We start from the raw sequence: 144,179 nt of genomic DNA, 5'->3' as shown, positions 1-144,179 counted from the left end.
TAAACATCCCCTCAATTATTTCCTTTGCATTGTCCTTACAATAACTACTTGAGTCATGAGTGGCTCGGCAATCAAATGCATTGCATCCTTATTAATTTAATGGTTATCTCTCAATCTATTTTCTACCAAAATGAAAAAAGTCAAGTGATTTGCAAATGCAGTCTGGAACTGTTACCGATGGAGTCAAATTTGCTCTTTGGCTGTGTTTAGTTGCAATGCAAATAAATTTGCACTGCTGCAAAACTATGACAATACAAATAATTTGAGTATAAATTCTGACCTATTTTTATTTTAAATTTTAGTTTATTTTGTTTGATTTCAGTACAAATGAAATAAATTAAGACATGGAACAGAATAAAGTAAAACCCAAAACAAAATTAAATGAGAACTTACATTTTTTTTTATTTGCACTCCTATGCATTTATACTAGTGTAACTAAATTTACACTGCAACAAAATACAGCATTAACAGCACACTTTGCACCAATCTCACAGCAAATCACAGCCGTATATTGAGTTAAGAATATGGATACCAATATCAATTATGAGAGGTGTTCTCGATGAACGGCTAAAAGAAGTAAAGAACTGTGAGATTAGTCCATTCTATGAAGAGTAAATCTGGATTCGTTACCAACATACAAGAATATGCGACCAACATATAGCTTACAAATGACGCATAGACATACATCTCAAACTTGATTGCCGTATACCCCATCAATGTCAATATATAAATATGAAACATGTCAGATGTAAAATTGTATATATAAATAATTATAAAATTATAATAAAAATGTAAGGTCGTATGAACAAAAAGTACATTTTGTGGCATTATATTATTTAGGTGTAACCATGTAAAAGGGAAATTCCGGCCTTTTTGGACCTTTTTGTTGGTTCCACGGGGCTACACTACACACCATGACGATGAGTAGCCCTAGTCCATCCCCATCCCTGTTGAAGGTGGTATTCGATCCCAAGTCTTCGTTGCAACCAGTCAACAACTGAGTTAGTTGGTACTTTTTTTTTTTTTTTGGTAAATTGTTGAAATCTCCCTTCAAGTAACTACATGGATATATATTTTGGACATTTTCATGCCTCTTATTAGAGGATTCTAACAAGGGGATCTACTTGCACCTATATTAAAAAGTCCAGAGGATGTGATTGCAATACAAAACTTCAGGGGAGGTTATAGCAATTTACCCTTATTTTTTGGCCAAATATAAGTCCTTAGATATTTTGTCCCTAAAGGTGGGCGATGTCGTGTTGGCCCGTGGGTTGCCACGGGCCATGCTATCCTCCCCGGTGGAAATTTTGGGGGTCGGCTCGACACGGCCCAGGCCCAAGCGGGCCCGTGTCGTGCCATGCTGGCACACAGACTTGGGCCAGGCCGTGTTGTAAGCCATGCCGTGGGCTTGGACCGTGCCGGGCTGGGCCACAGGGCAGGCCTTAGGCCTAGGCCGAACCGGGCTGCACTATTTTTTTATTTTTATTTTTTTTTGAAAATTTTGATTTCTTTTCTAAATAAAATTGTAAAACTAAAATATTTAACTTTCCTATGAACTTTGGAAATTAGGGACTATTTAAAAAATTAAGAAATGTGGAATCTAAGTTATTTAATACATAAATGAAAAAAAAAATACTTAACCAAATTGAAATAAGAATGACGGAATAACAAATTGGAAGAAAAATATGAATTTTATTTCATTTAAATTTGAATGGTACAATTAGTGAATTACAAATACAATGATTGGATCATTGCATACTTGGATGAATGAAATATAAAAATAGAATAAATTAATAAAATATAAAAAATACAATATGGTTACAAATTAAAAATATAAAATTACATTGTTAAAAAAATTAAAAAAAAAATCAAATAAATTAAATAAAATTTAAAAATTTTATAATAATTTGACAAAATCAAAAATTCTACAAGTAGTCAAATTCATGAATCATCATTTATGACTTTCATCATCTGCTTTGGGTGAAATGTCCGGTGTTGTATCATGCCCTCCCTTGTCTTGTAATCTATCTTCTGCATCTAGCCAATCCTTGAAACAGATGCACATCTCTATGCTCTCATCGTTCGCGCAGTTTCTTTTGTCATCCAACACCTTGGTACTCGCACTAAAACAAGATTCCGATGCAACTGTAGACACCGGAGGGGTTTGTAGATCATGTGCCATGGCGGCAAGAACTGGATACTTTTTCGAGTGTTCACTCTACCAGGCTAAAATATCAAAATTATTTGATACTTCACTTAAATTAGAAAAAAATTGCTTCCAAATAAAATTTAAGTTCAATAAATAAACTTGTTATAGAACTAGTAGATTTCTGCCTTCTACTTATTAAATAAAAAAGCTTTTCTCTTCTACTAATGGGCTCAAAGTCAGAAGGAGAAGAAGAAGAAGATGGATAAGTTGTAGGAATATTTCCAACAACTTCAGATTCATACAAACTGTACATTTCAAATAATAAATTATTAATTTCTTTTTTTATTTCCTATATCAATATTCATATTTTCATAATATGTTTCAAGTAAAATATCTAAACCATCTTTCCTAACCCTAGGGTCTAATATTGTAGCTAAACAATAAAGGGAAGAAATGTTCTCCCAATATTTTTTAAATTTATTTTCCATAATTTCAATAATACATTAAAATTGTGGATTATTTCTATAATTGGAAAAACAATCACTAATTACCATTAATTGATATGGTAAATTACAACTAGTTGGATAATAAATTCCAGATAATTCATTTGTTGTATCATAAAAATGTTTTAAAAAATCTCTTGTATAGACTGGCATTTCCCTGTCTTCCTCAAATATCATATCATTAGGCATTTTTAAATTATAAAAATCAGAAAGATTTTTTTATGAGATATACAAGTTTCTAACATAGCATAGGTAGAATTCCACCTATGCTTTACATTTAATATAAAATGTTTATATTTTAAACCATAATTTTGGCATAAATATTTAAATTCTTGTTTTCTTGCCTTTGAACTTTATATATATATATAAAATACAATTTCTAATTTTTGAAATATGATTTGAAATAATATTCAAGGCATCTTGAATACATAAATTTAAGATGTGACCTGCACATCTAATATGAAATAATTTACCATTTAAGCATGGTTTTAATTGAGATTTTAAAATATTTATTGCAGAATCATTATTGCTAGCATTATCAAAACTAATAGAAACCAATTTGCTTTCTATTCCATAAGCATGCAAAGTATTTAAAATACTTGCAGCAATAGTTGGACCACTATGTGGCCATTCAAGCCTAGTAAAACTTAAAATTCATTTATTCAAAAGCCAATTTTCATCAATGAAATGGCTAGTAAAAAAATATAACTAATATTAAATTTGGATGTCCAAACATCCGAAGTAATTGCAACTTTAGAATTAAGATTGGCTAACAAAGAAATTAAATTTTGTTTATATGAATAAAAATTTTTTAAAGCATCAGTTCTTATAGTATTCCTATAAACTTTTTTATATTGTGGGTTTACAAAACTATGCAACCATTTTTCTAGCTTTGGATCTTCAGCTAACATAAATGGTTATTCTGCATGTAGAATATACATAGCAAGTTCTTGTCTCATTTTTTCTTGTGAGTATCTAAAAGTACCAAAACTAGTCCCCCTCTCAATTTGTGTTTGGGTTGTTTCTCTCTCTTGATCTTCCTTTCGCTCATGTGTGAGAAAATGTCTGCTCAGATAACCCATACCACCTTTGCTACAATAACTAAAATCTTTCCTACATTTTTGGCAAATGGCCCTTTTCCCCTTCCCCCCGATATCCTCTACTTTGAAAACTTTTCAAACCGGGCTATTCAGCTTAGAAGCCCTCATTTTTCCCCTAGTATCACTACTACTGGGGGTGAAAGTTCCACTTCCATCAAACACATCAGTGTTAACACTAATACTATCGTGATGCGATTGAATGTCATCCATGGTGAACATGTTGGGGAATCAGTTTTGAGAAGGGCCGGCCATTTTATTTAATTATAAAAAGATAAAAATTAATATAATTCGACTTGCCCGGATTGCTAGTTCAAAATCCCAACTTGATTTCAACGATTGAAGCCTTTCAACGTCCAAGCCTCCCAAATTGAGATACTTGAGTTGGTTGAGCAAGCCTTGTTCTTGTTGAAAGTCAAATCTTCGATAAAGTTGAGACTTGAGAATTAGAGAATGCAGAATCAGACAATCAGCTAATCAAAATTTCTCAGATTGTAGATAATTGAGAATGTATGAGTATGAGAGAGAGAGAGAGAGAGAGAGAGAGAGAATTAAGAGAAATGTTGAATTGGTGTGATGAGAATGGTGGAGGATAGGGCTATTTTATAGAAATTGAACATAATTCAATTGCGCAAAATACCCAAAAAAACTATCTGTTATTTAGTTGTTGGAATGGGTATTTTGGTCATTATAAAGCTACTTATAACTTTACCCAAATGCCCCCTAAACTAGTTGTTATATAAATGTTGGGTGGCATTTATGTCATTTTTTCAACCTCCCATAAGCAAAAAATAGAAATACCCCCCTAATATGGCTGTTTATAGCTGTTGGGGGGTATTTTTGTAAACCCCCTCCCCCAAAAGCTGAAACTAGCCGTTGAGCTCCTTTGGGAGAGGGGGGCCCAATGGCTATATTCCCGAGTAGGCCAAGCGTGGCCCATTACGGGCCTAGCGGGCCGCGCTGGCTCATGGGCCTCAAACCCCCAACCCAACGAGGCACAGACATCCATGTCGGGCCTGGCACGGCCTGTTAGCCATTGTACCGTGCTAGGCCCAGCCAGTCGAAAATCATGCCGGGCCGTGGGCGGCCCGGCCCAATTTACACCTTTACATTTACATTTAGCCCATGTTTTATTCTTTTATTGTTTTATCTTTCCCTCATCAAGAGCCTTCTACTCGCATCAAATCACTCAATAGTTTTAGTTGTCCGTATTCTATGACCGTCTCAGTCATCTACAATGCAACAAATCATAGAATTTCTTAAAGCCACATAGAAAAAATCATGAAATTTTATGTAATTTTAAAAATTTATACTATTTAATTGTTGTTATTCATTTTAATCTGAAATTTTAAGATTTTGAACAAAATAAGTGTCAAAATCCGAGCATTTAATCACAGAAAATTCAAACCCATGAACTATAGAAGTATCAACTTGACACGCCAAATGGTGCCAAATGCTTCAATAATGGACTATGGTTGCATCATAAACAGTGCCACTAGGGCACTCATTAATCTACATGAGGCAAACCTTAGGCTTGAGAATGGTTTGTATCCCTCAAACAATACATATCTCATCCATTATCCACAAAAACAAAAATCTTATCTTAGCTATCTGTTATTATAATAACATATTCGGTGTAAGGAGTAAATCCATCCGGACTTTTTACAGGTTGAGCTCTCGAGATAACCCCACTTAACCCCACTTGGCCTTTTAGATCATTACCAGTTTTGCATAGTGCAAGCTGCATGCTGCATGCATGCTATTGGCTAAAGAGCCATTGCCCTTTTATGGTCTCAGCTATATCCATGTTCCCGGGAAAGGTAGACTGGATAAGGATTGATGTATATAAATATCTTGCGTTCCAAGTGATTTATCCTAAAATACTCCCAATATGAATTTGTCTTATATGGCTGGTCCCAAAAGGTTGCATTCAAATTGGTAGTCGGTATTAGAACTTTTGTCAAACTCTTATGATTATAATCCCTCTAATTTGTTCTTGAAAAATAGAATGGTGAAAAAGGATTTATACAAGTAGTTTATTCATATAATTGGATTAAGACTTGAATGATGATGATTAGGTATGGCAACGAGGTGGGTTTGGGGAGTGCTTTATAAATTATAAATCTTACCCGTCTTCTTAAACCTTCAAATTTATACCCATCTTAAAACCCATAGCGAGTTAGATTTTGAGGATCCAAACTCTTTTTATACATGAAAAATGCAAAACTCTCCCTGTCTCTGACCCTATTCTTTTCACATTTAGGGATAGGGAAGATTGGGTTCAATTTCTTATTATTTCTTGCTATATATAGACAATAAATAAGTAAAATAATATAGATAAATAGAAAATTTTCCAATTATTTGATTAAAACATGGAAAAAACATATAAACTATCAATTATACTTTATATAAAATTCAAAACATTATTAAATTCAATACCTAATATATAAAGTTCATATGATTTTCAATAATATACAGGTCAGGGAGGGTTGGGTTTAGTCTAATACCATACCTGTACCTGTACCCATATAGGTTATAAAATCTCAAAATCTGTCATATTCCAATATTTATACTTCTGGGTAAAAATTGCCATCCCTAATGGCGATAATTTCAAATATAAATTGAAATAATGCAAATTTTCAAACTACTAAAAATAGCAACTTCCAAGAGCAAACATGGGTTGCATTCATGAGTGGTAGCTCTATACAACCTAACATGGTACTTTCCCTGAATGTACCACCTTTTCTATTGGCCGTATCATGTTTTCCACACTTCAGTGGAATAAAAATAAAAAGAAAAAAAACAGGATAACAACAAAAGATTTGTAGAGGACCAACAAGGCCTATATATTGTAAAGCATAACAAGAATACATTAAGCTAATTGATCTATATAATTCTTTCAGACTTCTTTAATTATACACAAATGCAAGCTTCAAATGGATGTTCAACCTTAGATTATACCTTTTTTCCTTCAATAATTGAGCTCCAGCATCTGGTTTTGGACACCCAGATGGTTATATCCTGTTAATAAAGTAGAGGCTCAGCCTATGCCTAGGCATTTATCTAATAGCAAATAAAGATATATATTAGCTTATAATAGACTAGACTTGGGTTAGGCATGGTTAGCAATAGTCTGGCCGAGGGCCAAAGATGGGACAAGACTGCAAGCACAAGTTCAGCGCAATAATAAGAAATTCAAGAAAGCTTGACTCCATTTTACATTAACAGGGCCAAGTTTGTAACTGGCTTGTGTGGACACCCACCAACCTCATTAGTTCCTTACAGGCAGGCTTGACAAGTGGTGACACCTACCCTCAACAATACAGAACAAGACAATCAATTAGATGACAAGGAATTAATTAACAAGATCAAGAACCAGTTCTAAAAAAAAACTATATCATTCTCTTTCACATTTCCATTTCATGTTTTGCGTATGGTTACTGATTATATAGTGGCCAAAATCGGCCAATCTCTCTCTCTCTCTCTCTCTCTCTCTCTCTCTCATTTGGCTTTGCGTATGGATTCAATGCACATCTCTGGAAAGGTTGGAAGAACTCCTTCTCACTGCACTATTACCACACAACATGACAACACCAGACAAACCCAGGCAGGCTGGTGAACGTATAGTTTTCTTATGAGAGAATGAGATAAGCGCTGCTGAGTTCATCTCATGCATCCCCACCAACTTCTTGAGCCGTCGACGTCGGCGGCTGCTCTGGACGGGCCACCGGTATTTGGGATTCGCAAATGGGTATTGAAAAAATCACCCGTTTTTTCCGGCACTATTTCTTGTAAGATAAACAGAAGGACCCCACTTACCCAAGAAGAAGGCCGAGATCCATGGTGATGAAATTGTAACCTCAGTAATCCCGTCCCGCCATTGCCGGAGTGTCACAACTCACAACCGTTCATAACGGTAAAGGGCCCCAACTACTTCACTTCTAAACGTTGAAAGTGCTCAGATAAGCTTCCAAAGTGCATTCAATTCAGATAATTTGTTATTGAGTTGGTTTGTTCCAAACTGTAGGCAAAGGATCAAACCCGGCCCCTGCCCTTCGGCCATGGTTCATGGTTGCAGAATTAATGCAGAGAACTCTACGCCAACCCAGTAACCCTAAACGCACCCAATCAGCCCCAGCTCTACGAAATTCGAGGACGCACGACGCAGATCATAGAAAGATGTGAAAAAAAATGCTAAATACTCATTAAAATAAGACCAACAAGTTAAAATATATTAAAGCTTTATAATTAATCTGCATGGAGCTTCAATACAGGCAATTTGAGAATTTGTTCTTATTAATTATTATAGGGTTCTAAACCATTATAACTTTATAGCAAGCTCTGATGGTTATTAACCATGATCTCCTCACTGCTTTTTCAAATTAATTCTGATAAAAAATTATATATATACTTTACACATTTCTAAAACATCTGGGCATTGTTGTTGTGTGTCTTTCATTGATTGTAAAAATAAATTGCGTAAATGAAACTCTGATGGGATCCATAGATTTGCAGACTAAACCACCTAGGAAATCTCTTAAATCAATTTAATTAGTGTTAATTTTGACACTTGGAAGATCTCTGTATTACTGATCAAACTGTATATCAGAATGGTCTTCATTGCTGCGATCCAAATGTATTGCGATATCGAATGATTAGCATCCAATATAATAAGCGTGTCAATCAAAGCTTGAAATCTGTTATTTTTAAGCAAAGCATAGTGATCTCGTATACCAAGTCAGCCTACCTTGGTAGTTGGTACACTTAAAAAGGCGATTATTAGTTGAATATATCTGAAGTATCCATCACTCCATTGATTTGTTTTTTACAAAGAGATAATAAGGATTGGAGAGGAAGAAAGAAGAAACATTCAAAGCACAAAAACTCAAGAGAGAGTTGTTCTCAAGACAACGATGTAGACCTTCCAAGAGCTGTTTCATATTATTAGATTTTTTCTGGTATAAAGTATTATTGACTGTGCAGCTGTAATTCCTTCAAATCAGCTACTTGGCCCTCCCCAGTCCCCACACCTCAACATCCTTCCCAAGCACCCGTTGCTTGTGTTTCCTTGTTTCCCACAAATCCCTCTCTCTCTCTCTCTCTCTCTCTCTCTCTCTCTCTCTCTCTCTCTCTCTCTCTCTATATATATATATATATATATATATATATATATATATATATATCAATCTATCTAAGACTACATATTAAAGTTTCAATATCGTATGAACCACACTCTTGACCACTGTAAAGGGAACTTAATTACCTTATATGTATATATTCAAAATTTCAGAGAGGATGACGAAATGGCCTAATAATTATCTAAGAATTTGCCTAATTCCTAGACTAATCAAGGGAATTAGGTATTTATGACCAGGACCCATCATCCAATTAAGTCCATTTAGGGGAACTATAGCATGATAGAACAAATGGGATGAATCATCTCTCCTTAAGGAATCTCACGTGGGGCCTAGTAAATGGTTGGGTTGGATTGCTCCATCCACACCAGAAACCACACAACTTGCTCTTTACGTGGTAGGTTGTATCATTCATGTGTGGGGACCCTAAACCACAACAGTCTGATGAGGAAAAAAACGTGCAAGATTTTTATCTTGATCATCATCTTGTCTTGAGATAAACCAAGCATAATTAATGTATTGTGAAATCCATGCTCTATGAGTTCAGTGGGCTCTCCTTGACTTTGTTTCTTTTCATTTTAAACTATTCCTATGCCCCCAGACTTTGACTGAAGTTGGGCTTCTTTCACGCACAGAGAGACATTCGCCCTTGGCAAGTGAAACATGTATATATGAAGGAATGAAGGGTGCGTGCACATTGATCTCAAAGCAAGGACACCCTAATTATGGTCTATGAATTGCCACCAGTGACGTTGAAGGTGCACCTAAATGATCAGGTGGTTGAGGCCCACCTAGTCACCTCTACCATGTTAAATTCTTTATGGTCCAGAAGACTTTTCTATATGCTTCCATTACTCTTTCAGACCATAACCATAATCACTTATCATATATAGTCCTTGTACGTATGACCCCAAGAGAAATTAGACTGTAATTGGGTTGATTTCATAACTAAACTCCTCTTTATAACCACCCATAATACTATTTCTGAGATCAAATCAACACATCCAAACAAGTTTCATTTTTTGCACCATAACTATTAACAAGAGAAAAGCTTGGATGTTTGGAAAAATACATGGCTGGCTTGCTGTGGTGTGGGGTAAAAGAGTAATTGCAATGTACGTGGGCTAGACTGCCCAGAAATTTCGTAGAAAATTCCCTTGGCAAGTGCTGGATGAACTTAGGCGGCACCCAACCTTTCTCTTTTCCTACCGTTGACATATATATATATATATATAATATTCATATTTCTTATTATCCGTTGGCGTGTGTTTCACTTTTCTAGCTTTCTTCTTTTCCTGACAATCTCTCTCTTTTTTCCTTCCCCATGCACATATAAAGCCTCTCCTCTTCTTAAGATCAAAAAGTTCCAACTCCACCCAAAACAAGCTCTCTATCATATGGCTTCTTCTGTCTCTTCTACTTCTTCTTCTCAACCTGCATATCTGATCTCATGCTGTCTTCTACTTCTTCTGCTCCTTTCTGGGTTCTGCACTGCAAGTCGACTAGGAAGAATGATGAACTTAGATGGGCCGTCGACGAATCCAGAGAATTCAGTTCCTCGCCGTCAGACTTACCAACGAAGCTTTCACTTCCAAGGAGAGTTTTTCAACTTCTTCCCCAAAGGAACCAGGGTTCCTCCTTCTGGTCCATCTAAGAGGCATAATTCAGCGGTTGCTTCTACTCGTAACTGAGTAGTTAACCAATCTGTGCCACAACCTTTTCTTTCTTCTTTCTTCTTTCTTCCTAGTTATTTTATGGGTTTGTCTTGACATATCAATGAGGGATTGTTTGATCCGATGGAAAGCTAACGAATTCGGATCACAAAAGGAGCAGAGTCCTGGGTTTGGTACGTGATTCTTCTTTGTATATATATGTAGAACAGAAATATATTTATTTGTTCAAGCATTACAAGTGTAATCGATCAAACCTGTAATATTAAGATATATCATATAATATACTCATTTAAGCTTTTCGTTTGTGCTGATCAGTTTCTGAACATTATTTGGTTATGGGTCTGCAGTCTGCTATATGATCTTGATTAGTTGACTAACCACCAAGCTAACTCTCTGCTATCTCTATTTTCTTGAGTTTGAATTTAGAAATAGAAATCCTGGTTTTAATCAATATTGAACAGCTAGCTACCTTATTGTCATTGATATCTACTACAAAGACACGTTGTTTCTTCTCTGATGAAATCAAGGACGAACATTTCAACGATATTTCAATGATGTTGATCTCGATCAGTTTTTGGGGCAAAGAGGTGGGGACTGGGGAGGGGGGGGGCGGTCTTTGTCAGTGTCTTGGTTAGAAACTCTGTTGCACCCATCAGCAGCTACTGTGGCACCATGACAAGCTCAAGATCTCGTTCCCATAACTAATAAGTGGGAAACGAAAGATAAAACAAGGCTATCCATCCACCTAATTAATTAGCTTTTCTCCATTAACTATTGCTGAAGTAGGATAGTTGCTGAAAGCATTTTAAACAAGTAACTTACTTTGTTTATTAATATATTCAATAATCAGTCTAATCCTTAATTTGACACTGTTGGCATGTGATTCATATATCTTCTTCTTTACTATAATCTTTGACACGGTTGAGCACTCGAAGAAGAAAATAATCTAAGCTGACAACCGTTGGATCAGAACCCAAGGGGGTTGGTTCATGAAACACATGGTTTGGCTACAACAATCATATAGGTAAATCATGCAGTGTTCATCTGTGATGGTGCGGAGACCGTTTGGTTGATGGGTCCCCGTTCGGTTTTGATGTAACCATAATTATATCATGTGCCGTAGAGTTGATGATGACTTTGGCCAAAATATGTCTACGTACGTGATAGCAGTTGGATCACATGGCTGACCTATGGATGAGATAGGAATGGAATATCCTATGTATGTATCTCATCCTTTTCATATGTGCATCATAATATGATGCTCGCACTCCTCTTTTCTTAAGAAGTGGTGTTTGCTTTTTGCTTCTCCCTCTAGATTTGCAAACGATTTGCACGTGGTAATTTTAATGGTATGGACTGAAAGCGCCCACGTACCCACTTAGGCGCAACAGCCCTTTCACATGGCAAAAGAAGGATCCTTTGTTTTAGGAAGAAAGCTAATGAAATTTCAAAATTGAAAAACTTCAACGTTGTACTAATCAGATTGAAGAAGTCAAACAAAATTATTTCTTCAACTACAGAAGTTCAACCTGCAGATAGATTGAACCAAATTGGATCATCATTTACGATTCCTTCTCGGTTCTGTCCTTGAACCATTGATCTAGACAGAAAACCTCAGTCTTTGTAAGTTGTAAAGAAAACAAGAAGAAACCCACTATTAATTTCAATTCGAAGCTGTTGCTTACTGCAGAGTGAGTGAGTCACAACTCAACCAACAATGACTCGCTAAATTATAGTAACACCCCTATCTTTGTTGGGAAGTCGGTGAGACCAAGTCAGACATAAGAAACCCACTGCCTCCACATCAAATCTCCCCATTTTCTACGCCCCAACAAACCCACTGCCTCCACATCAAATCTCTCAGTAACTAACTCGTAACTGCATGAGAAATCCTTCAACTTTAAATCTCTCAGGTCAGCTCTGATAAGTACTAACATTCCACTATCATACCCATCTCCCACCACAGTTCAGACTTTAGAGCTCACTAAAGACCGATTAAATACGGACTCTCTCTTCATGGGTTCTTACAAAATCTTGCTCTTCCTAGTTCTCTTCCCTTGTTCTGATCTATTCCTCTCTGTGAACTCCATCGAGTTCGAGGTTGGTGATGACAAAGGCTGGGAAGTTCCCCCATCAAAGAACCAGCAAATGTACAACGAATGGGCATCACAAAACAGGTTCCAAGTCGACGACACCGTCCGTAAGTTCCTTCATTCAATTCACTCAATCCTTTATGCTGCCTTTAATTTGTTCTCTGCTCGAGGTATGCATTTGATATGCAAAGTGTGTTGATTTTCAGGTTTCAAGTACAAGAAAGATTCAGTTATGGCGGTGAGTGAATCAGACTACGACAAATGCCACTCCACCCAACCTATGTTCTTCTCCAACAATGGAGACACAACCTTCACATTGAACCGCTCGGGCCTATTTTATTTCATCAGTGGAGTCGTCGGGCATTGTGAGAAGGGACAGAAGATGATCATAAAGGTGCTGCAGGAGACTAAAAATAGCCCTCCACCTAGTGTCCAGAATGGGACGACGAACAGTTCGCCTACGGAGAGTGGTGCAGCAGCAATGAGAACTGGGGTTTCTGCTTCAACTCTTGTGCTGTTTATCATGTCAGTCATTGGGTTCATCTTCGTTTAGCAGTATTTGTAGTAGGAATTAATGAGGTCTTCAAATTTTATTTGTTAAAAATTCAGCTTTTGTTTTCTTTTTCTTTTTTTTAGGATTGATTTAATCAGGTAGCTCGGTGTTCCTTGTGATTAATAGATTGGTTCGTATTAGTTTTTTTGTTGGTTTTGAATTTGGAAGGGGAAATCAGAAATGTTTACTAAGATATATGATTGATTGGGTTCCACCTCTATTTGGATAAACTTTTGGTTGAGTAATAATTTAAAACGAAAACACCTTTAAAACTTAAAACACAAAGCCTAATATATGTGATTGTGAAGGCATTTGAAACTTATCCAAACGCAACTAGCTTATTATTATTATTAGTGGTCTATTCTTTGATCATCCAAGTTGATCACTGATCAGAAGGGCTAAAACACGACTTAGCTACTGTGAAATGTGACAGGGTGGGGTGGGTACAATAAGTTTAATTCTTCCATGTTCACCGCCAGAATAATTAATTTTTAGATCAAACGTCAATGTCCCATCAATGAGGTGGCCAGCCCATCCGGATCATCAACAGATTGATGTGCCAATGTGTTGTTCCTGCAGCCATTATGGATGCTTCATGCTTGAGTTTCACATGTGATTCATTCATATATCTTGCCTAAAAGTTCATAAAGTAATGGGTCATCCTTCTAATAAAACATGCAATGACAAGAAAAGTGGACTCTTATCAGATGCTTTCAACTTCCACGCTTTTGTTACTCTAATTAACCAAAAAGACCTGTTTGGCATCATCTAGTCACCCATTAATAGAGAATGGTACAGCTTTAGATTTAGAGAATGGTACAGCTTTAGATTTAGATTTAGGGATGTGTAGTAAAAAATTTGGATTTATAGCAGAAAATGGCAATAAAAAGTAATATTTTTATAAAATAAATAAAATAAGAGAACTTTTTTAGAAAAAAATATCAAAAAAGGGCAGTAGCACTGTTCATCGTCTTCCTCTGCCTTCCTTTGTATTCATGCCAGCCATTTCAACTGGTCAATGGGTCCTGACAGTCCATCTCGCGTGCCGGAGGTACGATGGGCTCTATGCGAGACTGGTTCTTCCAGCAGAAGAAGTAGAGCAGCTCCTTGGAAGAGTTGGCAAAAGGAACCCCGGTGAAGTCAGGTTCGCCCGTGGAGTTTTGTTGCAGGGAATGAAGCCAATGCAGGCTGGTCAAACACGGGGGGAGAATGCTGCATGTTTGTTCTATTAGGCCTTGTCACTGCAACTTTAAAGCTCAAAAGCTACCGGGAAAAATGCTGCGAATCAAAAGTTTGGAAACTGACCCTGTTCCAGAAGCTCGATTTCAAGGTAGAAGACGAGGTCGAATGCTTGAAGGAAGAGAACATCATTGGAAAATGTGGCACCGGAATCGTCTATCGTGGGTCCACGGACGGTGTGGACGTGGCCAACGTTTCCCAGAAAAACTGAAAATCCCTTTATTGTGTCCGGAGCTGATTACCGGTTGGGAATGAAGCCAACGCGGGAATGACCCCATTCCAGAAGCTCAATTTCAAGGTAAAAGACGTGGTCGAATGCTTGAAGGAAGAGAACATGCAGCATTCCTTTTGCCAGCCCTTCCAAGGAGCTGCTCTACTTCTTCTGCTGGAAGAACCAGTCTCACATAGAGCCCATCGTATTTCGACTTCTGAAACCTCCGGCACGCGGGATGGACTGTCGCAACCCGTTGACCCGTTGAAATGGCTGGCATGAATACAAATGAATAACGCAGAGGAAGACGATGAATATTATTCTAAAAAAGTTTTCTTATTTTAGTTATTTTATAAAAATATTCTTTTTTTATTGATATTCAGGGCAAAAAGTTGCCTTTTATCCGCTAGAAACCCTTTAAATTTTTGAGGTTGTTGATATAAAAATTAGGGTTGAGGTAGATTTTCAAAAGGTTAATATCCTTTCTTAGTGTCTTTTTTTTACTGCTGGGAGTATCCATGCTTTGGCACACTCACTACGTTAAAATCAATGTCAAGCGTGTCAATACTTTGATCATGGCTGGAACTATAGCTTCAACTTGGACCGGATTAGCCTCAATACATCCCAAAACCCAGCCGAAAATAGTTGGGTTAGGTTAAAGTTCATGTCAGGGTTAGGGTTTAAAATTGGATCAACCTGAACCCTTCATACTTTTAAAAGTATTCATTTGACCTAACACTTCATGTTGGATTAGGGTTGGAGCTTCAACAGCTAGAATTGGGTTAGGGTTGACCTAAACCCGACCTACCCTGATCCGACTTGCACCCCTACACCCCTAGCCGGAACTTTTCAGCTTGAATAAGCTGAATAGGAACAAGAAAGACGTTTTAGCAGGAAACAAGTAACACTTAGAAAGGAATATGAAGTGGGAAAACCCTTCCATTATTTTGAAATTAAGGCTGTGTTTGGAAACAATGCAAATAAGTATGAATGTAAATTTGTAGAGTGTAGAAGGGTTCATATAAATTACAAAATTGTGTTATTTTTGCATCGACAAGTTTACCTTCTTATCAAACAAACTTTTAGATGTAATGGATGCAAGCACGAATTCCAATAAAACATATATATTTTTTTATCAAAAACTCACTTGAATAAAAATTTACTTCTTTTTTATTGATATACTTTTACATCTTATAATTAATGTAACTATGCATTGGTCTGTCATTTGTCGATGCATAAATATAATGTTGCCGAACACAACAAAAGTGAACCAAAGTGTAAATTTTCCTTGAACCGGGATATACACTCCATTTGTATCGTTTCCAAACACAACCTAAGATTCAGTTTAGAAAGAATACAAATACAAATTATATACAATACAAATACATACAAAACAATATTTTTTAAAATAATATAAAATAATATATAGAAAATAATATAAAACACAAGGTTTTACACTCTACATATTTGCATCCGTAGTCCTTCCAAACTGAGCCTAATTTCCTCCTAGGTCCCGGCCCCAATGTGCAACACCCAACACAAACTATGGTGTTTCTCGAACCATAAACTTGAATTGTCAATGCGGCATTAAGGTGGCTACTTAGGGACACTACCAAACAATTAACAAACTCTTGGTCAGCACATGTATTGCATAATGGGGTTGTACGTTTTTTCACAAGTGGGCCCAATAAGCAAGCAAGTGAGAAGTGGACGGCTTTGAAAAGAAAATGGTGAAACAGACATGAAGCCCACATTGACAATTCAAAGTTCCAGCCTACTGAAATCTCATCACCAGATATGAGATGTGAGCTTTCACCATCATCTAATAGCCTTAAAGAATTTATGAATGGGCCATTATCTATAGCAGAGGGAGACGCCGAAAATGGTGGCAGAAACTGATAAATTGTATTCATCATAGAGCAAAGATTCAAGAAAGCAGAGAGATGGCTTATATTTTGCAAATTGCAGTCGAGGCTTGAAGAAGGGTTTTTCTCTGCAACATCAACGACTTATATGTCTATGCATTAATTGTTTATCCTTTGCTCAAAATTTAATCATCTTCTTCTTAACTTAGATGTTTAGCTGTGTACGTTCGGATTTTTCTTTGAAGCAACTATCTATCAACCTTAAACTACTCACATTTAATCTAGTTATTAAACAATTAATATTCAACCTCATCATCTATCTAAGCCTTATCCCAACCAAAGTTCGAAGTACTGATGCTCTTGATACGCATATGCAGAGTTTCAATCGTAGATGCAAGAGTTCAATTGAAACTTCATATATTAGCATTTAAAACAAAAGTATCAGTGGGTTGAAAAACTGCAATATTTTGAAATCTATTTACTTTCACTCAAGTCTTAGCCTTTTCACTTACACCTATTCGAGCTACTTCTAAGTTATTTTATTTTTATATGATTTCATTTCTAACCCTATTCTTTTCAGTTTCATGACTCGTTCATTTAAGCATTTGCATTTCTATCACACCCTTTTTCTGGACATGCTATTACTGTCACACGCATTTTTACTACTCTCATTTTTCAACAACATTCAAAATAAAAATAAAAATAAAATGTAAACCTAAATATATATGCTTGAAGAGCAGTGGTATGTTCAATTTACTTGATCTCTTTCCTGGACAGCCAACAATCATAAATTGCACAAGTAACAAGCTTTAGAGGCATAGATTCATGAAGCAGAAAATTTGTAAACATATAAGAGATATTTTTTATATAAAGGGAGAAATTAAACAAGATGCAGCAGGAATGGACCCGTAATTAATGTCGAACAAGGAGATAAAGCTAAGACCCCACGGGACGTCCTAATGATAGACCTACCTTTGTTGGCAAGCCAATCAGATGCCCCCATTACATTGTCTGAAAGTATGAAGAAAAGAGGCTTGAAGCAGCTGCATGAATTGGGTGAACACCTTCTTGAAGAGCCTTGACTTGATGGTAATCAGCAAGCCTCCATATATAAAAAATGACAGGCATGTCCTGAAATTGAAGATCTAATTTATGGGCTTCAAAGCAGCCCATATTTCAGCAACAGTAATGGTCATGTCCCCTATTGGCTAGGAGAATTTGGCCCTTAAAATTTCTTACCATACATCCAAAGGCACAACTTCCATCCTATAGAATTGATGCATCAAAGAGTTTATTCATTAGAGGCGGGGTCCAAGACCTGAGAGTTTTCACCCTTTCAGGAGGATGATTTGAAAGAAATCTATTCAAATCTAAAAATTCATTTAGACTGGCCTAAGCTTTTATAACTCTCTCTTGTGGGGAGTAGGATTTGTTATTAAAGATCGTATTACTTATTTTCTTCCATAAATACGAATGTATCGATGGCTCTCATTCTATTTATTATTTCCATAAGAAGGTTTTCTCTAAGTTTAACAAGATCCCAAGTTTTTCGTTGAAGGACTAGGCAGTCCACTGTTGAATTGAGATCTTCCCCCCCGACCATGAGGCTGATTTTGGGGCTTTGTGCTCAAGAAAATTATTTTGTCTTAAGTATTTCCTCTTCACAACTTGAACCCAAATAATGGATTCCTTCATTAAGCACCTTCTAGCCTAGTTCATCATGTTAGTTTGATCTACCTGGTTCATTTTTCGAAATTCCAAGCCCTCATTCAGATTATCTCATGTTGTGAGCAAAATCCTTATTATTTTGTCCCCCCGCCCCACACACCACCATTTGAGTAAAGATGAAAAGCTCATGCCTCAAGTCACTTTCAATATCTAGCTCAAGGTTCAAAGTATCGGAAAGACAATTTTAAGAAACGTATTAGAATTCATCTTGAATACACATGCGTATTGGAGAAAAACTAAGATACGCTTGGAAACACAATAAATACTTTAATTAATCATAAAAATACATCAATAACACTAAATATAAGACCTCAATGAGGTGTATATACGTTAAATTAATATATTTTAGTTTTATGAAGAAATATATTGTAATTAATTATAATTTCATTAAAAATCTTATGATTAACTATAATTTATAAATTATAATTCTTAAGTTTTAATGTTTTATAGGATGGGAAAAACCCAACTCTCCTATTCAACCATAAAACATGCATTGGCACAACTTCTAAGTGAAAATATAATCAATAATTATTTATTATTTATTTCCAAAAATTATAAAAAATAAATAAACATTATATAATTATTCCAAAAATGGTTATTAAAGAATAAATTTCAATTGCTTTGTGGATACAATAGATCATTCATAGAATTATAATATATTAAATCATTGTGATCAAATGATAAAATATAATTAATTAATTATGTATTTATTTTTTAATTCTAAAAATATAAAAAAAAATTATTAAATAAGATATTTCAATTGATTTGTGGATATGATAGATCATCCATAGAATTATAATATATTCAATTGTTGTGATCAAATGATAAAATATAATTAATTATTATTTATTTTTTAATTCAAAATATATTAAAAATCAAAAAATACTAAAGAATAAATTTCAATTGCTCTATGGATATGATAGATAAATCCATAGATTTAAAAGATATTACATTTTCAAATTTTTTATCAATTTATATTTTTCCCAAATATCTTCTGAAATTTCCATAAATTTATTAATAACACAAAAAAAAATATTTTGAATGTAAGTAATGTAGATCAACATAATTTGAAAAATAGAAATCACAAGATATTATAAAAATTTTGAAAGAACTAACTTACTTTTGCCATACTTTTTCAAATTTTGAAAAAAATTCAAAAACAAAAAAAAAAAAACAATTCACTTGTTTCTTGCAAAATTTTGCAAATATAACACTCTACAAATGAGGTTTGGAATTTTAGACTCATTTGACTCATTTAGAGGTGAAAGAATGCTTATTTCAGGGAAAAAAAACTTGTTTTTCCCTTTTTTTTCAATTTTTTGCCACATCTTTTTCATCGATACACTACCGATACACCCCCCAATACGATCCGATACAGGTCCGATACGCATGAAAAAATTACATACGTACCCCATATCTATTTTTCAAAAATACGATACATCCAACGTATCATATCGAAATTTTAAACCTTGAACTAGCTTGCCCATTCATTATATTTTTTTGTAAAAAAGAGCAGGACAACACAAAACACCATGGAGCTAAGGAACATTCTCGTCCATCCATGACCCTTCAGCTGATTAGGTCTGTCAAGTGGTTGGATTTGGTTCGGGACAGCACTGATTATTATACTCGATTATACTGACAGATACAATTATTTAAATAAATAACAATCTAAAAATTAGCTTTTGATAACATATTTTTAATAAACATGACAGTCAAATAAATAAATTATTTATATATTAATAAATCTAGTGTTTTTACTCAAAATTATCTTATATATTACCTCTCAAATTCATACTATTACACAAAATGCAATAAAAATTACAAAAAAACTAGGAAACCTGTTCAAAACCAACCAACCCAATTATTAATCAAGACAAAATCACAGAATCAGAACTGCTAATAATCTGTTCAGTCAGCCCGGGTCTGTTGGGTAGAACCAACCCATTGACAGCCCTACAGCCGATACCATATTTTGCAAACTAATACGGTTGGAGGCGTGTTGCGCAGAATCTGGGTGGGAGAATTTTCCTTTTCTTTTTTGGACTAGTACATTTTCGCCGAGTCAAGGAACAGATGCCTTTCTCCAGGTGCCTGTTACCACTTACCACTCTTCTTCGGCCAAGTTTATCCAGGGGAAAAAAGGTACATGTCAAGGAAAAGAAGCTTTGGAGAAGGGTGAACAAAAAGAGATAGAGGAGAAGGGGTGCAAGAATAGAAATGGGCTTGGCAGAATGCAATTGTGCTGGTAGAAAATTTTCAAATTGCAGGAAAAGTTAGTTGCAGAATTCAGTTGAGAGTTGAGCATTAAAAGCAAGTCTAAAAGCAAATGTAATTGTAGGATTTACAGGATATAATACATATTATCAAATTGGACAAAATATTGAAATTTTATTAGCTTAGTATTCAGATACTTTGTAGGGTTTACAAGATGACTATTTCAAATCACGCTTATAAGAGGATTTAAAAACAATAGCTTACAAATTTTAGTAATAAATAAAATTGGAAGAGAATTTTTTAGCAACTCATTAGGAACCTTAACCATCATACAAAATTGGAATAGAACAATGCATTGTTTAATAATGCTGACCACTAATACCTTGTGAATTGTCGCTTATCATCTTCATCCTTCTGTCTTCCATAAGGGTTTGTTTTCGCTGAACCCATTTCAGCTTGCTTCAATTTTACGTACATCTTTCTAAACTTGGATGCACTACTGCCTATGTTTAGTTGTAACTTTTGGAGGACAACAAAAGAAAAATGCAGCAGCAACATTGCAACAGCTTGTCAGCCATGATTCTATAGCAGTCAGGATATTTTAGTTTTTTTTTTACTGCTCAAATTCATTAGAAGATATATTGTTAAATAGGCACCTGAAGATCATGTCGGTAAACATTGAAGACGTCCTTCATAGAATGTGAATTGTCTGCTGATATATATGATCTGTATGCGTCCTTAGCAGACTGGTTCAGATAGTAGTTGTCTGCCACCAGATCCTCCTGCATAAATTCCAAGATCAACTTCAGCGTCTTGATTAATTGCTAATGAACAAAATTTATTAAATTGGCAGAACCAAGAAAATACCAGGACTGACTGCACATTCACAACCTTCTTTTTATCACACTCGTATTCTTAAACAGGTACTTTGGCTGCCTCCAAGTAAACCAAAAGAGGGAAAAAAAATCACATTAAGATCATACAAGACATTAAGATCACATTAAGATCAATGAAAATACAAGACCTTAAGACAGCGAAGAAATTGGTGATCTGCTCTGGAAAGAATCAACACTGGTGATCTGCTCCAAAAGAAGAGACCCAAGACATGTTTATCTCCTCACAGGTGTGTTGTTTGTAAAGCTGATGGGGAGACTGGTTTTCACCCATTGGTGTTATGCTAGTTTGCAAAGTCTATTTGAGAATGGGTTTTCTCTCTCTTTGGATGTAGTTGGAACCCTCCGCCAAACTTGCAGTGTCTTTTTTCCCCTTCTTTCTTTAGGTGGCGTATGAAAAGGGGAAGGACCATGTGGAGATGTCTGAGGGCTGCAGTATGCTGGTCTTTATGGGAAGAAAGAAACTCCAAGATCTTCTCTGAAGTAGAGAGAGGTGCAGAAGAACTGAGAGAAATGATCCAATATAAGAGTTGTACAGTGGCTGAAATCCTCAGAGCTGTTCACAGATTACACAGTAGATGACATGTTGAGGAAGTGGGGTGAGATTGCTAATTGCACCTAGACCAAAACAGTAATGAGTGTCTTGGACCCCCCTCCCCCACACACACCTGCTGGTTTCTTAAAACTAAACTTTGATGGGAGTAGTAGAGGGAATCCTGGACACTCGGTGATTTGGGGTGTGTTTAGGGATGAGAATGGGATTGTTTCAGCCCTATTCTCAGGCCTAATTGGAGTGGATGACTCTCTCAGAGCCGAGATCCATGTAAGTATGCAGTTATGGAAGGAGTCCAGAGAGCTAAGGAAATGAATATAAGAAAACTCATAATTGAAGGGGACTCGGAGGTGGTGGTAGGGTAGCTGAATAAAGACAACAGTGGGATATGGAATTACAGCAATGAGAGGAGGAAATTTAGGTGACTGGTTCAAGAGATGGAAGTCAAGATCAGTTGGGTGAAAAGATCAGCCAACTCTTTTACTGATGGATTAGCTAAACAAGGGGTGGAGAGGGAGTCAATGTTTTGGGCCCGGGTGTACCTCTTTTTCTTTTTTTTTTTCTTTTTTTCCTTTCTTGGGGGCTCAAGCTTCAGTTGGAAGATAAGAAAGTTTATCTTCCCTTTGTAATCATTTCTGTGATTAATTAATGAAATGTGTTATTGATCAAAAAAAAGACGGCGAAGAAATTGTAACTCTATAGTATCAGGAATAGCAAGGCATGGCCTTCTGCACCAGAGTGGAGGATCATACTGCACAATCCAGTCCTGGGAACATGTTAACAGAGAATGAATGGTAGGTACCGGAGGATCATACTGCACAATCCAGTCCTAGGAATGGAAAAATGGATAATGAAGATAGGAAAGGGGAAGGAAATCAAAGTGAGCATTCTTAACTCAAACAGAAGAATGGAAATAACAGAACTTCACAAACAAATTGTTCAACTAAGAAATATACCACACCACGAATATCAAGCCCACGGGCGGCAACATTGGTGCACAATAATATCCCATTCTCTACATTGCAGAAATCAAAGAAAGTAGATGTCCATTTTTGTTGGTTTTGTTGTCCATGGATTTGAAAGCAATTCATCTTTAATGTATTTGAAGAGGTCTGCATGAAATTTGACAGAGCTACATGAAGAGAAGAAAACTATCACTTTCTTTGACAGATTCCTCTTCAAGAAAGAATATAGACCAAGAAATCTTTTGGCACTTGGCACAATGCAGTAGCTTTGCTGCAGCCCTTCATTAAATCATTAGTGACCTACAATTCCCAACATCATTAGCTTCTATTTAACATATCAGATCAAGGACCCAACACTGTATTGTCATGAACATGTATTTACCTTTGACCTCCCATCATCCACACCAATGTATACCAGAGTTGTCTGCAATGACAAATGCACGAGATCTTCAACCTGCAGTTTATATTCTTAACTTGTGAGACTACTATGCCAAGCAGAACAAGTGGTATATTTTTCAAATGAGAAATACAAACCATGGTAGTCTGGGTAGCAGAAAACAGAGCTGTTTGCCTCTCAAGAAGGTCAAGATATAAATAAGAATACAATTCTATGTTACTGTACTCAAACGAAACACAATTCACAGAACAATCATAAATATTGCTGGGTAGCATAACATCATTCTTTTACATGAAATTTTTTTTTGGTAGACTGGACATATTGGAAGCTTCTTTTTTGCCATCATCCAAAGGTTAGAGCCACCAAAACCACAGAAACTTGATATGGAAAAGCATAATCTCAAGAACAGAGGAAAAGATCCCCAAGATTGAAAAAGAACAAAGAAAAACTACAATCATGAAAGAAAAGAAAGAAGTAAAATGGACTCCTCCAATGTTTTGCACACCGGACACCTATTAGATTTAAGAAGGGGACCTAATGATTCAGATGATCAACTATAAAACCTTAACCAAGAAATAGGGAAAACAAAAAGTCTCCGGTCTATTAATGACACTTGAAGGGATTCCTCTTTGTCAAATCTGTAATATGTTCGTAAAAAATCTCAAACTTTATCAGAGATTGGCACTTCTATGTAACAAAGTGACCAGTGTCAAATACTACCATCATCTTTTTGATAAAGAAACAAATAGAAGGATCTCCAACAAAAAAAAAAAAATCCTTTTGCATTCACTCTTAAAGCAACAGCAAAATGTAATATTAGTAACCATTTGGCAGAGGGAACCAAGGTTGGAGAATGTAGTAAGTAATCATTAAAATGAAAAGATTATGTTACTTAGCATTGAAAATATTTAGCACAAATTAAAAAGGAAAGAACCCAAATACAAGGCAAACAAATAAGTTGGGAAAGTCAATGACTACTTGAGTTTTTAAGAGATATTAATGCCAGCACAGTTAAGTCCTAAAAGACAGCATACTCTTTATAAGATGTAAATTATTTTTTCAGTCCTAGATTGGTCAAAGTTAACAAGGGAAGGCAACTGGGAAAACCAGTTTCAAGGTTTGTTCCTCAATGGAAGCTGGTTAAGAACTTAAGGTTCCAAAATAAGTGATTAAGCAATTGTTTACCTTTGGTAGAATTTTAATAATTTGCCTTGTGCCATCCTCAAAGTTTGCTTCCAATATTCTGTCAGCTTCATCATCATGAGGCACTGCACATCAAATAGAGTATAAGAAAAATACTAATACTATGGATTAGTATTTCTAGCCTATAACATGTGATGCATGTTATGTAATGCATTATTTTTTTGTATTTTAATATGTAATGCATATTCAAATATTTCTAGCCTTCCAATATTTTTCACTGCATATGTAATGCATTATGTAAGAATGGAGATGGATGGTGTTTTTCTAGCCTATAACATGTGATGTAAAACACTTTATTTGTATTTGATTTTTCTTCTTAATTATTAAAGTTTTCAGTTACCTATAAAAAAAAAATCTAACACTGTGCAATCACACATAGTAAACAATGAACTTCAGAGTCAGCAAGCAAAATGAAAAGCTCGAGTAAATAAGTTCTGTGCACATAATGATAAGAAGTGAAAAATGAAGTTGCAGGTTAAAGCAGCTTATATGCCATGCAGAATCAAATGTCTATATGAGTTTGTTAATTGGGTCATTCAGAAAAAATAACTCTATATGACACAGGAAAATACCAATAAATGGTGGACTATAGGGTTGACATGGACTATAAGAGCAAATACATGGTCAATCCAGGAAGGGGCCGTCTGATGGATGACGTTGATTAGCCACATCATCCTTCCACATGGAGGAATAGGTTGGATTGTCAAGAGAGGATTTAACTTGATCAAAAACAGAAAAAGAGGAAGGTGGAATACAATAAAAGGAGATCCTTGGACCATAGACAGGCCTGGGAGCCCATGAATCGCCACATGTCCCACGTTCATAGGATTAGAAGGCAGCCAAAACGCCCTAAGATATTTTCTATTCAAACTAAGAATGGTTACTTGATTTATAAGTTATAACTATCTTATCTGTATATTAGCATCAGAATTTTGACCTCTGATAGAACAAAAAGCATCCATATAATTCACCAAAAATTCTTAGTTGTGGGCATCTAAACTGCTGACTTTTGGGGAAGATAATCTCTTAGATAATACCCATTCAATAGTGATTTCTGAACCACTGCTAAATATCCAAATATATTACAATAGGGGCTTCTGGGTTGATCATATGGCTATATTTGAAATGATACATTTTGAAATGGATCAATGTGCTGTGCTTAAACTAGGTTTCATAACTTTTTTTTTATGAATTAGGTTTTATAACTCTTTTCAGTAATAAAAGCAAAAATAACAGTAGTAGTAGTGGTTGTGAACTTGTGATATCTTGATGAAAAGAGGTTATCAATTTGCCTAGGCCTTAGCAAGATAATAGCTTGGAGAATCATCCTTTTGGCTTTCACTTTAGTCATTTTGTTTGCAAGGCATTATGAGACTATAAGTAGAAGTGTGTTGACCCATGACTTCAGTTATTAGTCTTAGTCATTGTTTTGATGTTGTTTTGTGTCATTGGCAGATGGTAGTACTTTTGTAGTTTTCTGCTGTTTTTGAAGAGTCATATAAATAGTAATGAAAGAGTCATGCCACTCTATGTTCCCTTCTCCATCCTTTCTCTTTCTGTTCAGAAACTATATTCTGTATTGTTTCACACTTAATTTACTCATTTTTCTGGCATTATATGCAACAAGTTAATACTCATGTCTTTGCTTGCTGCTCTATCTGAGGAAGTGGTTCTTAAGAAGGAAATGGCATTGATGAACTCTCAGTTATCATCAGAAATCAGGTTGGATGGTTTCCTTTGAAAGGAATTTTGACAATCTAATCCCTCCTACAGTGGAATTTTTTGCATGGTTGCTGTCTTTGCACAGTTTTATGGAAGTAAATCATTTAAAATCTAAGAGTTTCCATCTAATAAAACAGTGCTTAATGTGCAAGAGATGTGAAAAAAAGATGTGGTCTGTCTGTTTATTAAATTTAATGATGGGGCTTAGTCGGTTTTGAATAAAATTTCAGTTGTTATTGTGGTTTTATTTTCATTCCATAGGGTGAAACATGTTTGTATTCTTTAAACGTCATAATTTAAGCCATATCCATTAATATTCAATTTTCGTTTTAATAAAACTTAATCTTATTATCAAAAAAAAATGAAAACCAGCCTACAAACATTTCAGGGAAGTAAAGCACCCCTCCTCTTCTTGTCACGTTTCTATTTATGCGAAAAGGAGATCATCTTTATTTTTGTGTTTGGGGATCATATAGATCATATATTTATTTTTGAAGATCCTAATCTAGACTCAATGTATTGCTACTCACTGAAATTATACACATTTCAGAGACTCATATATTATTGCAACAAAATAATTATATTAATAACTTCAATTGGATTACAGAGTTTGCTAAAGAAAATCCATCTATTTTGCAAGCCATTTGACAGTAGGATTGGTTGTAAGGTTGGGTTTGTTTATATTTTGATGATTTCCCTGTTTATGCACTGCCTTTATAAAACGGCTAGGGTTCAGATCAAGTTAATACCAATAATATCACTAAATATGTCATACACTTTTTGATGTAGTTTTTGTGTTTTCTGTAATGGAGAGGCAGCACCTCGCACCTCTCTAAGGGGATTTTCATGTAACCAATCTTTGAATTAATGAAATATGATTCTTTACTTATCAAAAAAATAATATCACTAAATATGCTTAATGTAAATTTTTTATTTGTTTATAATTTTGCTCAAGCATTAAGCTTTTAACCAAAAGGACTGTAAGCTCAAGCATCATAGAAATGACTTTTAGTTGACTGTATTAAGGTCATTATAAAGTTTTTCATTTGAATCCAAATACGAATTACATAAAAGTTAGATACAGGATTATCCAGTCCAAATAGCACCTTACTATAAAGCTTCTGCAGTTTTTTTTTTATGAGTGCTTCTGCAGTTGATATTAACATATCCAGCAATGATACAGCAACTATCTTACAGAGTTATAGTATTTGGGCATAACTCAGTAATGGTAACTACAATTTCCTAGATAATGAGAAGGCTTCCTATGAAACCTGGGAAATATTTTCTGTTATTCATGAAAAGATAATATGTCTCTCTATGAATCCTATTCCATTTTTTTTCTGGACTAGATTGGCATTCATACTCCATAAATTTAATTAAATGGACAAACTGGCCATATAAAAGGAGTTTGAAGTTAATTTAGTGCGTATTTGTGTCTTCATCAACATCCTAATAACCAACTTTGAATATTCTCTCTTGGCAATCCATTCATAACATTGCCAATTTTTATCAACTAATTGGTTGAGTTACCTATGAATATGATGATGATGATGATGATAATAAAAATCACAGAGGCTGAAGCGGCCAGGCTGGTATAGGTGGCAGAATTTTCACGTCTCTAGGCACTCAAGTTTGGGCCTACAATGGTCCCATTGGAGAGGTTGAAGCGGTTGAAGCTGAGGTACAGACATTGCTGACGGGGCTGAGGTGTGTAAAATCCTTGAACATCTCTTCAGCAGGAGGGGCCTTGGAGATTCTCTCATCAGATTAATGAAATCAGGGTTATTCAATCTCAGATCCATTGTGTCTTCAGGTGGATTCCAAGGAATTTGAACTCAGTAGCAGATGCTCTTGTGAAAGCAGGGGTGGGCAGAGACTTCTTGTACAGCAATATAGAGCTTCCTCTTTAATGGGTTGAGAAGGCTTTTTTTTTATTTTTGCCTCTGTTTGATCTTTATCATATTCATCTTGTATATCCTTCCCTTCTCTCAATGAAAGTTTCCTTTTCTCAAATAATAATAATAATAAGTGAAAAGACAATGTGTAGTGTAGAGGCCTTAGGCAAGGTGACCCCCTCTCTCCTTTTCTCTTCACCTTAGTTGCAGATGCTTTTAGTAGATTAATCTCTAAGGCAGACAGGGAAGAAGTGAGAAGCTGAAGGGTAGGAAGGAACAATGTCTGGGTGACCCACCTACAGTTTGCCGATGACATTATAATTTTCTGTGAAGGGGATGACAGGTGAAAAGTGAGGAATCTCATAACTCTGCTAAAGCACTTTGAGAATGTTTCCAATTTAAAGATAAACCTGGACAAGAGTTGTGTGGTGGGTGTTAACATGGATAAGAGGGATATTGAGTATGTGGCAGATGTCTAGGTTGTCCCATTTCTTCTTAGCCCTTGCAGTACCTAGGTCTCCCTCTAGGTGCCGACCCTAACGAGAGTAATTTTGGACCCCAATTTTGGAAAAGTTTGAGAAAATATTAGCTTCTTGAAAAAAGAACTATATCTCATTAGGGGGTAGAGTAACTTTACTAAGAGCCACCTTAGAAAAATTGTCAATTTATTACTTCTCTATTTTTAGGATTCCTGTTAGGGAGGCTAAGAAGTTGGAGAGATTAATGAGAAATTTTCTTTGGGAGCCAGGGGAGGAAAAAAAAGATCATTTAATTAATTAGGAAATAGTTTGTAGGAGTAAAGAGGAGGGCAAACTGGGTTTAGGAAGGCTAGTTCTCAAGAATAAAACTCTCTTAGGAAAATGGTTGTGGAGGTGGCCCATAGAAAGGGAGAGGTTGTGGCATGAAGTGATAGACAGTATACATGGCAGGTTGGAAAATGGATGGGATGCTGGTATATCATGTCAAGCTGCGTTGGCAACTCCTTTGAAAGCAATTCAAAGTGTTCTCCCTCAATTCCTCAGTTTTGTTAGGTATGATGTCTGCTCTGGTAACTCTGTTTTATTTTGTGAAGACATTTGGGTGGGTAGCTCTGCTCTTAGGCTATGTTTGGTTTGAAGGAAAAGGTAGGGAAAGGAAGGGAATGGTAGGGAAACATATACAAAGTTTGTAAAGGTTTCCTTAGTTTTCCTTTCCTTTCCGTACTTTTTCCTTCAAACCAAATGTAGCTTTAAGAATTGGTTTCCATCCCTCTATTCCCTTTCCCTCTACAAGGAAAAAGCTATCTCTCATTTTCTTCCAAATCCTGTCACACCTTCCTCCATGAGCTAGGACTTTGGATATCGTAGGGGCTTGAAGGATAATGAACTTATTTGTGTTTCAAACCTCTTGTCGCTTCTTGGTAGTGTTTTGTTTTTTAGGACCCTCTTAGATCGGATGTGAGATTATGGCCCCCTCATCCAAAAGGTTACTTCACATCTGCCTCCTTTTTTTAAGTTTGCTCTTCCCCGGGACAGTGGGGTTTTCTGACTAAGGAGATATGGTCTAGACCTATTCCACCTAAAATTATTATTTCCTGTTGGGAGGTGTTTTATAGAAAGACCAATACCTTGGACTGCTTTCAGAAGAAAAGGCCTTTCATGTGTTTGTCCCCTAACTGGTGTGTACTTTGCAAGGCTAGTGGCAACTCCCACTTACTTTTATCCTATTCTTTTTCTGTTGCTATTTGGGGTTGGATCTTTGCTTTGTTTGGGTGCAGGTGGAATCTGACCACAGATGTAAGTCAGCTATTTGATCCTTCCTTTTTTGTGTGGCCTACGAAAAAAGGTAGAACTATGTGGAGATGTATTAGAGCAGATGCCTTGTGGACAATTTGGGAAGAAAGAAATGCGAGGTTATACCAAGAGAAGGAAAGAAGCATTCAAGCTATAGAGGAATGCATTTTGACTAGGGCAATCCACTAGCTGAGAACTCTGGACTCCTTTCACACCTTTTCTTTTGATGATATTTGGATAAACTGGATAGTTGTGGCTAACAGTCATACTAGGAAGGACAGGATACCAACAGTGTGGATGCCTCTTTCTGAGGGTTGGGTAAAGCTAAATTTTGATGGTAGTAGCCAAGGAAATCCAGGCTCATCGGGGATAGGAGGGATTCTGAGAGATAAGGACAGCAACATCTTACCCTTGTTTTCAGGCCCTGTGGGAATAGGAGACTCTAACAGAGCTGAGTTATTAGCAGTTGTTCAAGGTATTCAGATTGCAGACCAATTAGGAGTTCAGAATCTGGTAATTGAAGGAGACTCCAAAGTTGTTGTGGGATGGTTGACAAATCCAGGCTCAGTTATATGGCAATACAGGGACCTGTTGAGAAAAGTTAATTAACTCTCAAAGAATATGACTATTACCTCTCTTTGGGTGGGCAGAACAGCAAATACCTTAGTGGATGGGTTGGCTAGGCAAGGGACCTTAAGGGAACAATTATTTTGGGCAGCACTGTAATTTTTTGTTTTAGCTTGATGTAGTACTTTGTTAGGAGAAGTAACAGCTCGTGCCTCTCCATGGCTAGCCTGTAATGATTTAACCTCTTGATCTGTTCATTAATAAAATCATCTTCATTTATCAAAAAAAAAAAAGACAATAGTGTAGCATTAATACAAAACCCACAAGGAGAGACTTGTTTTTCAATCACTTCAAGTAACCAGTGGATCACTTCTATCCTGACTTCTAATTCACAGCAAAAGCCTAATAGAATAAATATATGGGAATTGCAAAACATATTTCAATTCCAATAGCCTAGGCCTAGGTTGCAGGGATAGTCAGACTGCATTGTACAGGCACCAATAAAGATGAGACCCCATATCTCTTACTGAATTGTTCACTCAATGCACCATTTCAGTGTAAAAAGACCATTAATCAGAAGGAAGATGAGCTTCAAGACAATGATTCTATCTAGAGTTGAGAAATTAGAAGATTACCAATACCATCATCATCATCATCTAAGCCTTGTCCTGAATATATGGGGTTGGCTACATCAATCCTACTTTTCCATTCCATTCTGTTCAGTGTCATACCTATTGTTAAATTGTGAGTGTGTAAATCATTTTTTACAAGTTCAACCCATGTCCTTTATGGCCTGCCCCTAGCCCTTCTAGCCCCTTCAATTTGCAATAGACAACTTCTTATGGGTAATGTAGATGGTCTTCTATGCACATGACCGAACCATCGTAGTCTACTTTCTCTCATTTTATCACCTATTGGAGCTATTCCTAGGTCCCCAATGACTTCATTTCTGATCCTATCCTTTCTAGTTTTTCCACTCATCCATCTCAGTATATGCATTTCTACCACAAATATTTTTTGGACATGATGTTTCTCAACTGCCTTACACTTTACTCCATGCAACATTGCTGGCGCTACAACTGTTTTATAGAATTTTCCTTTTAACCAAGGGTGTCGTTAACTGTGCAGAGAACACCACTTATATATGAAAACTTACCTTTTTCAGTAATAGGAGCATTTCATTTCATGAAGCTCCTATTGCTGGTTTCACTTTCACCCTTGAAATTCAGACCCACTTCAATAAGAGCCATTCAATAAAAATAACTAAGAAAATGATTAATAATTTGTTAATAATTAATTATTTAACTATTTAGTATGATAATTCTAATAGTATTATTAAATGAATATCATTTAATATTTCGTAATTATGTCATATAATATTAAATAATTAGTTAATAATAACTAATTATTGATATATAATAAATAATTAACCATTTATTATTAACACCCCATACCATTCTATTATAATTTATAAAAGCCATTCAACAAAAAATACCTAAGAAAATTATTAATAATCAATTATTTAACTATTTAGTATGATAATTGTAAATATAATATTATTAAATAAATAATTAGTTATTAATAACTAATTATTGATATAATAAATAATTAATCATTTATTATTAACACCCCATACCATCCTATTATAAAATCCATTCAACAAAAAAAATATCTAAGAAAGTGATTAATAATTAATTATTTAACTATTTTATATGATAATTCTAAATATAATACTATTAAATAAATATCATTTAATATTTTATAATTATGAATTTATGTCATATAATATTAATTAAATAATTAGTTAATAATAAATCATTATTGATATATAATAAATAATTAATCGTTTATTATTAATTTAAGTAATTAAAAATATCATATAATAAAAAAGTAGTTAACAATATATTATAATATTATTTATGTAAAGAATAATAATTAATTAATTAATTGTAAATAATTAAAGTAAGAACTATTTAATTTTTAGTTATTAAGGGGCCATTACTTAGTGTAATGTTACAATCTTAGGCTGGCAAGCATGAGAATGCAAGTTCAAGTCTAAGATCAGCCACCTTGTGCAAGAAAAATGCCAAAGGGTAGGACCATATGGTCCATATCTAATCTACCTCTTCCAAAACCTCAAATAGGTGGGAGAAACATTAGGTAATGTCCTTTAATTTATTTTAATTTTTAGTTAGTAATTAATAATTATTAATATTATTGATTAATTAATGATAGTAATGACAAATACTATTGAGCTTTTTACCAAAAAAGCCTAGGGGTATCATCGTTGTTAACAAAGGGAAGTCTGAAAACCGTGAGAAGAAAATGTTCTGAGCAACAGTGAGAAGAGTGCTTTGATGAGACAGGGTGAGAGAGAATGGATGTGGCTTTTAATCAGGGGCAATTTGGTCCCAAGATGGACTTTTCCCTCCCGCTCACCATTTTTACAATTTATTTCTAAACATATATGCTTTTGTCAATTCATCAAATTTTATTAATTTTTCTGTAAAAATCCCAATAATATTTATATTATTTTATAGTTATTTAATTAGTAATTACTTAATATTGATTAATCAGTTAATTTCATTAATTGTTTCATAAGAATTATCAATTAAGTAAACTGTTAAAAATTAATTATCTTTATTAATTTAAACAACTAAGAATAATATTATTAAATAGTTATTAATAATTATTAATCTATAATAAATAAAAAATACTAATAAATAATTAATAAATAATAATGATAACTAATTATATTAGTTAATTAATAATAGTTATGAAAATTAGTGTATTAATGTTAATAATTAATAATTATAAATTATTAAATTGCTTTAGTTATTTATTTAATTAATCATTAAATATTACATAATTATTTATTATCTTATTATTAATTTTTAATCATTTCATGACCTTCTAATCAGTTTATTAAATTGTTATGATGGGTAAAATTATAAAATAGCCATTTCTTTCATTGTGCCACTCCATTTTGCCTATCTTAATAGCCATTTCTTACATTGTGCCACTCCATTTTGCCTATGTAATAGCCATTTCTTACATTGTGCCACTCCATTTTGCCTATCTTGCTCTATTTCAATAGGCTACATCCTACAGTACTCAATCTCTTCCTTTTATAAATTATTGAACTTGCACTACTATTATATTATTAAATTTACACAATTGTCTTACAAGATTTCTGTTAAAAACCAGCGAAACGACACAAATGTAGCAAATGAATTTTTTTTAAACTCTACAATACCGTTCAAACATCTTGAAACTTGTAGCCCCTATGGGGGAGACAGAATCTCATTAACTGTAAACAAGAAGAGCTGAATAAGAAGCGTGATAACCTCTCTGTTCACCAAAAGGTTTCAACTACCAAGTCAATTAAATCGCCATAAACTTTATAACAATTAATAGAATTAGTTCTCCAAATAAACTCCCTTCCCTTACTTTTGTCATCTCTACGACTTAATTTTCACAAACAAAGGAAAGAAAGGTGCCGGTTCGATATGAACCTGTGGTGAGATTTCCTAGAGCACCGAACCACAACGAAGTTGGATAAAAAAGAAATAGTTACCTCAGCCATTTTGTCAAAGCCCATGTCTTGAATTGCCTTCATGGTGATGGTGGGTTTAGAGAGGCCCAACCGAGAGAAAGACTCAGTGCTCATGATTCCCGATCCACTCTGCAACTTCTTCTTCTGCTTCTTCTCCGTGGCATCGATGGAGCATCATCCTGGTCATCACCATCCTCATTCAAATCCTGATTACTCTTGTCTGCAAGCTCCACTTCTTCATTTGCTTCTGCTCTTGCCTCTTCTTCGTCTTCGTTTTCGAGTTCTCAATTAATTTCCTCAGCGTCGGAGTCTGCATGTGCACTCTTCTTAGACCTCTTTCTCTTTCTCTTGTTCTTCTCTTCTTCGTGTTTACCGTGAAGTTTTGCTTCTGTTTCAGCCATGTTGTCCTCTGCGTTTGTTCTGTTTCAGCCATGTTGACCAATGGAGAGAGGACGAGCGGCTCGTTTGGTTTTTCTAGGGTTTTCGTTTCCTTTCCCGCGTTTTAATTTGCTAGGGTGATGATGGATCGACCAGACCGGGCTTCCTGGCCTAGGATTTTCATTGCAAAATATTAATCATTTATTATTTATTATTTAATTGTTTGTTTTAATTTAATCGTTTTTCATATTTTAACTAATTTTTCCTTTTAATAGTTTAATCACTATTATTTATTAATGATAAATATTTTATGAACTGATTAATAAGTTAATACATGTATTATATTCATTACTTTTTAAGTTTTTTTTCTTTTTCTTTTGTGCTTGTTTTTTTTTTCTTTTTTTCTAATTTATATTCATTACTAGCATATAGAATGACCGAATTCGAATTTGCTCTTGACATAACGCACCTTACACTGACCTCACAATCACATCTCCCCATAAATAATAAATTCAAGACGAGAGATGTTCCGATATACAGCCAAAACATGTTGTAAGATTGGTGTGAGGAGTGCACAATGAGAGCAAATCCTTACTATAATGACCACCCCGTACTTGGTCTTACATTTGTTACTCATATTAGTTAGTTACTTTTTGTTAATTAATTTAATTAATTAATATTGTTGGCTCATAATTAAGGGCTCGTTTGACTTGTCTTTCTGCATGGTCTTTCGGCTGTTTACAAGCCAGAAAGACCAATTTTTGGTCTATTCCTGTTTAGCTCGTGAAAAATCTAGCTGCCAAAAAACAGTGCATCGGAAAAATGCAAAAAGCCTATTTTGAGCTGATTTCAAGAAACTTCAAATGAAGTTTTTAATCTCACCTGTAAAGACACTAGCATGTAGGGGAAGATGCACATTTGTCAAACTGTCTTTGGGCTGCCCAAATCTTATGTCAAAAGTTCAATCTTTTAACTGTTAGATCTATAAGAAGATTTTCTCAAAAAGACATGCCAAATAGACCCTGATTAAGTTGCTACTTAACTTATTACTTTAAGTTAATTTAGTTTTATTAATTAATTAAATTGACATGCGGGCTATAAATTAAAATGCTCTATATTTTATAATACTCATGTATTGATTAGGTGGCAATAATGAATTGGGTCTACCCTCGTTTAATTATTTAACCGGGTCATAAAAACGAGTGGCGTTTTCAAAATTGAATGTCCTTTGCAGATATTCCACGAGTTATTTTCTCCCGGTGTTCAGTATCTCAGCATTGCTTAATAGATTTTGCCTGGTTAGGCTTTTGAAAAAAAAAAAAAAAAAAAGTTAGGTTAAATGGAGATAGCAGCAATCAACTCTTTATACCATGGGGGATTCATAGTGTAAGGCAATATGAATCCCTTAGGCTATGGTTGGTTTGAAGGAAAAAGGTTTGTTAAAAGTTTCTCTGCCTTTCCTTTTCTTTGTCTACTATTTCCTTCAAACTAAATACAGCCTTAAAGTTAGTCAATGTAAAGGAAGGCAGATTCTAATCTAGGATTTGTATTTGCACCTATTATAATTAAAAGGGAAAACTCCTGATTAGTACTATGTACTTTGGTATTCGAACTTTAAAAGCAATAATTGAGCATCCAAACTTTCAAAATGTGTCAATCCAGTACTTACAATTAAGTGGTATTTGAAAAAACACAAATACCAGTGTCATTTAATTTTCTTTATCAATCATCCAAATGTTAACAAAAAATTAACAATCCCAAATCCTTAATTCTTCTATTCAATAAAGTTAGGGGCATGTCTCATTGGGCAATTTGGACCCCATCTTTCTTGAATAAAAGAGGCAAAGATTTAGGACTATTATATTTTTGTAACACTTGAAAGGCATTTGTGTCTTTTTCAAAGGCATTTAATGGCAGGTTAACAATAGGTAATACATTGACACGTTTTGAAAGTTTGGGTATTGAATTGTCGCATTTTAAAGTTTAGGAACCAAAGTGATACCAGGCCCAAAGTATAAGGTACTAATAAGGAATTTTCCCAAACTAAAAGCGTTTCATAAGAAAGTAAACTTATCAATACAAAATTAAACCAACTTTGCATATTCGTGGTTAAATTATTAGCATTTAGATCATTTCTAGATTTGTATAATTCACACTTCCCATATTAGGACTTTCTCTCCAAGATTCATGTATAATATTAAGGGAAATTTCCAAATTAATACCCTGTACTTAGGGTCTAGTGCCACTTTGGTTCTCAAACTTTAAAACGCAACAATTTAGTATCTAAACTTTTAAAACATGCCAATCTAAAATCTACCATTTACTAGCATGTTAATCATCTATTAAGTGTCATTTGAAAAGACACAAAATACCTTTCAAGTGTCATCTAATTCTCTTTATCAAGCACCCAAATGTTGATAAAAAATGATCCCAACTTTCTTGAGCAGAAGAGGCAAGGATTTGGGACTGTTCATTTTTTATCAACATATGAATGGTTGATAAAGAAAATTAGATGACACTCAAAGGGCATTTGTATCTTTTCAAATGTCACCTAACGACTGGTTAACGAATTGGTTAATGACAAGTACCAGATTGATACACTTTGAAAGTTTGGGTATTGGATTATCACGTTTTAAAGTTCGGGGACCAAAGTGGCAAAAGGCCCAAAGTATAGGATACTAATCAGGAATCCTCCATAATATTAAGGCTCAATTTGGAAAAATTACAAATGCAAATATATATGGTACAAATGCATACAAAATATAAGGTTTTATACTCTACATATTTGTATTAGTATTCCTTTCAAACTCAACCCAAAAAAAAATTCTTAATCAGGTAATCCCCAAACTTTAAAATGTCTTTTACAGTACTGAACTTTGTATCTAATAGGTCCTCACTGTTAACGGTCCGTCAGTTATTTGTATCACATGCTGATTGATTACACGCACCACTTTACCTTGAAGACACTGTTCATTCTTCTACGCCATAACTACGACAATGCCGGGAACTGATCAAGTTCCAGCGACAGCTGAAAATAAATAATTGACGTGTATGCTTGTTTACTTAGAAAAAGAAATGGACCACCATCAAAGAAATAATTTTGACATGCTTTATACGCCGCAAGTGACCATAATTTTCTGAATTTTGACATATATTACTAAATATGAAAAAAGAATGTCGGAATGGAGATGTCAAAGCTCTTCCTCTCACTCCCTTTTGACATTTAATTTTCCGCTTCCGGTACTCTCATCTCACTGGAAACCAGCCGTATATGCCTACCTAGACCCCAGAAAATGGTGAATTCATCGAAGCATCATGGATTTTGTTTTGCTTGAGCTTTTGGGTATGTTCCAACTCCTTCTTTTCTTGATTTTTCTTATGTTTTTCTGTATTTTTCTGATATTGGTTTATACTTACCACCATTTGAACTTCTGGGTATGCTGTAAGTTTCTCTTGTTATTGTTATTTAGTTTTTGGGTAATTATTTGATTTAGATGGTGCCAATATCCAATATTATTAATTTATACCTTCTTTCTCTGAAAACTCAATACTGAAGTCTTTTCAAGTTTTGGGCTTTCGGAGTTCTGGGTGTGTTCATTTTTGGTTTGAGATCGTTGATTGTTTTTTCTCATTCTTTTACCTTCATACTAGTAATGTTGCTCTCCCTTGCCATGATTTTTTTCTTCTTGTTTAGTGGTATATGCTAAATCAAACCAGAGATGAATCATAGAATCTGCATTGCTTGGGATCCTCCATTCACTCTCGAACTTAAACTGGAAATCATTCTATCTTGTGATTTCTTGCCTTGATTTTTGATAATGCCTCGAATTCTGAGCGTTTTCCTTTTATTCCTTCTTGGGTTTGCCTTGCTTGGTAGTTCGCATTTCTGAAGGTGTGCTTTCAGAGTTGGTGGTAGATCTGTTCAAATGATCATCCATGACGAAGTGATGTCGCATTATGACCTTATTGTTCAGTTTAATTTGTAAAGTTCTGAGCAATGCCATATCAATCTAATGTGTTTTTCACTTCTGTACAATTAATAGTTCGACTTCGACTGATACTTGAGATTTGAATTATTTCTTTGATGGCGATCCATTTCTTTAGTTCGGTGACGAGTGAAACCGCCATTTCTTTAGTTTATGTATATTTTTTAATAATTGATGAAATTTTTTATATATTTTTAAATCTTAATTTTTTTATAGTTTTTTAACTTATTGTGTATTTTTTTTTAACTTTTCCTGTTAACATGTTTGAGATAAATTAAGTTTCTTGTATTTGAATCACTTAATGTTTCCAATAATGAAGCTGGTTAAATTTGAATATAGAGGAAATTTTAGTCCATTTCAATTCATTCCGCATCTTCTATGAACGCGACGATTCTCTGCCACAGTGGCCGCATCTGAAGCGCTATGATTTATGTAAAAATTATAAATAAAAAAAATTAGATGACACCGCAAAAGACACGATCCCTGAATATTAATTCCATGAGAAAAATGCCTAAAAACAACTAGGAAATTGGTCATCTCACCTCAATATCAATTCCAATAAACTGAAACTCCGTTCAAGACCCAAAACTAAGCTCACGCATTCCTTTTGCAAGCAAACAAAATTTAAAAAACAAAAAATTCCAATCCCTCACCCATTGCACTAAACATATCTGTATTTACAATCTTCCCAAATAAATCCTCACTATCAATTCTAATGATAAAGAATTTCTTGTACAAGGGGATTCAACAATTAATGGAAGAAATGGGAACCGGAAGCAAATGACAAACTGAAATTCCCTTGATGCAAAATGATTAGGTTTTCTGATCCATTTTTATCTAATTAATATGAACATTAAGAAGTATTCTTGACATGGTAAACGCTAATGGCTGACATAGACAAGATAACTTTCCACGTGGCAAGTGCAGATTTTTCCAGTTTCGACTGGATTCTTGTCCACATTCTCCACATGGAAGGATAATGCAGACTCCAGCCCATCTGTCATACAGGGTATCATCTAGATTAGCCATCTGTTCAGCTCCCCAGTCATTGTCAACGTTATTCCTATTATGTGGACCCCTAATCAACTGATTCCTGCAGCTGTAGTCCCAGAAAATGGGCTTTTTTGTTTTGCCCTTCTCTTTTTTTATTGATTTTTTTTTTTTTTCTTCTGTGGGTGCATGTGAGATGTGACTATGACTTGAAGTGAAACTTGACCCAGGAATAGAGGGTGGAGTAGGGAACATGTAGAGCCCTTTGGGCTGCCACCTGAACTGCCACAAGGAAGATTCTGAGGTTGTCAAAATTCCTTTTGCTGGATTGACACTGCCCACTAGCAAAGATGTCGCCTCTGTAGTCTGTGTATAGGGAGACAGGTTTTGGCCGGTTCTGCTCTAACCCAGGTTGATGGAATATGTCACTCAAATTTGGGCCAACAACTGAGCCTGGCCGGCTGACCCGGCTCTCCTCACAGAATCCCTTGGTCAGGTGGTCCTCAGAGATGACGAACTACCGACGTTGACAGTGTTTGGCATAGCTAGGCAATAACCAATAAGCTGAGAGGAATAGTTTATTGAATTGATAATTTCCTTTTAACATTGAGGAAATGCTAGCATGAAGCTGTAAATTAGATGCTAATTCCACCAAATTAAAAGTTTAAAACTAGTCAACAATGGGAGAGAATGGAGAACTCTTTCCGCTATAACCATAAGGTGGCTTAATCTTTATCGTGGTTTGATTAACCCTACTGAGAATTGGAGTACTATTCCCTGAATAGATTCAGTCACAGACATTTCAAATTTTGTTTGGAATAAGTCGGAAAGAAAAACAGCTATAACCAAAACCTGGAGAAATCTCTGCCCTTATATATAATTGCCAGGATTGTCACATCTCACGCCAACTTAGAGTTAGGGCAATACATGATGGAGAGTGGAGAATAATCAAGACAAATTAAACCCTTCTCAAAACTTTAGGGGGGCTTTTTTTCTAGATTTTCAGAGGGAAAAAGTTAGTCAATGGGATTTTGATTCTTATTGACTAAGAAACCTCTGTTTTTTTTTTTCATATTTATATAAGGATCCGGGAAAGTTTGTTTTACTGGGTATCACTTGCCCACTCTTAAGTGGATAAATAATTTTCCCACTTGGGGGGGAAGTTGCCAACAATTGAATGGGAAAAAATGCCCCTTTAATATTGGATTTTAATGGATAAAATGGTCATTGTCTTATTTACATAGGAAACTAAAGAACACAAGTAAATGCACTTACCCAGATAAATAACTTACCAAAAAGCAAACGGAGCCTAGATGGGAATGCTTCAATGGTGGAAACCCATAAGTAGATGTTTGGACCCGCTAGTCCACAAGCCACTAAGCCAGGAATAACACGGTATGACTCAAGGGTTTCAGCATCCACTAGTGTTCTAAAACCTGGCCCAAAGATTGAACCATTTTCCTTGCAGCTTAATGGGTCATTGGTTCAACCATTTGCATCAAGTTAAATGGTAAACTCAGATTAATCCAACCCTGTTAGATCAGGTTTGTTCATGTGTAGGCTTGGGTTAGGGTTTTTTTGATTCTTTAATCCAGTCGGATTTGGGTTGGGTTTGATTCTTGTAATTTGCTAGAACTTCTAACTTCTTAGTCTTAAAGTTTAAACTTTTTTTTTTTTTGGTTTTTCTTCTTTCACTATGAAGGAAGTGACACCTTAGAAATTAAGGTTTTTAGGTTTTCAAAATGTATTAAAAAATGTAATTAAAAGGCTTTAGGTCAATATTGGGTTGAACCCTATTGGATCAGGGTGGGTTCAAAATTTGCATGCTACTAAGGTCGGATCAGGTTCAGGTAGGAACATTGGAGCGTCGGGTTAAGATAGAGGCAAATCCATACCAAACACGACCCATTGACACCCCTATCAGATCAATCGTGACAGTATAGATATAAAAAAATTTAAAAACAAAACCTATTAGCCTGTTGAACGGGCTAAACAGATAAACAGCTAAACAGCCCGACTCAATTGGTTTTTGAAACATAGTGTGGTTTAGAGATTGGCCCAAACCAAGATTGTGAACAAGTTTCAGTCCAACCGGCGGGGTTGAAATGTGACATCAACATTGAAATAGGGACCTAGATGTTATTAGTCACAGTTAAGGATCCTCTTTTCTAATACCCATTTGCTGGGGTCTTCATGTTAAGGAAAATTTAGATGGTAAGTAGCTAAAAACCAAACAGATAACACCAAAGATGTACTTTTCCCGGGATGTATCAATTATCAATCCAAGACGGTTTGGAAGAACAAAAGGAGAAAATAAAATAAAAAATCACGTATACCAACAAAAGCTTACAATCACCACAGGGGTACCAGTACCTCATTAACAAGAATTTACCAACAAGCATTCTTTTGGGTCAGAGAGTAACCATAAACAATGTAACCCTTACAGCCCTCACAAGCTCAGTGGAAACTTTGATTGGTTAACATCTTAGATCAACCATGGCCCACAGCTCACGCCAATCTGACGTCTTACCTTCTAATCCGCTTTATATAGGGTTATGGTCCTGGCCTGTTCAATCTAGCTGGTTTTGGACAAAGACTGAAAGACACATCTCGGAGTTGAGTCCCATACTGCATTCTTAGATGGGCCCATGAAGTTCATGGTGTAGTCTAGAAAATGGAGATGATATAGAACTACTGGTACTGGAGCATTATATGGTGTATGATGTCTGTGGGGTCTTCAGTCTTGCACTTTGAATTGAAAGGGATCCATCCTCATACTCTTGGCACAAATGGATTCTGTGGGCCGATCAAAATCAAAAGAAGGGGTCTCATTTTGGCAACATATGAGCCAAAGTTTTTTAATTTGGTGCCTTCTGATCCATGATCCAATGCAGCATTCGGATCTGCTCAGGCCCGAATCCAAAATTCAATTTAAAAAATGGATCAGATTAAAAAAAAACCCAGTTCATGCAAGACCCATTTCTAATTCCTTTTGTTCAATGATTAGAGGATTATTCTAGCTCAACTAAAAGTATTGGGCTATGAGCTCTATGAGAATGCTATCGAGTATGAAATGGTGATCCCCACTTCATTGCGCAATGATTTGTTAAGTACCTGAAATTTGCTCTTCAGCAAATGGTTATCAGGGTTTCATATTTTCATTGACGTGTGTGTGACTGTGTGAAGTCCTAATAACAATAATAATTATAGAAAGCAGGAGATTAACTTTTTTCTAAATTCTAAAGCAATGCTTTTGAAAATTATGAGTCCTATCACAGCCTTGAACATCGTGTAAGGTAATCCCAATCCGATTTGTTTGTCCTCGCTGTAACCAACAACTTCTGCTGTTCTGCAATACTCTGCCTTCTTTTTTTTTCAATTCTACAGAGCAAAAGGAACAGATGATCAAAGGCGTGATGGGAGGGGTGGAAAAGGAGAGAGAGAGAGATGACATTTGACCGTGATATCCCAGACCTGAGATTTCTTTGGATTTAGTAAAACTCCCCTTCTTATAAAAAAAAAGGAAAAAAATGGTAAAACTCCCCTTAAAAATAAATGGGTAAAGCAGACAAGTCCAGAGTTAGAGTCGAGACAAACTTAAAGGATGCATTAACAGCAGTTTTGGGCTAATGTTGCTTTTTTACATTAAATCCTGACTCTTTCCAGAAGCAGGTTCTGATTGGGGTTTGGGAATTGATTATTGATAGGTCCATCTGGAGCATACATTGGATGATTCTACCATCTCTCATCTTCAGTTTGCTTAGTGAAGAAAAAGAAGGATCATCTTTCAATTAATTGAGGGCAAACAAGCGCGGATATGGATACCATGAACCCAAATGTCATATTTGTAATTTTTGGAGTCTGAAACACATCAGTTACGACCCATTTGAGAGATCTGTAAAAAAGTTAAAAACCCATCAAACATTTGACAAATGCACTCCAAATTTCCAACCAATTCAAAATTTCAAAAGAATGCAAGACATCATGTAGTTGTTTTCATCTATCAATTCCTACCCATTTTTGACCAAGTTAAGAAGAAATTAGATAATATATCCCAAGTGGGACCCACCATCTATCAACAGGTGGGCAACCCTGTTACAAAGAACAAACCTTGCACTCGCAGTCTATTACTTAGACGTTAAAATAAGAGACATGGGTCATATTAGTTCATAAATCCATGGTTTACCAAGCAGAGACCAATTAATCATAAGGGGAGTTTTGGCAAGTAACAAGTGGAAGGGAAATGATGAGTGCATTTGCTTATATGCCACTGATAATCCTTCTTCTTTGAGGAAAATGAAAAGAGAAAACCTATACATAGATATACCCCACACCCCAATCTATCATCAGGATATAATGCCACTACTACAGTACCTAAGAGGCTAAGAATTACAGATGGAAGAACAGATTCCATTTTCCCAAAAATAACGATTGGAGACCATCAAATCTCCACTTTCATGGTTCTGCAACTCAAGAGCTACATGTTTCTTGTTGATGATTAAGCTCAGGAGCCACAGCTAGTACTGTTACACTAAACTCTCGCCAAAGCAAAATTAGTACCAAGTAAGCAAGTAGTTGAATCGAGACTTTCCAATGGCTACCTCAGACTCTAAGCAGATAGATGCTAAGCTCAGGACCTCCGGTACCATCAGGGTTCATCATGTAGAAAGCCTCAGAGTCTCTAGAGCCCACAACCCGCTCAAACTTGGCCCTCATGTACATGAGTTCACCGTCGGACCCGGCTCCATTCCCCGGCAGTACACCAGCTCCCATTGAGATTGGCTCCACCGCTTTCAACACCTTCCACTCCTCGGGTCCGCATTCTCGCTTCGTTGCATACCCACACTTCTTCCCATTACAGTAAGTCCTCCACAGGGGCTCTTGTAGCAATCTCGCGCCCTTCTTGTCCACCACCTTCTCGCACTCTAAAGCTATACGAACCAACCCAGATGCCATCTCTCGAACCAATCCGCTCGTCGGGGTGGCAAGCTCGATCAGAAACGCTGGATATGACTTGGGATCCTCTTGAAATGCAAAATGAACGTGCCCACGCCGATTGCCGAAAAGGGTGCCTACCACTCGGGTGCCAAGGCCTGAAGACAAGTGTGCCCGGTTCCTACCGAAGACTGTAAGAACTGATCGGAGCCTTGCAACGGCCACAATGGGCAGCCTCTTCCTTCGGCCGGCTACCGAGGCCGCGGCTGTAGGGCCTGTACCTGTAGCTGTAGGCACCGAGGTCTTAGCCGCCGTCTCTCCTTCTTTCTCCTCCTCGTAAATATGCGTCGCGTTAAAGGAGGAGTTGAAGGTCATTGTTTCATCTTCATCATCATCACCTTCAGTCTTCCTTCGCCAAGGAAAGTGCCGCTTAGAGAAGGAGAAGGAAGAGTCGTAAGGGGTCTTGGCCATGATTGTCTTCATCTGACGTGAATTAAGAAGAGGCTCAACTCCTTAAAGATGTGTGTGAGAGAGAGAGAGAAATAAAGATGGAGATTGATGAGATTCTGTTTTCTTCTCTTTTGCTTTGTTGATGTGTGGGCTCATTTATTCTTGCTTCTAGTCCTTCTTGTCAGGCTGTGGTACTGGGAGGTGCAAGAGAGAATCCTGAAAAGAAAAAGGGTGAGCAGCCCCACCTACATGAATTTGGAAAACAGAAAAGAAACAAAGAAAAAAAAACAGGGAGAGAGAAAGAGAAAGAAAGAGGGAGATATGGAGGAGGAGCAGGAGGCGCTCTGATTGAAGGAAGAGAGAGAAACCAATGGAATCTAAGGGGACAATATTTTTGTTATTTCCTTTTCTTGTGGGAATGGAGACGAATACGGAAAGAGGTGGGGCAGGGTGAGCAAGGGAGGCTTGACTACTGACTTGCGTTGGAAACAGTTAAGGGCAGACAACGCCACACCAAAATCGTACCCACCAAGAGCCAAGGGGCCAAGGGGCCACCCCCTTCTCCCTGCCCCCACCGCCCCCTCTCTTTTATTTAGACCCTTTACTCTTTTACTATACCTCTACTGCACGTTTAACCCCTTCTTCCCAGCCCCACCCCTTAGCTCCGCTGTTTTGTTTTCTTCTAGGTATCCATGTCTTTCATTTTTCTTTTGTTCGTTTGCTTTTTATTATACAGTTGCATGAAGGAAGATTCAAGATTGATCTCTCATCATTGGAGCTAACGTGCACATTACACAATCCTTGTTTGTTTATTACTGGTGGATTTAAAGTAATGTTGCAGTTGCAGATTCTGGTCCTGCTTCTCCTCTACAATCTAAATACTGTTGCTTGTTACTGCACACTGGTCATTCTTTAGTCTTCACATCCCCAACCAGTCTGTCCATCCACAGGCTCAGAAATTCCTCAATCCTCCTATCGCCCACTCCATTGTAGGGACCATCCAGTGCTCGTTTGTTTAATGGGTCTCATCAGTGTGATCTCTTTCTCAAACAGAATATTTTGCCCTGCTTAGATGATCTTTAGCTTCATTCTGTAGGATTACCACGTCCAAGATCAGAAGAATGTGTGAGATTCCATAGCTATAGCTAGCTATAAATGATCATCAATATTGTCTTGCACCTAGTTCTAGGGGAATCTAATCTGGTGCATGGACCCACTCAACGGTTGGTCTCATTGGCATGCATGTTCATCACATGTGCTGCGGCCTGTAGCCTCACGTCATGGTCAACCTAAATGGATTTTGTGGTTAATGATTTGGCACATGGAGCAAGTTAGGCACACCCACAATATTATAATCCTTTCTTGTCTCACCCACCTTAATTTGCGGATCAACCAACTAAGATTCTGAATTTTGAAGTGCAAATTAACTGAAGCTGAGTTTAGGACACGTCTGGAGAATCCAACATTCTGTTAAATAACCAGTGGGATGGTTGTGGCTGAAGAGACTTAAGTTTTTCCCATTAATTAATAGTATCAATTCTCAAGTTTGGCATCCACCCAATTTTTGAGTTAAATTACCATGTGTGATCATGGGTTTTTAGTCTGTCTTCTGTATACATTTAGAACGTCCATTCAAACAAGCTAAAGTATAAAATAACTACGCTACAATCAATTGAGTCCAGAGCTTCATCAAACTCAAACCCACCCAATTAATTAAAAAAACAAAAAACTAACTCAGATTTCAAGGCTGAGTAAGGGGGTTGAGTTGGGATGAACTTTAGACTAAACTGCACGTCTGCAGTTTGTCCCCCTCCCCCGCCCCACACAAGGAAATAAATAAAAGAGCGAAAATTTATAACTCCTGAGAACAAAGGGACAGACATAGGTATTGGCTACAAGAAATTGATTCTCTTTACTAGCGTAACCCTTTTTCTGTAAAAGTGCAAATCAAAATGCATATTTCCAAAAATAGTTCCTAATAAATGGTTGTTCCCTATATGAACTTATGATGCCCATCCACGTCTGCAGTAGTGGTCATTTCCTATGTACTCTTAACAGATGCCATGATTACAAGCTCGCCTTCCCACATAACTTTTCACAATAATGAGAAGCAAAATGTAAAATAGATTCCTTCTGCGTTGGCAACCTATTCATGACGATGACAACAAGAATGTTAAATGAAACTAAAGCATAAAGATGGAAATCACAAGCAGGGGGCACAACATCTTCAGAAGCTCATTTGCTTTTATCAAGACTTGGAAGAGTGATATAATATGGTTTTTGTTTATTTTGTGACAATCTAGTAATGTTAAGAACAAAGAGATATCATATAAATTGCTAATAAGATCTGCAACTCAACCCATTGCAAGGCGGAAATTACTTGGTGAGGCAATACACCTCCTGTCATGATGATGATGTAATTCCTGCCTGCTCTCTTAAGCTCAGTTCTCGAAGCCAAACAAGCTGAAACTCTGCTGCCACTGGCATGCATTAGTGAAGGGATATGATGTAGGCTATAGAGCATATAACTAGGGGTTTTTTTTCTTGGTACTTGGTGCCAAGCACCACTACTAACCCCCCCCCCCCCTCCACAAATAGATGGTTGCGGGAATCGGTTCCGCTTCAATGGTGGAGCAAACCAGCTAACTTACCAACAAGTCACCCCTCGGTTGGTACTAGGGGGTTGGGTAACTCAGGTCATGACACTTCATATGAAGTTTTTCATGGATCATACCAAAGAAGAAAAAATTGTTGAGCATCACACCTGGCCAACACTAAGTAAGATTTAACTTCGTCCTCAACAATCAACATTGTCAACTACAAAGTATTCTAATATTTATAAATCACAAAGGGGAAACTCTTTTTACCCTCCAAGAAATCAAATTAGAAACTCATTCGCTGCTTTCTAATTCCTAGATGCTAGATAGAAAATTGGAAAAAAAAATAAAAAATAAAAAAGACTAACTATTGAAACCAATACCTACCAAAAAAATACTGAAATTAATGACATTCTAATTAAAAACTTAGATGACCCAAAAATAGAAAATCCCATCACAAACTCGTTTGTTATATGTGAATCAGCAATAAGATTTTTTGGTAATCTAGATCAGCAATAAGTTGCTTAATTTTTTCCAAGACTCTTAAAATCTTGGGTTTGCTGGATTAGCCTATCTAATGACACCCATATCAAGCCAAAGGAGCAAGTTTTAGCCCCTCAACTTTAGTCCAAAAGTTGAGTGCCAGTCTTGAGCCAATTTGGTTGAGGTCCAAAACAATTCACGAACTATAGACATTTACTTCCTGTCATGTCCTGCATCAGGAACCTTTATAGGCAAAAGGGCTCCTATACCAGATAGACTTTCCTAGACTTGGATTATTGGTACCAGAACATTACTTCTTGGACTTTGAAAGTTAAATAATAGACATTATCACCATTATACCTCCATGTATACTACGGGGACCATCATTTCAGTAGTCCTTGGCCCACGTCTGATCATTATATTGCTATTCACCAGTAACTTATTAAAATTTTACCTATGGTATAGCCAGTTCTTGAATGGATCAAAACATAAAGTCTTCCATTAAGCCGTTAATCATCTTTGATCTGCAACTCAAAGGGTTATAGCATTTATTCCTGGAAACTGAACAGTTATCTACTTAGGCTCAGTTTGGAAGGAGTACAAATACAAATATGTACAGTATAAATACATGCAAAATACATAGTTTTGCACTCTACATATATTTGTATTTATACTCCTTCCAAACTGAGCCTCAAGGAGTCGACAGCTTCAAAGTGTCTAAAATCTGCAATAAGGTAAAAGAGAAACCTTTATTTCAAAATCTGTAATTCCTTTAACAGATGCATCATAGACCTCATGCATACTTAAATATGCAGATCCAAAAATGCCTAGATCCCATATATATTTCTTTATCAACAATTAACAAAATCTATGTGGCTTTAAATAGAATGGATTAGCAAAACAGGATTCATGTAGCCCACACCAAATAGTTGGGATAAGGCATAGATTATGATGATGATGAATAAATAACAAAATCTTATGAAAAGGAAACAAAGAAAGTTAAAGTAATACTGACTGAAAAAACGAAACATGGAAAAAACAAAAGCACTTTTCCCTCTAAAGGAGCAAAACAAATAGATTTAACCCTACAACCCCAGAAAGCAGAAACTCAACCCAAACCCAAATAACCCTTTAACTCCAACTGACCCTCAAACCCAAAATAAGAACTCTAACCATCACAACTGCCATTATAGGTGCAAGAAATCCCACCTATAGGGAAACAAAACCCAAACCCAACTATCACCAGCACATAAAAAATGCGACCAGGCTAGAGTCAAACATGATCCACTCACAACTCAAAACAGGACCAACTGCAAGAAAATTTGAACTTCCTAGCAGATTTTCCACACCTTTAATATCACAAGGAGATTTATATATCCATGGAGACCTTAGGAATCTCAGATTCCCTCAATTCACAGTTTTCACCCCCATCCATATTAGCATATATAATCCCAGTATATAAATCTCAACCCCTTGGCATCGAAAATACTCCTTACAAGTGATGCAGCCCTCAAGGGATGGTGGAAATTGTTTTATCTCGTGTGTTTGCTCCATCAAGGTCTTCTCTATTTGCACCAGGATAGATGGAATTATCCTCAGGAACCTCATATATGGTGCCCTCTTGGCAGTTCTCCCACTTTTTCCTATCATTACCTTCTCCTGCACACCTTGTAAACATTCCCTCTATTATCATTTCCCAAGGCCACAGTCAAGTAGGAGTACCAAGCATTAGAGAATTCTTAGAAATCTCTATAACTCATTCCTCCTCCAAACTAAATTATGAAAATCAGACATCAGCATCTCACTGGCACCTTGCTTTCCTGGCATTTAATAACTGGGCTCTGCCCTGCTGTGCAGCTACTTCAGATAAACTGTTATTGGAGTAAAATTGCTCCAAAAGTAGCAGAAACCTTCTCCCTAAACAGTCACACAGGCAGCCAGAGGGGGAAGTATAGCTGCATTAAATGTCAAGATAAATGACCAGCTTTGTTTTTGAGTAATATGAAACAATGAAAGTATGATCGGTTAAAATAGGGGACTGCAAAAAATAGAGGATCCCCAAAAACTATACAGTAAGGATCTATTCACCACTATACAAATGCTATCCTTATACAGTACAAGGACAAAAAGCTCTATCCCTCAACCCAATAACATATCCAGAGAAAACAGATTACAAAAATAAACATTTCTAACCATCTTCCTTATGATTAGCCATGAGTAAACCATTGATGCAACTTTCTAATCATTTTGTCTTCTTGATAAAGGGACAATGAAGAAAGAAATGGTCAGATGTTTCAATGGGATTATCAGAAAACAAACAGTACATAGTAGGTAGATTCATCCTTCTCATACCTAGGTTCTGAATCAAATACTTGTTTAGGACTATTATCATACCAGAAATGCAATCTTGGAAGGCACCCAGTGGTTCCACACTATGGAAGGAAAGTTGCTACTTTCCACACTTGCCAGCCTGTTTGACACAAGATGCCTGACTTCTCCCATTTACATGTCCTACCATCCATCAGATCATAACAAGGATTATGCTGTGGATTTCAATAACAAGGCCACCATTTCTTGAAACTCCTAGCCAAACAAGTTCCTGTAGAATTTGGGCACCCACATCACATTTTTATTGCAGATTTCATAGGAATGTTGCATGATTATCTCTTTATCCTTGGCCACCATTCAGTTTCTCTTTCAGAGGTCTCTTGCCACACCAAATGTCCTGCCAGAATTTGATTTTAGAGCCACCATCAATCTTGTAACTGATTCTAGAACTGAGTTACTGAAATGTCAAATGTTTTTTCAATCTCCTTTACACTGAGCAACTATAAGAAGATTGAGTCATGTTCCTGTGGAATTTGGGCACCCACATCACATTTTTGTTGCAGATTTCATAGGAATGTTGCACGATTATCTCTTTATCCTTGGCCACCATTCAGTTTCTCTTTTGGAGGTCTCTTGTCACACCAATTGTCCTGCCAGAATTTGATTTTAGAGCCATCATCAATCTTGTAACTGATGCCAGAACTGAGTTACTGAAATGTCAAATGTTTTTCAATCTCCTTTACACTGAGCAACTATAAGAGGATTGAGCCATGTTAAGGACTCACCCACTGTTATGGACACATTCCTCGGGAAAAAGTAACATCGCCACCGGCAGCAACAGGAACCTGACCCACCGCCAGCAGCAGCAGTGATTCAATGATCCTCGTCCTACCCAGTTCGGCAATAGCAGATTAGATTAGATCATCTTGCTTGTTCTTATCGTATTGTTCTTATCTTATTCTATTGCTCTTATCTTATCTTATTAGTGGATTATCAGATTAGGATTAATTTATCTTATCCTTAGCAAGATAGAACTGGAAGTCTCCCTATTCAGCAAGGAGACTCCCTAAGATTAGGACTCTTGTAATCTCATTTAAGGAGACACCATTATTGAATGAGATATCGAATATTCAGTTAAAGAAGTGAGTTAGGAGAGTTGGTGATCTCTTGAACAAATCACCAAGGTGCCAAGATAGGTTCATCAAGAGCAGGAAGGAACAAGGGAAAACAGGAGGTTTTCCCCGTGGACCGACCCGTGACGAGACCCTATTCTCGGGCCCTAAACAACTTGGTATTAGAGCAGGGCGTCATGGGAGATCTGGAGCAGCTACCATCCAGGGTCCACAACCTCGAGCACCAACTCGTGGAGACCAGTTCAGAAGTACGTGAGATCAAAGACGAGGTAAGGGAGCTACGATGTCTGATGGAGTTGTTCCTTTCTAACAAGGAAAGGAACACTGAGGAGGGACAGCCACTAGCGGCTGCCGACCAGATCTGCCGGAGTCTTCCGGCGAACAGAAGTCTGTTAGCCAAGGAGCTGCAATCATCCCCAAGTACAGCAGGTTGGAATTTCCGTCGTACAACGGCAACGGAGACCCCTTGGACTGGCTGTATCGGTGCGAGCAGTTCTTTCAGAATCAGCGGACAGATGACCGGGATAAGGTAAGTCTCGCCGCCTTTCATTTAACAGAGGAAGAACAACTTTGGTTCTATCAGTTAGAGCAAGAAGAACCCGGGCTCGGTTGGCCCCAATTTAAGTCCTATTGCCTCCTTCGATTCGGACCCCCCACTAACCAGCAACCCCCTAGGTGAGCTGATTGACCTTAAACAGACCGGAACGGTGGCAGAATACCAATGCTAGTTCCAAACCCTCCTCGCGAGGGCATCCTCCGTGCGACCGGACCAACAGGTGGACACGTTCACAGCAGGGTTAGCATAACCCCTGCGGGTGGATGTCGAAATGCAGAATCCCACAAATTTGGTTACAGCCATGAACTTAGCCCGCGCGTTCGAGCGCAAGCTGCAGCTCAGCCACGGGACCTACAATGTGGGTCGTCCACCAAACTCATGGGCACCTCCCAAATCAACGACAACGACCCCCTCTTCAGCAGCCAGCCAGGAACCGAGATCTCACACAACCGCCACCTCTAGATCGGTGACAAGTGCAGGTAGCAACATGGCCGCTCCACCCATTAAGCGATTGACCAGGGCATAAATGGCAGAACGCCAAGCGAGAGGCCAATGTTTCAACTGCGATGACCTCTACTCAGCAGGACATAGGTGCAAGAGGCTTTTTTGCCTCCTAGTCAATGAAGAAGAGGAGGAGGAAGAAGAACCCGTGCGATCACCAGTATTAAAATCTCTCAGACCATGCAGTTACAGGCACAGATAGCAGGTCAGCTGGTGCGCATTCTTGTCGATTCAGGGAGCACACACAACTTCATAAGTGAACATTCCGCCCTTCAGTTAAAACTACCAATGTAACTCCGGCCACGACTACAGGTAGCCGTCGCGAACGATGAAAGAGTTCACAATCCGGGAATCTATAAGAGCGTCCCGATACAGGTCAATTTTGAACTATTTTTTGCTGATTTATTTGTACTCTCCTTGGATGGGTTCAATGTTGTTCTTGGGGTCAAATGGTTAATTACCCTAGGCCCGATTTTATGGGACTTCAGTGCACTCACAATGACATTCCACCTAAACGGGAAGCAAGTTTCATGGCACGGTTGCAGGGTTAAAGAGAGGACACCACAGGTCCATGCACTTCAGACAGAACCGGCGTCCATGGAAAGACTCCTCGCCGAGTTTTCAGATATATTCCAGGAACCCAAGAGGCTCCCTCCTCCCCGAGCATGTGACCGTCGAATTCCTTTGGTGGCGGGTTCAAAACCAGTCATTGTCCGGCCTTATCGCTACCCTCACCTACAGAAGGACGAGATAGAAAAGCAATGTACAAAGATGCTGAAACAAGGGATCATACGCAAGAGTCACTCTCCTTTCTCTTCGTCGGTTCTGTTGGTGGAGAAGCAGGATGGAACTTGAAGGTTCTGTGTTGACTATAGAGAACTCAATGGCCAGACGATCAAGGATAAGTTCCCCATTCCTGTTGTGGACGAGCTGCTGAACAAGCTGCATGGTGTTCAGTACTTCTCTAAGTTGGACCTCAGGTCCGGATACTTCCAGGTTCGCATGGCTCCGGTGCCGTGAAAAAGACTGCCTTTCGAACCCACCATGGCCACTTCGAATTTTTAGTCATGCCATTCGGTCTCTCCAATGCCCCATCCACATTCCAGTCATTGATGAATGAGGTATTTCAGCCCCATCTGCACAAATTTGTTTTAGTATTCTTTGATGACATCCTCGTTTATAGCAAATCATGGGTAGAGCATGTGCACCATCTGTGGACCGTTTTTGAGCTCCTGCGCCAACACAAACTCTTCCTCAAACGGTCCAAGTGCTCCTTCGGGGAGCAACAGGTTCTTTATCTCGGCCACGTCATCCACGGGCAGGGTGCGACAGTTGATAGTTCCAAAATTCAGGCTATCAGAGAATGGCCCAAGCCTCAATCAGCCAAGGCCATACGCGGGTTCCTTGGATTAATGGGTTACTACCGCAAATTTGTACAGAATTATGGACTGTTGGCAGCCCCGTTAACCAACCCGTTAAAGAAAAATTCCTTCCGGTAGGATGACACAGCCGATGCAGCTTTTCTAACACTGAGAAATGCCCTATCTTCCACCCCAGTCCTGCAATTACCAAATTTCGCTCTCGAATTTACAGTCGAGTGCGATGCCTCTGGAATGGGTATCGGGGCCGTGTTACAGTAGCAAGGGCACCCGATTGCTTTCTTCAGCCGCAGACTGGCCAATCGGCACCTGAAGCTTCCGGCCTATGAGCGCGAACTAATCAGCCTAGCCCGAGCCGTCCAGCACTGGAGGCCGTATTTGTGGAGGCGGTCGTTCGTCGTCAAAACTGATTATTACAGCCTCAAATACCTATTGAAGCAACGTCTCACCACTTCCCCTCAGTAGCATTGGGTTAGCAAACTACTCGGGTTCGATTTCCGAGTGGAATACAAGGCGGGTTCCTCAAATCGCGCAGCTAATGCCTTGTCTAGGCGAGATGAAGACGCGATGGCTCTGTGTGCAATTTCCCAACCCCGGATCTCCTTGTTAGACGACATTAAGAAGGCAACGCCACAGTCTCCGGAATGGTCGCTCCTGGTCCAGAAGATCCAGTCCGGCGCTGCCAACTCCAATTGGTCGCTTCACGACGGGTTGGTACTATATAAAGGTCGGGTACATCTTCTGCCTGACTCCCCGTTGATTTCCACCATCATCACCGGCGTCCAAAACTCCACACATGAAGGCGTTCAGAAGACACTACACCGCGTCGGGGCTGATTTCCATTGGCGGGGTATGAAGACTTCTATTCGGGATTTTGTCCAGAATTGCTCCACGTGTCAACAACATAAATGGGAAAACCTACACCCGGCAGGCCTCCTTTAGCCCCTTTCGATACCGACACAAATCTGGGCCGACATTTCCATGGACTTCATTGAGGGACTACCCAATGTAGGTGGCAAATCGGTCCTCTTCGTGGTAGTAGATCACTTCTCTAAGTATGCCCACTTCATCCATCTATCACATACGTACAGTGCCACTTCAATTGCCCTCGCCTTCTTTACACATGTTTTCTGCTTACATGGGTTACCAGAATCCATCGTCAGCGATAGGGATCCGGTTTTCACTAGTGCCTTCTAGAAGGAGTTATTCAGACTGCACAGCACCACCCTGGCCTTCTCCTCAGCTTATCATCCACAGAACGATGGTCAGACGGAGGTGGTCAACCGCACGATCGAGATGTATCTTCGTTGCTTCGTAGGGGATCAACCGCAACGGTGGGTGGATTGGCTTCCTTGGGCCGAGTATTGTTACAACACGGCCTACCATTCTTCCCTTGGCATGACCCCCTTTCGCGTCGTTTATGGCCGGGACCCTCCTCGCTTGCTGTCCTATGAGCCCGGTTCTACTCGTTTGGAAGAAATTGATCACTCCTTACAAGAACGTGACGCCCTCCTAGCCGACATCCACCTTTGCTTACAACAGGCCCAGCTCCTCGGGATTCTTTGTCCAGGAGGGGAGTAATGCTATGGATGCATTCCTCGGGAGAAAGTATCATCGCCGCCAGTAGCAACAGGAACCTGACCCACCGCCAGCAGCAGCAGTGGTTCAGTGATCCTCGTCCTACCCAGTTCGGCAACAACAGATTAACTTAGATCATCTTGCTTGTTTATCTTATTGTTCTTATCTTATTCTATTGCTCTTATCTTATCTTATTAGTGGATTATCAGATTAGGATTAACTTATCTTATCCTTAGCAAGATAGAACTAGAAGTCTCCCTATTTAGCAAGGAGACTCCCTAAGATTAGGACTCTTGTAATCTCCTATTTAAGGAGACACCATTATTGAATGAGATATCGAATATTCAGTTAAAGAAGTGAGTTAGGAGAGTTGGTGATCTCTTGAACAAATCACCAAGGTGCCAAGATAGGTTCATCAAGAGCAGGAAGGAACAAGGGAAAACAAGAGGTTTTCCCCGTGGACCGACCCGTGACGAGATCCTCTTCTCGGGCCCTCAACACCCACCCTGTCTAAAACCTTTGTAACTTATGAAAAATCCAGCTGGCATTCCATTAATGAACGGAGAATTTTGGAGTGGATAAACAAACTTTCATCCAGCATTACTATTTCCTTCCATCTTGACCTGGGGCCTAGTCCCCATCCATCCTAAAATTGCTTCCCAAATTTCTTCCTCCACAAACAATTTTCCAACTCCTTTTGGACTTCAAATTGTTTAAACTGCGACCCATCAAGGGTTGGTCTTGACCTACATTTGCACCCTATACAATTCTTACAAGAATAAATAATTTCCTTCTTGATCACCCTTGTTTCTTCTACCTCCTTACCATTCACCTTTATTCTTCTGATTGTATTCTCTCTGCATCTCGCATTTGCCATCTTGTGGAAAAAAAGAAGAAGTGCATATTACAATCTCCCTCTAACCAATTCATGTGCGTCCACTTCACCTCCTCTTGGTATGCAATTTTGTCAAACAATTTTTAAGTTTCTGATCTTGTCCTCTTGTTAGGGTGCCCTTTTCTTCCTCACTGTCAATCTCAGCAGTGGCTTTCAGGAATTCCTATTTTTCTACTTCTATAAATTTGAAACAGCTCTAATGTCATTCCTTTATTTTCTTCTTCACATAACAACTTTGCCAGCATGTAGAACCAGATCCCTCCACCTCATAAGACTATCACCAAAGCTAAATCAGATCTAAGAATTTGCCCTCGACAAACCAACAGTTTTTGAAGCGGAAATGCGAATCTGTCCAGTTTTACTAGGATTGTGTTCGCTTGATTATTGGTCCAGGTAAAAGCCACCCTAGTTAGTGGGAAACGATCAACTTAATTCTATTAACCCAATCCACAATTCCCCTTATTCCTGCAGTTATTCTTGTTCCCTCTTTCTTCTTGAATGAAAATTTGATTAAATTGAAGTCTCCACCAATACACCACCGATGGTTCCACCTAAACTTGACTCCTTCCACATATTTACCCCATTTTCGTCCACATTTGGACCATATAATATCGTGAGTTTGTAATAGTGGCATCTCATTCCACCATTAACAGTCACATTAAAGAAATAGAGAACTCCCCAATCCAGCAGTCAAGGGCCAATAGTTTCAAGCTATCACAGATAAGAAGGATTCCCCCCATCTTCCCTACTCCAGTTTATAAGGCCATTTACAGTTTGAATTCCCCCAGAGGCTTCTCACCACACTCCTCCCAACTGTCTAGAGTTTAGTTTCTTGTAGCATAATCACGTTGCACCTTTGCTTCAGATAAAAATCTACCACCATTTTACACTGACAAAGCAAAGTTCCTATACATTTCAAGAGAACATTTTCAATGCCATCTTTAAAACTAAAAGTTTAGTACCCTTCCCTCCATTGTGAGCCACCGCCAAAGCTTACCTCCTTTTTCACCCCACATTATCCTCAATACCTGTTTATTTTGCTTACTTTTGCTTTTAGTTCATCTAGCATTTTCTTTCAATCTAGCTTCCAAAGTCTGGTCCTTCTTGCTTTTGCTTTTAGTTCATTTTACCTTTCAAAAAAATATTGGCTAGAAAATTCTTCATTTCTTCCTCCATCCTAGTAACCAACTGTAGAGAACATTGATGTGGGCCCCACAACGGTGGTCTCACTCTGTCCATAGGGTAGAATGTATCTAGTCACAGCTGTGGTTATTTTTCTATTCTGTTATTTCTAGTTTCAGTTCTATATTGTTTCTTATTTGTTAGCAGTTATGATGTAAACACCAAGGGCAGACATGTCCTTTCATGTAACTAGCATTACCTATATATATTAACTTAAAGTGGCGGCGGCAGAATAATTGACATTCTGTTCTTCTCCTCAAAAACTGTGTTCTATTGCTCTTTCACCACTCTTTCTTCTACTTCTTCACTTTCTCTTCTCATCGAACCTGAAATCTCTTAGTGGTCAAGACTGAATAGCAGTCTTGAAAACCTACATGGTATCAAAGCCAAGTTAGGGTTTTTCATGTGAGTCTGATACCAACCGACCACATGAGAATCTCCTAGGACTGAAAGCTGAAAATGAGGAGTTCGCAAACTGATTCTTGGAGATCGCCAGAGGTGCTAGCAGCTGTTGGAAACTTGCTAGGGTTGCAGAGTGTTGGTGGTCAAGAAGGATCAGAGAAGACTAGGGTTCAGGTAACCCTAGAAGGCAGCGAACTATTTTTCCTTGTAAGTTGTTTACTTTTAAGAGAAGTTCTTTCAGAGAAGATAGGTTGGACCTATCTGGAGGGGAAGGCCGAACCATTCTAGCTCTTTCTCTCTTTGATTCACTAGGGTTTTACAGCAAACCCTGGACCGAACTGTGTTTCTCTCTACTCTAGGGTTTGGAAGTGATCTGCGGCAAGCCCTAGTGTTTGACTGAACCCTATGATCTACCTAGAGATACCCTTAAGTTGATTGGTAGATCCAATCAAATTCTAGGGTTTCTTATTAACCCTACTGCAAGCTCATCTATACAGTTTGGACTATGCGACTGAATTGCTTCTTTTCAGGACTGATTAAAACCCTACTGCAAGCTCATCTATATAGTTTGGACTGTGCGACTGAATTGCTTCCTTTCAGGACTGATTAAAACCCTAGCATATCAGTTTTTTTTAAAGCAGTTCTCAGAGTTCTAAGGGGGTTAGAGATCTATAGACAGCTACTGCTGTGTTGGCTAGTTGGTTTCAAATCAGAATTATTTCGGTTTTGTGCACATACACTGAGAATACAGATCAGGCCTATACTGTTTTTGATTGTGATTGGTGCTTCAAGTGTTGTTTTGAGACTTGACAGAAATGGAGTCTAAAACTCAGGCAGAAGACCGTCTTGGGAACATCAATTATGGTGGTATTTCTGATATGGGTGGTCAGATTACGACCGTAAAGTTTGATGGATCAAACCATTTGGAATGGGACCAATCAGCCAAGATGGCTATTGGTGAAAGAGGTAAATTAGGGTACCTCCTGGGAGATATGAAAGAACCTTCCAAGGGAGACCTGACATATACCAAGTGGATGCAAGAAAACTACTTGGTTATGGCATGGCTATGTAATTCTATGCAGCCTCATATTAGCCGGAATTATTTGTGGGCAAAGACAGCTAAGGAGATATGGGATGTTATGAAAGAAACTTACTCCCAACCCCTTAATGTTGCCGGAGCATATGAATTGAAATGTGAAGTGAACACCCTTAAACAAGGAGAGAAACCGGTGTCGGTCTACTTCTCTACCTTGAAGTCCCTGTGGCATGAGATTGATCACTTAGAGACTCTTGAGTGGGAGAGTCCCAAAGATGCTCAGACCCATAGAAAGCACATCGAGACAAACAGAATGTTTGTGTTCCTGGCTGGAATGAACTCAAAATATGATATTGTGAGGCAACAGATTTTGACTAGAGACAGTGTGACTCTCTCTCAGGCTTACTCATTTGTACACAGTGAAGAAACCAGAAGGAAGATTATGATGCAACCCGCATCTGCCTTTGTAGCGGCTACACCCAAATCAGGGGGTGATTCAGAGAAGGACAGGAGGAAGGAAGACAAGAAGGATGTAGTATGTGAACATTGTAAGAAACCCAAACATACAAAAGAGACATGTTGGAAACTGCATCCCCACTTGGTTCCTGCAAAGTTAAGGAACAAGAAGGGCACTGCTCATGTAGCCTTGAACACTGATTCAGCATCTTCATCTGGCACAAAAGGAACATCTTTGGAGACCTTAGTTGCAGTTCGGGCTGCCCTAATACAGCTAGAGAAATTCAGCTCAGCCACCGCAACCTCCATCAGCTCCTATCACATCTACCTTTGCCCATTCAGGTACTCGAGCTTCAGCCTATCATGCCTCAGCTCCAGGTACTATTGAACCTTGTTGGGTAATAGACTCAGGTGCATCTGATCACATGACTAGCTTGCCTTCATTATTTACTACTTACCATTTGTCTTCTGGTAGGGATAAGGTATCTATGGCTGATGGCTCCCTGGTTCCTATTTTTGGGAAGGGTGACATCAAGCTTTCAGATACTATCTCCCTATCATCTGTTTTGCATGTTCCTAAGCTTGATACTAACCTTCTTTCGGTCAGTAGTATTACCAAGCATATGAACTGCTCAGTAACCTTCTTCCCTGATCGATATGTTTTTCAGGACTTGGAGACGCAGAAGATGATTGGGACTGGTCGTGAGACAATGGGATCTATCTGCTCGATGAGCGGTTCCGTCAGGGAGAGTCAGTAGAGAAGTTGTCTTTTGTTTCTCAGAGTGTGAGTCCAGTTTTGCTTTGGCATAACCGATTAGGTCATTTGTCTTTTCGACCTTTACAGAGACTGTTTCCTACTTTATTTGAGTCTATTAAGTTGTCTCAGCTACAGTGTGAAAATTGTGAGTTTGCTAAGCATTGTAGAAAGCCTTATTTATTGAGTAATAAAAGGAGTGATAATTCTTTTGATATTGTGCATACTAACGTTTGGGGGCCTTATCATATCCCTTCCATGGGTGGGTACAGATACTTTTTGTTATTTGTTGATGACCATACCCGTTTTTCTTGGGTTTATCTCATGCGTTCACGAGATGAGGTACCTTCCCTGACCCAAAATTTTCACCAAATGATCCTAACCCAGTTTGATGCCAAGATCAAAGTTTTCCGATCTGATAACGCCAAGGAATACTTTACTAAATCATTGACATCTTATCTTCTTCATCATGGGGTTATCCACCAGAGCTCTTGCCCTCATACACTTCAGCAGAATAGAGTTGCCGAGAGGAAGAATAGGCACATTTTGGAAGTGGCTAGAAGCCTCATGTTTACTTCCAATGTCCCTATTCGCTTCTGGGGGGATGCTATCCTCACGGTGGTATACCTTATTAATCGGGTCCCTTCCAAGGTCCTTGATATGCGATCTCCTTTTTCGCTTCTACACCCACGTGAGGACTTGTTTTCTATTCCCCTTAAGACATTCGGTTGCACTTGCTTTGTTCAGCTTCTCGGATCCCATCCCTCCAAGTTCGAATCCAAAGCCTCCAAATGCATCTTCCTTGGTTATGCACAAACTCAAAAGGGTTATTGTTGTTATGATCCTGTCTCCGGGAGGAAGTTTGTCTCCATGGATGTCACTTTCTTTGAGGGGACACCCTATTATCCTCGGGTTGCCCCTCAGGGGGAGAGTAGTGAGAGTGGGGGTTTGAGCTCGTCTTCAGGGGGAGAGCAGTGAGAGTGGGGCAGTTCCTTTACCTATTCCATTGGGTGATGAGAGCTGCAATGGTGAGGGTGGCCAGAGGGATCAGGAATTGAGGGAAAGCTGCAATGGTGAGGGGGTCAGAGGGATCAAGAGTTGAGGGTTTATCATAGGTGGTGCAGGCAAGTTGATCCTGATCATCAACAGTCCAGAATAGCTCCAATCTCATCTGCAGCTCCAGGTCCAAATACTTCAGTCCCAGAGCCCACAGCGATTTCCCCTACAGATGAACTTGACCTTCCAATTGCAGTCCGTAAAGGGAAACGACATTGTACCACATCCACAGCCCACTGTATTTCCCATTTTTTATTCTATGATCGCCTATCTCCTACCTACAGGTCCTACCTTAGCTCCATTTCCAATGTCCCTATTCCAAGAACAATGCAAGAAGCCCTATCCGTCCCTGAATGGAAAGATGCAATGCAAATTGAGATGGATGCCCTGTTGAAAAACAACACCTGGGAGGTAAGTTGATTTGCCAAAAGGAAAGAAACCAGTTGGATGCAGATGGGTATTTACGGTGAAGCATAATGCAAATGGATCTATTGAGAGGTATAAAGCTCGGTTAGTTGCAAGAGGGTTTACACAGACTTATGGCATAGATTACTTGGAGACATTTGCACCAGTGGCCAAGATGACTACTATTCAAGTTCTATTGTCCTTGCAGCAAATCACACTTGGCCTTTATACCAAATGGACGTGAAAAATGCCTTTCTGAATGGAGATCTGCAGGAAGAAGTTTACATGCGTTTGCCTCCTGGATTCTATGATGTAGAAATAGGTAAGAAGGTCTGCCGGCTCAACAAGGCTTTGTATGGTTTGAAACAGTCACCTATGGTTTGGTTCGATAGATTTAGACTAGCACTTGTGAAGTTTGGATATGTACAGGCACAGACAGATCATACCCTAATCATCAAGAGGGTGGAGGCCTCTTTGACACTATTGGCAGTATATGTTGATGATATTGTGGTCACAGGGAATGATGGCCATGAGATTGAGTCTCTTAAACAGCTTCTTCACCAAGAATTTGAGGTGAATGACCTTGGTGTACTCCGGTATTTTTTGGGTATTGAGGTTGCTAGATCCAAACAGGGGATCTTTATATCTCAAAGAAAATATGTCCTAGTCCTGTTGGCAGAAACTAGAAAGTTAGGTGTCAAGCCTGCAGATACACCAATTGAACAGAATTATAGGATTAGTGCCGAGAGTGGGGAGCTTCTTGAAGACAAGGTTATGTTCCAGCAACTGGTAGGAAAGCTCCTATATCTCTGCCTCACTTGGCCAGATATTACTTATGTTGTTAGTGTTGTCAGTCAGTACATGCATTCTCCTAGTACCACACATCTTCTTGCGGTAGAAAGAATCTTAGCCTACTTGAAGAGATGCCCAGGTAGGGGTATACTTTTCAAGTACAACAATCACATGAAAGTGGAGGTCTATACTGATGCAGATTGGGTTGGGAGTGTTGATGACAAAAGGTCCACCTCAGGATATTGTGCCCTTGTGGGAGGAAACCTTGTCTCCTGGAGAAGTAAGAAACAAAGTGTTGTCTCCCGGTCAAGTGCTGAAGCAGAATACAAGTCCATGGCCAATGGAGTGGCTGAAATCCTATGGCTAAGATCTCTACTTAAGGAGTTGGGTATTGAGTATGAGAAGCCCCTGACGCTATACTGTGATAATCAAGCCGCCATTGATATAGCACATAATCCAGTACAGCATGACAGAACCAAACACATTGAAGTTGACCGCCATTTTGTGCGAGAGAGGGTCTCATCTCAAGAAGTATGCCTCCCTTACATCACATCCAGTATGCAACTAGCAGACATCCTCACTAAAGCCGTATCAAGAAAGAAGCTAGAGGCGGATCTGTCCAAGTTGGGAATGATGAACATATACTCCCAACTTGAGGGGGAGTGTAGAGAACATTGATGTGGGCCCCATAGTTGTGGTCCCACTCTGTCCGTAGGGTAGAATGTATCTAGTCACAGCTGTGGTTATTTTTCTATTCTGTTATTTCTAGTTTCAGTTCTATATTGTTTCTTATTTGTTAGCAGTTATGATGTAAACACCAAGGGCAAACATGTCCTTTCATGTAACTAGCATAACCTATATATATTAACTTAAAGTGGCGGTGGCAGAATAATTGGCATTCTGTTCTTCTCCTCAAAAACTGTGTTCTATTGCTCTTTCACCACTCTTTCTTCTACTTCCTCTTCACTTTCTCTTCTCATCGAACCTGAAATCTCTTAGTGATCAAGACTGAATAGCAGTCTTGAAAACCTACATGGTATCAAAGCCAAGTTAGGGTTTTTCATGTGAGTCTAATACCAGCCGACCACATGAGAATCTCCTAGGACTGAAAGCTGAAAATGAGGAGTTCGCAGACTGATTCTTGGAGATCGCCATAGGTGCTAGCAGTTGTTGGAAACTTGCTAGGGTTGCAGAGTGTTGGTGGTCAAGAAGGATCAGAGAAGACTAGGGTTCAGGTAACCCTAGAAGACAGGGAACTATTTTTCCTTGTAAGTTGTTTACTTTTAAGAGAAGTTCTTTCAGAGAAGATAGGTTGGACCTATCTGGAGGGGAAGGCTGAACCATTCTAGCTCTTTCTCTCTTCGATTCACTAGGGTTTTACAGCAAACCCTAGACCGAACTGTGTTTCTCTCTACTCTAGGGTTTGGAAGTGATCTGCGGCAAGCCCTAGTGTTTGACTGAACCCTGTGATCTACCTAGAGCAACCCTTAAGTTGATTGGTAGGTCCAATCAGATTCTAGGGTTTCTTATTAACCCTACTGCAAGCTCATCTATACAGTTTGGACTGTGCGACTGAATTGCTTCCTTTCAGGACTGATTAAAACCCTACTGCAAGGCGACTGAATTGCTTCCTTTCAGGACTGATTAAAACCCTAGCATATCAGTTTTTTTTAAAGCTGTTCTCAGAGTACTAAGGGGGTTAGAAATCTACGGACAATGGATGATCTCAATAATGGACGAAGATTGTTTTTCCTTTCCCTTCTACCTCCTCATCCCTAGGTCTCAATCTAGGGGGCATGCTTTTTGTTTCCCACTCCTTGATTTGTACCCTTTTGTATATATTCTGACCTACCGGTTCAACCGTGAGAAATTTGCCTTGGGCTAACCGGGTTTTCAGGTTCTGGCATGCTCAGAGCAATTTGTGTGTTTGGTTAGCCTCTCATTTCTTAAGACTGTATCTCCTCAAGTATATGTCATTCCTTTGAAGGAATCACATTTCTTTCTGTTGGCACCACATCTCTCCTCTATTGGCCTTCATTAGACATCAAATGGTTGGGATCCAATGTTGGTTCCACTTCACCACACATTGCACACAGATACTCGTACATTGAGCTCTTAATCCAATCTCTGGACTAATTTCTTGCACCACCTGAAACGTGTTTTGAAATCTGAATTTGTTATGTTTTGCTATTTCTTGGCATCCTTTACCCTTGTCAGTAGGTTGATGGCTAGCTTCTACTCTTGAAGTGTCCTCACATTTCCACTGTCCCCAAGGTCACTATAAGAGGCCACATTAGCTTCTTGGAATGAAGTGCCCTCTTCTGCCATCACCTAGGCTCTGCCTTTCTCTCCATCATTTATTTGATGACGGTAGGATTGCTTCAGTTAGGAAGCCATCTCCACCCACAAATAACTCGAAAACTCAGTCATGTTGCAAAATGATCCTCACAACCTCAAAGCCCTTAGGTTTAGTCTCCGATATTGATCTTTGACCAGATCGATATTGTGTACAATACTTCCCCAACTACAATGTAGACTTTTTTTTTTTTGAAAAAGAAAAAAAATTATTGCTAAAGATAAAAGCAAATACAACTTAAATAGGTGACAAGAGGTCACTCCCATCAATAAAACTGCAACAATACAAGGGAAAACAAACAACAGACTTCAAAGCATCTGCTAAGACCAAGAGCTGCGGCAACCAAGACCCATGCACGGGATCAGCCAGCCTACATATCAAGTTTATAAGAAAAGGGAGAAGCCACGTCAGCAAGGGGTTAATCCAAGTGGCAGACTGTTAGAACAAAGTAACAGTCCTACAACAAACTGTAAGTCTTGTAACAAACTATAAACTGTAAACAACTTACCTGGGCTATAAAGACCAGAGGAAGAAAAGATGAAGGCAAGAATTTCATTCGAACATCTCTCTTTCTCTGTTCCCCCTTCAGTTTTTCCTCTCTCCTTAGGAGCTCGGTTCACTATACGAACCCAGAGTTAGGCAGCACCTAACAGTTTGGTATCAGAGCATGACCAATACGCGATCTACAGCCAAGGAGGCACGGGTTGATCAGGTGGAAGTCGAGCTCCACCGAATCTCAGGGGAGATGTGAGGTATCAAGGATACACTAACAGAGATCTTGCAAAGACTAGAACGGAGCCCGTCTGTTGAAGATAGAGAAATCTGACCAAGATCGGTTTAGCCAAGGAAGTAACTGAAGAAGCAGCTCCATCTTGGAAAGAAACACCAAACTATGCTTCCCAGTCTTCTCAGGAGGAGACCCCATCCCTTGGATATACAAGGCAGAAAGATTCTTTGAATACAACGAAACGTCTGAACCAGATAGGGTGGCGTTGGCAGCAACGCATCTAGATGGAGATGCAATCCTCTGGTATCAGTGGTATCATTGAGGGAACCCCCGTATTTCATGGCTCGACTTCACGGATGCCCTGTGTGTCTGACTCAAGGCTTCCGCTTATGAAGATTTTGACAAGAGTCTTGCGAAGATAAAGCAAGTATGAAGTGTTTGTGACTACCAGTTGGAGTTTGAATGTCTATCGTTAAGAGTCCAAGGGTGCCGGAGAAAGCTCTGGTCGGAGCTTTTGTGGGAGGACTCAAGGAAGAAATTCGGTTAGAGGTCAAGGCAATGCATCCATCAACTGTGATGGTCGCGGCATCCCTAACCAGCATCCAAGAAGAAAAGATAGCTCGAGCCTGACATCTAAACCGCCCATGGCAGCAGACGAACAAATCATTTACAGCACCCAGATCGGAAAAAACGGGACCCAATAAAGAAGGCAGCATCTTATGCAAACCACCAGGTAACTTAGGCCCGAGCCCCGTTATTCCATTCAAGAAATTAACGCGGGCAGAGATGCAAAATCGCCGAGAGAAAGGTCTCTGCTACAATTGCGAAGAAAAGTTCGGCCCCGGCCATAGATGCAAATCTCAACAAGCCTTCTCATTACAGACTGAGGAGGAAGAAGAGGATCAACAACTGGAAGAAAGATCGTCAACTGACAAACACTGGGCTGAGGCCATACAACCAGAAATCGCATTACAGGTCCTAGCAGGGTTTTCATCACCCCAAACCATGAGGGTGACAGGTCTAGTTCGGGGTCGCCAAGTGTCTATCCTCATTGACAGTGGTAGCACTCTAAACTTTGTAACCACTGTACTAGTCAAACGATTGGGATTACCAGTTCAGCCCACAACCTCATTTAAGGTCCATGTGGCAAATGGGACCTCACTCCAATGCGATGGAATTGGAACAAACATTGGGTTATGCATCCAAGAGCAACAATTTCTAGTTGATCTTTACCCACTGGTAATCAAATAAAAAATCAACTAGTTGTGTAGACATTATCTCCAAAAAACAAAGTAGCTATAGGTCTATATGATGGCTAAAGACTTCAATAGTTGATGCGACAGGAAGATGTTGATAATTGAAAAAGATAGAACCAAGAAAAAAAACTGGGCAATGCTGACATGTTATATTTCTGCAATGCGACTTGAAGAAATGTCCTGTCCAAAAGCACATTAAGACGAGAATTCAAAAACCAATTTTATATACCTTGTAATAGGAGCAAAAAGACCCTACACGCATAGTCATGAGTGCATGAACCTGGCTGTAACTTACTAGACACTAACAGGCAGTAATGTTGGATGTTACAAATATTTCCCATTTTCATATCCTGCCATCAAACTGAAAATTTATATTTATAGAACATGAAAAGTGCATGTTGATCCCTTTTTTGTCATATCATTCATTACATGATAATAGAAATTATCATGCAGTTAGAGACTAAAGGAAAGCAATTACCTTTGCAAATAAGTCTAACCTTCCATGAGTCAAAATCAATTTATATCCAAAATCATAAAAAGGTATGTAATCATTCAATGGGATGAACTCTTCATTTTACATTTTTACTGTTTCTTTTCTTGGCTTTCCATCCAGAAATTTACATGTAAACAGAAATTGAAAGGACAACAGTTGCCAAGTGATACATCATCCAATGAGAAATTTGCCAACCTACTTTTCTGCAGTTCTCATGATTAAACCCATAGTTATAAAGAAACCATAGGTATTCAACAAATTTTATATACTACAAAAGACGATGACATAATCAGAAGAAGCTAATTGATAAGTCATGCTCATAAAACAGAATTCACTATCACAGAAGTAATGAAATAATAGGCAATAACCAGGGATAATGAACAATAACCAGGTTCAGTCATTAAACCATCACATTAGTATTAGGGTCAACCTCCAGAATGGCATTTGCTAGTCTTTTCTAGTTAGTCGAAGAAAGGGTCCTACTCCTCTTGAACAATATACCCTTACTACTTCCTTGATGCATGGGCTCCATCACCTCTTCCTCATGCATATGTGTTTCCTTTAACTCACCTGAAGTGTGCTCAACAAACAATGGGTTGGTGAATCCTTTTGAACTTAATGCTTTCCCTGGAAAACTTTCTTGATACTCTTCCCCACATATACTAATATTCCTAGAAGTCCCAGCTTCCACAGGTGCCTTTGCCTTATATGCAGATTCCTTATCTCCACGATAATACCAGGTCATCTCTCCATCACCGCTGCTACTATTTCCATTACTACCACTACTGCTGCTGCTGCTGGTTTCGTCTGAAGTATCACTTAGCGTGTGAAAAATGGTAAAACTCTCTCTTTTAGTACCTCGAAAAGAGTAGCTCTTTGTGCTCCCATCATACAGGGGAAGGGCATGCTGTGGCTGTAATCCAACTCCATCCCTACCCAAACTATAGGTTGTTGAAAGCTTCCTTTCTATGCCCTTGCGCTCTCTTACCAAACCTCCCAAATTTTCTAGTACTTCATTGGCCACTGCTTCCTCTGCTGCCTTTTGCTCAAGCTCTGTAATTGTCCTATCAAAAGCTTTCTTCCTGACTCGAAGAGAACGCTGAATGCAAACAATGTCAGAAAAGCACTGAGATAGCATTTTCCATGAAATGCCATCATTAAAGGTTTCCAATCTTACTCACCCTCTTCTCTAGGAATTTCCCAAGGTCTCTCCCTTGAAGTTTCTTTTTCCTCCAAAATATACAACAAAAACGGACAAAACAAGCCAGAACTATCAAAATGGAAGACTGGAATAATAGAAATAATAGTATTTCCCCTTCATTTCCTGTAAAAGGGAGCAATAAGAGCAGGTCGTGCTTCTATTTGTTAGTATTTAGACAGAGTTCTGTTTCACCTGTATAGATGCTAAGGTGCTTGGACCTTGCTTGGGCACAACTTGAAGCAAGCTTCTGTCCTGGAAACCAAAAGACAAGTCATAATATTAAATACATATTTCAGTTATAGAAATAGAGAGGTGATTATGCTTCTTTTTTACGTGTGGTACGGCATGGCAGCGGATTTCCGGTCTCTGCATCAAAGAGAACAAATTCAATATTAACCCAGAGATGAAAATCAATTGCAAAAGTAAACAATGCATAGTAGTTCTAGAAGGCACTTTTTTAGAAAGGGCAAATATGAATTTATAACTCAAAGAGGTATGTCATGAGGCTCCTGTACAACCAAAAGCAATGGGGCCAAAGACCAACAGCATGTGAAATTGTATATTATCTATGCTGCATATACAAAGAGTTCGAGCCACAAGACAAACCACTTCATTTGAGAATTTTCCTTTTTTCTGTTGCTTCCCCTGTGGATTGAATCATAAGTACTTGTTAAATCCTGAGTTTTATTGTAAGAGAATTCTAGTAAAATTTCAGCCTCAGTCTGGAGTGAAACAAAATTAACACATATCAAATAGTCAAGTTTAAGACAGCATGTAGACATCATTATCTTCATATGATAATTTGACTATTGAATCATACTTATACATCATTATCTATTAACAGCTTAGGGGTGATTGCTTGGTGGAATGGTAATATCATGAGTGAGAGAACATGAGATCTAGCCCAAGAGTGGTCGCTTCATGCAAAAGATGCTAGAGGCTAGGTCCTTATCCAGCCCACCCCTCCCAAGATCCCAGATAGCTGGGACCAGAATTGGGTAATGGCCTTCCTTTATAAATCTAGCTACATCATTGTTTATTTTAAGCAACTTTACAAAAAATGATTTTATTAGGGATCATCCCCCCAAGCTTAGACCCTAAATTCCTCATTCCAAGAGATTAAAAGTTCCCATTAATTCTGTTAATACATGGATGGCGAAGAATATTTTCAAGAGAAATGCTAGCCTTACTCATGATTGAGAGATCCTTATTCTTAGCTAACTGGCCTTTAGAAAAGGATTAGGGATCCACTCTCACCTTTGGCTTTATACTTGTCCTTGTAAATTGTCATAATTACTTAAATACCTTCTATCAAGCCCATGGAAAAAGGCACTAACACCTCCATTCATACAAATACATGCAAATCCAACAAAGCAAGTAGATCCCAATCACTACCCTTGAGAGCTTAGAGTTCCTTTATTGTCAACACTATCTATAGGATTTCAGGTGCCGAATAATACAAGCTTCATTGGAGGGGATCTAATAATTACAAGAAGTCACATATAAGAAAACTGTAGATCTCACTTGTTGCAGCTACAAAAGCAAGAAGAATCCTCTCATCCAATGCAAAGTGGTGAAGATCACTCCCCAACAACAAAGACGATAATTGACCTAACGGAACACCAAGTAATGCTACAATCAAGAAAGTTTCATGTTTTCAAAGTTAATTCCAAGAAAAAATAGCAAAAGATTGTAAATACCAGGATAATTTCCTTTCCAATAGATGGCCCCAATAGCTGGAACCAGCATGGTAAAAACTGCATTTATTGGTTTCATGGCAGAGACATATGTATATTCACCAATTATTCGACTTATCTTTCCATCCATCTCCACCTGAGAGAAATAGACAGCATATCCAGAACAATCAAGAAGAGGACTAACTTGAATCACTGAATCTAGTGAAGTTTCTTTTGGGAACTTCTTGAGAACCCCAGTTGGTGAATAAGAGTACAGGAATCCATCCAATGAACCAATAGATATCCAACCTGTTACATCAGTAAAAGCATTTAAGCAACAGATATCCAGAGGGCCCAATTCACATATCTATCAACATAAAGCCATATGTAGAATAAACAACTTGATTGGTAAAATAGAAAATATATTTACCATTGGAATCAACAACTGGTGAGCATTCTGCAGTACTTAATGGACCAACACCATTTTGCCACAGGATATTTCCGGTAGAAGCATCTAGTGCAAACACAAGGGCCCTCACTGGGATAGTAACATATACACGGCCATTGTTACCAGGAGTGATTACGAGTTGCTTGTCAAATGCACTAAAATCTTGGATCCACTTGAAATGAGGATTGAAAAGAGATAAGGAATATATCTCTCCTTCAGAGTTTGAGATCTGAAAATGTCAAAAAATACAGTTCAATAAATCCAAAATAAAGAGATACTGGAATATAAAGTAGATGAAGTACCATACATAAAATTCCTTGTAATTAAGAGCACTAACAGCAACAAAATCTGAAGTTCTCAAAAAAGATCAGGGTTTAAGTTTACAACTACAACAGCAATTAAGTAAACTCATATCTCTCATTTGAAGTTTGAATATGAGAAAAGAATATTGCTTAGTTCGGATGTGATCCTCATTGCCTGACAGTTTAAAATAGTTAAGAGTCTAAAGAGGAATTATAGGGGCATAAGGGGACCTTACATAAATACTAGCTTCACACTGATCAATGACAGGGCCTGATGTAAAATAACAATCTGTGACACTTCTCTTACAACCCTGACGGTAACCAAATCGATAGAGCACAGGTCCAGCACTCCAGAGAAGTTGTCCATGCAACAAGTAGGCAAAGAGGCCCCGATTTTTTATGTTGATGAATATAGATGAACTCAACATGCTTATGGAGAGACCAACAATTTCATCTGATCCTCCCATGGTTGATTCTGGACCAAAGAAAACTTCTGCAGCAGATTCAGAATTTCCAATGTTTTGGAGTTTGATTTTCAGTACTCTATTTTCCGCAATTAAATACATCTGGCAGTAGTAGGTATCACATGCATTATTAGCTAAAGAAAGTTCAAGGTAGTAAGAAAAGACTTTTGGAAGGCAATAACCAAGTAAATTTTCCTGGACCTGTAAATTTTATAAGGCAGAATAAACATAAACAATGAACAACCAAGAAACTATTTGAAGAATCACTAGAATGCTGTGCTCAAGGTTGTCAAGGATATGCGAGAAGTACATTTATGAGAGTTCACCAATTCATTCTCCAGCACTGGCAAGCCAAACTTTAACTAGTTATATGGCATGCTTGTTACAGATTAAGCCCATCAAGCATCAAAAATCAAAGATCAAGAAAATGGTGAAACAGGTGTCACATTTCATTTCGAGTGAGAGATTAAATTCATTCTGTTGTATGTCATTTAGTCCTTAAGCAAGTGACTTCTTTTATAACAATAAGTTGGCACTGAAGTCTGAAGTATTTAAATCATGGATAATAGGTCCTCAAAAATTTGAGAATAATAAATAATTGGGATTTTCCTTATACTACAAGGATCATGCCATTTCACAAGCTCATCATTAATTTGGTCTTCATGCATATACCTTCAAAGAAAATATTATCCACCCAACAATCAAAAAGTTTAAGACCACTTGGACAATGCTATATTCTTTTTTTCTTTCTTTTTCCTGGAAATGTGTATTTGCATAGCTTTATCATATCCTATAATACATTTTACATTTTTGTGGACATCAAACTTTACAAAAATCAACAGTGGTTAGTGGCTACAAATGATATGTCTATCAATATATTAACCAGTCAAGCTTCCCAAGGGCTCTGTGTTTTATACCTCATATACAATATACATACTGAAAATGGTTACCTATTTCTTTCAATCTTCAATTATGTAAAACTTCAGGAGTAAAGTGTATAGTTATCTTTGGCTTTTACTCTCTACAGCAGATTAGCCACCTTAAAGAAGTCAGGTTATAGCAATTCAAGCAGGTTCGGAAGAACTCCAATTATCCACCAAGCTACCTAGGCATATTTTATTTAACCAAAACCTTTGTAGCCAATGAACTAAAGGATGTCATTACCTTGCCTTTATCATCACAAACTGGAGCTATCTCCATATTACATGTATAATTCAGAGGTATAACCCATGCAATAGAACCATTGCTTTCAAATGCAAAAAGATTCCTTTCAAAACACGTGTATATCCTCCCATCATCTCCAATAAGAGGTTTAGAAAGCCTGTAAGCAGTCTTTCTGACAAACTCTTGAGCTGAAACAGAAAAAAAGGTTACAATATAAGATATGACAAATTATAGTCAAGTGAATCCAACAAGTGTATAAAGGCACCCATCACAAGAAGAGTAGGAATGAAGTGCACTTTTTTTTATCAGTAGGAATGAAGTGCACTTGCACAGGCAAAGACAAACAAAATCAACAAGAGTATTTCTTAGGGCTCTTGAGCTCAAACAAAATAAGAGTGTGCAGTTGAATGCATAGAACAAAGATGTAAAATAACTCAAATAACTCATGGCAAGAGAAATATTTACAAAACATGCACATGCACACAAATACAAGGGGGGGGGGGGAGAAAGAGTACTCTTAATGGCTTATGGCTAATAGGAAACATATGCGCTAGAAAAGCCATTCAAAACACTCTTTAAATATTTACCTGATCTAAACAGTCCAAAGTTGCAGCTAGATTAGGCGCTGTTTGGTAAGACTTTTTTTAAAGTATTTTTGTACTTTTGAAAGTATGAACATACAAAAAACACGAAAAGCACAAAACCAACTTTTGATAATTCGTGCTTTTTAGCCCTCTAGCATACTTTATACTTTCTTTTTCTTTGTTAAATAAATGGGCATACTTTATACTTTCTAAAACACATGCAACAACACATGTATGGTACTTATACACCCCACAAAATGATAACATATATAAATGCCACATGGCATCATAGGTACATCAATGCATTCAGTGACATGCTTGTGCCACATGGCAGCATATATGTGTGCAACATGGCATTTGAGCATGTGATGGCATTTTGGATGCCATGTGGCATCAATGGCATTTGAAGTAGTCAATGATGTGTATGTCACACAGCAACATATATGGATACCAAGTGTCATTTGAGCATAGTTAATGACAAGTGTATGCCATGTGGAAGTCTACATGGCTGTCATGTGGCATTTGAGCATAGTTAGTAACAAATGTATACCACATGACGGCATATATGGATGCCACATGGCATTGGAACGTAAGTCAATAATAATGTATGCTATGTGGCAATCTACATGGATGCTACATGACATTTGAGCATAGTTAGTGACAAATGTATACCACATGGCGGCATATATGGATGCCACATGGCATTCAATGGCACATAACAGCATATATGGATGTCATGTGGCATTTAAACATATTTGGTCGCACATATAACACATGATGGCATATGTGCATGCCATGTGACACGTGCATGTGTAAAATATCTTGCTGTATCCAAATGCCATTATTTACTTCTACTTTAAAAAGTACGTCCTTCAAAATTTTTCATCCAAACAATTTTCGAAGTAAAAGTATTACACGTGCTCTGTACTTTTGTATTGTCGAGAGTACAAAGCATTAAGTATTACCAAACAAGGCCTTAATTGCTTTTAACTACTTCATATTTGTGGCCACCTTAAATAGGAGTGATCATTTCAGCCCAGCCAGGCCCAGCCTGGAAATTATGGGCTTGAGCCTGGGTTTTGTGTGTAGGGCCGGCTTGGGCCTGGGCCTGATACTTCAAGCCCAGCCCAGCGGGCATATATTTAAATATAAATGTTTTGTACATAATGTATACATGTGTATATATGTTACTTTATCTTATATTATATTATATTTTATATATATACACTACAATATGACAGTTATAATATATATTATATATAGCATTTTATATTGTATAATGTATAAAATAAATTTACGTGCATATTGTATACCAAGCATAGGTGCAAAGCCCGATCCGGCCCATGATCACCCCTACCTTCAATGTAATCGCTGATATCCTTTTTTACTACCTGGACCTTTTTATCATATTTCCCCAGTTTCCATTACTTCTAATCATACCGTGTGTAATGCTAAGTAAATTTCCTCTTAAATGGACGAAGCTAGCCACTTTACCAGTTTAACGTTCGGCTTAATTTTTAAAGCATTCTTCTAGAGAGCACGGGAAAAAACAAATTACCATGTTCAAATGAATGATCTCTTGTCCAACTAAGCTGAACTGGATTTAGTCCCAACTCCCAAACCACGCAAGTATGCCTAGAACTTATTTATAGAAGTTAATACCCCGTTAAATATAACCATAATGCAGGCAGCTTTATTCCTGAATCTGTTCCAACAGCATTTTGTGATTCAAGGTTGATTGGCTGGCACCCATTTTTAAGCATGTATCTGACAAAGAGCCTCCTTTCTTTAAACAAAAATGACTTTGCTTTCATTTTATTTATTAATTCCCCCGCTTCCAATTTTCTTTTGAGGGATCCTAAAAGGTAAAATGAGTCTAAATGCTTTCTTCGCACTTTCGTTCTTTTTTTTTTTTTTTTGTCTTTTCCTTTTCAATGTTATGATCAAGTATATGAACCCAAAAATTGGGTCCAAAATCCATTTCACATTAACGCAATCCTCTTTTGGAAAACAGAGATAAAAGTCTTTTAAGTACATAAAAAACTCCATGAATCTTTAAACAATAAGATTTCATGCATGCGTAAATAAATAAATAAATAAGTAAAAAATGCATTCAAACTAAACAAGAATGCGGTTACAAATTTAAATGATTGAGAAGGTTGGAGAGAAATACCGATGAATGGACGCATGTAGCCAGGAAATTTTTGGAAATCCGGCGACTGGGAGACAGCGGCGGATTCTTGCAGGAGGAGAATAATAATGACGGGAAGGGATTGGATCGACATAGAGAAAAATCGACTGTAGAGTTGTCAAGTTGAAAGCCATTATAAGATTGACAATCCATAAACGGTTATTTAACCGCTCTGTTTCTGGCGGAAGAATTCGAATTCCAACTTATAGCTCAGACGGCTGAGAGCAGTTGGCCAGTAGCTTCGAACCTTCGGGCTGCAGCACTCCGGATAGGCGGACGGCCCTTCAAATGACCGACTAGAGCGCGTTTGGTATGGCTTCAGCAGTAGTCACGTTATAAATCAATTGAGGGCCAATTTGGTTTAGCGGGAACAAGGGTCTGGAATTGGAATCAGAATGTTCCGATCGTTTGATTGGGCCTAATCGGAATCCAATTCCCATTCCAAGTAGAAGGCCATTTTTACGTTTAAAGGAATGGTCATTCCTCCCTCTCCATGGGAATTCATTCAAGCACATTCTGATTCATGTTTGAACCAAATAGACCAAATAAGCAAGAGGAATGGACTATTTCGATTTTATTTCTCAAAGATTTTGATTTCAACTGCAAAGCCAAACAGACCCTAAAATTACCAAAAAAGTTGATTTAATTGCTAAAATTCTTAATCAAAGTGGGTTTTTAAATTTGGGGTTTTTACCATTCAGTACACCTCTAAGTGGAGCTACTAGTAGACTAGGGATGGACTGAATCTGCCTGCGGATTGACGTCAAATTCATGAACAGGATGCGATTTATAGGGGGACTACTAATAGACTAAGAGAGAGCTGCAAATTAGATTTATGATGAGGATTGCAGTCCAAAAATCCATTCAAATTTTAGTTGTTAGCGTGGGACCTACCTCGGAAAGCCATAAGCCACTGCATGGGAGCATTGGTCCATTTGGTTTTGTTTAGAAGGGAAAAACCTGGAACTTATCTTATAAGAGTTCTTTCTAGGTGTTTAGAACCAAAACTTACCCTGTCAATATTGATTTCAATGTCGATTTTGGCCTCGGCAGTTTCTAGGCTCTATCCATGAAACTTATTATTTCCTTCTATTTAAAAACAACAAACGTGTGTGTATCTTTGAGTATGTTATGTTTTTTAACACTAAAAATTATAAATGTGAAATAATTACATAATCGTTGACTGTATATATTGATAATGTTACTATTAATACGCATGATTGATTAAAAAACACAATAAACTTGATTTTAAGCAAATTATCATAATATATTAACTTATAGTTCAAATCATTATAATTTAAATTTTATAAATATTACTTTTTGCATTATTTATTATATCTATATCTATCATATCATACTATTAAAAGTATGAATGGGGGTGATGAACTTTTCTTCCTAACTAAAATACCCCTATTTTTAAATTTATCCCCTCTCTAATTTGAGGGCTGAAGATGTAACTTGAACTATTACTTTCACCTCATTTAATTCATTCTCGTTAAGCAATCTATATTTATGGTATTAACTCTCTTTCTCTCTTTGAGTCATATATTTAAGGTGTTTTCTCATTAATAAATTATACTAATTAGATCTATATAAGACTTAATGAATCTTATATATATTTATAATCCACATTTTTTTAAACCAGACCCCCCAAAAAAAAAATTCTTCAACGTAGGTAGTGGGTGAGAAATCCAACCATCTAATTCAAATGTCATAGTTAAATAATCTTTTTTAAATAAAAATAAATATAAAAAGTTGTAAAGAAATTGAGCATATCATTGACATTTTATGTTAATCATGTCACATGAAAATAACTAGGCTAAACAAAAAGATAAACACACAATAAAAAAAAAAGGAAAGAAAAGAAAGGTTACATGAATTTTGTAGAAAACATTTAGGTACATCTCTAATATTTTATATTCATTCTATTAAACAACTGTGTGATATGTAGGAATTATTTTTATATGTAAAAATATAAAAATAACTATGGAAAAAATGACACACATATATCTATACTATGCTACTATTAGAAGTACAAATTAGCTTATGGAACTTTTTTTTGCTAAAGTACCCTAGTTTTGAATTTAGTCTCTTTCTAATTGTAAAGGTAGAAAATGTAATTTGAAATACTAGTATTTGGTTTATTCAAATCCCTCTCATAAATTGCGTTAAGGTATTGACTTGTATTATCTCTTGTTAAATCATATTTAAGATGCTTTTTCTCACCAATAAACTATAGTAATTAGATCTATATCTAAAACATAACAATAAAACCATATTCTTTTAAAATTGATCCAAAAAAAAACATTCTACTATCTAAGTGGCAAGTAAGCAACTTATCCGTATTAGTCAAATAAGTCAACCCATGATGTCATGATTAAAAGTAAAAAACCTACATAAAGTTTGTAGAAAACTTTTTGGGCACATCTATGATCTTATATAAGTGTGTTAGATAATCATTATTTTTTATCAATGAAATACAAAAAAAAAATGTAGAGAAATTTGCACACGTATTATTTTATCATCATCATTTAAAATTCCCACATGCAAAACACATGCATATTTTCTAGTACATTTAAAAATTAAATTGAAGAAGAAATTTTAGTGAATTGGCTTTGTGGTCAAATGAGACCATGGTCTTTGTAACCATGAGTGATTGGGTTCAAACCTTTACATCTCCAAAGTATTTTGGGATTTATTTTAAAGTAAGGGTGTAAATGGATCGGATTCATGATCCGATATCTGATCTTGTTTAGTCAAATTCAGATCACACATGTTTGGACATTCGGATCGGATAATATGATTCAACCATAAATCATATTCGGATTTGGATCACCCCTATCCGGTACGAGAAGATCCGACCTGATCCGATATATTATATATTTATAAATATAAATATATATGTCATTTATTTATTTATAAATACATTTTTAATATTATATTTTTATAAATTTGTTATATTAATTATTTTTATAAAAACATGTATATATGATGAAAATAATTAAAAAATACTTGTATTTATTGTTTTTACTTTGTTTAAATTAATATATTTTATTTTTATTTCATTAATTTATTAATTTTTAAAGAAAACAAGTTGGACTGGATCATATCTGAAGATTCGACTTACCGATAGGATTAGAATTCAAATAAAGTCGTACCAAATCCGGTTGGGTCTTCGGATCGGATCTGACATGAATAGTGCTAGATCATATTCGAATATACCCTGGTTCGAATTCGATCCGATCTATTTGCATCCCTATTTTAAAGCAAGTCCAGTTCCACGAAAGTCAATTAAGGTTGCTTCTTCAAGTCAATTTAGGTAGGGTAAGCCCTCAAACCCTAATACCTGCCTAGGTATGGTAAATTTAAGGCTATTTCAAGGTTGGTTCCATGTAGAATCTACATATTTGCTCACTCTAGATAATGGATCGTACTTATCCAAAGGACATGTGTCTGATTAGATGCATTTCTCTTAAAATTTAGGGGTTTGGGGTTTTATTAGGCTTTAAGGTTAAAATTTATAGGTTTAGGGTTTAGAGTTTATGAGTTAAGGGTTTAAGTTTAGGAAATGGGAAAAAAGTTTAAGATGGGGCTTTAAGGGTTTAACGGTTTAGAGTTTAAGTTTGTAGGTTTTAGGGTTTGGGCTTATAAGTTTAGGGTTTAGAGTTTATAATTTAAAGGCCTGAAGTTTATCCCACATTTGGGAGCACTTATTTTAAGTGATGGGACAAAAGCCCTGTTTGATGATTAAGTACTTATTTCACAAGTACTTCTTAGAAGTACTCATTTTAACAACCACTTAAGGATGTTTGGTAACCCACTTTTTAAATCACTTATTATGTTTTTAAGCACTTATTCGGGTGAGAATATTTGGTAAGCTACCTTTCCCATAAGTGCTTATATTGACACAAATGATAATTTTAGCCCTCACTTCACTCATTTTCAACATCATTATTTGCATAAAAAACAATTCAAACAATGTCAAAAAAATATACAAGAATGAAGAAAAAATAGGGGAGTTTCAAGTTAAAAAAAAAAAAAAAACCCAAGAAGAATGATGTATTTCTTCATAAGAAACAACTTGTATTTGTCACTAATTTACCCACTTTTTTTGTCGGGGTATCTTCTTTCCCTGTTTCTCGGTTCCAATTAAAGTTTTCCGAGCTTCAATTTCAGCTTCTCTTTTTGGGTACCAGTATTTCATCCCTTTTTCTTTCATTTGTTTTCGACAGTAGAATAGTATTCCAATTGAACAGTTTCTTCAATCACCAAAAAAGAAAAGAAGGGAGTTGTTCTCTTCTTGATGCATAGAGTATAGAGATGGAACCCACCTCATGCTCACCGCATTCTCTTTTACGGAGTGCCACTGCACACATGGAGTACAGAGACGTTCAAAGCTACAGGAAATGCAATACGCAAATTCATAAGTTTTGATGATAGGAACCGCCGCTAGGAGCAGTTATAGTTCACTAGAATCCTAATTGAAACTGACAATGCGATGAAGATTGTGATGCTGCTGGACCTGTTCTACATAAAAGAAAAGTTCCAACTAAGAATTGCTGTAGCAGGGAGAGATCAGGAGAGGAACTTACAAAGAGGGGCCAAGATTTGGCAACTAGAAGAAAAGAAAGACGAAAGGTTTCCAATGGCAGAATTGGTTGACATGGAGGTGAGGTAGATGAAGGGACAGAGCAAGGAAGGGAGGGGTTGAAGGAAGATGACGAAGCTGAAGCCATGAAGCGTCAGATTGGGGAGTGGGGACAAGTCAGGGAAGAAGATGATGAACATTGCTTTTTGGGTGGGGTATTTTAGGTATTATAAAAATTTATTAGGGATTGGGTCATCCTATTTTTTTGGAGAAGTATTTTTTTAAGAAGTACATAAAAAAAATCAACTTGAAGTCACTTTTTTAAAGAAGTACTTCTTCACCACTTTTTTACCAAACACCCATATGTACTTAAAAAACACTTGGTCTCGTGTCTTAAAGGAAGTACTTCTTTTAAGTGGTCTCAAATAGGGCCAAAGTTCTCATTATTGTTTAGCAAGAAAAGCCCAAAATAAGTGCTTATCTTGAAAACAAGCACTTAACAAAAGAAGCAGGGTATGGGTGGCTTTTATTAAGTGCTTATTTAATAAGCATTTACTTATTTTTTTGGACAAAACTATCCCCAAATATTTATATAATTTGCAAGGATTATCCCCCTTTTTAAAGGACTTTGGAACCCTATTATCTTCTCCATTTGGATGTCCAAGAGTAGTGATGGCGACTTTACTAGTACTCTTACATCTTTAGGCGTGCAAAACCCCATCATTTAGCCCTATTTTCTCCATATTATTTGCTTCATTTTTTTCATTTATACACATCATTTTCCTTCTCCCGTGTTATTTTGGATCTTAATGCCCTAAGGCTGCGTTTGCAAATGATACAAATAAGTGTGAATGCAAATATGTAGAGTGTAAAACTTGGTTAGTTTTGCACTGACAAATTTATCTTCTTACCAAACAAACTTTTAGCTGTAATGGATGCAAACATTAATGCCAATAAAGCATATGCTTTTTTTTATCAAAAGCCCAATTGAATGCAAATTTACTTATTTTTTATTGACGTACTTTTACATCTTATTATCAATGTAAATATGCATTATTCTGTCATTTGTCAATGCATAAATGTAATGTTGCCAAACACAGACAAAAATGAACTAGAGTGCAAATTTACCCTGAACTGAGATTTACATTCCATTTGCATTATTTCCAAACGCAGCCTAAGTTGCAATGGACTTTCAAATGCAATACCTAATCTACAGTAGCCAACAAAGTCCTCTTTAACACCTTCATTTTTCTATGTTTTTTCATCAAAATGTGTTGATATAATAATAAAAAATGTTAAGTATATGATTTTATTAAGTTAGGGCTATAATTATAATTACAACAAAAATAAGTATTGTAGAATAAGTGGCTCACCAAAAACTGCAACACAAATAAGTGTTTAAAATGAGTAGAAGTGATTTGGAAAAAAAAAAAACTTCTAAAACACTAATAAATACTTAAACTAAGTAATTATTTTAGATATAAAAATCATGAAATGGTCAAACTCTTTTGCTTTTGTTTAACTATGGCAGGAGTCGATTAAAACCTTATACAAAAGCTATGTAGTTTGGTGAAAATTCGAAGAACCTAAATCAACTATATATCAACTAATCATTTGAAGGGGTGTATGCATGTAGTTTGAATTATGAAATGGTGAAATGAAGTACAAAATAGATTAGGGGTGATCATAGCCCAAGAAGGGTTTGGCCTAAGTCTGAGCCTATAACTTTTATTTATAAATACGTTAAACATATAATATTTCATAATATATGTATACAATTAGACTTGTTCATGCGTTCGGTAGCCCGATGGTTTGGCCCATTATTTTTTGGGCTTGGACAAAACTTAAGGCCCATGGGCTCAGGTTTGGACTTTAAATACCAAGCCCGGTCATTTTTTTGGCTAGGTTCAGACTTTCTCAAATAAACTCGGCCCGATACTATTACATGTAATAAAAAAGCATTTATGTTATATATAATAAATATCTATAATATATATTTGTTTATTAAATTATTAATAAACATTAATTTACTATTAGGAAATAAAAATTAATTTAATAAATTATTACTAAACTAATATAATATTAATTTAAAAAATACACTGAAAATAAGACATTTTGTATAAAGGTTGAGCTTCGGGCTTTATATAAGGACTAGGCTTGGGCTCGGACCTGCACATTTTCTATTGATAAAGAGGTAAAACCCGGCCCAGCCATGAACATATATACATATATATACATATATATATATATATATATATACAAAAATGCATTATACATTTTATAATATTATACAAAAGCTTGCTAGAATTTGTAAGCCTGATGCAATAGCTTGATAGGATGAACATTCAACTCATGAAACAAGAGCTTATTCATGGAATGCCAAATCTTCCATAGAATAATCATCACGTATATGCACTGCACCTACACAATCACGAACCAAGGGCTCGAGGAGTAATACCAAAATAAATTCTCATTAGTCTCAGTCGCATTGCAACCAAACGGACAAATAAGAAGTGACCATGCAATAATTTCCGCATAACTAATTGAATCATCCAGAAAGCAATAGCATTTTTAGAATCATTGACAGGCCTGTAAGTGCCCTAAATTCTGATTTAACTTTAAATACACACAATAGTGGACCAAGTTATGTGGACATTTTTTTTGTTTATGGCAACAAAAACAGTTATATTAAGCCAATTACATTAAATTATAAAGATTTGCAACATAAATACCACAAATATTGTTATAGAAAGTCTAAAATGCATAAGTGATAATAGAAGTGAGAGGCTTTGTGGCAACTCCCAGATCCAGTATGTATTATTTAATTATTCTCAATGTAGTTGACTTACATTTTTGCAAAAACAAGAAAATGAGGGAGTAAAAGATGATGTAAGTTTCAGTGTTCACACGAACGGTCTTCACACCGTTTTCGTAATGTTTTACAGAGAATATTTCCATACTTGTATATTTTTTTTCATAGGTAGATATTCTCAATGCAAGGCTGTTAGGACTGTACGAACTATGTAAACATAGTATTGTGAGGATTAAATCCAATTTCGTAAAAGCCAAAAAGATTGGACTTTGGAGAGAAATAGGGTAGGAGGTTTTGGGTTTATTATAGCTTATTTTGAAAGAAAAACACATTTTCTTTCTTGACACGGAAACTTGTCAAGACAAATAAAACCTATGTTAACGTGGTTTTTTATTTTATATATATATATATATATATATATATATATTCTATTTCAAATTCATATGATTGAAGCATTTTGATTTTCATATAGTTTTATTTTTTTTTTCCGTTTCCATTTCTTCTAGACATTTAAGCTATGTTTGGTTTGAAGGAAAAAAGTAGGGAAACGAAGGAAAATGTAAAGAAACATATAAAATGTCTTTACATTTTTCTTCCTTTCCCTACTTTTTCCTTCAAACCAAATACAACTTTAAGTGCATGGAATTCAGGCTAGGTGTTGAGATGAAAAAAAAAAAAACCTGTTTTTTCTTTTAGTAAAATAGTGTTGAATCTCTTGATTGTAAAGCAACATGCAAGTGTATAGGACCACCAATGCAATCAAATACATCAAATACAGCCCAATAGATAAAATATATTTTTGGTATTAATCACCGCCCAACACCGCATAGGAGTCTTTTAAGTAAACAATACAACCTCACATCAATAACTCTTTTCTTATAAAAATGATAATAACAGAATCATCACTGTGGAGATAATTCATCCTGTGCACCAGCTGAGTTACCCTCGATAAAGGGTAAAATATATGATGCATGAATTTTATCGTAAAACAAAAATCGTAAACTAGTAATAAACTGATGCATAACAATTGGCATCTTTAACATTTGTTGAAGTCTTGAATATCAGGTTACTATCACCTTGTGAGATGTAAACCATCCATTTGCTCTCACTCTTGGTCTAACCATAAGAAAAGCGCTCGCTATTGGCACGCTAAGATAAAACCAAACTAGAAGTTCAATCAATGAAAAGAAATCCGAGTTGTTAAAATTCTAGTGCTTTTGCATTGAATTTCTCAATGAATTCAAGCTGGATATCTCCATTTCTATCCGAGTCTCTACTGTCATGGAAATCCTTTCATTGATACCGCTTTATTGGAAGTTGCAATTTCTATTTATGAGCCAGGTTTTGGCAAAAGTCAAGCGCAAGCTTGCTCTAAGAACAGGTCTAGTTGCAATGATGGGCCCAAACTTTAGGCTTTGAATCTAAATAGATGATATAAATTGGGGGAAGAGAAAGAAAGAGAGAAGGTAAAATTGATACCTAGTACCAAAATCCTATTGTCAAAATCCAAATGAACTCTAATTCATTTATCAAATTATAGGGGTACTTTATTTTTGCTACAAAGCCTATGGTACTAAACCCTTCAATCATGTATGCCCACGAGGAGATCGACTTCTATCAGGGCAAACTTGTGCCCATACCATTCTAACAGCATTTTACAATCTTTTATTGGGAATATCTCTCCACGAAATAAAGCATATAAGCACGAAGATATTCTCAATGCAAGACAGTAAAGGCTGCTTGAACAGGCTTTTCCCTGACGGAAGACAAACTCGCCCATGAGATGAGTGTTTGGTGAGATGGAGCTGATCTAAGCTGACCGAACGCAACCTTGCTCGTCTTTTTGGAGTGTTGAACTCTCAAAGACCAAATCCAATCCAATCGATGTTGTCCGAAAGCTCTTCCAGGTCATAGCAAATTCATTGTCCAACCACCAGGAGCCTTGGAAGAATTCAGATATTCTAACGCCAACAAAACATGTTTCAATCCTCTACCAATTTGATCTAACACCACACATCTTACCATGAGACTGGAACCCACCATAAAAGTAGGACAATCCATCGTATATGAGATGAATTGTGCGGTGTGAGATTATGTTGGTAAAGGGTTGAAAGGTGTTTTGTTGTGTGGCAGGTGATCCAGACTCGCCTTGGAAAGCTTGGATTGCGTGTTTTGAATATGCCAATCTTAAACCAATATGTTGAATACTGAACACTTGTTCAATTCAAAGCAATGTTTGAACTATCAAAATTGTTCAACTTGAATGTCAATGTAGGCGTTCCCACTTCCCACATGTTTGCAATGTATTATATAGAGGTGTAAAGTGGACACCCGGCCTATGGGCGGCCCGAGCAAAGTGCAGGCCGTGCCATGCTGGCCCGTGGTCCGTCATGGGTTGTGCCGCCCTCCCTTGTAAAAATTCTAGGGTCGGCCCGGCATGACCCACGGCCCAAGCTCATGCGGGCCCATGTTGTACCGCGGGGCTGGGCCGTGCCATGGGCTTGGGTCGTGCTAGGCTAGGCCATAGGACAGGCCTTGGGCCTGGGCCGAACCTGGCTAGACTTAACGGATTACGAATTTATGATTACCCAAAAAATAAATAAATAAAACAATTCAAATATAATTTTTTTTTCATTTAAATTTGAATGAATAATGATACAAATTACAAAGCATACAAATATTGAAATATACAATGGTTGGATATTTCATACTTCATACTTGGATGAATGAAATATGAAAATGGAATAAATTAATAAAATATAAAAAATACAATATAGTTACAAATTGAAAATACAAAATTACATTAATAGTTAATAATTAAATAAAATTAAAACAAAATTTATAATAATTTGAAAGAATAAAAAATTCTATACAACTAGTCAACTATTGTTCATAAATCATGACTTTCACCATTTGCTTTAAGTGAAATATCCGTTGTATGTAATAATATCATGCCCTCCTTTGTCTTGTAATTGTAAAGTTGTAATCTATATTTCGTATCATGACTGCATCTAGCCAACCCTGGTTCATTGGTACCTACACTAAAACAACTAAACAAGACTCCGATGGAACTGTAGCCTGTAGTCCTTAAACACTGGAGGGGTTAATAGATCACGAATCATGTGCCATTGCGGCAATAAATGTTCTCTGACTTCTCCCAATATTTTTAATGTTTATTTTCCATTATTTCAACAATTCATTTAAATTGTGGGTTATTTTTTATTCCTTCTCATGTGTGAGAAAATGTCTGCTCAAATGGCCAGTACCACCCTTCTTACAATAGCTAAAGTCTTTTTTACATTTTTGACAAACTACTCTTTTCCCCTTCCCCTCAACATCTTCTATTTTAAATATTTTCCAAATCGGGCTACTAAGCTTGGGGTTTTAGGAAGAGTCGGCCTTTTTCTTTTAATTCTAAAAAAAATAAAATCAATTTAATTGGACTTACCCTGGATTGCCGGTTCAGAATCCAAACTTCATTTCAACGATTAAAGCCTTTCAACGTCCAAGGCTCCAAACCTCCCAAATTGCTAACTTGGAGAATCAGACAATCAACCAATCAGATTATCAGAGTTCACTCATATTGCATAGAGAATGTATGAGAGAGACTAAGAGAAGGAAGATATTAAGAGAATAAGAGAATTGTTGAATTTGTGTGATGAGAATAATGGTGGAGAATATGGCTATTTATAGGAATTGAAAATAATTCAATTGACCAAAATACCCTAAAAATTAACTATTTTTTAGTTATTGAGAGATATATTTTGGTCATTGTAAAGTTATTTCCCCTATATCGCTGTTTATAGCTGTTAGGGGGAGATTTATTTATCCTCCCCCCCAAAAGTTAAAACTAATCGTTGGGGGGACTTGGGGCTTGAGCAGAGGACGACTAATTTTCAAACAGGTGGAGCGCAGCCTGCCTGTGGACTACAAACTCCTGGCCCAACACAGCATGGACCATCAGGCCAGGCTGGGCCACCATGCGGCCCAATTTACACCTCTAAGCCTATATATCACATTCAAAGTGTTTGTATGATTTTTTATCTTTTTGCAAAAACGTGTTTCCTCATATGTTCAGGACAGACAATTTCGAACTGAGTATTAATTGGGATAATCATGTCTGACCCCATTAGAAAGACATCTATAATTATATATACAATAACAATTTAAAACTCCATTTTTCATAATATAACTAAAATAAAGTATTTTTAACCAAAATTATCTTATATATTGTTTATTAAATGTGTTCTTTAGACATAAAATATAATAAAATTTACTAGAAACCTTTATATATTATTAATAATTTTAATCTACTGAAAACAGCCAAACTGGCTCTGACTCCGTAATTAATTGGGATAAAATCACAAAACCAAAACCAATATAATCGGTGACTCATTTACAGGGTTTAATGATTGAACTCGTATTCTTTCTGCTCTCCTCCCTACTAAACCAATTAAAATACACCACCTGTCACTACCCATGTTGCAACAAATTTAACCTTCCAACAACTGATCAAACCTTAACCTCCGCTAAAATAAATTCCTACTCTTTAATTACCCAAAACATTTCTTTCTCCTTTCTCTCTTGCACGCTAACGACAAGTTTCAGAAATGCAAATTTCAAATCAAGTTAAATAGATACACACCAAATACTAAACATTCGGTAGCTTCCAATTTCATATAGTACTATCAAATCATTGTTGCTTTTATTTATTTGGTGGTTTTGTGACCTTTCTTCTTTTCTAGCTTGACATAATCAAATAGTCATTTGCCAATTAAGTAAAGATTGCTTGGTTAAATAGGAATTTATTATTGATTTTCCTAAAAGACTTTTAATCACGTTTTAAAAAATGACTTGGAAATGAAATCGTTTTGGCCACTAGTTTTTGGGTTGATGGTTCGATCACCCAGGTCAGCGAGTTGTTGACTTTTTCAACAACTTTTTATCAAAACTGGGTTCGGGGTACCCGGAATGAACGGTCCAACCATGTAGGTCAATGACAGTTCGAAAACCTTGCTTTCAATTGAACTGAAAGGCATATATTATCACAATAAGCAACATGTTCATCTCTGTTTGAATTAAGAATATTGAACGTCGTCACTGTTATAGGTTTGAGGAGCCTCGAACTAGAACCTCATAGAGCTTATTTTGAACATTTCACTTAGTATCATCCACAAAAAAAGAGTTATTCTGATCGTTTATCATATTATGTTGTCAAATTTATCAATTTTTGGGTTGAGAAATGGAAGTGGGGAGTAAATTCCTCAACTGGGTCAAATAGACTTATATAGTGCGGATAATTCAATTAGGGGTCTGTAATAGTTTGTTGTAGAACATTACCAAAAACATGGGAAGAATATCAGATGCAATCAACTGGAGTTCGTATCCTCAATAGATAGTTTTTACCTTGAGAATCCAAAACTGAAGAAAGACGTAAAAATTGATAAAATTTTAAGATGCAGGATGCTAGTTAGTTTGGTCTGAAATTTGTCATTTCTGGAAATTCCTACTAAAGGAAAGGAGAGGAGAGTACATATTTATGCATAAAAAATATATATTTTGTTTTTAAAAGTAGTATGTAACGGAAGTTAAGGTTTAGTTAGTTATTAGAAGGCTAAATCTCTTGTAACATGGGTAGGGACAAGTGGTGTATTTTAATTGGGTTAGTAGAGAGGAGAGTAGATTAAGTTAGTAGGAAATCCGAACACTTAATAATTAGTACCACATTTCTCAAAAGACTAGTTTAATAATCTTTTGAGACAATTATATGGTTTAATAATTTATAAATTAGTACCACTTTTCTAGAAGATTGTAAAATTTAATCCACATGTGAGATTAGGTATGAAGGTATGAATATGTATTCCCTTTTTTTTCAGCAAACACCAATCACTACAGGCCATTCCCTCAAAACTTGCTTCAAATTCCCAAACTCCTACTTCTTCTACTCCATTTTTCATTTCTAAGGCCCTATGTATATATATACCAGTCGGTTCGATTAACCGTTGGTTTTTTAAAAGGTTAATTGAAACCAAATTGAAACTTGTCGTTTTTTAAGAATACTAAATCGACTAATTCAATTAACCGGATTTTCAGTTCAGTTTTAGTCGATTTTTTTGTTTAATTTGGTTTTTTGGGCTTTCTTGCTCACCCCTATGACCAACTAACCCAATGCAAATATCAATAAAAATATAAATATTTCATCCATACAAAACTAAGAAAAATACATAATTTGACATAAAATTGCAGAAAAAACAATGAAAATGATAAAAATTCACAACAAAAAAAAAGTAGAAATTGCATTAATTACATAAATTGATAAACACCCAAAGTGACAATATACTTCAACCGGTGTTTTCAAAATTGGACTAGACCGGATGCTCGGATCGAAAAACTTGATTTGGTCAACGAACCACTTACTCGAGCAATCGGACCATCAAGTCGGGCAACACTTTTTGGCCATTGTTTATTTTTTATTTTTTATCAAAATGGGCCATCCATTCAGACTAGATGATTGGACCATTCAACCCAGGAACCGGACCATAACGGTTCCCTGCCTGGTCTAAATTTAAAAGCCTTGATTTCAACCCATGAATCATAGAAATTTTGAAGGAAAGGTTGTTGCTATGTGGGACATTAGGCTAGAAGATTAAGAACCCTAATAGAAGAAACTAGTTTCAAAAGAAGATACAAAACCGACCTCATACGTTGAGAGATCTCCTTAATCACTTTCAATAGAAAAAGCTAAAATACCACCATAGGTCATCAGAACTCTGAATTTATAGATTTTTGGAAGAAAACTTGCGAACATTAGGCAGATTTTGCAACATCTATTATCCTATAAAACAAGGTTTTTAAAACCGGACTAGACAAGGAACTGTTATGGGGACTGGTTTCCGGGTCGAATGGTCTCACTATCTGATTTGAATGGATGGCCTGTTTTAACTTAAAAAATGGCCAAAAAATGTTGTCTAGATTGACGGTTCGATGGAACTAGTTCCCACTTTTCTGGTCTGACCATCCAACCCGGTCCAATTTTGAAAACTATGCTAGAAAGACCAGAGAAGTGGAAATGGATGGCATGTCAATAGTGAGTGCCATGTGAATATTTTCAACATTGCCTAAGAAATCATTCCCTATTTAGTAGATCCTCTTCCTCTACCACATATATTTTTGATGGCCTAATCATCTTTACTGATGCTGCTAAAAGTTTAGGAAAACCAAGCTTTTCCATCTCTTAATAGAAACAATCCATCCATTTAGGTGGTGTTTGGTAGTCTATAAGTATTGTGAACGAGACCATTTGGGTCCTATCCAATGTAAAATATGGTGTTCTGTTACCTATGGATGGTCTTCATTCACAAAATAGCATGGACTCGGGCCACACCCCAATTTATCATCTATAGTATTTTCTTGTGAATGCTCCACACTATGGTGTGGACAATTTGTGTGAATGTTTCAGTGAAACACACTTGTTCTACATTGGTCCAATTACTCTCATTTTATTTAATCTTTTAATAATTTTAAAATTTAAATATTTTATCAATCAAATAAATTTTTAATGTTAATTATAGCATAAGTTCAATGATTAGCTTTTTCAACTATATTTTCATTATTTAAATATTGTTTTTAAAATTTTTATCAATAAAATCATATTTAAAATATTAATTTCTTATTTTTTAATATTTAAAATAATATTTTTTAATTATTTAAAAAATACAATTATTACTTACATGATATTGATTTTTTTTTTTCAATTTATTTACCATATAAAATGAAAAAATTAAACATTTATAATCGACTATGTAGATCTCCCATAAAATATATATGAGATACATGAAATAAAAAAATGTGGCACCACAATCACAGAATGCCATTGTAAGTGTGGATTAGTTCGATTTACACTGACGTAATGTGAATTGATCCATACCACAGGATGTGGTGTAAGTTAATTTATACCCACTGATTTCTCGTTCACATTACAAAACACCCATTAAATTTGTGGAACGAACGGAGATAAGTGGAGAGAAGATGCAAAAATGTGGAGGCGGAATTCGGATCTAGTCCCAACGGTGACTGTTGGACTTCGTTTGAGCCGGAGGCAAAATGGTGTTATTGTTCAATTTTGGGAACTGCAATGGATGTGGGTACCCATGACCTATCATAATCCAACCTACTCAAATAGGTGAATTGGCTGGGACCAAAATTGATGAAACCCTTGATCGGATAAAAGCCCAATAGCCCAAACCCACACAAGCCTAGAAAGCTGTTAAACCCTTTCGAATTTGAATGGAACCCTTGCTCGGCCCCAAAATGTCCATAACCCAAATTGATACTCCGGAGTCCAAACTTTGTTGAGGTCGTGGAACCTTTACTCGATCCGATATCAGTTCGGATCTGCTGACCACACTTATCCAGCCGCACACCGAGAATATCGGTGACCACAGTGTTCTATATGTACGGTTGAGTGAATGTGGCCAGTGATCTGCATATCCGGACTCATCAGATATTGATATTCATTTGTGATAAGACCTCATTTAATGATTTCAAGAAGGCAAAATGACAAACATTCGATCAACCCGAGATATTTATGGCCCCCACCGAAGTAAATGTAAATGCTTTTAATAGGCCCCGATCCAATACTTATGTTACATGTATGTGGTTCTGACATGATGCTGTCTTGTTGTCCCTCGAAAGTCCCAACGCCAGCACCATCGGGGCGAAGTCATTTCTGCCCCTACAGCACATTTCAACCGTGTATTCGGAGCATTTTCCGATTACAAGTGAAAGTGAGAGATGTTATTAATACACGATGATATATACATGTGGGGCGTTTTTGAGGCGCGTATAGTAGGGGCAGATGTGAACTCCATCGAGGCATCGAAGGTCGCCAGTAGAATCAAGCGGAAGATCCAATTCAGTGGGCCCGCTCCGTAAATGGATTCACTATTCATCTCGGTGATCGAACGATTGGCAAATGATAATTGATGAGTGCGGATTTGGCCAAACCTCAAAGTGACTTCGGGTACTTTATTATTCTGAATTAAAGTTACTTCGAGCCAAGATCATCCCAAACTAAGATCACTTCGGCACCAGATTGTGATCAGGATAGCGGTGTCAGGTCTGCTATAGATCGAACTCGGATAATTGAGCCACCTCGGAAAGAATTCACCTCGGGACAAGCCTACCTCGGTGCAAGATCACCCTGGTACTAAAGCACTTCGACATTCACAACATGTCGAATTTGAAGAATACGAGCTCAGGTGATACCAACCACAACATGATAATTCCAAGGATCTCACCATCGTACCCTGCATCTTACGGGATCATGCCTTGTAACGGCTATATTAACTCACCCACTTTCCGATTCAAGCGGAAATGGGCAACCTTACCGATTAGTGGCGTTATCCCCAACTAACATGGAAGCATGTTCCATCACAACAGGGATCCCATAATTACTCCACCAAATCTACGAGGACTTTAATATATAAAAACCTCACCCCCAGGGACGAAGGAGAGCCATAATCTCTGCTCTCTAGCTCTCTCACAATCTAATATCATCTTTAAACTCGCAATTAAGTATTAACTTAAGCATCGGAACGACCCTATTAGATAAACACCCCCAAGTCTCTGGTTGATCGAACCCGTCATTGCTGATAGCCAGATCATTGCGCTACATTAATAATCAAATTTGGCCATCTATTATTTATGACATCTTAGCATTATCTAAAGAAGTAAGGTAAGATTACGGAACCTGAAAATGGAGACAGGCAGAATCTCACTTGTTTTATAGGCAGGCCCCATGTCATAAATCTTGAAATCTCATCTGATCCATCAACTTCTCCTCCTTGAAAAGTTTATTGGCCTGGTGGACGACTTTACACGATAAAATGTTTACTATGATTCCCAATATATTTATTCTTTTTTTATAGAACAAAAATATTTATTTTATACCTATCATCCATTTATTCTTTAATATGGATATAATAGAAATTCCGGAATATCCTGATCTTATCTCGGACCCACGAATATAGGAAGATTGCCACGTGTCAACAAATCCTTCATTGATGATAAGTAAAAACCTCACTGTATAAATGGAAACATCATTTTAGAGACGTAGCGAAGAGACAACCTGTAAGCTATAACTCTATGACGTTTCTACCTCTGCTCTACTTTGGCCTCCGTCTTTCCCCCTCCCCTCTGTCGCATCTGCTGCTTTCTTTGTTTCTCTCCTCGTTGATCCTGTAACTACTTCGCTAGTTCGCTACAATGACTGATACAACAGATGATATTGCAGAAGAAATCTCGTTTCAGGGCTTTGAAGACGACTGCAGGTTACTTGGAAGCTTACTCAATGATGTCCTTCAGCGAGAAGTTGGGACTGAATTCATGGAGAAAGTAGAAAGGAATCGAGTCCTCGCTCAGGTATCCAATAGGACGCTCCTCTTCTTATCTACCACTGTTCACGCTGAAAATTATCTATAAACAGCTGCGAAGTTGTGAAGTGCGAACTTGAGCTTTAGCTCTTCCTGTGGTGGTCTTTTAGCACTTCATCTTCAACTCATCGAGACTGAAGTTATTTAGTGTTGCTTCTTTTGATCTTGGTTTATTTACTATTTTTGGTTCTAGATTTTTCTTGTTTTCACTCTTTTCATCATCTTATTTGAGGATTCATTGCATTGAATGCGTGTTTAGAGCGCTTGTAATATGAGGATGGCGGGGATCGAGGACACGGCTGAGTTGATCGAGAAGCAGATGGCATCGCAGATATCAAATATGACTCTTGAAGAAGCATTTTCACTGGCTCGGGCTTTCAGCCACTTTCTCAACTTGATGGGTATTGCTGAGACCCATCATAGGTGATTTAGCGTTCCTGTTCCTCTCTTATCCATTAAAAGTCATTTTGATTAGTTCTTTACTCCAATGGTTCCTAATGTCTTTCACCTGACATCTTCCAATAGTCAGATTGTTTACTTTCATGAAACAATTTCTTCATGCAGTGTGCGTAAGGCTCGTAATATAGCCCATTTGTCAAAATCTTGTGATGACATTTTTAATCAGTTGATACAGGGAGGGGTTCCTCCCGACGAGCTCTATAATACAGTTTGCAAGCAGGTTTGATGTTGATTTTGAGGGTATTTAATTTGGTCCAGGAGTTAAACTCCTACTGAATGTGCTTTCTGTGTGATGTTCATTGGTTGCTACCACAGGAGGTTGAGATTGTTCTTACTGCACATCCCACCCAAATAAACCGACGTACCTTACAATACAAACACATTAGAATTGCTGTGAGTGGTTTATTTGTAACTCTCTTGAGGCAACTCCACAAACATAATTTTTTAAAGCATTGTTTAATAAGTTTTTTTTTTTTTTTTTCCTGAGCTTCTTGCAGCATCTTCTCGAGTATAATGATCGCCCAGATCTCAGCCATGAAGACAGGGAGATGTTGATTGAAGATCTGGTACGTATCTTTTCCTGGAAAGCTTGGAAACTTTTTCCTTTATCTTGTGGCGCAAATGTCCCCACCTCATTTGGAATTTTTTTGCTAGGTGAGAGAGATAACTGCAATATGGCAGACAGATGAGCTAAGGCGCCACAAACCTACACCTGTAGATGAAGCTAGGGCTGGTTAACTACTTGACTCGTTATTATTATTATTATTGTTGTTGTTGTTGCCATTATTATTGTTGTTGTTATTGACTCAAAAAATAACATAGCTATTATTTACTAAGATATCTCTTTCAGTGTTTTTCTGTAATGGCTGTGTTTCTTTGTTTTCAGGTTTGCACATAGTGGAGCAGTCTCTTTGGAAAGCTGTACCTCATTATTTACGCCGTGTCAGCAATGCCCTGAAGAAGGTTTGTCTCTTCAATCCATGGTTCCAGATTCTTGTTAATTTTCAATACTTATGCCTGGGCCCTGGGGTGGTTATCATTAGAGCTTTTCAAGTTGTTAATTCTTTCTCTCTCTCTCTCTCTCTATATATATATATATATATATTGGTTGCTATCCAACTGTACACTTCTCCAATCTGGGGTTTCTGCTGGAATATTTGAAAGGATATAATCTATCTTATAAGTTCTCATTCTTATGAAGTTTTGTTGTGCTTTACTCTCACAGCATACAGGAAGACCACTGCCATTAACTTGCACACCCATAAAGTTTGGCTCTTGGATGGGAGGTGACAGAGATGGAAATCCAAATGTAACAGCAAAGGTAAGACTTGTACCATTGATTGCTTTGAAAACTTAAACTTCTTATTTCTGCTGAAAAGTAGCTTCTTCCACATGGTTAGATAGAAGTATTTGTAGAAACAAAAAGGCCATTCCCTAATGCTGGTCCATGCAAGCCAGGATCTTGAGAAGGGTTGATTGGGTGTGGACCTAAACTCTGGAATTTTAACACAAAGTGGCTACCCTGAGAAACCCACATTCTGATGCTTTTTCAACCTCAGATTTTTCTTTACCATTGCATCAAGCAATGGTGCCTAAGCTTTGGAGTTTATCACAAAGTGGCAACCCTGAGAAACCCACATTCTTATACTTTTCAGCGTGAGATTTTACCATTGCATCAAGCAATGGTCTCTTGTGTGCACGTGAATACAATTAATCAAGATTTGATCCCTGCTTTCTCAAATGATTTGAGAAGTAGAAAATAAAAAATCCATGTTACATATTTGTCTTCTCTGAAATTTTGCCATTAAATTTGGAATGCTTTGATATATTTCATAACAAATGTGTATTTTTTTTTTCTAGCATACTGTTTTCTCTAAGTGATATAGTGAGAAATAAAATGAACAGATGGTGGTCTCATCATAAATTTTGTATGAATATTAGATATCAAAATGGATTTTATTTGAGTTTTCTTTTGATAAGAGAAGAATAACACACTCACCTTCTTGTGATCATAACTTGATAGTCAAAAGTCCATTGATGGTTGCTCTTTGGATCTAAGGGGACATTCTCTATACCTCTTTTAAATTCCAAACTTGGAGTGGCTATGTAATTTTGGGAGTTTATAGTTTTTTCAGAATATAATTAAGTTACCTTGTATGATAAACTGAAATTAGTTAGAGGTTTGGCCTTTTTGTGCGACTGTTATTAAATATTCTATTTTTTCCGATCATTTGAACTTTCTGGATTTAGTTTCTATTGAAACATTTGGATTTCTTGGATTAGCATGTAGTTTTTCATTTTTTAGGTCCCCTTAAAAAAGCCTTGGGATCATCAGTGTAGTTTATAACCTTGCTACCTACCACTCTGGTAAGTTCCACGAATAAATTCATTTACCTCTTGTTCAGTCATTCCAAATACATTACCATGTTCTGAAACAATTAAATATTTTACCACCACAGGGTTTTCATGATCTTGACCTTGACCAAACTTGAATTAGCCATGTTTAGAACGTTCTGTGAGTTCAGTAGTAACTAATTTACCACTAGAAGGCACTTGTCTGAAGATGTGAATGCATAGCATATTTGGATTCAAATGGTACTTAGTCACTGATTCATGAGTATGCTATCACAGCCCAAACAAGTAGAGCAGGAAGTTATTCTTTTGGAGTAAGACACTTATAGTTCACAATTAGTAGGTTGAACACTTTGGTATGCTCATAGAAATCAAACTTTTATCCATGCAACTTTCATAATCGTCCTTGAAACTAGTTTGAGGGTAAGTAGTTCTTTCTCTGCACTTTTCATCTGTTTTTGTATTGATATTTAGCCTTACATTTTCTTTCTGATCATTCCCACCAGGCTAAAGTGATGCTGTCTTGTAAGCAAGGAAAAATCCATAGAGAAAGAATTCAGTTTTCAACCAATTCATTTCATAATTTTTGGTTGTTTTGGATTTTAGTACTTTTCGAGTCTATAAAATTTATTTTTCTGTTTTTTTGGCATCTTAGGAACAGGGATTTTAAGTCTTCTAAAAATTTAATATTCTTGGTCAAAATTGAAATTACTATTTATGGCAACTTTCTGACTTTATTCCTGCAATACTATTTATAATAAAATCTTTATTTCCTATTTTTGATAACTTTTGTTTTTTTTATAATAAGTTAGTTTTTATTAGGATTAGAAAGTATTAAAGTTATTTCAGGAGTTAGAATCCTTATTTGAAGTCCATATGGGTTACTTATTAGGTTGCCTTAGTTTTAAAGTAGTTGGAATTTGTTTTGGGTTAGCTTCCTAGTTGAAGTTGGAGCATGTAAGGGATATCCGAGCACTCATGATTATTCTATAAATATAACTGTTCAGTTGAAATGTTTGGGTTGATTTTTTTTTTTTTAATTTAAAGTTAATTGAAATGTTAGAGTTGATTTATTGGAACAAAAGGTTTATTTTTGAAGTTACTGCAGGTAATAGTGTGGTCTTCTTTCACTCCTTTTCCACAATGTTCATCCCATTGGACTTTCTCCTTCCCATCCTACTTAATCTTAATAGCAGTGACCTTTATTTTATGATGATCTGAATTCTGAAACATGCTTGTATTAAAAACCTGTTCTGCCTATTTATTCAATTAATGCATGAAGTTGAATGATACTTATTTTTTGATTGTAAAAGGAAATAGTTCATTAAATAAAATAGAAAAAAGATTACAAGTTTACAATCTAATAAGGTGTTAAGGCAACACCTTCAGGAAAAGAAACAAGACTACTGAAAGATACAATCAGAAACATAATTTTGCAATTCCATCACTTCCCAAAACCTATCCCCCAAATCTGATTTATTAACTTGTGCAGAGTCTGGATGGACCAACATCCACTCTAAAACAAATTTTCCTATGTCCGCCTGGTCAGTCTTTCTATGCCCCTGATCTTGTTTTCAAGCAATCTTTTGTTCCTCTCCTTTCAAATGCCCCGGCAGACTGCAAAAGGGATGCAGCTCCAAATCGATCTAGCACTTTTACTACCTCTAATCATTGGCTAAGAAGAGAAGATTTCTGCATGAGTCCTTGGCTGAAAACCTCTAACTCTGAACAGGGAAGAGAAGAAACGCCAAGTGAAATTGGCAACCTTACAGGAGATAAAGAAATGGCACACTGTCTCTTGCTCACGGCATATGTAGCAAATACTGCCCATGCCAGAACCTTATTCTTAAAATTTAGTTTTGGAGAGAGAATAGGTTTCATCTCTCATTGACTGTTCACTGTAATTATACTCCTTGTACTTTTACCACCTTTTCATTTTATAAATGAGATTTGCAGCTATCAATCAAAAAAGAAAAGAAAAAGATCCACTTTAGAATGATGCCCATTGCAACGAGGCACACAAATGCTTCTATTCTCAGTGGAACAGGATTACCCCATACACCACCAACCTGTGATGGGTCCAAGTGGCTTTAATCAAGATTGCATAGAAGGGTTTCACAGAGGACCTCTCATTATTTGCACTCTTTCCACCATAATTCATCCCTTAAAGAGCTTGAGATCTTCAATTTTTCAAGTTTATTTTCCAGCAGCATAACACTCTTCTGCCTCCCAATCCAAAAGCAGCATAATACACTCTTGTTAAGTTTTTGAATTCTTGGTTAAAAGACATCATTCCTTTCCAAACACTCACCCCATATGAAGTGGAGACCTCCCTCGGTTCCCACACAAACCTCACAACCCCATATTTCCTCACCACCACTCTCCTACAAAGTGACTCCTTTTTCTTATTGAACCTGAATCTCCAAAGTCATTTCTCAAGCAATGTCTTATTAAAGATTCTTACCTTCTTATCCTCAACCCATCTCCACTCTTTGGACTACAAACCTTGTCCCACTTAACAAGATGGCATTTCTTAACTCCCCTGAAACCTTTCTGTAAGAAATCTCTTTGAATCTTCTCCACACTCTTTGCCACCTTTGCTGGTACTTCTAATAAATACAGGTAAGTTGGTAAGCTTGAAAGAGTGCTTCTTATGGGTGTAATCCTTTCCCCCAAAGATAGATATTTGGCCTTCCAGCTATCTGGTCTCCTCTCCACTATTTCAGTAATGGTTGGCCACCACAAAGATGCTGAATATGATTTAGAACTAACCGGAAAGCCGAAATAGGTAAATGGGAGTTCCCCAATTTTACAATCAAACATTGCAGAACGTTTAGATAGCACTTAATTTCTAATACATCCAGTTCCTATCACAACACTCCTGGACACATTCACTCCCAAACCTGTCAACATTTCAAAGCTCACCAAAATAGCCCTCAAATTTAGAACCTACTCCATTGATGCTTCCAAGGAGATTAATGTGTCATCACTCATCAGCATATTGCAAGTGAGATATACATGAGCCATTTGGCCCTATTTTAAAGCCACCAACCAAACCTAGGCGCACACAGAGTAAAGGGGAGATGGGGTCCCCTTGATGAATGCCCCTTAGATGCTTGGAAAAATTCTGGCGGGACACCATTAATAAGGATCGAGATGGATGCCAAAGATACACATGTCAACATCCAGCTTCTCCACCTTTCTCCAAAACCCATCAATCTTTGTACCTTCTCCAAGAAACTTTGCTCCACATGATCATATGCTTTTTCAACATCAATCTTACACACCAATCCCATTTTCCCACTTCATGTCCTTGAATCTGTACATTCACTTGCCACCAACACCCCATCCAAAATATGCCTCCCTTGCACAAACGCCATCTGTGTTTCACCCACTACCTCATGAATCACTTGTCTTAATCTCTTTGGCAACACCTTTGCTAGCAGCTTGTAGGGATTACAGATCAGGTTCGTTGGTCTGAAATATTTTGTCTACCACCCGCTTCTTTTTCGGAACTAGAGAGACAAAAGCAGCATTACCCATTTTTCCAACAAAATTTCATCATAAAACTCCTTGAATATCAGCAAGAAATATTCCTCCAAAACAGTCAAGTTTGCTTTGATGAAAGTAAAATTAAAAGCATCCTGTTCCATTACTTTATCACTGATTATTTCCTTTAAAGCTTCCTTGATTTCTGCCACCTCAAACTCTCTTTCAATCCAATTTACCAAAAGCTCACTAACTTTTTTAGGTGCAGTCTCTCCAAAGAAAACCAGTGCCAAGGTCTTGTGGTATAAGGCTTCTTATAGAAATTCACACCTTCTCCTGTATCCCCAAGTACCCACCACTTCATCTCCTACTTGAATCCTTGAAATTAAGTTTCTCCTGCTAGCATTAGCATAAGCATGGAAAGTAGCCATGTTTTTTATCTCCAGCTTTAAGCCAAATTGCCCTTGATTTCTGCCCCCAACTAACCTCTTCTCTATAAACTATTCTCTCCAATTCACTTTCTAACCCTTCCCTTTCTTGCTTAGCTGTCCTAGACAGATTCCCTCCTCTTCCAATCTGTACGGATTGTGTTCATGCATCTGGTTAATTGGGGTCTTGTGTTTGCACTGGTACATATGTCTAAGTGGTGTAGCTATAGTTGTATTGAGGTCCTTAGGCTGGATTCTTTTATTATTATCCTTGGCTTAGTTTTGTAGGAATGAAATCTAGATATCCTACAATTTATGTCATAAAGTCATAATTTGGTTATGCTTTTAGATTCCTTTACTTTTTCTAGGAGTTTGAAGTTTGGATGCAAGAAAATTATAAGACTAAGAAAATAAACAAATGAAATCAGTTCTACTACACTCACCTCTACCTTTCTTGGAAGCGAGTGTCAAAATGTAAAATTGGTTGTTTTGGTTTACTTTTCCTATATGATTCCTCAGTCATTAACTGTCATGTCATAAACTTATTTTACTGCTTTTATTGTTGTTACAGGTAACAAGAGATGTCTCTTTGTTATCTCAGTGGATGGCAATTGATCTCTACATTCGGGAGGTTGACAGCCTTAGGTTTGAGCTTTCCATGAAGGGATGCAGTGAGAGATTGTCAAGACTTGCTCATGAGATCCTACATAAAGGTTTGGCACATCCTTAATATGATTGAATGGAATTAAAACTATTTTTATTATATCCTAATTTTATGGTTTATTTGTTGAAACCCACCAAGCAAGTTAATGAAACAAAAGTAGGTGAGAAGTTGGTGGTTTAACAGCCTAGGAAGTGAGTGAGCCATTTTTCTGATAAAGGTTACAAATCCATGGCATTAGGTGCCATAAATCATGAATTTTGTAATATGGAATATTTAAATACTAATACCCCATAAGCATAATTAATATAGGCCCAAGTGACGTGACAATCGAACATGGGCATATATAATATCCTTTATAAATTTTGAATCCATGATTTAATGACAAGAATCTACAGATCATAAACCATACTAAAATATTAAGAATCATTGACTAGTAATCGTAGTACATATGTTGCATGAACAATTTATGGTTTTGAACAAGTATATGAGAACAACAAATACTCAAGCTAACATCTGGAGAAGGCTAAATACATGAGACGTTTCAATGCAGTAATTAACTATGCATCACATATGAAATGCCTATAAAAAATCATTGCATATGAATCTCCTTGGTGACTTGGGTTTGCTTAGTTGTCTAAGTGGTAAGTGCTTACATGGTTATGCCAAAGTTTAGTACCCAAAAACCTAGCTTTTTACTTTGCCTGATTTTCTAGGGACTGTTATCTAGGATCATCAGGTAAGAAGGTCCAGAAGCAATAATATGGTGCTTTTACATTTTGTAAATGTTTTCTTGGTAAACCCATGTGAGAATTCAAAACTATGAGGGAAGAGAAGGGAGAAGAGAGAAAAGGAGAAAAGAGGTTTGGAGTCAAAAACATAAGCTGGCGGCACCAACCTTTTTGTTTTTTATATTAGGGCGGCCCACTCTAATAATAAAAAGATAAAATTACATATGTGCCCCTGTGACACTAAACTCAAGAAAAGACTAACATATTCAACACTCCCCCTCAAGTTGGGACATAGATGTCAATCATGCCCAACTTGTCACATAAATCATTGTGACCTGAGTGGGGTAAGCCTTTTGTAAATATGTTTGCAAGTTGCTCCTTAGAACTAACATATAGGGTGCACACTTCCCCATTAACATTCTTCTCTCTTTGTCAACCTTAATATGTTTAGTTCTATCATGAAGAATTGGGTTGGCTGCAATGTTGATGGTAGCCTTGTTATCAAAATACAAGGACATGGGGCTATCAATTTGAAAACCCAGTTTGCTCAACAAATTCTTTGTCCGCATAGCTTCAGCCACCCCATGGGACATTGCCCTATACTCAACTTCAGCACTAGACCTAGCCACCACACTTTGTTTATTTCTTCTCCATGTGACTAGGTTTCTTCCCACAAAAGAACAATACCACTAGTGGATTTTCTGCCAACAACTGATCCAGCCCAATCAACATCTGTATATACTTTAACCTTCAAATGCCCATACTTTTGGAATGGCAAACCAACTCCTAGAAATTTCTTTAGATATCTGAGGATCCTCTCGGCTGCCTCTAAGTGTGTGGTCTTAGGAGCATGCATGAACTGACTAAGAATACCTACGACATAAGCAATGTTTGGCCGGGTCATGGACAAATACAGGAGCCTTTTCACAAGTCTCTGGAATTGCTTTACATCCTTGATAATCTCACCGCAACAATCACCCGGTCTATGATTTGGATCAATGGGAGAGTCAGCTGGCTTAACCCCTAGTTTTCCTGAATCCTGTAATAGATCAAGGATGTATTTCCTTTGAGAAATGAAGATCCCCTTTTGTGAGCGGGCCACTTCAATTCCAAGGAAATACCGTAGGGACCTAGATCCTTCACCTCAAATTGAGTGGCTAAGAGGTTCTTTAGCCTTTGAGTTTCAACTTTTCAATCACTTGTGATCACTATGTCATCAACATACACAATCAATAATGTATTGGTTAGTCTGACATTATTTGTAGCCAATCTGCTGCATAGCGAAATGAAACTTGTTGAACCAAGCCCTAGGTGATTGTTTTAGACCATACAAGGACTTCTTTAACTTGCACACTCTTTGCTCCTTGCCTTGGAAACTAAAGCCAGGGGGTTGTACCATGTATACCTCTTCCTCAAGGTCTCCATTTAGGAAGGCATTTTTGATGTCTAGTTGATGAATATCTCAATCAAGATTTGCAGCAAGAGAGAAAAGAACTCTGATGAAATTCATCTTAGCTACTGGAGCAAAAGTCTCTACATAATCTACCCCATATTACCTGGGTAAACCCTTTTGCCATTATCCTGGCCTTGTACCTTTCTATAGTGCCATCAGCCTTGTGCTTCACTGTAAACACCCACTTACATCCTACCGGTTCCTTACCCTCAAGAAGATCCACCAACTCCCACGTACCATTTTTATATAAGGCATTTATCTATTCTTTCATTGCATCTGTCCATTCAGGTACTAAGAGAGCTTCTACAACATTTTTAGGGATAGAGACTATCAATGGAAGAAAGGAAAGCACAAAAAGAGGGTGAGATTTCTCATTGGAAACAAAATGGGAAATATGATGCTTGGTGGTATAAGACCTAACTCTCTTCCTTTTTGCAATAGGAATGTCTAGGTCATTAGTAGATGGAGTATCAATAGCAAGAGGATCAAAAACATCAATAGGAATAAGAGTACCTGGTTGGGTAGGATTTGTTCTCGGTGAATCCGGTGGTGTTGGTGGTACAACTTCAAGTTGCTCCACAACTCTTGAACTCGGCTGGCCCTTGTGATGATGAGTAAAAACATGGAACAAAGGAGGGTCAGGCAAAGGTGGAAGAACCTGAACTCATTTCTCCTCCACCTTACTCTCCCCCTGAGGAGAAACAGGGAAAAAAGGGTCACTCTCAAAGAAGGACACATCCATAGACAAAATATTTTCTGGAAACGGGGTCAAAACGCCGATAGCCTTTTTGAGAAGAAGGATAACTTAAGAATACACATGGAATGGTACGGGGATCAAGTTTACCATGAGTAGGAGATAGGTTTTGAACAAAATAACGACAACCAAAGACACTGATAGAAATGGAGAAGAGTGGAGCCTTGGGAAATAGGAGCTAATGAGGGGCCTTGTACCCTAACAAGCGAGATGACATATGCCATATGGTTGATAAGATAGGCAGCACATAACACTACATCCAACCAAAAACGTTTAGGAACATTCATGTGTATGAGTAATCCACAAGCAACTTCAAGGAGATGGTGGTTTTTTTCTTTCGGCAACACCATTTTGTTGGGAGGTTCTGGCACAAGAGCTACGATGGATGGATCCACACGAAGCAAAAAACTCCATGAGATCACTATGAAAGTACTCTTTGGCATTATCTGATTGGAAAATTTGGATCTCCGTTTGAAATTGAGTGAATATAAGGCATTGGAAATCTTTGATAATTTTGGGTACTTCATCTCTGGACCTCATAGGATACACCCATGTATATCAGGAGTAGTCAACAATAAGTGCAGTGAAATACTTATAGCCAGTATCGGGTGTTAAAGTAACAAGGCCCCAAACATCAGAATAAACAATATGGAAAGGAAAATTAGATTTATTATTCCTTGAAGTAAAATGATTTCTACAATGTTTATTCAACTGACAAGTTTGACATGTGAGTTCAAACACTGACACTGACTTGAACAACAATTCAAAAGATAAATGACCCAAACGACTATTCCATAAATAGACTTGACTCTTACTAAACAAACTCTTGGACTCAATAGCCGCAAGACTAGCTTTATTCTCTAGCATGTAAAGACCATTCACCATACGACCTCTACCAATCATCTTCCCCGAGGTCAAATCCTGTATCACACAAGAAGGGAAAAAGGTTACTGAGCAGTTTAACGAATTTGCTATACTACTAACAGAGAACAAATTTATAGGTAGTTTTGGAACATGTAGAACACCATAAAGGGTGAGTCTAAGAGGAATGGAGATGGTTCATTGACCAGTTATTGTGGAGAAAGAACCATCAACAAGTCTCACCTTGTCCCGACCAAATAACAAATGATAAGATTGAAAACAATTGAACTTACTCATCATATGGTTCGAGTCTCCAGAATCTATTATCCAAGGCGAGTTTGAGGGATGAGAGGACACATGGAAAGCTGTGGAAGAATTACCATTACTTGATGTAGACGCAAAGGAAGTCGAGGGGGGAGAAGTAGAATCCATCTGGCGGATTGCCCTCTCATATAGTTCCAAATTGTCACGGAAAGAATTAGGGATATCTTCCCTAGGATCAGTCACGGAAGGGCTCATGGAAGTGGTAGATGATTGAGGCTCCTGAGAGGCCAAGTTTGCTGTATTAAACTTCTTTTGACCTTGCTGTCCCAGTTTATTATTCTAGTCTGGTTTTTTACTCACCTCCTGGGCCCACTTTGGCTTCCCATGAAGTTCCCAACATGTATCCCGAATGTGTCTAGACTTCTAACAATGAGTGCACCGTAGTTTATCCTTGTCATCACCTTTCTTCTGGAAGTCACTCTTCTTAAAGGAAGTACTACTTCTTGTAACAACACTCCCTTTTGCTACTAATGCAATTTGGTCCCCCTCAAAATTATTTATCACATTCCGTCTGCTCTCTTCTAACTGTACTAGGGCATACACTTCTTGCACTGATGGGAGATCTTTACTCCCCAATATCTGAACCCTGGTAGACTCATATGTAGAATTCAGCCCTAAGAGGAAAGCAAAAACCCGTTGCTAGGAAACCATAGACTTCTTGGCTTTAGCATTTGCATCACATTTCCAGTCTATGTTCTGATAATGATCTAGTTCTTTCCAAATAGAGGTCAAATCTGAATAGTAGATGGAGACTCCTCTCCCCTTGCTTACAAGTTGAGGATACAGCCTACAACTGATATATTTTGTCATAATGCCGTTCTGAATATGTAGTGGCTGGCTTCATCCACTGAATCGGTGTTCTGGAAAGAGGCTCGTAGGGAGGGAGATGAGAAGGTTGAAGAAGAAGAGCTGCGTGGCAAGAAAGGGTTGGAGGATTCAAACAAGAAAAACACTTTCACTAAAATGGAAAAATAAATGCTGGAGAAACAAAAGGGTAGCATTCAGGGGGTGGAATTTTCGCGTGTGGAAGCAGTGAACAGTCTGGAGGGTGGCAGGTCCTTTGCACAGGCTGTAACCGGTGCTAATCTGACTTGTTTGAACAAGGAAAAGGGGTTGCTCCAAGGAAGAACCGAACCGAGACCTATTAAAACCAAACTGAGCCCGGGGTTGGACGTGCGTGACCTTCTTAAAAGTCACGTGAGCTTGCAGGTGGTTAAGAATGGGCCAAAGCAAAAGCCCATGTGGACTGCTAGTGGTATTTTTAAAGGCCCAAATAGGTCAGCGGGCCCGACCCAGCTTGTTAAAAAGGCGCGTGAGCCTTTAGTGAAACACGTGACTGGGGTTTCGACTAAGATAGACAATGGTTACGGTCTATCATCGTCCCTAGTTGCGAGGCAAAAGGGGGAATGCGCGCAGCGCCGGAAACCAGAAAAGAAGCGGGCTTTACAGTGGGTCTCCCGACGAAGTCTGAAGGAGCTTAGCCCCTTGCGAGGCTTCTTAGAGAGGCCGAAGCCAAGTTTCACTAGGGGAAGAACTGAAGAGAAGAAAGAGAAGATAGAAGGATGTGTGCAGTGCAGTGAAGGCGATGATGAATCGGAGGACCTTTTTGTTGATGGCTCTAGCGTGGGTAGTGTAAACGATGAAGGCAACTGTGCTGGAGATGACATGGAAGGGTGGAATATTGTAAGATTATTTCAGGGTGAAGACTGCAATCGGCTTATCTCATTCCCAAGACCACAGAGTGTGCAAGGTTTATCAGAAGGGGAAAACCGGGAGAACCGGAAGCACAACAGGAATACACCATCTAGGGGTGACCCAGGGGTAGAGTGGAAAGATCACCAGGTTGACCAAAGGACAAAAGTACTTCCCAACCAACTCAAGAAGATAAATGTTTACCAACCTCCGGAACAAGAGAGGGAGGCTGGGAGCAGTCCTTTTCTAGCTTGTCCATCAGTCCCGGGTAACCTTGTGATTTCGGTTTGTGCTACTAATGTGTCTCCTGTGTCTTTGGTTCCAGATTCCGTTCCTGTACCATGTCCTGTAGCCCATGAATATGTAGTCGAGCTAGTAGGCGGGCTCTCTGAGGAGGGGGAGAGGGGAAGGAAGGAATGTGGGAAGGTGCGTGAAGAAAGGTATAGGAGTGGAAAAGTGTGGGAAATCATTGAAATAGTGTTTAAGGAAGTGGAAGGGAAGCTGATCTGGAAGAGGGAAGAGGAGGAAGGAAGAGAGGAGGGGTTAGTGGAGAGGAGGGAAAGGAATGAGGGTAGAGATGGAGAGGATTACGGGGAGAAAGCAGGGAAGGAGGGAGGTAACATTAAAGGGAGGAAGGTTGGAGAGGAAAGAACTGAGGTGGGACTAGAGGAGAGAAAGGAAAGGCAGGTGGACAGAGATGAAGGGGATTCTGTAGGAAGGGTAGGGGTGGTGGAATTGGTGAGAGAAGACAAAATAGCAGAATTTGTAGGGAAGTTGGGCTGTAGGCTGGAAGATTTGAACGAGTTGAAAGAAAGTTTACAGAAGAGGAAGATGCAGATCATAACAAAGAAGAGGAGGTTGAGTGAAGTAGAGAGATTAAAGAGAGATGTAGAAGGAGACAAGAAGCTCGAGGTAAAAGGAGATAGAAGGAAAGGGGGAAAGTAGTGGGTAGGTGGCAAGGGGTTTTTAAAAAGAAGCGGAATGAAGATTCTTAGTTGGAATTTGAGGGGAATTGGGAGTGCAAAGAAGAGAGCAACAATAAAAGAGGTAATAAGACAGTATGACTCAGACATTGTGCTGTTGCAAGAGTCTAAGAGAATGTAGTTTAATGACAAGTGGGCAAGGAGTGTATGGAAAGCCGTGGGGATTATTAGCTGGGTAGTGGCTCCATCGTGGGGTGCTTCCGGGGGGATTGTAACAATGTGGAAGAGGGATGTGGTTGAAGGTCCGAAGGAGTTGATCGGAAAGTACTCGGTTTCCATGAAGTTTAAGCAGCAAGAGGATGATTATATGTGGGTGCTCACAAATGTTTATGGACCGAAGGACTACAGAGAGAGAAAGGAGCTGTGGGAGGAACTGTCTGATGTTAGAGGGTTGTGGTATGGGCCTTGGTGCATGGGTGGGGATTTCAATGTGATTAGATTCTCGGAGGTATCCAATACGGTTAACCAGAGGGTGACAAAAAGCATGAGGAAGTTTAACAGTTTTGTGGATGCCTTTGAGCTTAAAGAGATTCCCCTAGCACATAAGGCATTTACATGGTCAAATCTCCAATCTAGACCCATTTGCTCTAAGCTGGATAGATTCCTGTTCTCTTTGGATTAGGAAGAACATTGGGGGAACCTTGGATTCTAGAGCTCTCCCAAGGGTGACCTCCGATCACTGGCCCATAGTGTTATGTAAGGAGGAAAGAAGGTGTGGAGGTCCTACCCCCTTTAGATTTGAAAATATGTGGTTACTTCATCCAGGGTTTCCTAACAAAGTGAGGGAGTGGTGGCATGAGTGTAACCCGCTGGTGGAGTGGGAGGGGATGAGATTCCATAAGAAACTACAATTCTTGAAAGCAAGAATCAGGGAGTGGAATTTGATGGAGTTCGAGAGGTTAGAAGAAAGAAAGGGAGACTTGATGAAGAAGATTGAAGGCCTTGACTTTAAAGAGGAAAGGGGAGAATTTGGAGAGGAAGACAACGGCCTCAGGAGAGAATTGAGAAGACAGTTAGAGGACTGTCTGCACAAGGAGGAAATTAGTTGGAGGCAAAGATCTCGGTGTAAATGGTTGCAAGAGGGAGATAGAAACACTAGGTATTTCCACTCTCTAGCAGATGGCAGGAGAAGGAAGAACTTTATCTCCAAATTGGTAGTAGATGGAGTTGAGTTAGTACAACAAGAGGAGATTGCCAGGGCCTGTGTGGAGCACTTCAAATCTATTCTAAGAAGGCCCGTGAGTAGAAGGTTTGGATTGGCCAGATGTAGGGGTGGAGGACAGGAGAAGGATGGAAAGAAGCTTTAATATAGAAGAGATCAAGGAGGCTGTGTTTTCTATGGATAGAACGAAAGCTCCGGGGTCGGATGGGTTTACAATGGCTTTTTATTAGGACTGTTGGGATATCTTGAAAGATGATCTCTTGTGGGTGTTTGAGGAGTTTTTCAGGAGAGGAATTGTCAATCCGGGTGTGAACTCTACATTTATAGCCTTAATTCCAAAAAAGAAAGATGCATCCCACCCGAAGGATTTTAGGCCAATAAGCTTGGTTAATAGCTTGTATAAGATCATTTCTAAAGTGTTGTCTTTGAGGCTGAAGAAGGTATTGCCAGATATCATTGCACACTATCAAGGAGCTTTTGTGAGTGGAAGACAAATTACAGACCAGATTTTAATTGCTAATGAGAGTGTGGAGAACTTTAAGAGGGATAAGAAGAAGGGAGTGTTCTGTAAGCTGGACTTGGAAAAGGCTTATGACTTGGTGGACTAGGAGTTCTTGAGGAAAGTTTTAACTAAATTCGGGTTTGGGGCTAGATGGTGTAAGTGGATCATGGGCTGTGTCCGGAATTGTCATTATTTAGTGCTAGTGAATGGGACCGTGGTAGATTTCTTTCCAGCCAGTAGGGGTATAAGATAAGGAGACCCTTTTTCTCATTTCTTGTTCATTTTAATTGCGGAGGTTTTGGGGAAACTGATTCACAGAGCAGATTATAGGGGGCTCATTAGAGGCTGGAGGGTCGGGAGGGTGGAAACCCCCCTCACTCACTTACAGATTGCTGATGACACGATTTTGTTTTGTGAAGGCGGTGATGTGAGGTTTATCAGGAACTTAAAGCCGGTGATACAACTGTTTGAGCAAATGTCCAATTTGAAGGTTAACCTTGGGAAAAACTGTGTAGTGGGGGTGAATTTGGAGGAGGGAGAGATTGGGGAGAGTGCTGAAGTGCTGGGGTGTGAAGTTTCAGGGTGGCCTTTGAACTACTTAGGATTACCATTAGGTGATAATCCCAAGAGAGAGTTTTTGGAACTCGGTGATGGAAAGGTTTGAAAAAAGATTGGTATCCTGGAAAAAGAACTACCTCTCTCTTGGTGGGAGAATTACACTAATTAAGGCCACGCTTGCTAACTTACCCATCTTTTTCAAGTCGGTGTTTAAAATCCCAGTGAAGATTGCTAACATATTAGAGAAGATAATGAGAGATTTCCTGTGGGAGCCAGGAGAGGAGAAGAGGGATCATAGAGTTAGCTGGGAAATAGTGTGTAGGAGTAAGTCGTGTGATGGTTTGGGGCTTGGGAGTATTAGGAGAAGGAATATGACTCTGTTGAGGAAGTGGTTGTGGAGGTTTCCTATGGAGAAGGAGAAGCTATGGGCTAGAATAGTGGCAAGTATACATGGGCTGGAGCACAATGGATGGGACGTTGGAATCAGAGCTAGGATCACAAGCAATTCTCCTTGGAAAGCCATTCATGACCTGCTACCAGTTTTCTTCCCTAATATTAGGTATGACTTGAATTCCGGTAACTCCATAAAATTTTGGGAACAAACCTAGGTGGGGAGCGCCCCTCTAAAGGATCAATTTCCGTCTTTGTATGCTCTTTCTGATTTGAAAAATGAGGCGATATCGTCTTTCACCACCCCGTCTTCTTCCACTTTTGGGATTGGGTGGAACTTGGGTCTAAGAAGGGATTTGAGGGACTTAGACTTCGACTGTATTTTGAGCCTTCTTGCACTTCTTGATAACGTTGTCATAGACCCCACTAGGGCGGATTCTAGAATTTGGACACCTACCCCCAATGGCATTTTTTCTTGTGCTTCGTTCTTCAAAGTCTTAAGTCAGTCCACTAGTCCTACTTTGTCCCCTTTCCCTGTTGGTGAGGTTTGGTGCAGAGCTATACTTCCTAGGGTTGGTAGTTTTTGTTGGGAAGCCTATCTGGAAAGAATCAACACTGGTGATCTACTCCAAAAGAAGAAACCCAATACTTGCTTGTCACCTTAGTGGTGTGTTTTGTGTAAAGCAGTTGGGGAGACTGGTTTTCACCTAATGGTGTTTTGCCACTTCGCGAGGTCATTGTGGGATTGGGCTTTCTCCTTATTTGGATGCAGCTGGAATCCCCATTCAGACATGCAGGGCCTTTTCTCCCCTTCCTTTTTCAGGTGGCGGTTAAAAAGGGGAAGGACAATGTGGAGAGGACTAAGGGCTGCAGTATGTTGGACACTATGGGAAGAAAGAAACTCCAGGATATTCTTAGAAACTCAGAGAGGAATAGCATATCTGAGGGCTATCATACATTTTAGGGTGGTACAGTGGCTGAAATCTTTGGAAATATTCACAGATTACACTATGGATGACATGCTGAGGAAGTGGGGTGAAATTGCAAATTGCACGCAGACCAAGTCAATAATGAGTGTGGTTTGGACCCCCCCCCCCCACCTAGTGGATTCTTGAAATTAAACTTTGATGGATGTAGTAGGGGAAACCCGGGACAATCCAGGACTGGGGGTGTTTTTAGGGATGAAAATGGGGTCATCTCTGCTATGTTCTCAGGCTCAATTGGAGTGGGTGACTCCCTTAGAGCTGAGATCTGTGCAGTTATGGAAGGAGTTCGGAAAGCTAAGGATTTGAACATTAAGAAACTTATAATTGAAGGGGATTCAGAGGTGGTGATAGGGTGGTTGACTAAAGATAAAAATGATTTATGGAAGTATAATAATGAGAAGAGGAAATTCAAGTGGTTGGTGCGGGAGATGGAAGTTAAGACATGTTGGATTAAAAAGATTTGCTAATTCCCTAGCTGACGGTTTAGCTAAACAAGGGGCAGAAAGGGATTCATTGTTTTGGTTTCTTTTTTCCTTTCTTGAAGCTCTTTGTGACTCTTGGAAGATAAGTGTGTTTGTCTTCCACTTGTAAATTGTTACTGATGAATTAATGAAAGTGTTATTGATCAAAAAAAACAAATGTAGATTTAGCCTGCTCCCATATCTGATAAGTTGTTTATGCCCACATGAAGGTCTTTCTCACTTGTGGCAGCATGGACAATAACATCCATGACATCACCATGCTATTTTCTTGGTCCCACCTATCTTGTTCTACACCTCTAGACTGTGGTTCCTTAATTCTATCATTGATATACCCCACTTTCCCCCTTGCAGTTATATAAAGCTTGATTCCCCTTGACCATTCTAGGTAGTTGAGGCCATCAAAGGGAATCATAACCATGGGGAAATTCGTGTCAAAACCTCCACTAGTTCCATGTTGACTTGAGGTCACTCCAGACATACTGGAATCTTCAAAAGACATGGAACTTGTTCTCAGTTCAGTCACAATTCAGTCAAGGTATTAGTTCTCAGTTCAATCACAGACTCACAATTCAGTCAAGATATTGTTGAAATAATTTAGTTATTTGTGTTAGGGTTTGTTTGGCTAGTTAAAGCGCTTTTTTTTTAATTTTTTGTTATTTTTGTTATTGTACTCACAACAGGGGCACAATGGTCTTTTTCCTTCTTATTTTTGCCGCCCTATATAATATAATAGAAGCTGGCGCCGCCAACACTGTTCTATTTTTCCAAACCTTTTCTTCTTACTTTCTTCCTTCTCCTTTTCTCTCTTCTTCCCTTCTCTTCTCTACTTCCTCATATTTCAATATGATTTATTGCCAAGATGGTATCAAAGCAAGGCTGTTGAATCTGTGCGACTAAGTTTTTTCTCTTCAAGTTGCTGAATTTGGGTGGAACAGAGGACTGAATCTGGGTTGATCAAATCAGATTTGCAACTGGTACAACCTTAAAGTTTTCTTTCGTCTTTTATTTCTTTCCTTGGTCATGTACCAAGTGGAGAGCAAATGAATTCAAACCACTGAATGTCGGCAGACTTTTGTGAGGGTTATATTTTTTATTTGTTGGATCGTGTGATCCTGTACCTATGAAAAGGTGACTGTAGGTCATAGATGATCTGTTTTCTCTGCTCGTTAGTCTGATTTCATGTGTGTTAGGATCTCTCTTATTGATTAATGCTGTGGTGGAACTTACACGTTATTGATTAATGCTGTGGTGAAAATCAGTATCGTCATAGTTCTTCTTTGGAAATTGGTATTGTTTTTTGTGCTCAGATTAAGTCCAGAATTGAATTGTTGTGTGTGGAGCTTTTGTCGATATAAGGAGGGATCCTAAGTTGAGAGTTTAGATAAAAAAATCTTGTGCTTACCATGTCGTTTGAGAATTCTGCTACTTCAGAGATTTCAGGGAGCCACAATGGAGCGAGTGGGGGAATGGATATGAATTTCCCCATGGCTGTTATTCCCTTTGATGGTTTGAACTACCTTGAGTGGTCTAGGGGAATAAAACTCTACATCATTGTTAGGGGGAAAATATGATACATCAATGGGAAAGTATGGTGATGTCATGGCTCTTGGTTTCCATGCTGCCACAGGTAAGGAAGACTTTTATGTGGGTTGAAACTGCTTGTGAGATACGGGAACAAGCAAAGTCCACCTATTCAGAGCAGAGACACTATGCCAAGATATATCAATTGCAAGTTGAATCCTCTACTTGCAAGCAGGGGGAGAGGAGTCTCTCGATGTACTATTCTGATTTGACATCGATATGGAAAGAACTCGATCACTATCAGAATGTGAATTGGAAGTGTGATGAAGATGCAAAGGCGTATAAGTCACTTGTATCTAAGCAACGGGTCTTTGCCTTCCTCTTAGGGTTGAATCCTTCATATGAGTCCACCAGGGTGCAGATCTTGGGTAGTAAAGACTTGCCATCAGTTCAGGAGGTGTATGCCTTAGTGTAGTCAGAAGAGAGTAGAAGAAGTGTGATGAATTGTGTAGAGGGGGAGTCATTTGCCCTAGCTGTCTGGGGAAATTCAGATACAAATGTTGGAGGTGCTTTTAAGAAAGGTGACTCTCAGAAGAGAACAGATGATGAGAGTAAACTTTGGTGCACTCAATGCTAGAAGACAAGACACACGAGAGATACATGTTGGGATCTCCATGGAAAACCTAAATGGGCACAAGATTTGGGTAAGAAGTCAACACCTGATCAGGGCAAGAAACCAAGTCAGCAGAATAAAAAAAAAGTATAACTCAGGTAATATGGTGTTGCCAGAGACTAGTCCATTGGTAACTCAGGAGAGGCATCCCAGTTCTGACCCTAAGGAAAAAATTATCAACTCCTTTCATGACCATTTGGAATTGTATGGTAGGACTCTCCGCCAAATGGATTCTGGTCCTACTCCCTCTACGTCTTTCGTGTCTACATCAGGTAACGTTGCCACTGCCTTCCATGTGTCATCTCATACCACTGATTCTCCTTGGGTTATTGACTCTGGAGCCTCAAACCACATGACTGGTAAGTCAAATTTATTCAAACATATAACCTTATCTCTAGGAGAGATAAGGTGAGACTAGCTGATGGTTCTTTCTCTACCATAGCTGGCCAAGGTACCATACCTCTCCCACTTGGCCTTGCCCTTTCTAATGTACTACATGTTTCGAAATTACATATAAATTTGTTGTCCATTAGTAGTATAACTCACTCATTGAACTGTTCAGTCACTTTTTTTTCGTCTTCATGTGTGTTTCAGGATTTGGCCTCGAGGAAGACGATTGGTAGAGGAAGCATGGTGGATGGTCTCTACGTGTTGGAAAATAAAGCTGGTCCTGTGGCTACAGAGTCCATGAGTTTGTTTAGTGAGAGTCAAACCTATTTATGGCATAGTCGTCTTGGTCATCTTTCTTTTGAGTCATTAAAAGTTATGCTCCCAAAGTTGTTTGAGTCCTTGTCAGTGAGTCAGTTACAGTGTCAGACATGTCAATTGAGTAAACATTGTAGAAGTTCCTTACCTTTGAGAAATAAAAGATCTGAATTTCCATTTCATATTGCTTATTCTAATGTTTGGGGCCCTGTTACTCTACCCATTGAGGTTGGATATAAGTACTTCATTACCTTGATTGATGATTACTCTAGATACACTTGGGTTTACCCTATGTGATCTAGAGATGAAGTGCCAAAAATTGTGAAAGACTTTCAACGCATGGTGTTCACTCAGTTCCAAACTGAAATCCATATCTTCCAGTCGGACAATGCGAAGGAATACTTCCATAGTGATCTCACGGAGTTTTTTGCTTCGAGTGGGTTACTTCAGCGAAGCTCTTGTGCTAGGGCACCCCAACAAAATGGTGTTGCTGAACGGAAGAACCGTCACCTTCTCGAAGTAGCTCGTGGCTTATTTATTCATATGAATGTGCCAAAACGTTTTTGGATGGGTGCAGTTTTGTGTGCTATATACATCATCAATCGTATGCCATCTCGGTTACTAGAGTACAAGGCCCCACATCAGCTTCTGTTTCCTGTCGTTGCCTTGTCCATTACTTGTCCCCTACTCGAGGTAAGCTTGATCCTTGGGCTATTCCTTGTGTTTTCCTTGGTTACCCTTTATCTCAAAAGGGGTATCGCTACTATGATTCTACCTTTCGCAAGTACTATGTCTCCATTGATGTATCATTCTTTGAGAATCAACATTTCTTCTCGATTTCTCCTCAGGGGGAGAGTAGGGTTGAGGAGAAACAGGCGGCACAAACTCAACTACCTCCTTTACCCGATCCTCCATTCCGGGTCTTTCATCGTTGCCATAAAAGCCAGTAGAGTTCAACAGCCGTGGAACCTGACACTAAGCAACCAACATCATCGGATTCACTAGAGGCAAATCTGTCTCATCAGCCAGGTACACTTGCTCCTATTGATATGGCTGTTCCTCTCAATGTTGATTCCCCTGTCATCAATGATCTTGATGTTCCTATTTGCTAAGAGAGAGGGTGTTAGATCTTGTACCACTAATCATCCTATCTCTAATTTTGTGTCTTATGATCACATTTCACCTTCATTCCGTGCATTCATCTCTTCTGTGGACAATGTCCCCGTTCCTAAGAATGTGGCAAAAGCTTTATCTAAACCTAAATGGACAGATACAATACAGGAAGAAATTGATGCATTACACAAAAATGGCACTTGGGAGTTGGTGGATCTTCCTGAAGGGAAAGAACCAGTGGGTTGCAAGTGGGTGTTCACAATGAAACACATGGCTGATGGAACTGTTGAAAGGTACAAGGCTAGACTGGTAGCAAGAGGTTTTACACAGGTATATGGAGTGGACTATGCAGAGACTTTTGCTCCAGTAGCCAAGATGAACTCTATCAGGATTCTTCTTTCATTGATTGCAAATCTTGACTAGGAACTTCACCAATTGGACATAAAAAATGCTTTCTTGAATGGTGACTTGGAAGAGGAAGTGTACATGACCCAACCTCTAGGTTTTTGTGCCAAAGGTAGTGAACAAAATGTGTGCAGGTTAAAAAAATCTTTATATGGGTTGAAACAATCACCTCGGGCTTGGTTTAGTAAGTTCCATTTAATAATTCAATAGATGGGGTTCAAACAATGCCAGTCAGATCACACTCTATTTGTGAAAAGAGGTGAAGGGAAAATTGCAGCTCTAATTGTGTATGTGGATGACATAGTTATCACAGGAGATTGGGAGGCTGAAATACGAAGACTAAAAAAATTCTTAGCCACTCAATTTGAGGTGAAAGATCTAGGCCCCTTACGTTATTTCCTTGGAATTGAAGTTGCCAACTCTCACAAGGGCATCTTTATTTCCCAACGGAAATATGTATTAGATCTACTAGAAGATACAGGCAAGTTGGGGGTAAAACCAATTGACTCACCAATTGAATTTAATCATCAGTTGGGAGACAGTCAAGGAGAGTTTTTGAAAGAGGTGAAGAAGTTCCAGAGACTCGTAGGGGACTCTTGTATTTGTCTATGACCAGTCCTAATATTGCTTATGTAGTGGGTGTCCTTAGTCAGTTCATGCACAATCCTAGGACAACTCACTTTGAAGCTACAGAGAGGATCCTTAGATACCTCAAGAAGTTTCTCGGAGCTGACTTGCTGTTTTAGAAACATGGTCACTTGAAGGTGGACGTATATACTGATGCTGATTAGGCAGGAGTAGTTGATGACTGAAAGTCTACCAGTGGGTATTGTGCTTTTCACGTGGAGAAGTAAAAAACAAAGTGTGGTGGCTAGATCTAGTGCTGAAGTAGAATATAGAGCGATGTCTCATGGGGTTGCTGAAATCACGTGGATAAGAAATCTATTAGGTGAACTGGGTTTTGCAGTGAGCAATCCTATGCCACTCTACTGTGATAATAAAGCTGCCATTAGTATTGCTGCTAATCTAGTCCTGCGAGAGAAACTTGTAAATGGAGAAGTGTTTACTCCATATGTCAGCTCAGAAGAACAACTTGCAGATATCTTTACCAAAGATCTTCATCATGTGCGGCACAATGATTTGTGTGACAAGTTGGGCATGATTGACATCTATGCTCCAACTCGAGGGGGAGTGTTGAAATAATTTAGTTATTTGTGTTAGGGTTTGTTTGGCTAGTTAAAGCGTTTTTTTTAATTTTCTGTTATTTCTCTTATTGTACTCACTTACAGCAGGGGCACAAGGGTCTTTTCCCTTCTTATTTTTGCCGCCCTATATAATTCAATAGAAGCTGGCGCCACCAACACTGTTCTATTGCTCCAAACCTTTTCTTCTTCCTTTCTTCCTTCTCCTTTTCTCTCTTCTTCCCTTCTCTGCTCTACTTCCTCATATTTCAATCGGATTTATTTCCAAGAGATATTAAATCTCAGTCTAGTCATAGTTCTAGGCACAAATTAGTTCTTGTTCTCACACAGCATAATCAAATCTGATCACACATCACTTGTTCTCAGATTACCACACTACTAAACCAGTTCAAATGTAAAAAAATATCAATATCAGGTCTGACCAGTCCCTTCAAGCAATAATTAACCGATCTTTTTGCCACCCGACCATTGTAGTTTTAATAGTAATTGATGAAGGAAGATTTGGCCCGACCTCGTAACCACTCAACACGTGGAAAGACAACAGCTCGGCACAACAGTACGACCAAGGCGCGAGCTCCGAAAAGAGGAACCCGTGGTCCGAACTCCCCACAAGGAGCCCGAGCCTTACAAACACAAAAGGCAACAACCCGAACTGGCCCGCCTCATGGCAGTTCGGGCCACACCTCTATCCGAACTCAAGACTTCACCTTGCACACCACTCCAGCACTTCGCCTCTAGGACGTTGAACTGGACAACCGCACCGTACCTGACACCGAACGAGTCCGTATCTCAAGGCAGCGCACCTGGCTGACTTGAGACCTGGCGCTTGACAGCCGCATTCCAACGACCACCTGCCATCGCCATCTCCAGTCACAAAGACGGCTCCGACAAAGAGAGCAGTGACGGTTCTGCCCCAGCAGAGGTGAGGACACCCGAGCTGGCAGAAGTATAGATAATCATACCCGACCTGGTAGAAGCTTAGGAGTGAGTGCGCGAAGTGGTTATAAAAGGCTCTCTACCCCCAAGAGCAAGGTATGTGAACTTTGCGCCATCTGGTTTATCATCTTGCCTTTGAGGATACTAACTTGAGCTTCAGAGCATTCTCACCGGGTCCTTCCCCAGAGATACTCGCTTTCTTCCCCGTTTCAGGCACCTTCTGCTCTAGCCAGAGGCAAGATCGTTGACAGCTAGGACCGGCCGGATTGCGCACCACCAGTAATCAAGAAAAAACTGCTGTCACAGAAGTTACCTGAACAGCCCACCTTTCAGGGAACAAAGAGGGATCACTCGATCCACATAGGCTGAGAGGAAACACTTTCACAGTAGCCACATGTCATTAGACCTGCATACCCCACTGACCTGGGTACAGAAGGATCAATCGATCCACAGAAAAGAGAAAAAAAATCGGGAACACCCTTCAGTCCTTCACAACATTTGGCTTCCCTTCCCTTGGTGTTTTCTGGGCCCACGACCAAGAAGGAAGAGGAAGAACTACACAGTAAGTCTCCTCACACCAACCAGATGTACCTTTTCTTTGAATTTGATCCACAATAGACAAAAGAAGAAACTGGAGGAAGAAAAGTACTAATCACACTGCTCCTAAGCACAGATTTGTCGCTCTGATACCATGTTTTCTTGGTAAACCCACGTGAGAATGTCAGGACAGTGAGGGAAGAGAAGGGAGAAGAGAGAAGGTAGAAGAGAGAAAAGGAGAAAGGAGGTTTGGAGTAAAAAACATAAGATGACGTCGCCAGCCTTTTTGTTATTTATATTAGGGCAACCCACTCTAATAATAAAAAAGATAAAATTACACATGTGCCCCTGCGGCACTAAACTCAAGAAAAGACTAACATATTCAACATTAAAGATGATGGCATTTTGTTCTCTCAGTTCAGAAAAAAAGGTGAATGATCTCTTGAAATTCTCTCGTTCCATGTTTTGGAGGTTTTGATTAATATTAACGAGGAGGCAGAAGAGATAAGTGAGAGGTTTGAGACAAAAATCTTAGTTAAAGTTGACCGACTCCTATATTAAATATTCAGGGAGAATTATAATACCCCTTGTATTGAGAAAATATGTTTATTTAACAATATCTCTACATGGTCATATCTCATATATGAGTCATTTCTGGTTTAAACTAACCTACAAATCATATAAAAATGTTCGTGTTTACATACTTACATTCATAATATGATAGCATTTTATGTAGTGAATCCATTTTGACATCCCTTGTAGCATCCAAGGAAGAACTAACAAATTTTTGTTTGTAAGGCTCAGTTTGGGAAGAGTGCAAATACAACTATGTACAGTGTAAAACCTTGTATGTTGTATTTCTAAAACCTTGTATTTACATACTACATATTTGTATTTATACTTTTCCCAAACTGAGTCTAAAAGAAAAATTTGTATTCTGTACTTTTTGTCCTTCCATATTATAGAAGAGTTTGGTGCATAACTAGTATTGTGTCTTTAAATAGTGCTTTTAAACTAAAATATTGTCTCTGCTTGTAAAAGAGGGGTGAACTATTGGTTCAGTATATCTACTTCCCCTACATAAAAAAGGGAGTATTAAGTAGTGCTTTTTAAAGAGGGGTAAACTTTTGCTGCATTCAATATGAATTTTTTTTATATCATTTAAAAGAAAAATAGATGATACTGAATGCAGCTAAAATTTAGATTTTGAGTCTGAATCCTGAAGTGCTTACCTTTGGCATTACTTTCTATGCTGGCGTTTTTTTGATTGTCTTTAGTTCATAGGAACCGTTTTTTAAATTTTGAGATTACTCATTGGATTATGTACCTTTGTTGCCATATACCTCCCACTACAACATGATATATATCAAGATTTTGAACAATTCCTATGCAGAAACTGCATCTGAGGACCGGAATGAGAGTTGGAACCAAACACTAAACAGAAACCAGTTGAAGCATCACAATCAGCAAGTTCCTGCTTTGCCCACACAACTTCCGGTTGGTGCAGATCTGCCATCCTGCACGGGTACCCCTCTTTGTTCTTTTTTGTTTTAATTTGAAGATGTGTTTTTTAGTAATTTTAAGTTAAAATATGCAATTTTTGTTTGCATAGGTACAAAGAGTGATTCCTTCCTTCTTTACTTTTTTCCCTTTTTTATTAATATATTCTGTCTCACTAAGAATTCCACTTATTACTAATGCCAGTCACTCCCTTTCTCCTGCAAACAATGTTCATCCACCCTATATCACCACTTGGTTGTCTGTGGTTGTGATGCTTTTTATATGCATATTTCTTTTTTTATTATTACTTTCTGTTTTTGTTTTATCCCTTTGGTGGGTCAACCTGATTTCTCTTCATGATTTGAAAGCTATCATTCATTAGTTATATATTGAGCAGTTAAGCATCTCTTTCTTCTGTGATTTTGACTGCTTATCAGAAAGCTCTATTTGTTTAGAGGTGGTTGTTCTATTCATATGTTATCCATATCTATGCTGTACTGTATGGCCATGGGTATTCTGGTCGTTTTCTCTATAATTTTAGGTCAAGTTGTCATATGCATTATTAAATTATGGACGCTTAAATCATTCTTATTACTTTTGATCCATGTTCTTTTTGTTCCACCCCTAACCTTCTAGCCCCTTCAGATTGTAACAGATTGCTTCTTCTTATGGGATGTCTTCTATGTATGTGACGAAAACATCTTAGTCTACTTTTTCTCATTTTATTACTTATTGGATGGCTGGAGCTACTCCTAGCCTCCTAGTAGGTTTCTCTCAGTGACTTCATTTCTGACCAAAACATCTTAGTCTACTTTTTCTCATTTTATTACTTATTGGATTTCTGACCCTATCCTTGGTAGTTTTTCCACTCACACATCTCAGCATACACATTTCTACCACTCAGTTTTTTTGGACATGTTTCTTAACTGCCTAGCACTCGGCTCCATACAATATAGCTGGGCTTACAACTGTTTTATAGAATTTCCCTTTTAACTCAAGTAGCATCCACCTTTCACATAAGAATCCAGTGCACCCCTCCATTTTACCCATCCTGCTCTAATTTTATAGGTTACATCCTCCTCAATCTATCCCTTGTTATAAAATATTGAATCAGGGTACTGGAAAAAGTCACATTGAGTTATCTCTTAGTCTCCAATCCAAAATGTATCCTGATTTGCATTACTATAGTTGTTAAATTTATGTAGTATATATTCTATTTTAGTCCTACTAATTTTAAAATCTCTTGTTTTTGAGATATTTGTTCAAAAACTTAATTTTGCATTTAATTCTTCATTAGTTTTATGAATTAAAACAATATCATCAGCAAATGACAAGCACCATTGGCCTCCTCTTGGGTATGTTTAGTAAATTCATCCATGATCAATGCAAATAAATAAGGGGTAAGTGCTGAACCTTGGTGAAGACCCATGGTAACTGTAAAATCTGATGTCTCCCACTGGTGCTCTAACATTGTTTGTTGCACCCTCCGATATGCCCCTACACTGAGTGTTTTGGGCTCCCACCTGTTTCAGGGGGTAGACAGGCCTTAAATGGACCTCCCTGAACCAAAAAAAAAAAAACTAAAAATAAAAAGAAAATAAAAAGGCAGCCAAAGATACAGGGCAATACGCCCCATCCAGTGTGTTGACCTGTTTTGATATTTTGATCCTTACCTTCATACATATCCTTAATTCAGTCTACATACCTATTTGGAACCCCTTTCTTTTCTAAGACTCACCATATGATATCTCTAGTGACTCTATCATATGCTTTCTCTAGATCAATGAACACCATATGAAGATCTATCTTCTTCTCTCTAGACTTTTCTATCAATTGTCTCAAAAGAAAGATAGCTTCCATTGTTTATTCCCAGATATAAACCCAAATTGGTTATCTGATATACTTGCTCATGAGTTTAATCCCATATTCCCATTATAGTAATTGCATTTTTGTATATCACCTTTATTCTTAAATATATGCAGCACAATACTCTTTCTCCATTCATCAGATACCTTTTTGTTTCATTATCTTGTTAAATAATTTAATTAGCCAATAATAAGCCTACCTCTCCTATACCTTTCCACACTTTTTTTGCAATTTTAATTCAAGCATATATAAAGGCAGATGCCTCATACTTTTGTTCCTCTCTCAAACTGAACTCTCTTCTTTTCTACCATCTCCCTTTCTTCTCTTCTATCCTTCTCTTCAATTGCTGAACTTATTTGTTGATTAGCCAAGTTCATTTGATACTTGTAATATTCAAAGGGCGTGTTTGTCTAAGCTGTCCTGTTAATTTTCAAATAGATATGTTTGTATTTATTTTTATTTGCTCCCAAAATGGCAAGATTGGTTTAACTAGTTATTCTGTATCTTCGTAAAAAGGAATGATTTGCCACTTGGTTTCTTGTTTTGGGTGGTATACTGGTATGAATTGCTTCAGTCTGATGACTTTTAATTTGGATAGGAGGGTTCAAACTCTGATGCTAGCCAGTATTTCCTCATTTTTCAGCAGTTATACGTGTGCAATTCTTCCAATCGCTTCCTGATTTTCCTTAGCTCTGGACTGGTTATTTGTTTGCTAGACTGGGGGTTTAATGTATCCATCATAGGACATCTTTGATTATTTTTATTTTTGATGGGTTTTATTTCATGTAGAATGCAATGATGGGGACTCCCAATATCCTAGACTGGAACTCCCAGGCACTAATTTCATGCCAACAAATCATCAGGTAAGCTTATCTGCATGATGGTTTTAACTTTAACTGTCTATGCCACACACACACACACACATTATTTGATCAGTAACTGATAACTATGTGATGTCTGACATTTATATTTGCACAATTTAAAACTATAATAATATTGATATTTGCATAGTTTAATTTATATGGTTTTAAAATTCTAGGATGATCAGGCTTCAAGTTCAGATGTTTCATCTACTCAAAATATGCAAAAAGCATTTGAAAATGAAAATGTAGCTTCAGGAAGCACCTTGACTTCTTCTAGTACTCTTCAGTCAGCTGTGACTCCAAGGGCTGCTTCTTTTAGCTCTATTCAACTCCATTCTCAGACGAAACGATTTGCAGAATCTCAGATAGGGAGGTCCAGCTTCCAGAAACTTCTAGAGCCAAGCCTACCTCAACGTCCTGGAATAGCTCCTTATAGAATTGTGCTTGGGAATGTAAAAGATAAGGTAACAATATCTTTGATCAGCCTCAATAATGACATTGTAGCTACTAGCTAGATTTCAGTTAAATAGATAGCAGCAAGTTTCAAAATTTCGACACAATATGCTCCATGTCGTTCGTATCATATTGTATCTTTTCATTTGAGGTGCTTATTTTAATAGATCTTAAGAAAATTGTTTTTTAATAGTTAGATAACATAAAAATGGCCAACTTCCGAAATTTTGAAAATAAACTAAAAAAAGTAAAAAGCGGTAGGTTAAAAGTACCAATGCACCCCTTTCACCATATCGGGGTGTATCGATATTTTGAACCTTGGATAGCAGAGCAGGTAACCAGATTCCATACATACTGATTTGAGATAATAACCTTATTGTCTTTGACCAGATAAAATAAAAGGTAAAAGACTTAAACCTCCCTTTTCTCATAAATACTGAAACCTTCCCTCACTTTTGAAATTGGACTCCTGTGGGATGACGTCATCAGACAAAGACCTCCCCTCCTTTAACAATCCATCCAAATCCATTACTATGTGATATCACATGTTGCTAATTTTTTTGAACACCCAAATTTGCCCTTTTGTGTTCCTTTGACAATGACTCAGAAAATAACTGATAAATTTCAATATGATTTGTTTTTCCATAAGAAATTTCAATATGGTTTATGTTTCGTTTGTCACTATATTGAAGTAAAGTTCATAATTGTTGGATATTTGGTTTTTGTTTTGTATCTGTTTTTGTTTTTCTTCTCTCGGTCTCCTGCTCTTAGTTTTCTTCACAGAATCAGATTAGGTTTTTTGAATATTTTCTTGTTTTTATGTGACCTTCTGATTCAAACTTAACAAAAAGGTTCTATTTTCTTATTCTCCTTTATGCTCACTTAAAAGTTTGGTCTGATTTTCTATAAGCGGGCTTTGCTTAGAACTGGCTTTTGAATCTAGTCATCTAGGCTGTATTTTCTCATGTTTAAACTAAATATAATTTTGATACTTATTCTAGAAGGGAGATGTTTTTTCCTTTACTATTTATCTTTCTATTTTGATAGTTGATACGTTATTTCTTTCTGATTACTTTCCAGAAAAGCAGTGAATTATGTGTTGATCCATTGATTGCATTCTCTTACAATGAGATAAAGATAATAACAGAGAATTTCAGGCTGGATCATGTGTTGGGTGAAGGAGGATTTGGAAGTATTTATTAAGTAACTGATAATCACAAATAATGGGGATGACACTTTTCAGGGCCATAGAGAATGGTTGATAACTTCTTTGTCTTGATTTCTATTTTTGGGTTGTTCTATTTTCTCTACTTCTCTTTAATGATTCCTTCTCTCTTTCAGTTTTCAGAGAACATGGTGGGTCTATATATGGGCAGAGGTTATACTTCTGGGACAGCTTTCTCATACAAGCAAGCAAGAAAACAATGAATCTATTTCGTCTCTAGTGACCATTTTTTCTCAGAGGAGTCAACGATAATCACTGCTGTTGGGTTTCACTATTTTGAAAATTTAAAAGCTTAGTAAGGGAAAAAAAGACTTTTTGTTGATCCCATTAGACATAACTATAGCAGGGGAGGCCTTAGTCCAATTTGAAAAGTGAGGGGAGGTTTCAGTATTTACCAGAAACCTCAAGGGAGGTTTAAGTCTTTTACCGCAAAATAATTACCTATAATATAGATGGTTCAAGTTCTATTTATTTTCAGTTAAATCTCATCTACTGATTTATCTACTGCTATTTTAACTTAGAAATAAATTATTTCTGTATATGATATGTTTATAAACATGTAATGTACCTTCTGAGTTTAGCTTATGAGAACAAGAAGACGGCTAGAGCTTCTCCTTGAGGATCTTCCCTGTGACCATGATCATTGGGATTACTATCAGACGACAGATCAACTTTTGGAACCACTGCTTCTCTGCTATGAGTCCCTGGTATTTAGATGGACTATTGGCCTTCTTTACCTTTTTTTAACTGCTTTTTTTCTTCTAAATTTACAATCTATATAATTCTATACTGATGTATGTAATCAATCTTTTGCAGCAATCATGTGGCTCTGGAGTCCTTGCTGATGGGCGTCTTTCAGACTTGATCCGAAGGGTTGCTACCTTTGGGATGGTATTAATGAAGCTTGATTTGCGTCAGGTGTGTTTTATTTTGGTTTCTAAGTTGCATGAGTTACTTTTTTAATTAGCTACACTAAGTTTTTCTTTTTCGTTTATCAGGAATCTGGAAGACACACTGAAACTTTGGATGCTATTGCTAAATACTTGGACATGGGTGTCTATGGTGAGTGGGACGAAGAAAGAAAACTGGAATTTTTGACTAGGGAACTCAAGGGAAAGAGACCTCTAGTTCCTCCAACCATACATGTGAGTTGAATTTGATTGTCCAACTCTATGCTTTATATTTGCTTTATGGGATTGGAAGAAAAGACGATGTTTCTTTGCAATTATCTTATTCATTCCTGAGAAATAACAAGATTATGTGCTTAGGCTTCTCTATCAGGAACTTGTTTGTACTATTTAGCTCTACAAAGTAGATTGCCTGACACTTCATTAGTTTCATTTACGTACTCTGAATTGGCAGCCAGTCTCCTCTATGAATGCATAAAGCCAGAGGATGAGAGTACGAGACATCCATTACATGATACTAACATTTTCTTTTGCTACTGAAAGATAGGATTAATAATAAACCGAAATCAGATTGAAAATACAATCCGGGGCTGACTCAGTACTAACATTTTACTACAGAAAACTTTGAGGTTATGATAATATTTTGTGAACTTAGGGCTGTATCATACCCAAACATTTTTAACTCACCTGTTTATTGTTTCCCAATGCATTTAAACCCTTATCTATTACATTTTGTGGTTCAGTTGAAAGGCATGAGTTCTAAGTGTATACAAGATATGAGAAAAAGAAATATGGATGCGTTTGCAATTGAACTGAACATCACCAAATTGGTCATAGAGGGTGACTCCAAACTGGTAGTGGGTTGGCTGAAAAATGATACTGCTAATTTTTGGAACTACAGAAATGAGAGGAGGAAATTCAATTGGTTTTAACTAAGAATATTGAGGTGAAGATGGGTTGGGTTAAAAGAAGTGGCAACTCCTTTGCTGATGGGTTAGCTAAACAAGGGGCGACTAGGGACTCTTTATTCTGGGCTATCTTGTAATTTTTTCTCGTCTTTTTGTTTTGGATAGGTGAGATAAGAGAGTTTATCTCCCTTTTCTTGTACCATTGTATCTTTTCTCTCTAATTTTAATGAAATCTGTGAGTTATTGATAAAAAAATATAATGCCAACCTGACCATGTTTACAGGTTACAACTTAGAGATGACACTCCTAAGAGCAGAAGGGTTGCCATGATTTTGCTCTTGGGACTTACCATAGTCAAATAACAAGAATGTATTGTTTTGATTATTTGAGTGCAGGGAAATTTAGACCAAATACACTTATCACTCTAAAGCTATCCTCAACAGTTATTGTAAAAAAATTATTGTGCATATATATAACTATATCTAGAGTCCCTTGTTTCCTTTGATTATCCAGCTCTGTACTACTGGTTTTTCTCGATGTTTTAAGTGTCATTGTCCAGGAATTTCTTTATGAAGAAAGTACTTTTGGAGTTTTCACCTTTCAGTATGCTGATTAAGTTGGAACTTTATTGAAAGATAGGATAGACTGATAGTGCGATCTCCTGCCTGGAACTACACTTTATTACATAAAGAACAGTTTCCATAATATGGAGTTGGAAACTTGGACCTCATTAGTCAATTTACTCCTACTTTTTGATTTTTTTTCAGGTTGCTCCAGATGTGAAAGAAGTATTGGACACCTTCCGTGTTGCAGCTGAACTAGGAAGTGATTCTCTTGGAGCATATGTGATTTCCATGGCCTCTAATGTATGTGTTGACCATTGATGTTAAATTTTTGGTTTTGTGGCTGTAAGAAAACTAACAGATACGTGTAACAGCAAGGTTTTTCTTTTTCTTTTCTTTTTTTGTAGTTAAGCTAATTCCTAGGTAGGGATGTTAGTGGTAAACCTGCACTGACCCAAATATAGGGTCAGGTAAGTCTTAACTAGGTTTCATATTGAGGTAAACCCATGCTGGGCCCAACCTGTATATAGGCTTGTTTGAGTATAGATGTACTATATATGGGACAGGTTGCATAGGATTCGATAGTCTCTCTCTCTCTCTCTCTCTCTCTCTCTCTCTCTCTCCCTCTCTCTCTCTCTCCCTCTCTCTCCCTCTCTCCATTTAGTCGGATCAGGTTGGGTCTGAGTTAATGTGACTTTGGTCAGGTTTGGCTTGACCCAAACCCATGTCGAACCCGACTGTTGAGGTAAACCAATTGTCGGGGTATATCAGTGGTTGTTTTTTACCTTTAATCTCTTTCCTACAGAAACTTACATTGACTCATAGTTAAATTTGACAGGCAAGTGATGTCCTTGCTGTGGAGCTCTTACAGAAAGATGCTCGGCTTGCCCTTAGTGGGGAGCTTGGAAGACCATGCCCTGAGGGAACGTAAGATTCTGCCCCCATTACCCAAGCATTTTTTTTTACTTTGATGAATGAGCTTTGTAGTTATTGAGCCCCATATTCTCTTTCCAGAAAGCATTGGAATACAAGAATTAGCCACCTATCTACTGATCTTGGCCTACATCCAAGATGCAGGGCATCCTTTGATCTATGAGTTGCATTACTTTGATACATCTGATAATATCTTTAGATGCTTTTGAGGAAATACAAAAGGGAAAACCAATGAATTTTTCCCTCAAATCAATTGTACAATATGTTAGATTGCTGAAATCTAACATGTACTCACTCTCATGTTATCCCTGGTTTGTGTTGCATATACAGTCATGCATAGAGTATTAATACATTCTGGTTAATTAAATCATTCTTGAAAGTTGGAACAGGTTGCGAGTGGTCCCCTTATTTGAAACAGTAAAAGACTTGAGAGCAGCTGGTTCAGTGATCAGGAAGTTGTTATCAATTGATTGGTACCGGGAGCACATAATAAAAAACCATAGTGGGCACCAAGAGGTTTGTATTGCATTGAGCATGGCATGGTGATTCTTTTGTTGAGTTTCCATGGGGTTTGTGGAACTTACAATGTAGTTGTGGACAGGTGATGGTTGGGTACTCAGATTCTGGTAAAGATGCTGGGCGCTTTACTGCAGCGTGGGAGCTCTACAAAGCCCAAGAAGATGTTATAGCTGCCTGTAAAGAATATGGAATTAAAATTACATTGTTCCATGGGCGTGGTGGCAGTATTGGTCGTGGTGGTGGACCCACTTATCTTGCCATACAATCCCAACCTCCTGGTTCTGTGATGGTAAGTCTGCCTATTCAGTTAAGAAACTTCAATTGTGCTTGTTTCTTTCTTTTACACCAATATAAAAGAATACTTGATATCCACATAAAGCACTTAATATCTATATAAAATGCTTTAAATACTTAATGTCATATTGGCATGATAATTTAGTACTGTCATGATGGTTGGCATTCTACTACTTAAGCTTGACCTGAACCTAGTTAGATTCATACCAAAGCCATCCCAATAGGAATGAGGTGGATTATCTAGGGTCTTGAGAGGGGTGGACTGGACACAGTCCTAACCTTCATTTTTTTTAGTTTTTTTAAGTGGCTGCTCTCAGATTTGAACCCACGTTCTCATGCTTGTCAGCTTGAGATTAGGGGCGATCATGGGTTCATGGGCCTGAACCAGGCTAGGCATTTCAAGTTTGAAATATTAAATATATTATAAAACATTAAATATATACAATATATTACAACAAATATATGTATGAAATTTATGTTATACTTTATGTAGTGTAATATATTATATATAATTATATTGTGTATCATATTATAATATTTATATATAATATTAAATATAAAATAAAATGGCACATCATCATCCAAGCCTTATCCTAGCTATATGCAGTCAGCTACATGAATCATGTTTCGCCAGTCTGTTCTGTTTAATGCCATATCCATCGTTATACTATTGGCATTTAATCATTTCTAACCACTTCTACCCATGTCCTTCTTGGTACATCCCTTGCCCTTTTAGCCCCTTAAACTTGTAATAAATCACTTCTTACAGGTTCTGTTGATAGTCTCCTATGCACATGACCAAACCATATTAGTCTACATCCTCTCATTTTATCACCTATTGGAGCTTCTCCCATGTTCCTATGAATGATTATGGGCTGGGCCTAAAGTACTGGGCTCAGGCCTGGCACAAAATTTTTGGGTTGGACTGGGCTGAAAATGATCACTCCTGCTTGAACTTTTACTATTACACCAAGCAATTACCCCTAACCTGCTCCGTTGATATCCCCATCATTAAGCATTAATACCTCAAGCCTCATTATCTCTCTCCCATTCTCTCTTATATTTTCTCCATCTCTAAAATCTGGTTTTTGTAAGACACTAAACTGTTTCCACCTGTATCTAGTGTCTAGCTGGAAAATATGAAAACACATGACTATTGGCTAACAATCTATTGTTCAGGGAGAAGTGCTACAATGAAGAATCCTCGTCATAAAAGCCATGAGGTGCACTCCTATGAATAACATGTGCCCCATGCATAGAGAACTCAGATCCATAAAATATGGGTTTACATTAAAAATATTGGGATATTCTTTACAAAGATTATTCCCGAGTTGAAACTGTACATTTAGCAATACTAGATGACATATCATCATTATCATCATCCAAGACTTATCCCAACTATATAGGGCTGGCACAATATTAGACAACATGCAAGGTTCAAATTCTTGGATTATTCTCAAGTGCTACCTGTGTGGATTGCACCCAGTCATTCAGATTTGAAGATCTTTAGCAAGATTATTCTTCAGTTGAAAATATATAGCCGGCAATTTTAGATTATATACGAGTCAAATTCTTGATTTATTCTCAAGTCCTAATAAAAATTACTCGCACCATCTGATAGAGTCTGAATTTTAACTTGATAATGTACATAAATCATCTGATCATGTTGATTTCTAATATGGGAGATCTTTGAAGTGGGACCTGTCTGATGGTGGGTCCCAATTCTCTATACTTAGGCACCCAATGGCAGAGGGAAGGCACCCATAACTGTTATGATGAAGGAATCTCATTGTAGGATCGCTCGTTGTAGAGGCTTTGATCTTATGTGGTAATAATTTGGGTGTTTCTTTTGAATTGGCAGGGAACACTCCGCTCAACAGAACAAGGTGAGATGGTGCAAGCGAAGTTTGGACTGCCCCAAACAGCTGTTAGGCAGCTGGAAATATATACTACAGCTGTACTGCTTGCCACTCTTCGTCCTCCAACCTCACCTCGAGAAGATAAATGGCGCAATCTTATGGAAGAGATCTCCAAAATAAGTAGCAATAATTACCGAAACACTGTGTATGACAACCCAGAATTCCTCTCCTACTTTAACGAGGCTACACCACAGGCTGAGCTAGGTTTTCTTAATATTGGAAGTCGACCAACAAGGAGAAGAAGCTCAACAGGAATTGGGCATCTTCGTGCCATACCATGGGTGTTTGCATGGACCCAAACACGCTTTGTGCTTCCTGCTTGGCTTGGGGTTGGTGCTGGCCTCAAGGGTGCATGCGAGAAGGGACACACAGAGGACTTAAAAGCAATGTACAAAGAATGGCCTCTCTTTCAATCCACCATTGACCTTATAGAGATGGTATTGGCAAAGGCTGACATCCCTATAGCCAAGCACTATGATGAAGTTCTTGTATCAAAGAGCAGGAAGGAACTTGGTATAGAGCTAAGGAGGGAACTCTTGACAACAGAGAAGTATGTGTTGCTTGTCAGTGGCCATGAGAAGCTGTATGAGAACAACAGGAGCTTGAGACGACTAATAGAGAGTAGGCTCCCATATCTCAACCCAATTAACATGTTACAGGTGGAAATATTGAGGAGGTTGCGATGTGATGAAGATAACAATAAACTTAGAGATGCACTTCTTATCACCATCAATGGAATAGCTGCTGGCATGAGAAACACAGGTTAAGCGAATATAGGAGCTTCAGTTGTAAAGTAACTCATTACGGTATCAAAGGTAAGCTGTCTGGTGTTTTGTTTTCCCTTTCTTATTTGGTTATTAAGTACCATGGGATTTGTATTTGGCATAAGATACTCCTAAAGTTGGAATTTGGAAATGCTGAAAGGTTACAGATGCTCACATGCAAACGTGCTGCCATGAAATAGCATGTTACTGAATAACCTACTCTGTTCTAATTTCATATATTAAAATCATAAACAATTTAAAAGATTGGAACCTTATTCGCCCATTTAATAACTATTTTTTTAATCTATTAAAAATAATTTTGTTTTTTTTTAAATCACATCTTATAAAATTTCACTTGGCTACCACCATATCAACTTAAATGGTTAATTAATTAATTAAATCAGTGTAATGAATACCACTGAGATTTATAAAAAATAAAAACAATTAAACTAGTATATTAAATTAGTATTGTCTTAATAAGATTTATTTCGGTTTCTAAATGTACACATGAATTTTTCATTACTTGCACAATTTTCCAACACTTTATAAACATAACATGGTAATATCCTAATCATATATTGTATTGGGTGTAGATATTTATTTTGGTTTCTATATGTATTGCGGTATGCTTTGGATATGCATGAATACAGTGGAAAGATATTGTTAGGCTTGGATATATTGAGAAAACTTATACAAATTTTACAAATTAAATTTAAGATTGAAATAAAGAATAATCTTAATGCATTTGAAACATAGAAAGTGTAATATTGAAAGTTACCTTAAATTACAAATTTGAAGATAACCCAGGCTCAAGCTCGACTGGTACCCATGGCCTAAAGAATAATATTGTGGCAAAAAAAATGAAAATTTAAATTATATGATGTATAATATTGAAAAAAATATTGCATGTGCCCAAACCGATTAATCAAGAAGGTGCTAAAAAAATCTCTTGCAACTAAGGATGAGTGTGCAAACACTCCAAGGAGATGTATAATTCTCTAACAAGAGATCAATCAGAACTTCCGCATCACTTTCAATAATAGCCCAAGTGGTCTCAAGAGAAGTAGTATACTGAAAGCTTTCTAGAAAAGTTGTGGCTTCAATATTCTGAACCCGGTGGGCTTCAATAGGATAGCATGAGCAAAGAAAAAAGCTCAGCGGTCATCATGTATGACAATGCTGACTTCAGAACTGATATTTTTCAGCCGCTTCAGTTAGTAACAAGTAGTGGAGATGGACCTTGTGGATGATTATTTATGGACTCAAGTGCACGAGGGTCCTAGTGCTACCAATGTGGGGTCGGGAGGGGGGAGGAGGCTGTTTCTAAGATTTGAAATGACCCCAACGGTTGAAATGCAAGTTTGAATCCAACCTGAATTTGATTTGAGTAATAGTTAAAATTAAGAGTGGAAATTCTTGTTCTTGTATTATGGTTGTGTCGTGTTAAGGTGAGGGCATTCAAATATATGGGTCGAATACAATATGATTAATTAATCGTATCAAATTTTCAAACATGAAGATAACTTATTACACATATCATAACACTACCTATGTAACCCTCAAAATCAACACGATTAACTTGTATAAATTAAACAAGAAGTAAACTTAAATAGTAAATACACATTCAATCATCCATAAACTAAACAAATTCATAAAATCCATTCAATGTTATATTTATCTGCTATTTACCATAATAGCATTTCATCTAAAGATACAATACATGTGATCTAAAAACGTTGGGTCAAATAGGTCATTTTCAAGTTAAGTGGTTAATTTGAAATCAACATGCTTATTAATTGTATTAAAAACGGGGTCAATACAATTTTGTCAAATTGTATGATTAAGGTAAACCCGAAATCACATGTGTTCAAATTGTATTCACATATCGTGTCCAATATTGTCAATCCTATTTAAAATTCATTCAAATCCAAATATTAACGGTTCAAATTTGGACACTATATATAATTCTAATCCTATACTTTTTTTTTTCCCATGTTGTCAATGACCCGAATCCTATATGAATAAAAAAAAAGATCCAAATCCTGTACATTTGCAGCATTGTTTAAGCAGAGAGAGAGAGAGAGATCTATTTTTTATTTTTCTCTCTATTTTTATTTTTATTTTCCTCTTGAACTCTTTATTCACTTTGGGATTTTTTTTTTTTACTTTTTTGCTGTTAAGTTATTCAATTTCTTCTTAGTTTGAGATGATTAGTAATTCTTTCCTTTAGTTATATAATCTCCCGAATGTAACAACTCAATGTACAACTTCAACTTTTAATTTTGCCACTACTATTCAATTTCTTCCATTCTTAATATTTTTGCAACTATTTAATGTCTCTATTTATTGTTACACAAACTATTAATGCCTATTCTATTCATCAGTTGTTCAATGGATTTTGCAAATTCATCGAAGTAGGGGGCTTTTAAATCAGGGGTATTTTAGTCTTAATTTTTTTCCTTCGTGCTCAACATTTTTGCAATTTTTTTTTTTTTTTTTTTTTTTTTGTAAATGTATCCAATTTTGCAAATATATAAAACTTAATTAATTTTTATGCAAAAAGACTAAACCATGAACAAACACACAATAAACGCACATTTTAATAATTCACAGCTTAATGCATGATTAATTTTGGACCCAATTGAAACTTGTGGGGGCAAATCCTATGAAGGCGTGCCCCGCCCCTTGGGGGCATGTATCTATACCATCATACATAGATGATGCGCTTCCTTTTACTTCAACTGAAGCCTGAAGGTGAAAGTTGAAACGGGCAATGGAACATAATGAAATTTTTGATAGAGCTCTAGACGGGTTAAATTAAGGAAAGGAGACACGACCCGGTTCTTCTTCTACCAAAGTACCAAGTACCAGCTTTACTAACAAGCATATCTAAACTTGGAAGCAACTTAGATGGACGAAATTGCCCTTGTCAACTCTGTGAAGCTAGAGCGATTTCGTCACAACTCAACTTATTTGAAGGATTCGTCTACAAAAAAAAAAAAAAAAAACAAACTTGAAGGATTCAACACAATTTCATGATAATAAAATGGTCAACTTTTACTTCATCTAACGGCTCTGACAAAGTTAGAAAATCTGCATGACCAAACGAGCAAAAAGAAGTTTTCTTGTTACAGAAGGCGAATCTATTGCTTCTTGAATTCTTTCCAGGCCATTTTTCTGGCAGAAAGCAAATTGGAACAAACTCTTTAAACTTTTGGAGGTGAAGGAAAACCTTGTATGGTGACATTTGTGTTGCATTAGTTGCCTAAGTGAACTATATAGCCTATAGGTATGGCATTATGGCAAGAGGAAACGATGGTTTCGACCTTCAACCGAACTCTGTAACTTTTCAAATTAAGGGGCATATAAACATAAACATAGAAACATGTTTGCCATTTTCTTTTTTTACATAATTCAGGGGTAGATACAGAAAAGAGTGCAAATCTACTAACGGCTGCTGCATCTCCAAAGGCCTTATGTACAGAAGACTACAGGAGAAGCAAAATCCACATGAAACCATGAAGGATATCCAATAGAAATCCCTAACTCTCCAAGCCCCGCTCTGATTCTGATTGCTTGGGGATGGTCATCCCACCATTCATTCTAGCACGTGCCTCTGCAAACATTCTTTGTTGCTCTGCCAAAGCTTCTTCCTCGGTCATCTCGGCTCCACTGCCCCATTTACCACCTTTGGGTGAGTCCTGTCCAGAGAAAAAAACACGGGTAATGGTGTATGTTATTCACAAAACTAACTGCAACTGAGTAAAGAAGAAAAGGAATAGCTATTATTAAGACACTTACCAAAGTCTCAAGCTTATGCTGCTCGTATGCAGCGTAAACTTCCTCAATGTAGTCGTGAAACCCAAGTACCTGATACAAGTTTTATAAACAGATCACAAGTCAAACTAATGACAATCTGTCTGTAAACCTGGTAAACTGTAATCTGCCAAAATTGATTTTTTTTTTAATACAGAACTGGGCAGTAGTGCTGTAATGACAAATATAATCATGAGTAAGGAAATTATGGACGAACTAGTGTCATAGACTCCTAACATCTGATGGCAGATAACCAAAGCAAGAAGTTCAGAGTTCTCTGCATGGGGAAAGCTCAAGATGCAAATGGCTGTTGGCCAATTCAGGACTGCCTTCGAGTTGCTTCATTTTAGCCCCATCTTTTCTTAATTCTAAAACAGTATAGTCACATTTATACCAGCTTTATCCCTTTTCTGTACTCATTCTATTTCTTTTCTTAAAAGCCTTGTCTCTACAACCCTTTAAAATCTTACTTTATAGCTCTTTGCATAAGCAGCTCTTTTTGAGTACATTGAAGGTAATCAACAAAGATGCATACAACAATTACTATTTATCAAATACTGCAACTTAACATTGAAGGGCTAAAATGCAAGGTGCCAATCAGCTGGTTGGTAAGGTCTCCTGCTGGTCATAGCAGAGACTTGGGATCGAATCCCGCCTGCACCTGGGTTGGAAGGGGGGGGGGGGTTATGGGCTGGGGGATAGGCTGCCCCTGTAGTGTAGCCCTTCACAAGATATCAAAATAAATAAATAAATAAATAAAGGGCTAAAATATGAATTTTAGGTGGATACATCAGAAGAAACATGAAAGAGTAACATGAGCGCGAAAGGGAAAACTTAAATTTACACATGAAAATGAAGTGGGTAAGAACCTCTAAAGCCTTCAGAACATGCTCAGGTGCAATTGTTCTTTTCTCTTCTTGGCTACATACTTCATTTGATTCGGAGGAAATGAGGTTGATAAATTCTGCAGAAAGCATATAAGGTCAATAATTTTACAAGGATTCACAATGCATAACAAAGTACAGAGCAAAGATAGAAACAAACATATCGTGATACTGAACAGCATAGGGGTAAAAGAAAAAGCATATTGTGATACCGCATAGAAGAAATTGCAGGGTATCTTTTTTTGGCAGTGCATGGTATCTTGTGTTTTAGATGACTCTTCAGCAGTTGTAGGTTTCTTTTGATGTGGATAGCTGACAAGGGAGATCGAAGCTACCCTTATGATGGGGGATCCTCTAGATTAGCTATGTGTCTTAGTGATCTTATCACATAAACCCATATATCCATTACCACATTGTGTATTGCACTTTTCCCTACAAATAGTATTCATAATTTTTAATTTTTCCATTAAACAAGGGTAAATAAATTATCCCTTCTGCCATATTGCATAATGAAACTAAAGTGACCTCAGAATAAGAAGATGAATTATGAGTTCCAATATGTAAAAACTAAAGACTGTGTATATGCACTATCCCAAATCAGATTTTTCTAAATAGTAGATAATAGGCATATACTAATTATGTTTCAGCTCTCTGATTCTGTCACAGACACAAATGTTACTGACTATTAAGTTTCAAGTTTGTTTATTTCAGAACTGCAGAGTCCAGCTCCATGCAGTTGGAGCTTATATGAATATTTTTATAGCTCTATGAGACTGCCCTACCCTTTTACCTAGTAGCAGAGCCAACACATCTGTCTGGTTTCGATCTAAGAATACCCAAAAGCCAAGACAGAACTTGAGTTATACATTGATTCCAGGTCCACATCAGCATCGGGGACTCAGAAACCAATGAACCTAGTAATTGAAACCCTATTTGGTAGATGTTGCTTGATTCAATAAACATAAAACTAAAATTTGAACCCTATAATAGCTGTAGGTGAAAAAATTGAAGGGAAATAACAATCTTCTAATACAAATAAATATTTAGCTGCAATAAATTCCAAAATTTATAGTAGACCAATAAAAAAACTTTCTTAAAGTGTTGTGTAGACTATCCTAAGTGGACGAAGTGTCCATGTTGGACGTGTCGGATTCCAACACTCCATGGATTCTTGATGGACCTTTCAATACAATATTTCCTTTATCTACTTTCTTATTTGACATAAATAAATAACCAATATACACAATGAATGTCATTTTTCTAGAAACCATTATTAAGTAACAAATATAAAGTTCTAGACCACTTATATAGGTATATAACATTAAAATAAAAAAAAAGGACTATTTTAATAGTTTATACTGTTCTATAGATATGCCTGCAAGTCCTTGTTTTTTCTTGTTGAGTCAGATTCCTGGATACATATGAAATTCTGATTTCCATGTTTGTGTCCATGAGACTCTTAAGTGGGTACTTACATAGGAGCCCGAGTCCTACCAATGTTATCAATTGAAGTCATCATCATCTGAGCTTTGTTCCAACCATATGGGATCAGCTACATGAATCCTGTCCCACCATTCCATTCTATTCAATGCCATATAGATTATTGAACTATGGCCATTAATCATTTCTCATTACTTCAACCCATGTCTTTCTTGGTCTCCCCCCAGCTTATCTAGCCCTTTCAACTTGTAACGGATCACTTCTTACTGGTTTAACTATTTATTTTTTATTGGAATCATGAAAATATTTAACTACCTGCTGTGAAAGTAGTAGGCCCTATAGGACGTCAAACAACACTACTCTCTTGTGCCTAGAAATGGATGGTGTTTTTTATGTTTTTGCCAAGCCTAGGCCATATTTCTTAATTCAGAAATTGATTTAGATTTGTAAGCTCATAGAACAGCCCTTGGAGAAGTGCGAGCTGCAGCCTCCCCCAACAGATTATAAGGAAAATAAAAATAAAATGCAGAACTTATAACTGAGCCCAGAACAAATCTTCCCTATCAGCCCCTTGCTTGGCTAACACATAAGCCAAAGCATTTGCTGATCTCCCTACCCACTGTAATAGAGACTGATATATTCCTTATTAGCCAATTGAACTTCTTAATTTCATTCTTGTGGCACCACACAGCACTCTTGGGTTTTTTCAACCAGCCTACCACCACCTTAGAATCCCCTTCAATAATTAGTTGTTTTTTTTCCCAATTGATTTGCAAATTGCACCCCTTGTACAGCAGCTAGTAGTTCTGCCATAATACAATCTCCAAATCCCAAAGGACCCGAGTAAAGAAGAACAACCTCTCCAAACTGATTTCTCAGATCCCCCCCCCCCCCAGTTGCAGAGGGTCCTGGATTGCCCAGGCTACTCCCATCAAAGTTCATTTTCAAAGATCCTTCAGACGGAGGAAGCCACCTTGTAACTGCCCTATTCTTAATGAAGGAGCACCTTGCTACTGCTGACCAGTTTCTCCATAAATCATTAAAGGAGAATTGCTGAAAAACTAAATAGAATTTTTCTTTATAACCTTTTCTATGAATGCAAAAACTAAATAGAATATTTCAATCCCCTTACATATAACTTTCATCTCAAAGTTACAAGGTTATATCCACCAAATGAAACAAAATGGAGAATTTGCTTCTTGTACCATTGCAGTCCTAGGAAACACTCGTTATATTTAAGTGAAACTATGGCCATCTCATGGTTCCATATGGAAATTGCAAGCAAAATATAGATGGTGTTAAATAAGCAGGTCTTCTTTTATGTACATCAAATCAAGCCAAATGTTCTGTTTCTCCAATTGTTAAATTTAAGATGCATTGCATCTCATTACCCCGAGATCCAGCTCAACAAAACCTGATCTTAGATATCTGATAAATGTTGTCAGCTAAACGTGAATTCCACTAAATATCATCATGATATATAATTATAATGGCATGATTACTTTTTTTCTTTAATTTGCATCAATATAAAGATAAAGGAATGTAATGTCAAAGTAGAATACTGCTAGTATGAACTGATGAATATCAGAATATTCTAGAAGAAACTAGTCAAAATAAAGGGGTTCAGAAGGACAAATAATCATGAAGATTTATATTTACTCCAATCCATAAAACATCTCCCTGCTGGGCAACAGTTAGTTACATGTGTTAAGAAAGAATCACATGGCATGGTTATATATCAGTCCATCTATAATTCTGCAGATGTTTACTCACCTACACAACACTCAACAAGAAGATCTTGAGCATCTCTTGCAACACGAACATCTGGTGGCAGCATCTCCTTGATGATCTTAAACATAGTTGCTGGAAGGAATAACAAGTTCGCATAAATACATCACTAACAAAAATCTTGACTTCGTTCCATATTGTCTAAGATAATTTTTTTATTATTAATGTCTAAAATAGTTGCATTTGATTTTAACAATATCGGAAGTGAGGTTGAATCAAATAAGAGGTTCCCATTCACTAGTATGTTGCTTCTGCAAGACTGAATACACAAAGAATTTTTATGAAAACTACTTATATTTGTATAAAAAGTAGCTGCCCATCCAGTCTCTCTGTGATACATACTCTATTGCAAGAGGGGGTACAGTTGGGAGGTTCAATATCTCATCCAATTGCATTGTTCTAATGCCACTTTTTTTGATAATTAAGAAGAATGTAAAGTCATGTAGATAACAATTTTAGGAAGAGAAAAAAAAATGTAAAGATAAAAACAAAACCAAGTTTCAAGATGGACATTTATGCTTTATCATGTTCCATTAACAATCAATAAGAAACAGAACATCCCTACTAGACTTGTAATAGTTGAAGTACCTCATGGCACAGACATCAGATCCGAGGCAAGGCAAAGACAATAACACCCCAAAATATAACTTCTTTTCAGTCAGAAAATCGGAACATTAAGAATTTTGGTTCACAGAAAATAATGAGGCTCGTGCATATATACAGATTTCCTTAGAAATAGCCCAATAAGTGATATTTATTAATCATCTCTGCATTGATGTACACAAATAGCTAGAAATAAGGTTGCGATTTGACAAAACCTAATAATTCTGTCTAATCAAAATAGAGGATAAAGAACACAAAAGAAACAGCATATTGATGTCGAGATCAATCTCATCCAAAGACACCACAAACTTCGGAGATGTACCAACCTGGTTAAATAAGTCTCGAGGCAGTTTCCCAGTGAACTGGGCAGGTCAAAATTACAATAGGAGAAATAGATTCTTGGAATGCAATTGAAGAATATTTGTCTGTTTTTTGGAGGAGAGACTTATCACTGTTTACATGAAAAATACTAAGCATACAAATTTGTTCTCTTGTAAGCCATACAAATCTTACACCATATATCAAGAATATTATGTAGAACCTAGCTGTACAGATAGTGCATAGACCCACTTAAAATGACACAATATTTCATAGATATGGTCTGCAGTGCATTCTAAAGCACAGAGAAAACTTGTATGCTTAGCATTGCTAACATACAAGGCAAAGTTATGACAAACTCTAAGATAAAATCATTTATGTGTATTTTTATGCTATATATTTACTATAACATTTAGTAAAATTCTTACACAGACTGTTATTGATTAAAAATATAAAACTCTTACAAAGATTAGAATACACAGTTAAACATGGTATTCCATTCCAAAATACTAGCTCAGTGGTAGATTGAAAACCCAAACAAATGTTTAACTAGGTAAGTTATGCTTACTTTCTCCTAGCCTAGATCCCCCAAAATAACAGCAAGACATAAAATTTAAGTTAAGAGCACAAACACTTGCCTAGTTATCTGACATGGAACTTTTGCAACTCTAATGATAGAATAACACTGATAAAGGAGTCATGTCATCCATAAAAAACACTTCTACAAATTTGGAAACTAAAAGAAACCGTGCACAGAAACCATATAACCATATAGTTTATGTAGCAAAAAGAAAGGAAGGGAAATGAAATCAGAGATAAAGAGATAGTTTGTTTCTAGTTTCCAGTCTACTGTCACGTTAAAAAAAAGCGCATCTACACAACAAATTCCCGTTGATAGTGTCACCCAGCAACCAAGATTAGAATGCTATTAAAACAAACTTTTTTTCTTTTCAAATTTTCTCCTTAGTGAGGAAGTCATCCCTGACTCTAAGTATCAAATAACCTCAGAAGTAAGGCTAGAACTGGAGATTGCTATGAACTAGTCTTAAGACATTCGTGAAATTTTCTTCGGAAATGTAAATCAAAGTGGATTAACAGATGAAAATATGAATTATAAGGCTCACAAATGCAATTATAAATAGAACTTATAAAGAGGAGGACAACCTAAAAATTAATTCTTCAGATTTTCAAGTTAATCTACAGAAAGATATAAAGAAATTACCTTTTGGTAGCGAAACATCCTCTTTCGATTTTCCAACGATGTCCATTGGTTCCATCCAGCGATAACCTTCAACCAGAGAAAAAGTAACCATGAATCCAGAAACAAACCCAAAATCACAGATGAAGGGCTTATAATAGGATGCAAAGTAGATTAAAATCCATCTTACCTAGTTGCTGAAAAATATCAATAATGAATAGTGTCGCCAACGGCCCACGACAAAAAGAAAAAGGAAATCAAAACCGATCAATCGAAGAAGAACCAATTCGAAACAAATAAGAAGAAACCAGTTGCAAAAAAACCAGAAAAACGAGGAAGAATCATAGCTCACTGATACATATTAGAAGGGCGGGAGATTTGGGGAACGAGGGAGGAGAAGAAGATTGCAGGCGATTAGGGCACAGACAGGAGAGATCGATTTCTTTTATTAAATTACAGGAATACCCTCGAATCTCTGTTAAATTATATTTTGTAAGAAATTGCGTTTGTAAATTGTAAGAGCCAATTATCCAATGGCAAAAGAAAGCGTTAAGATCGAAGCATTTATGATATTTAAATCACTTTAATTTTATTCTTTATCAATGGTTAGATGTTTCGAGGAAACTAGGAATTGTCATATTACAGGACCACCTAATCTTTGTTTGTGTAAACTCTTTCGTCAACACGGCGACATCCAACGGCTGGGTTTATGTCATCATCATCATCCAACGGCTGGGATTATGTCCGTTAATAAAATATCAGTTTAAAGGGATGAACAGGACCACCTATTCTTTATTTGTGTAAACTCTTTCGTCAACACGGCAACATCCAACGGCTGGGATCATGCCCGTTAATAAAATATCAGTTTAAAGGGATGAACATGGGCCGAGCCCTCGTAGGCCTTTATGATGTTCATTGGGTCCATTATAGCCCAAGGAAATACCCCGTGAATTTTCTCCGCCCACTCCAGCAGTTTCATGTACAATTCCACAAAAAGTCATGGGCCCTCGAACCCGATATGGGTCCTCTCGCCCCATATCCAATCTTATAACCTGTAACCACTTAACCAGGATGGGCAACCTCGGATCCAGCCCAAGATGTTTTGAAGATTTGAGCTCCCAGAATGGTCTGATCTATTGGGCCTGTAAATTTGGCCCGTATCTAACTGAGCATTCCATGGTTGCTGATGTTTCCATTACTCTTGTTTCTAATAATAATTTCATTGATTGCACATCTTCTGCTTTCTATGGATATTATGTTTGGTTTGAAGGAAAATGTAGAGAAAGAAAGGGAAAAATAGGAAAACCTATATAAGATTTGTAAAGGTTTTACTATTTTTCCCTTCCTTTCCTTATTTTTTCCTTCAAACCAAACACAACATTAAAGGGTAAATAGAGAATGGAACAGAACAGGGTGCATGTGACATTCATTGACCTTACCACATAGAGGCTACCACCTAAATTGAGTGAAAATTGTTCGGGCATTGGCTCATGATTGTTTGTTTCAAAAGTATCTCTAATACTTATTGTACAAAGAACAAAATTGATAAAATAAAACCAAATAGAGTGATTCTTAGTGTGTTATTATTATTAGGAGCAAAACGGCATTAGTGTCAAAACAATCATTTTCCACTATTATCTAATAAAAAGTTGATTAAGTAAATCAATTGCTAACTATAGGCGATATTTTAATAAAATGCAAATTATAGGATAGGTTTTAGTACATTCATTAAACTATAGCCGTGTTTTAATAAATGATCCTATTTTTTACCTTGATATATCAGTAAACTAAATACAGTAACAAAAATTCCTAATCGAATCAAGAGAAAAAAAAAGAAAGAATCAATATAATCTTTTTGCTCTAACGATTTTATGCCAAGAATACGTGGAACAAATTTGAGTATCTGGATGGTTTCAACTTTCAAGTAAGGCGCATCAAAAGGTTGGGTGGGTAGAGCCAGCCCTATAACCGACTGGGCATTTTCGGATCTGATCTAAGATCCGATCACGATTGTCATCACCTCACTCCTCACAAAATTTGTTCTCGCAACACTTAAGCCGTTCATTTATAAAGTCTTGTAAGGAAAATGTGAGAAGTAAATCTGGACTTCATTATCTTTTAACCTGACATATATATATATATATATATATATATATATGTATATATTAATATATTTAAGAATTAGAACACTAAAACCATCCCAACTCTATTACAATTGAGACTCAAAATTAATGCAGACCCGTAACTTGGTATAATAGGGTCAAATTCATTCAGGCCCATTGAATGGAGCCAATCCATTGATAGCCCTAGTCTCAAGGACTGAATGTCATGTCCATAACCGCTAATTTTTGTAAATATCAGCCCTAGTTTCAACTGTGGAACATGATTCGTGTTCCATTCATGATATAATCAATATCTAAATTATCTTTGTTTTAGAATCCCTTTTCCTTTCTCAAAATTCTTCAGTCAGGGCAGGAATCGATTCTACCAATGGATATTTGTGAAACAAACCAACCTTATTTCCTAATCCACTGAAATCCAATAGGTGGATCAATCTTCTGTCGGACCCATGGGCTCTTAACACTCCTCTGGTTTAAAGAAGGCAGAATCCAATATATCTTGGTTCTTGCGTGGGAATTTAGAGAGATCGGTTTCTATTTTATGAACTGGTGAAACCGAATTGAAGGGTTGATTCCAAGGAAAGAACACTTTATTCCAGGGAAACCGTGAGCTCTTGAAACAGTCTTGGATCAATGTATATTAAGACAACAGTTTTCATGGATACTGAGCTGCAGAACATGCTTAAGCATATTTGGAGGTGAAGAATTAATGCAGGATTCAATCTGAGTTCTTGTGTATTGATGGATCAGGAATATGAAGAGAGCAGCAGTTTTTGTTCTTTTTTTTTCTTTATTTGGTTTCAAGATGGGGTGAAGTGAAATACAACGGGTAGGTTAATTGATTGATTCGATAGTAGAGCCCTCTGTTCAAAGAAAACCAGGAGCTCTTGAAACAGTTCTGGTTCACTGTATGTTAGACCATAGTTTCAACGATACTGGTTGAACCAGGTTTGACTGATGGTGCATGAAAACATACTTAAGCATA

At 37.4% G+C, this 144,179-nt stretch overlaps 3 protein-coding genes, 3 long non-coding RNA genes and 1 pseudogene across 13 annotated transcripts; 3 read left to right on the top strand and 4 right to left on the bottom strand.

Annotated features, from left to right (window-relative positions):
• Window positions 1-12,099: 12,099 nt before the first annotated feature.
• Window positions 12,100-13,417, top strand: LOC148863503 (uncharacterized). Its single transcript, XR_016110579.1, has 2 exons — window positions 12,100-12,757; window positions 12,857-13,417. It is a non-coding gene; the product is annotated as an uncharacterized LOC148863503 (long non-coding RNA).
• A 7,200-nt stretch (window positions 13,418-20,617) lies between these two features.
• LOC148863502 (uncharacterized) lies at window positions 20,618-34,462 on the bottom strand. Of its 5 annotated transcripts, none has more exons than XR_016109323.1 (7): window positions 34,008-34,462; window positions 24,457-24,539; window positions 23,257-23,328; window positions 21,488-23,174; window positions 21,331-21,395; window positions 21,120-21,245; window positions 20,618-20,982 (listed from the first exon to the last, which is right to left on the bottom strand). It is a non-coding gene; the product is annotated as an uncharacterized LOC148863502 (long non-coding RNA). The 5 variants fall into 5 exon arrangements; XR_016109325.1 differs by having other exon boundaries at window positions 22,866-23,174; XR_016109324.1 differs by having other exon boundaries at window positions 21,331-23,174; window positions 34,008-34,385.
• Window positions 34,463-37,543: 3,081 nt separating this feature from the next.
• LOC148863501 (uncharacterized) lies at window positions 37,544-38,571 on the top strand. Its single transcript, XR_016109112.1, has 2 exons — window positions 37,544-37,707; window positions 38,242-38,571. It is a non-coding gene; the product is annotated as an uncharacterized LOC148863501 (long non-coding RNA).
• A 5,002-nt stretch (window positions 38,572-43,573) lies between these two features.
• On the bottom strand, window positions 43,574-45,098 carry LOC148863500 (protein MIZU-KUSSEI 1 pseudogene; annotated as a pseudogene). The gene has a single exon (XR_016110845.1). The product of XR_016110845.1 is annotated as a protein MIZU-KUSSEI 1 pseudogene (transcript).
• Window positions 45,099-67,376: 22,278 nt separating this feature from the next.
• GEX3 (gamete-expressed 3) lies at window positions 67,377-75,866 on the bottom strand. 3 transcript variants are annotated; one of them, XM_088981372.1, is made up of 10 exons: window positions 75,103-75,866; window positions 72,346-72,533; window positions 70,954-71,283; window positions 70,398-70,644; window positions 69,992-70,276; window positions 69,816-69,902; window positions 68,625-68,657; window positions 68,484-68,543; window positions 68,272-68,414; window positions 67,377-68,189 (listed from the first exon to the last, which is right to left on the bottom strand). In XM_088981372.1, the coding sequence occupies exons 1-10, from the start codon at window positions 75,212-75,214 to the stop codon at window positions 67,548-67,550; spliced, it is 2,127 nt and encodes a 708-aa protein (XP_088837498.1). In that variant the 5' UTR covers window positions 75,215-75,866; the 3' UTR covers window positions 67,377-67,547. The 3 variants fall into 3 exon arrangements, with proteins under 3 accessions (XP_088837498.1, XP_088837500.1, XP_088837501.1); XM_088981374.1 differs by lacking the exon at window positions 75,103-75,866 and having other exon boundaries at window positions 70,954-71,210; window positions 72,346-72,485; XM_088981375.1 differs by lacking the exon at window positions 75,103-75,866 and having other exon boundaries at window positions 70,954-71,192; window positions 72,346-72,473.
• Window positions 75,867-92,619: 16,753 nt separating this feature from the next.
• On the top strand, window positions 92,620-131,209 carry PPC4 (phosphoenolpyruvate carboxylase 4). The gene is made up of 20 exons (XM_088974300.1): window positions 92,620-92,942; window positions 93,213-93,376; window positions 93,518-93,632; window positions 93,728-93,805; window positions 93,910-93,978; window positions 94,067-94,145; window positions 94,299-94,375; window positions 94,638-94,733; window positions 100,253-100,394; window positions 119,706-119,837; window positions 122,468-122,541; window positions 122,718-123,005; window positions 124,801-124,926; window positions 125,036-125,137; window positions 125,218-125,364; window positions 126,803-126,901; window positions 127,437-127,525; window positions 127,921-128,047; window positions 128,133-128,339; window positions 130,206-131,209. Exons 1-20 carry the CDS (start codon window positions 92,787-92,789, stop codon window positions 131,028-131,030), a joined length of 3,192 nt encoding a protein of 1,063 aa, XP_088830426.1. The 5' UTR covers window positions 92,620-92,786; the 3' UTR covers window positions 131,031-131,209.
• A 3,137-nt stretch (window positions 131,210-134,346) lies between these two features.
• On the bottom strand, window positions 134,347-141,700 carry LOC148863497 (protein Dr1 homolog). The gene is made up of 6 exons (XM_088974299.1): window positions 141,265-141,700; window positions 141,099-141,164; window positions 138,941-139,030; window positions 135,713-135,807; window positions 134,829-134,897; window positions 134,347-134,728 (listed from the first exon to the last, which is right to left on the bottom strand). The coding sequence occupies exons 2-6, from the start codon at window positions 141,151-141,153 to the stop codon at window positions 134,570-134,572; spliced, it is 468 nt and encodes a 155-aa protein (XP_088830425.1). The 5' UTR covers window positions 141,154-141,164; window positions 141,265-141,700; the 3' UTR covers window positions 134,347-134,569.
• Between the last annotated feature and the right edge of the window lie 2,479 nt (window positions 141,701-144,179).

Source organism: Nelumbo lutea, chromosome 3 (genome assembly GCF_056320005.1).
Source record: "Nelumbo lutea isolate HS-2025 chromosome 3, American lotus-T2T, whole genome shotgun sequence".
NCBI classification, from domain to species: Eukaryota; Viridiplantae; Streptophyta; class Magnoliopsida; order Proteales; family Nelumbonaceae; genus Nelumbo; species Nelumbo lutea.
The sequence above is the reverse complement of the archived record's forward strand: the minus strand, read 5'-3'. Positions and strand labels throughout refer to the sequence as shown.

Coding starts and splice junctions, on each gene's coding strand:
- GEX3 (XM_088981372.1), bottom strand. CDS start 75,214: ATGTCGATCCAATCCCTTCCCGTCATTATTATTCTCCTCCTGCAAGAA. Junction 70,277..70,397: donor ACCAGTTGTTGATTCCAATG/GTAAATATATTT, acceptor CTGATGTAACAG/GTTGGATATCTATTGGTTCA. Junction 68,544..68,624: donor GCTGCCATGCCGTACCACAC/GTAAAAAAGAAG, acceptor TTTGGTTTCCAG/GACAGAAGCTTGCTTCAAGT.
- PPC4 (XM_088974300.1), top strand. CDS start 92,787: ATGACTGATACAACAGATGATATTGCAGAAGAAATCTCGTTTCAGGGC. Junction 94,376..94,637: donor TCAGCAATGCCCTGAAGAAG/GTTTGTCTCTTC, acceptor TTACTCTCACAG/CATACAGGAAGACCACTGCC. Junction 128,340..130,205: donor AACCTCCTGGTTCTGTGATG/GTAAGTCTGCCT, acceptor TTGAATTGGCAG/GGAACACTCCGCTCAACAGA.
- LOC148863497 (XM_088974299.1), bottom strand. CDS start 141,153: ATGGAACCAATGGACATCGTTGGAAAATCGAAAGAGGATGTTTCGCTA. Junction 135,808..138,940: donor TCTTGTTGAGTGTTGTGTAG/GTGAGTAAACAT, acceptor TGCTTTCTGCAG/AATTTATCAACCTCATTTCC. Junction 134,729..134,828: donor AGCATAAGCTTGAGACTTTG/GTAAGTGTCTTA, acceptor TTCTCTGGACAG/GACTCACCCAAAGGTGGTAA.